The following is a 121,896-nucleotide window of genomic DNA, read 5'->3' as shown; positions in this document are numbered from 1 at the left end:
TAGTCTCAGACTTCCTACAGGGGCTCAGCACACAAAACCACACTGAAGTCTTCAGAAATCACTCACATCTTTCCTTAACTAAAGAAGTAAGCCAGAAAGGTGGTTAACAGCTCTCCTGAGGCAGAGAGGAGACTCCACACTTCCCAGGTACATACAGGTTTATAGCACAAGGCGACAAACCAAACTTCCTTCCAGCCCTCCAAGTCAAAAGTAGACGGACACTGGAATAAAAACACCACTGCATCAAGGACAAGTCAGTTTCAGTCATTTATTCGTTACAGCACTTGAAGTTACTTGGTGGCAGGTACTTGGTGAGGGTCTCCAGATGAACAACAGGAAGAATGGTTGGTACAATAGTTTGATATAAAAAGAGTTAAATAGATAAAACAACATGGTAACCTCTCACTCTTGCTCCAAACAGAGCAGACTGGCCCTGAGTCCAGGTTAACATCATCCTTTCCAGCCAGTCATGGTTAAAACCCTTAAGTGCCCATACCCAGGGGACAGCAAGGCATCTGTTCTCACAGTTGAGGCAGGTGTGTGCTTCTCATGCCAGCTCTTCAGGAGCTTGGTTTCAGCTGCTGTGCAGACCCCACCTGCCAGTAAGGTTCAATCTTGTTAAGCAGGTCTGCACAGCCAGCCCCAGGTTTGGTGAACAAGTTTAAGAGCAGCTCTGCTGAAGGTGAGCCTTCAAGTACGTCAGGATCAGCCACAGGTGGTGTGTTTGAGCCACCTACAAACACCAGCAGAGCCAAGATGCAGGGCAGCACCCCAGACTGCTGCCTTTACTGCACTGAGCCAGATTGAAACCACAGGTTTTGAGGCTGTTCCTGAACCGTGCACAGTTCAGTCATGCTTTTGCAAGACACTGCTTTGCAACTGTGTTAAGACAGACTCTGCCTGCTCAAGGTGTCCAGTTTTATGCCAAAAGAAAAATCCCATAGTAAAAGGTCTAAGTATTTCTCCTCAGTTTTCACACTTCCATTTTCAGGAACTGTTCACCTCCTGACAAGAAGGAAGATTGTGTGTGAAGCCGTGTGCCTGCAGAACAGCTGGCAACACAAGTAGCACCAGAATGAAGAAATCCTGTGTTACTGATAAAACACTCTCACCCCCCTGAGACTGGCTTTACTTAATCTAAGAGATCACGGTATTTCTCTAGAGTCTGCTCCTCCAGTTCCAACAGCTTCTGGTAAAACTTCTCAGCAGTGTCTTCATCCACATCCATCTGGAAGACAAGGAGAACAACACTGTGAGACCATCACCATGGTGGCAGCCAGTGCAGACACTGAGGACAGCTCTGGGGATAAGCAGGGTGCATTTCCAGACCTTCCACCTTCACAAAGAGCCAGCTAAAGACATCTGTCAGCAGGGCATAAACCAGAACATATTTTGGGGAAGCATCATTACACACTTAACCTGTTCTAATCATCATTTCCGTTATTTTCCAGACTCCAGCCTAAGCCAGGAGTTACTCTAGGAAACACTGCAGATAACCCCATGTCCCTCCCTGCTGCTCAGCATTCAGCAAGCACCTTGCTTCCACAGGACACCCTCGGCACCAACCCTCCCATGCAAAGCAGATGGCAGACCCCCAGCCAAGTCCCCTGCAGCAGGAAGCTCCCTCTCCATTTACCTTTCGAGGCTCCACGTAGCATTTCCCCAGTCCAGAAGTGCAGCTGTGGTACTTGGCGAGAGAATCCAGGTATTCCGGCTTCTGTTTGAACAGCCACACCTGGGAAGAGCAGCACAAAGATGTTCTCCTCTGACCGAGATCTTTCCCCAAAATCATTTATTTTGTGGGTACTGAATGAAGGTCATAGAGCACCACATGGCAGATCAGCCCTGGGGACAGCTGGCGCCCCACACTCACTGCTGTATGGTATTTGGGGGTCAAATACAGCACTCACCCACCAGCCTTGCTGAGAGGCTCTTTGCTCAAGCCACAAGACCCCAGAAGAGCTACCCAGAAGGAAGGAATATTAAAATCAGGTTGTGAACTACTTACGTGAGCTTCTGCTCCATTATAAGGTGTCAGAGTATAAGTTTTGGCAAAAAATCGGATCTGAGGGGAAAAGAAGGACATGACAGAACCTGTATTGTGGCCCAAGGTTTGTTGGCAAGCCCTGAGCAGCCCAAACACTCCAGATAATCTACCAGAGGTACAAATGCTTCTCAAAGTGGGCAATAGGTAACACTGCACACTGAGTAAAGCATCCCTTTATCACCACAAACTGCTCTCTGGAGCCCCCCAGCAAGTGTCACTCCCCGCTCCCACACAGAGCTCACCCCAAGGCAGGAGCCAACAGGCCACACACACCTTGCAGGTGCCTCTTCTGGAATGGTCTCAAGTGCAGGAATGGCAAGAGGCAGAGGGGATCTGCAGGACTGCCAGTTTTGAGGACAACTGAGAAGGCATTGCCTCTCTGCTGCCGGGAGAAATGTGATCCATCAGGATCAGCTGCTGCAACTGGGGCAGCTAAAGATGAGAGGCCACTCTTGCAGCAAGAGCATCAAGGCTCAGAGGATGCAGCCTTCAGGGACAGAACTGCAGTGAACCTGAAAGCTGAAGGCCGGAGGAAGAAAGACAAGGAAACTTTTGGGGAAGCAGGGGGAGAGGCAATAGAGAGCAGGAGGCTTTGCTTTCCATAGGGTTGGAAAGAAAAATGCAACACTGCCTTCTAGAGGAATAGAAAGAACAAGACTGAAAAACAAGCTGTTCTAGAAATGAACAGCATTTCAAAGCACAGGGGCCAAGCTGGGGCCAAGTCCTGAGCTCTGCTGCCAGCAAAATAGTGATGTTTCACAAGCCCAAGCAGAACTGGCAAACCTTCCAAGGGGAGCCTTGACAAACACTGCTGTGCCTGAAGGGCTGAACCCTGCCCCTGTGCACAGTGTCCAACCTCCAAACTCAGCTTGGAAATCAGGGCCCCAGGATGAGAAAGGGAACGTTTGCAGAGGGTCCAGCCTGCCCAGCCCAACAGAAGGAAGAACTCTGTATCAGCACAGGCAGCAAGCAGCCAGAAGTGTGCTTGTACATCACTTGCAGTGAAGTGTGTCACAGCCCAGAACCAGGCAGGACATCCACTTACCAACCACATGATGGGCATGAGGAGCTTCCACAGAAAAACAGGCAGAATTCTGTAGGTCATGTTGGACATAACAAGCCCCGGACAAACAACACTGGAATACAGACCCTGCAGAGAGAAAACCAAGTCAGTGTGCAATTACACCACAGTTAAGAGAATGGGTCACACGCCTTCTCTCCCAGTACTCCTCAGCAAGAGAGAGTGTGTATAGACATCAGACAGTAATACTCCACTAAGTACCAGGGCAGAGAGCAATTAGATGTAGTGATTTTTAAGAGGTTCAAATTGGAAACATCTGCGTTAAATCCATGCCCATTATAAACTCACAGGATAGAAAACGCAGCCTCCTGGTGCAATCTCCATGCAGCTCAGCACCCACAGCAGATACCCCACAAATTACAGCCCTCTCAGACCAAAGGCTACCTCTTCTTTGGAGATAAGAGCTCAGCCTTTTAGGACTAAACCATTTTCTCTTAAGTGTTTGAGAACAGCACAACCGCTACTGCTGGACCAGGGCTGCAGCTGCCAACAAAATCCATCAATCCCCAGGAGAGGAAGGGCACCTCAGTGTGACAAACCTGAGCAGCAGCACAGAGCCATCAGCAGAGCCTGCACCTCCAGTGCTTGCAGGCAGCACCGGGAGTGTAAAAAGCAGATCTTTGCTCTTTTAACACCAATTCTTTGGTCTAAAGAGACAGAACTTGCAAAGTAGGGACTATGCCTAAAATCTCCTGATTTGGGAAGTTTTTCTGGCAAGAACTCCAGAATCTGGCAATCTCTCTGGCAGATTCTCCACCCCCTACACCACCAGTTCAACCTCAGCCACGTTCAGCTCTTACCTGTGCACTAAGGAACGCAGCAGATTGCTATGAGTGAATGAATGCAACTAGGTAACAACAGTGTAATGATAATTACAAACAGTAGCAGCTTGTTAGGTTTCTTCAGAAACACAAACCCCATCATCACCTGAGTATTAAATTTCCTGTTCAGAACCACACTTGTCAGGTCAGTAGCATATTTAGAGGAACTGTATGATTCCTGCCCCTTGGCATGCTGATAGTCAGAGAGGCTGAAGGCAGACTCCCTGGCATTGCTGGAGGAGGTCCAGATGAGTCGTGAGGGCTTCTCGTTACCGCAGAGCAGAGACTGAAGCTGACGAACCTGAAAAAGAGTTGTTAACTTATTTAACACATCAATTTCCCAGTCTTAGGGCATAACTTGACAGTATTTACAGGCTTCTCTCAGCTGTCTTGGCCAGCTTTTCCTAGACTAGCCAAAAGCAGACACTTGTACAAGCAGCTGTCATTCTCTTGGACAGCTCAGTTGAGCACCTCAGAATTTAATACAACCAAGCCTTAGTATTTGTCCTGGATGGAGAACTACATATGATTTACCTCGATCTGCTGCTGGCTCACTAGAGTAACCTCAAAATTAAATCAACTCTTGCAACGAAAGTCACCATTTATTGCTATTTAAACGAATGTCAAGGCCTTTATCTGTCATTCTTTATCTGTCAGGCTGCAGCATCTAAACCTGTGAGAACTGATTCATCTGTACTGCCCAGACCCATCCCTACCCACATCAAACATCAAAGGGTTCAATCTCCATACGAAGCCTCACCAGGATAAAGTGTCCAAAGAGGTTGGTAGCAAACACCTCCTGAAGTCCATCTCCATTCAGCCTGTCCGTCTGGGTCATGATGCCTTCTGCAGTGGTCAGCATGTGAAGCACCTTCCTAGAAGCCAAGGACAGGAGTTAGTGAAAGACACTGCCAGGAGAAATCTACCACTCCCCCACTTCAGCCCTTTGGAAACACCCCCCACCTCACAGGCTCCACACAGATTCACCTTCAAGGAAAACATCAAACCATGAAAAAAAAGATGGGAAAAGTTTACAGACTATCCCAGGTCCTTTATTTGCAAGTGTCTCAATATTGACTAGACCAGAGAAGACTTGTCCCTTCCTTCACTCTCCCATGGTAAAGTACCGTTAAAAACATCTCTTTCCTTCATTTCACGCTCAGATAACTTAAGTTCCAGCATGGAACTAAGCCCTCTGGCCATACCTAATGCAGGCAAGGAAACCAGTCTGGCATCAGTGCTCAACACCCCAACAGTTCTATTAGACTTGACACAAGTCACTGTGCTCCCCAGCTCAGCCTCCCCGTGTTGCTGATCCAAAAAGCTGATGTTTATACCAACACCATCAGCTTCACAAGATACTGTGATCCACAGGTATTAAAAACTACAAAAACCTACACTGGCATGAGAACAACAGTAAGGAGACCCAGTATGACTAAACTTCAACACAGCAGCATTTCTCACGCAGTGCCGGGGCTGCAGGCTTTGGGTGGCCTCTTGCCCTCCCCTTGCACACAGCAGGCCTCACCTGGGATCAGAAGAGGCACTGGGTGCCTTGGACCATCCCAGCACGGCACTCAGTCGCCAAACCCACCCCACAAAAGACCATGCATCCCACAGGGACGTGCTCTATGTCACACCAGGAAGAGAGATAGGCTCTTCAGCACCGGACCCAAGGGCACGTCTTGACGATGCCAGCACCCCGAGCTTCCCACAAAAGGGGAGCTGGAACCCCCGGCAACATCTCCTACCCGGTGAGGAGACCATGCCAGAGAGCCTTGAAGTTCACGTGCGGGTTGGGCATGATCCCAGCGTTGAGGTAGACAAAATCCAGGCGCTGAAACCTGTGTGGAGAAGAGCAGAGGAGTCGGGGTTGGAGGGGGGACAGGGGTGTCCAGCGGGGCGGAGCGCGGGCAGGGGGGTGTCTGATGGGGCGGAGATCCCATACCTGCAGCGGAGCTCACGGGCGGCCCGCAGGATGGAGGCCAGGCTGCCCAGGTCCACTTCCACGGTGGAGACCTGGGCGGCGGGGTGGGTGGCCAGGATGAGATCCCGCGTGGCTTCGCTCTTCTGCACGTTGCGGCAGGCGATGCAGAGGTGGATACGGCCATCCTCCTCCAGCAGCCGCTGGCACAGCGCGAGCCCCACGCCGCTGCAAAGGGACGGTGTCAGAGAGAGCCCTGCCCAGGCCCGCCCGCCCGCCCCTCCCAGCCTCCCGGCCCCCGGCGGTCCGGCCGGTCGGTCCCGGCGCTCACCCGCTGGCACCGGTCACCAGCACCACGCGCTCCATGACTGCCCCGCGCCCCCGCCCCCCGCGCTATAAGGGCTGCGCGCGCCCGGGCCCCGCCCCGCCCCGCCCAGCAGCCAATGGGAGCGCAGCAGGGGGGCGGGGCCCGCACCGCCGGTGGCGTGATGGTGAGCCGAGCGCGGGGGGCGGGGCTACACCGGCACGCGCCCCAGGCCACGCCTCCCGCGCGTGCGGGACACGCCCCGGCCCAACGGCCGCGCCCACAGCGCGGTGGCCCCGCCCACTCCGCTCGGGTCTCCCTGCTGCCTTGCCTTGCTTTCCTTTTCCTTTTCCTTTTCCTTTTCCTTTTCCTTTTCCTTTTCCTTTTCCTTTTCCTTTTCCTTTTCCCCTTCCCGGCCAAGAGGAGCCCGTTGTGTCCCTCACTGCCGCTCCGCTCAGCCCCCCAGCCCTTGCCCCACAGGAACGTTTTGCAGCCCAGAGGAAATGCCCACCAGGGCCCCGTTTCTCGGCGCCGCCGTGGCAGGGAGGTCTGGGCGCGCAGGGCGCTCCGGGACACCTCATGTAGAGCCGTGCTTCTGCAGGGTCCCAGCGGGAGCAGGGGATGGGCACACCAGCCCCCACAGCTGCCCCCAGACAGCTCAGTGTGTGGTTGAACACTGCGGGGCCGTGCAGACCGTGCAGGGTGCCCGGGCCCTGGGAGCTGCAGATGTGCCCCTGCGTGCCGCAGTGCTCCCGGCTTGCTGAGGCGGGGCTGGGATGGGCCACAGCTCACCCTGAGCACGGAGAGGGCACCCGAGGGATACCAATTCCATTACAGGAACAAAGCCTGTCCTCGTCTTCGACACACTCAGGAGGGATGAGACATCCTCTGTCGCGGCCAGCAGGACCACACGGGAGACCAGCCAGTCTCTCTGCAGGGCACAGCCCTCCCCTCTCCCAGAGCCCCTGTCCTGCCCCGGTCCTGCTGGTGGACATGTCCTGATGTTGCTGAGCCTGCAACAGAGCCTCCCTCCCACCCCCTGGGATGGACAGCTAGTGTGGGTCAGCCAGCTGGTCTCTGGATCATCCTTGCTCTAACTCTTAGGCTGTTACCTGTGTTCCCACACCACATCCCAAGCACACGGTGCAGCTCCAGGGCCCCGCAGCGAGCTGAGCTGCCTTCAGAAGTGCCACAAGGAAACCATGGAACCAGATTCTCGTACCAAGTGTCTCTTCAGCGGGTTTGCCCCTACATATAGGTGCATCTACTGAATATATACATGCCTTAGCAAGGGGGTACTGGGAACTGTGCCACGCGCAACTGATGGTGCTGAACTAATGCGTACAGAAGTGCGGAGGGGTCTGTGTACCCTCAAAGTCCAAAGTTCCTCCTGTCCATCTGCAGGGGGTCTGATTTTGGGGCATGGTTGGTAACCTGCCAGGGGTCCTGATGGCACATGGCTTTGACACCTGCCCAGTTTGCTCATAATGCTGCCAGATCGGGGAAGACAGACTGGTGCCAGAATGCTGTGGGGTGCTCAGGGTGGCAGAGTCCAGCTCAGGTGCTTCAGCTAGACTGCGATCCCAGACTGAGAGCCAGGGAGAGCTGGAGTGCCCTGCTCCATGCCCGTGGGCTGTTGCAGGCATGGGCATCAGGCAGCTGCCAATGAAACTCTGCTACATGCATTCCTCTCTTGGCAGATGAAGACGTGGGTTAACCCTGGGGGAGGAGGACCTGGAGATTTCCCCATGGAAGTGAAAGGTGCTAGCATCCTGCTGCCAGCTGCTCTGCATCACCCACGGGGCATCCAAAATGCATTTCATGGGCAGTTGAGCTGCACTGGAGTGGCCGTGGTCAGTGAGGGAATGTCCCTCGGCACCGGATGCCCGCTCCTCCCTGGCTGCCCACTCCAGCAGCTGGGTGAGGTGCTGGGAATGCCCTCAGTCTTCTCCCTGTGCAGCTGGGGATGACCAGCAGGGAGGGCAGTTCCTGCCTCCCCACGTGGCACGTCCAAAGCCCCAAATGTCCGTGGAGTCTATGTTTTCACCCTGTAATTGCACAGCCCAGTGAGACGCAGTGGCAGCTCCCAGCTCCTCCTTGAGCAGGTGGTGGCTGCCGCTCTGTCCCTGCTCCAGCGGGCACACACCTGCACACATCCCTTCCCCAGGCGCCTGCCTTGCACGTGGGCTGAGCTTCCTCACAGAGAAAGGCCACCTGCAGTTCCTGCCCTCCAGCCAGGGAAGAGAAGCCACTCTGTCCCGGTCCTTGTCACCAAGAACGCGCTGCGTCAATAAATAACCCTCATCCCAGCCCGTGCTGCTCCCAGGCTCAGGTCTGCAAGGAAGCGGGAGGTCTGAGCTGCCCCATCCGTGGCTCTTTGCTGTCCTTGGGGGTCTCCTCTGAGGCTTCACTGTACAATGAGAACAAGAGCAGCTGCTTGGGGTTTATGGCTAAGACCGAGTGAAGTGGCTTCAGTTTGCATACGGGGCTCCTCTGGGGACAGGGAAGGATGGGGACCAGGATGGACAGGAGCCAAGGGTCATTCTTCACTGGCTGACTCCTGGAGAAGGCGATGGATGTCCTGGAAGGAGGGACGGTCTTTAGTGTCCCGTCTCCAGCAGCTGAGCATTAGCTTATAGACTGAGTCAGGGCACAGCGCAGGCTGGGGAAGGTAGGTCTGCAAAACAAAAGGCAAAAATGGCAAAGGGAGAGTTACTGCCACAGAAACCAGCTCCCGGAGAGCCCCATTTCGCAGGGTGCCCCATCTCTCCATGCCCCAGGGTGAGGCACTGCACTGCTGTGTGCCCAGGGGCAAGGTGACCCCCAGATGGCACAGCGAGGTGGTTGGGGACACTTGCTTCTGTCCCCCAGACCCTAAACACTCAAGTGGGGTCAGTGAGCAAGCAGTGCCTTGGGCTGTGTAAAGTGCAGGGTTTGCCATGATGGGCCCTTCACCAGGATTCTTTCCCAGAGGAGCTCCTGTCCCATAACTGCCTCACAGCCAAGCTCCCTATCCGGCCACCTTAAAGTCTTTCCCCAGGTCCCTGATGTCCCAGGTGCACTGCTGCCCCTCCCATCTCATCCCATCCCATCCAATCCCATCCCATCCCATCCCCACCTGCCGGCCCTGGTCCCGGAAGAACTCGCCGGTGTTTTCGATGACCTGCTCATCGGACATCTGGGAGTAGGGCTGCTCCCGGCAGAGTGTGAAGGTCTCCCACAGCGTCACACCGAATGCCCACACATCACTGGCTGTTGTGAACTTGCCCTGGCCAGAGGGAGCAGAGCAGGTCAGGTATGGGCTTTACCCCATCCTGCTCCAGAAGTTGTAGATGCTCAGGGATCAAAACCTTTTCCTGGATGCTTCAGCATCCAGATCTGCGCCCAGAAGGGGTGCTTGTCCCCACAGACCTGCTTTCTGCCTGGGGCCAGGGCCTGGTGAGCTCCAGGTCTGGCTGGCAGTGACTGCTCTGAGAGCTGGGGCTTGCCAAGGACCCAGCTCCCTGCAAAGGTAAAAACTGACACTGCTCCCTCTTCCAGGTCTGACCGTGGCCAGGATAAAATGCCAAGCATCCCACTTAAAGGATGTCCTGCACTGGGACATCAAAAATCACCATAGTCCCCCCCAGCCTGCCTTAAAAAGCTGCTACCACGCCCGCTCTCCCCATGCTTCACCCCAAATCTGGGCTGCAGAGAGCAGAGACCTCCCCATCCCTTCTGCACCCCCCAGCCCCAGGAAACAAGGCACTGAGCATCCCCAGAGCCGTGTCAGTGCCTGTCAGAGGACCCCAGCCCCCATGTACCAGCAGGATGCTCTCCCAGGACATCCAGCGGATGGGGAGCACCGCCCGGCCCTGGATGCGGTAGTAGTCCCCGCTGTAGAGGTTCCTGCTCATCCCAAAGTCGGCTATCTTGATGGTGTAGTGCTTCCCCACCAGGCAGTTGCGTGTGGCCAGGTCCCGGTGCACGAAGTTGAGGGATGAGAGGTACTTCATGCCTGAGGCAATCTGGGTGGCCATGAACCGCAGGTCACTGTCAGGGGCACAAGGGAGGGATGAGTGCTGGGAAGGAAGGAAAGGGAGGGAAGGGAGGGAGGGAGGCAGGAAGGCAGGAAGGCAGGAAGGAAGGAGGGTGCACGGGAGTCCCAGGAGCAAGCCCAGGAAGGAAGCTGCACCCAGATGAGGTGTCCTGGGAGCAAGCAGTGCTGCCTGCCCCTGTTATCCTGGGCAGCCCTACCTGACAGTGGGTGCGTGGCCAGCGGGGGGGCCGCCTGCCTGCTGGCGGGACAGGAACTGGTTGAGGTCCCCATTCTCCATGTACTCGGTGATCATGCACAGGGGGTCATCCGTGATGCACACTGCCAACAGCCGGATGATGTTGGGGTCCTTCAGCCGCGACATGATCTTGATTTCCTTCAGAAAATCATTCCTTTCCGGAACAGAAACCACACGGATCGGATAGACAGACCCAGAGGGGCATGATGGTGTGCACAGACTGGCCAAGAGTGCCACCCACCCGCCCAAGCCTCCTGGGGGACCCCTCCCCTGGAACTGGGGAACGTGGGCTGCAGGGTAGGCTCAGCAGGTAGACAGGCACTGGGGAGCTGGTTAGGACCAAGGATCCTGACATGTGACAGCCCAAAATCCCCAGAGAGCTCAGAGGTGTGGTCCTTGCAGCTGCACTGAGCATACAGCTGATGGAGACAGGGGATGCTTTCCAAGCATCCCAGCTCTGCTGGTGAGGCTCTGCATGGGGGGCAGTGCTGGGGTGTGTGCACCCCTCAGCCCCTACCTGGCATTCTTGTTGGCGTCCGCCCGCAGCATCTTCACAGCCACCAGCACAGGGTGGTCGGAGCTGCCATCCAAGCCCTCCAGGGCAAAGTCCTTCCCTGTGAACTTCTCCATCCCCTCCACTTCACAGAGGTGAACCTGGGGGAGCAAGGGGCAGCCATTACCTCTGCTCACTGACAGTCTTCCACAGCCTCTGCTAACTGGGAGGAGCTTTGCCTGAGCCCTGCTCGGGGCAGGCCCAATTCCTGCTCACCTCCCCAAACTGGCCTTCCCCCAGCTTCTCCTTGAAGGTCAGCAGCTTCCTGGGGAACTCCTCGACGGCCACATCCTTGCCAGAGAGCAGGTCCATGGTGAGGGCTGGCACTGAGTAGGTGTTGCCGCCTGTCACACCCTGCAGGTTCACAATGTCGGCCTCGGCGTAGTGCGGGACGCCCTCGGGGACGCTGGCCTGGAACGGCTTCACGGGGCCACTGCAGCCTGGGACAACACAGCGGGGCCAGCCCTGCCGTGGGTGTCCTGCCTTGCACCTCTGCTCCCTGGTGGCTGCTCACACTCTGTCCCTGTCCTCCCCAGAGCCCCTGCACCACCCCACAGGGCTGCATTCCTGCAGGCATCACAGGCTGCTCCACTCCTTCCCCATCAATGGCAAACACACCCATCAAGCCCTGAGCACCAGATGAGCAGAAATCAATGCCTGACCTCCAGATCATTGAGGAAGAGGTGCCAGAGCATCCCAAGGGTGATAGAGGGACACAGCTTAGTCTGGCAGTGGATGTTAGTGATGGCTCTCAGTCACAGGCTTTGTGTGGGGTGCACAGGGGCTTGTGCGACCTCTCCCCTCTGTGACAAAGTATTTGAGAGTGGCCAAAAGCTGGGGCCGGGGAGAGAGGGCTGCTGCAGGCTCGGGCACGGTAGATGGCTCTGAGCATGCAGGGTGTCCTGGCTCTCACCTGTGTCCTCCTCCCCCGAGGTGAACTCAGGTAGCTTGCGGATCAGGCGGGAGGGCTCCTGGTAGTCGGGTCCCAGGGGGAAGATGCGGTCGTAGGTGGAGCTGGACTCCTGCTCGCTGGAGGAGGAGGAGCGGTTGTGGTTGAACATGCTGGATTCGCTGGGCAGGGAGAGGCTGACAGTCATTTCATCATCCAGCATCCTCCTTGATGCCTGTGACAGTGGGGCAAGGGAGGAGAGAGGTGGGGTTCCCCACAGCATGGGTAGGATGGGGTCTCTTGTGTTCCACGGTACCAGGGATGTGCCCAAACCTCCTCTCTAGTGCCTTTTCTGTGGGGCTGCAACACCTGCCTGGGTTTGTCCTCATGTTCCCCCCTTCTCTTGTCTGCCTCTATGGAGAAGGGTTTGGCTACATCACTTCTGTGAGTGACCTTGGTTAGGTGGTGGCTGTGGTGAGAACCCTCCACACCCAGGCTTCTCTTCCCCAAATCAGCTTCAGGACAGAGGCATGGACAAACAGGCAAGCCCCAAAGCCACCACCCTGCTCCGCTAAGTCCCCTTGCCTGGGAGATGGGTGCAAAGCACAACCTTTCTGAGGAGGAGAAGGGAGCATCAGCCCTTGCATGGAGTCTGTTTTCTCCATGCTGAGCTCCCAGAAGGACCTACCCAGAACGAGCCCCCGCCCTAGGGCACCTCACCAGCCATGCCACGCTTGCCCACCTTCTCCAGCATCTTCTGCCAGAACTGCCGCCACAGTATGATGACAATGATGGCCACCAGGATGAAGATGATGGCCACCAGGCACCCGATCAGGATACGCGTGTTGCTGTCGTCTACCTTGAGTGTGGGGTCTGGCCGGAGAAGGGGACAGCAAGAGCTGGTCACAGTGGGGTGTGGGGAGGCCCCTGCCCCTTTCCTCCATGGGATGGGGCACAGACCTCCACCCAGCACAGGGTGACATGCTTCCCATGCCTTACCATAAGTGGTGGGGACCACGGGTGCCTCGGCGGGGGGCACCGAGTTGTTGTACATGGCTGCGTCTGGCCAGGGAGAAGAGAACATCAGGGTGGGGGCTGTGGGTGCCCCACAGCCCCACTATCCCCTTGAGCCCCCCACCCAGGAGGGCCCGGTCCCCACAGGGCTCATGGCGACAGCTACCTGACTGGAAGGTGATCTCACTGAACATCATCCAGGTGTCAGCGAAGTAATACTGGCACTTGATGGCACTGGCCATGCGGTGGAGCAGGGGCACGGTGACAAAACGGGCACTGGGGTTCACATCATCCAGCACCAGCACCGAGGAGACGGCACTGGGCTCCCACTCGCTGGCGTCGGCGCGGAAGTAGCACTGCACCTCCTTGAAGATCTTCACCCCTTTGGCGAACATGTTGTTGCAGTGGACCTGTGGGGCAGCCTGTCAGCACGGCCACCGAGGGGCATGGGGACGGGTGACAGGGCGGGGGGGGTGTGGACCTTCATGGCCGTGAAGTTCCTGATGCGGTCGAACTCGAAGGTGATCTCCACGTAGCCGCCAGCCGTGCTCTCATTGCGCCAGCCCACGTAGTCGTAGCCCGGCCAGACGTGGTACTCGTGGGTCTGCGTGAAGTCGTCCAGCCCCGACACCCCGTCCGTCAGCTGGCCCAGGCCCTCTGTCATGCTGGCACGTGCAAGGCGACAGAAGGACCATGACTCTCACTAACCCCACAAACCTGCCACCACCTAGCACCCCCTGGCAGCTCCTCACAGGCTCTGGGATGCCTAGGGGGGAATTTTGTTCTTGATGTTCTCTCTGGAAAAGGCTGTGGGGTGCTGAACATGTGGTGCAGCTAGAGCAAATCCAAGAGAAGGGCTGGGGCTGCTTTCCTCATCAAGCTGTCCCCCTCATGATGTGCAGCCTCCCCAGGCTGGCCATGTCCCCCACCTCAAGGACACCACAAACATTAGCTCTACTGAGGATCAGCACATCAGCCTGACAGTGCAGGGAAGAAACAGCCCCCACACCTGCCGCCCCTGTGGCATGCAGTCCTCACCTGTACCCGAAGGCCCCATCGTACACCGAGTCGTTCAGGTAGATGACGGTGCCCCCAGGAAGGATGAGCTGCTGCCCGACTGGTGCGTTGTAGGACACCAGCCCATCTGCAGGGAGGGAAGGGTGAGTGCATGGACACCCCACCAATCCCTGGTGCTGCAGGACAGACAGCCCCCACTGGGATGGCCAGGTGGGCACTGGGGACACGGGGACAGGGACAGGACAGGACCACCCACCCAGCCAGACACAGCCGTACAGCTCCACGCGCAGGCAGACGCTCATGGAGTGGTCAGTGACAGGGATGAAGCGCACAAAGCGAGCGATAAGGGGCGGCTCCAGGTCCTTGAGGACGATGTCGTAGGGGTTGGTGTTTCCATCCAGCACCTGGAGAGAGAGGAGCACAGTGGGGATGGGCAGGAGGAGACTCCTCACCTACCATCCAATGCAGCCCTCACCTGCCTCCTTACCTGCTTCCCGTGCCGGTTCCTCCAGGAGATCCAGCGGGTGCCATCCCGGCTGTAGTTGATTTTATACATGGGGGCAAACTCATTGCCATGGCCCTCGGCGTGGCGCCCCTGGGTGCCCACCAGCGTGATGAAGTGCAGGGCGCGCAGGTCAATCTGCAGGAACTCCTTCAGGTCATTTGGCTCCACTGCGGTCTTGGGGCACCAGGCTCCATCACCATCCTCTGAGTCCAGCCTGCGAGCCCAGAGTGGAGGAGATGTTTGCAGGTGGCCGAGGCCAGTCCGGTGTGCCCCTTCTCCCTCCATGCCAGCCCAGCCCCTGCTGTGGCTATTGCAGGAGGGTGCCCACACTCACCGTCCATACTTGGCGGCCGTGGAATCAGACCACTGGCTGGAGGCTGAGATGTCCTCGTCAGGGATGTGCCCGCCCGACATTCCCAAGGGGTACCGACACACGGCTGCAATGAGACCGGCAGGGCGCTGAGCAGGAGGGAATCCCTCCTTGGCTCCGAGCCCAGCTGAAATGGCCTGGGCTTGGGCACATCCACCCAACCTCAGGCACTGCAGCCCCAAGGCAGCACTCTCCATCCCTCTGGCTTACAGAGAGAGGATGAAGCAAGGATGGGACAGTCCTGCCAAAGCAGGCACCTTCCCAGTCAAATGGAGGCTCTGGCCAGGAGTTGATCCCAGCCCAGCTTGAAGCTAAGTGGGAAGAAGGGGAGGTGGCGCTCCAAGGGCTGACAGGCACACCGGGCCCTGTCCCCAGGGATCTTGTCAGACTTGCTGGCAAGGATCTTGGCTGTGCTGGAGAGCCTGTGAGCTGGCACTGCTGTCCCCATGAGCTGAGCTCCAGAGGGCTCAGTCCGGAGGCCACTTGCCCAAAAACCTCACCAACAGCAACTGTGCCGTGCTGCCCTGCTGCTCCCTGTCCCTGCCTGGGGGAACAAGTGACAAAGACAGGCACTCATCCTCCCTGCTGATCCCTCAGCTCCCATCACCAGCCCTGCTCCCAGCCTGGCTGTGAGTGGAAAAGTACCCGGGGTGGCAGGCGGGCTGCACCCCCGAGTGACAGCTGACTCCCTCAGCACCGCATCCTCACTGCTTCACAGGAGTTATTTTTTCACGCCTGGCTGCCAAGAGCACTGCTGAAAGGGCGGCTTGTTTGGCCATGTTTACCGTCTGGCTGCCGGCTCCAGCCCACCGCGCTCCCTCCACACACCACCCCGAGCAAACACCCGCACCGAGGTGGCAAGGACCAGGCACAACACTGTGCCTGGGCCACCTCCTACCCCCACGGTTCCTGGCTCGCCTGGCACTGCACCGGCAAGGAACCCACATCCCATTGTGCCACCACCCCCAGGACACCTCACACAGGGACCATACCCTACATCAGGCAGAGGGATGAGCGCATCTTCATCATGAGCATTGGCACAGTGGGAGCATCTCTTCTTGTTTCCTGCTCTCCCACTCGTGATGCTCTGCAGAGCACAGCTCCTGCTGAATTCCCATTTAATTCTTGCCAAGCATGGAGCCAGCCCATGTTTTTTGTCTTGGTGATAACAATCCTGGCCAGGCAAATCCAATTCTGCCAGCCATAGATGTCTGCAGGAGAAGCAGGATTGCCTCCCTAAGCAAGCACCATGCAACCTCCAGGGAAGACCCAGCTAACTCCTCCCACGGACGGAAGAAGCCTTTGAAGGGACTTGTTACAGGGAAACCCTGGGGAAACCCTGGGAAAACCTGGGCTCTGTCCATCCCTGCAGCACAGGATGGGGCTGAGCCCTGCAGGAACAGCCATCTAAACACACTTCTGCTGCCGGCTGGTGCACTGTTGTGGTTTCTGAGCAGAAGCCAGGCACCCAGTCAAGCCACTTCACTAAAACCAGCCTTGGTTTGCTGCAAAATCCACCAGAGAAGGCACAGCCCAGCAGAGAAAACAATACCCTGGCACCTGGCAGCCTCCAGCCACAGTGAGCCCCCAGGGGAAAGGCCCCACTCAGAGCCCAGGGCTCTGGGGTAGTGCTTTGCCATGTCCAACGCCTTGCCAGTCGCCATTGGCAGGACAGCACCCGTGGCACACAGAGGGAGCTCTGCAGGTCGCTGCAGGTGCCCACGTGAGGTGCAGGACAGCAGAACGACCAGGCAGGTGCAGGCTGCTGCCAGAGCCAGGAGAGTCCCAGAGATGATGGAGATGATGCGAGCCCAAACTTGGCCATCTGGCAGGAGCAGAGACCAGGGAAATGAAATTATGGCACCTGCATGCACCTGGTCCCTGTCTCACTTACCGGGGTTGACCTGGGCTCTCGCAGCCTGTGGGATGTGCAGCAGCAGCAGGGGCAGCAGTGGCAGCAGGGCCGGCCTGGGGATGGCCGACATGTCGGCAGTCCTGTGGAGACAGAGCCAGGGCTCATCACGCTGGGGCAGCTCAGGAGAGGGCAAACACCAGCCCCGCCTGGGGCAGCCAGCTGAGCATCGGAGCACTTCTCCTGCACGAGACCTCATGTCCCCACCTCAGCCTCGCAGGAGGAACAGAGCCCCAAGCCTCAGATCTGTGGTGGCGGTCACAGGGACCCTGGCCACCACCCCTGGGAGCCATGGTGTGCCACATCCACGTGGAATGGCCACAGGACCCGCAGAAAGCTCCCTGGGCTGTGCCCGGGGCCAGCACCGGCTGCGGGCACCGCGGGGCACAGAGGCTCTGGCTGGGCCGCCCACCCTCGGCCGCCTTTGAACGCAAGGAGTTGCACAACAATAAGACAGTAATAGCAGGGTGCTAGAGCGCTTTCCCTGCCTGCTGGCTCCGCAGAGAGGAGCGCAGATAATCACCCGAGATTTGCAGCGTATTTACTGCGGCAGCTCCCCATGGCAGAGCGGATCCCAGGGACAGAGGGTGTGGGAGCCAGCTCACACCTGCTGCCTCGAGGGGAGCCTGGGATGGGGCTGGAGGGGACCTGGGGGTCCTGGCAATGGGACTCGACCCGCAGCATGGGGAGAAAAAGGGCTGGTGCTGCCGAGGCCTCTCCTCAGAGGGGTCAGCCCACGGCACAAGGAGATCTCCCCAGGACGTGCCTGCCCTTGTGTCAGGGCTGTCACCACAGCCACTGCCTTGGCTCCAGCCAGCCCTCAGCTGCCAGGAACCCCCAGAGCAGCTCCCACTGTGCCCACACACCTCTGGGTAGCCACCATGGGGCTCAGCACGGTGCTGGGGGATGCACCAGGGACACCCCTAAACATAACCAGCCCTGCCCCAGGCTCCCTGAGCTCCTCTTATTTGCCAAGAGGACACTTCACACCAGCACCAGATGCAATTAGTTCTCTTTCTGTTAGAAAAGGCTGTTTTAATCTAGTTTAAACTCACACTAACCTTTGAGAGAACAACCTACTAACCTGGGGGTTGAAGAGAACACAGCTCCTGGCCAAATGGGGGCTGGCTGCTGGGGTAAATCCCAGTCAAGCCCACTGTACCAGGGATGTCTGTCCTGGCTGGCACATCTTGAACCAGCCCAGCACCACTGACCCTGCAGGTGAATGCCTGGTTGTGTCCCTGCATCGCCACACTGCCAAGCCCACCCAAACCAGCTGCCACATATCACATGCCCACATCCCACAAAGCCAGCTGGGATGCGCTGGATACGGCCCTGGTCACTGACAAAGCTGGGGTTCGGCGTGGCAGGAGCGAGACTGGGCCTTGCTGCGGCCACACCAACACCCAAGAGGAGAGTAAAACCCCAGGAACTGCCACCTGCACTCTGCTAGAGGCTCTGTGCACCCCACAGCACCCTGCTGGATCGCTGGGGAACTCTGCCAAACGCCATGAGCTCTGCAGGAGGCACAAGTAAACACTTGCACTTGGGATGATTTCCCCCTTTTTTCTATTTTTTTTCCCTTTTTTTTTTTTGAAAAGCACATACGTGGTTGCTTTTTTACCCCTATTCCCAGCTGGGAGACTGTAGCTAGTTGCAACTAACTCAGCTGCAACTGGGAATTTCAGCTGCATTGCCGAGAGGCACACGCAGGAGGCTCCTGCGTTTGATGATAGCCAGTTCCCCCCAACATTAAAATCTTAATTTCCTTCTGCATTCCAAAAAATATCCAGGGATGTTTTTTCCCCACTATTCTTTCAGGCTGAGTAAACTCTTTAAGCATCAGGATACCACATGCTGTAATCTCCTGCAGGGAATGCATTCACATTTAGTCTAATACAGGGAAATCATCCCCACTTAGCCATTGGGAAGTGCTTATAGCGCCTCAGGAGAGTGGGGCTGGGGGACAGTGTGTGTGGGGACAGTGACTCCGGCCACAAGGCTGGGGGCTAAGGGACACGCGGTCAAACACACGGGCAGTAGTGGCAGCCCAGCTGGAAATCCGTTTTGTTCCACCAGCCCTGCAAAAGGGATGGTTTTGTAAGGCTTTGCCTTAAAATGTTTGCTGAATTTTCAATCACTGGAAAGTTTTAGTGCAGAGAGTTTTTTGAGCTCCTCCCTGGCATCGCCCAGGGTTTGAGTTTCCCTTGGCTGCTGCTTTTTTTTTTGTTTTCCCTTTTTATTTCCCTCCTTCCTTATTCTACTGAAATAACCAAGGGATATAACTGGGGACAAAACTGAATCCCCATTTTTTAAGAGACAAACCCCACCTGGACCCATGGTCCTTCTTGCCCTCAGCCTGTGCCAGGTGAGGTCCCCAGCAGGGTGAGGTCCCCAGCTGGGCACTGTCACCTTTGCTGGCACTGGAAGAGCATCATCCGTGGGGAGAGGGCTGGGTGGCAGCAGCCTGCACCCTCTGTGCACACCAGGTCTTGGACACGAGGCTCCCGGGACTTCTAGGGCTCCTGTTGCAGAGCCCCTGTCCTCACACGGGGCTGGGGCTCCCATCCTGCTGGGATGGCAGGTGGGTGGGACAGATCAAGGCCGCACTCAGGGAATGTCCTCAAGTGACGACAGGCTCCCTGTGACCCTGGCCCAAGGGAGCTGGGATAAGGGGGTTCAGGATCCCTGCCCCAGCTGGCACTACAGCCCCCAGCATGCCGTGCCGCCGGCACAGCCTTGGTGGGAGCACAGTGCAGCATGCCGGGACCCGTAGTACTCCTCCCTTCCAAAAATGCCATTTTAGACCTTCTCTGGGCTGGATGCAGCCCCATTTTCTGCAGCAGCAAGCACCTCCCCAGCCACGGGCTCGCTGGCTCAGCCTGGGGCATCGCAGCCGTCCGGGGTGCGAGGAGCAGCCAGCGCGTCCTCATGACTCCAGCTGCCCTGGAGAGACCTGCCAGGAGCACAGCTGGGGGCCGGGGGACACCATCCCGTGGGTGCTGCATCCAGCAATGCTCCCCAACAGCCGAGAGCTCCCAGCCCTGCTCCACGCTCCGTGCCACGGCATCGCCCCGCTGCGGAGCAGGGCTCCACAGCATCGCTCCAACGCACCCAAGGCTGGGAAGCCACCAGCGGGTGCCCAGCACCAGGACTGGGGCACGATGCTCACAAACATCAGAGCAGTGCCCTTGTGTTCCCCTCGGCAGCGTGACCTGGTGCCTGGCTGGGGGACCCTGGGGACAGCAGGGCCTCTCTGGCTGACCAGCACTGCCGCCAACTGTGCCAACAGACACATAGGCGGGAGCTGAGGAGGAACACCAGGAAACGCTGGCACGGGGGGGGTCAGATGGCGAAAAGGGGTCAGTTGTAACCTTCCCCGAGGGAGGACACTGCCCCGCTGCTGCCCAGACCCTCCCCAGGCAGACCCGCACCGCAGCCCCTCTGCCGAGGCTCCGCCGCGGAGCACGCTTGACCCATACCCCCAAAACCCCAAGCCTAGGAGGGTCCAACACCTCCCCACGCAGCCGAGAGCGACTCACCAGAGCGGGGCGGTGGCCAAGGGCGGGTGGGCTCCTCGCCCCTCGCCCGGGCCGGGAGAGCCAGGCGAGGAGCAAACTTCCCCGGGCTGATGCAAGATGCCTCTGGGAGCTCGCTCGCATTCTGCGGATTCCTGGGAGCCGGCCAGAAATCCCACAATCCTACATCTTGCACATTTGGTTTCAATTAGGGAGCGGAGAGGGGGAGCCAGTCAGCGATCCGGGCTGGCTTTTTGGCGGAGGTTATTTTCCTCGGCCCGAGGGAATGTGCGCAAAGCTATAATTTACAGCAAAACCCATTCATAGCGCAAGAGAAAAAATAAAAAAGTCCCCGTGGCCAGCAAGGGAACTTAAAGCAATAGGCAACGTTTCACTTTCCAATGCTTGCCCCGTGGCTGTGGCATGGCACGTGTGTCCAGGACCCTCCGCCTGCACTGTGGGGCCGGGTGCATCACCCCCAAAATGCGGGCAACGGGGACGCTCCACAAGACCCCAAAGCTAGCCCAGAGGGTCCCACATGGGCTACCCCTCTCCGGGCCCCCGGCGCCGGGTTTGGGACTCCTGCACGGGCACGCGTGGCCAGGACAGCGGCCAGAAGCCGACCTGCCTGGCACAGGGCACGGGATCAGTGCTCCAGCTCCCCGAGCTCCACGCGGAGCTGGGGGCTTGACATCATTTCCAGGCACTAGCTTGGCACGGTGGCCACCGGCTACGCAACCCGGCAGGGAGAAAATAATAATAATGGGCTCATGATAATTTTCGTGCAACAGCGAAAACCACAATTAAAGATTTTTTTTTTTTCTCCAGACTGTTTTGGCTGTATTTTATTCCACTCTCACATTATGGGAGGGAAGTAGCACCTCTGGCAGCAGGCCAGCAACTCCCTAAAAGGCTTTCCTGTCCCACTAGACACCCCAAAGCCCCAGGGCTGTAGCTGTGCTCCTGAACCAACCTCTTTGCCATACTCTTAGCCTGGAGTTTCCAGACAAACCAACTGGATCACAGGCAGGAGAAGCCACCCACCGCCCACAGCAGACACTGGCGACCCTCATCACTGCCACCAGAGAGGGGCTGCAGCACCCACTGAGCCAGGACTGCCCAGGGTGACAGAGACAGGGCACAGCTTCCTCCGGGCTGGCAGGGAGCAGGTCAGAGCAGTGCCCCATGTACTGCCCCAGATCAGCCGGCAGGGAGAAGCACAGGCTGCCCTACGTGTACACCAGCACAAACACCAGCCAGCTCTGCTCCACTCCCCTCCTGCTACCTGGAATTGGTGCTCAAATAACTCGGCAGCAGCCAGCACCCCGTCACTCCGTCCTAGGACCTAATGCAAAGGTGGTGGTCTGCAAAGCCAAAAAGCAAAAAGCCTCGGCCACACACAGCCCAGCCAGCCTGCGGTGAGCCAGTGGCAGGCACAGCGCCAGTCAGGACCCCCCGCACAGCCCTGGTGGCCCAGGCACAGTGCCCAGGGAACCGAGTACTTGGCTGAGCCTAGGATGCCCAGCAGCCACCTGGGGGGGAGATGTGGTGACTTCCCCCAGAGGGAGTGGTTTGGGTCCCATTCCCAGTCCTGCAAGTCCCCAGGCAGCCACGGGGCAGTGGGAGGCTGTGACCACATCAGGATCAGGAGAGGAGCTGGCCAAGCTCTATCCTTCTTCCCCAACAGGAGGGGAGGCGGCAGGGCTGCTCTGCCCGAGGGAATCAGGACACCACACTCCGTGGCAGTGGGCTCTTGCAGGAGCCAAAGAGACCTTCCAGGAAAAGCAGAGGGCACACGGCACTGGTTGAAGGCTCAGTGCCAGGCTGGTTTCACCCTGAGCATGCCAGCAGTGCAACACACCTGCCTGTTCCTACCTGCTCAAGGCTTGCCACTGTTTGCAGAAATGTAAGAGGAAGGTGCAACTCTCAGCTTCTTCCAGGAACACCCCAAATGAGCACTGCGGGGCTGAGGCCCTGTCTGCAGCCACCCCAGGCAGCAACCCTTGCACTTGGCATGATGCAGTCGGCTCTCTGCTCCATAAGCCTCTTGGTGGAAAGTCATTGTCACTCAAACACCACCAGATGACAAACAGGAGGGATTCAGAGTTTAATTGGGTGCTTCCAGTTGTGCAATATACAAAGGATGACCAAAAGGGAGAACAAGGGCAATGGCAAGGACCCTATTAAAAAAAAAATTGTCCCGTAGATTTAAGAAAAATAAAAATTCAAGATTAAACCCAGCCCCGTACCATAAAAATCCTCTCTCTGCATGTACAATGACTATTACTATATACATGTTTAAAAATAAATGCCCACAGCCTGGAGTGCAAAGAGCAGCACCACAGCTGTGCTTTATGGCAGGGGAACCCATAGTGTTTGGTTTTTAAATTAAAATATAAATAGAAGCATACAACGTGCCAAGAACCGAGTGGGTTAAATCCTCCTCTGCACAGGGCTGGAGCGAGCAGGACCAGTCCCTACTAGTCCCAGCTATCAACCTTCATGTGTCTGAGTTCCTGGCAGGATGGGAGCCCTGCCTGGGCACCATGCTGCCACTACATCCCGTTCTTCACCAGCTCGTGGATCCCGTCCTCATCGATGATCAGAGGCGTGCGGAACTCCCGGTCCTTCACGTATGTTTCCAGACCCTACAGGAATGAGAAGTGCCTCTTTAGGAGCACACCGCACGTCATCTGCTCTGCTGAGCTGCTCAGGGGTGGCTCTGCTCCCCTTCTGTGCTGGCAACTTGGGGGGCACCACCCCAAAAAGCTCCCCAGTGAATTAGTCACACTTCTGTGGCTTATCCCCTCACATGTGTGCCCTGCCAGCCCAGTCCATCTGCAAGGGCCCCCCAAGCTCTGCAGAGCCAGTACTCACTTCTCCTCCATAGGAGACAAGGGGAGAAATTTCACACTGGATTGGCAGGTCGTTTGCATCCTTCAAGCTGCAGAGAAAAAGACACAGTCAGGAGAGTTAGAGATGTCCCACTGGGGACACAGATGGGGCCCAAGATCTGCCGAGGCCAGGCGCAGGTTGGGGGCTGTCTGGACCCCGGCGGCTGCCGACCCACGCAGACCCCACCAGCACAGAGCTGCCCTGGGTTAGTCAAGCCTTGCGTGCTCTCCACAGAGGTGCGAGCTAAAGCTTAGATACCAGCAACGACTGAAAGGGAAAAGAGCTTTAGATGGGGCTTTCATGATGCCTTTCCATGTGTGTAACTACAGCAGTGCCTGTGCCCCCAGCCTCGCTATTTTTGATGCTGCATGGAAACTAGTCACCCCTTCATCCTCCTCCTCCTGCACCCTGGGGTGAGGTGAGGTGCACCTACAGAGCACCTTCCCATTTGGCTGGACACAAGAGGGTTTTTTTAAGCCCTCACTTGCTTATAGCACAACCTGAGGACACACAGTAAACCCTTCTGCTCACTCAGAAACACTCCCTGCAGCTCCTCCTGCCTTTGCCTGTTAGATCAACTGTCTTGGCTCCTCTGTTCTGCCTGTGAGCTGCAGCTGGTGAGCAAAATGTCAGAACCACACCAGAGCTGCCCACTGCAGCAGCACTGCTGGGCAGGGGCCTGTGAGGGGTCCCTGACCCTGCTCCTGCTGCCACCAGCATTCATAGGATCTGCTTCGATGATCCCAGGATCCAGCTGGCATGCAAGTCTGGGGGTGGAGCCAACAAGGAGCCACAGAAGCAGCACCCCAGGGTGCCCCTTCCCAGCCACTGGCCACAGCAGTCAGGCAGGCATGGCAGGATGCCATCTGTCACAACACTCCCTTCACCCAGCTCGAAGCTCGTTCCTGCTGTCACGCACTCACTCAGCCCCCTCCTGTCCCAAGTGTGAGTAAATAAAACTCACCCATCCCAACCCACACTGGTATTTGCCTTGGAGTTAGATTCAAGATAGTTGTTTAAAAAAAAAATTGACATTAACTGGTAATGAAGGGTAAATGTAGGACAAGGTGCATCCTTTCTCCTACACTGTAACTAGTGTGATGGCCTATCATAAGCCTGAAAACACCTGGAGTCTGGAATAAAAACAGAGATAAAACAGCTGTATTCCACCAGAAAGTACCTGAAGATACAGCTTGGGGGGGGGGAGGGGGGTGAGGTAACCAGATTGCTTAGTCTGTGAGTCATTCACACTCACCAGCTCTAAGTCCCAGCATGCCTGTGCCCACGGAACACGCTGCTGCTAACGGAAGAGTTAAAGCTTCCCCGTGTATTCCCGTAAACTTCCACGCACTGAGCCAGGGGCTTTCCCTGGTGTCACGGTCTGGATCTTCCAAACTCAAGAGCTGGAGTCACACAAAGCCCAGCTGGCTGCTGCGCTCAGATTCACACATGCTACATCAAAGCCTGCCTGATGTTTGCTTCATGTTTTTAATCCCGTTTCAGTCTGCCTGGACGCCTGGCGGCCATCGGGAGATGGCAGCCGTCCCTAGCTCTGGGATCGGCCGGGACCAGTCCGTGCTGCGCTGTGATGACTAGGGGAGAGTCATCAAAGGACGTGCCAGGGTGTTTGCCAACAGCATCCTGCCTGCGGGGTGACCTTTGGCGGCTGCGTGCAGTCAGCAGCAGGCTGCTGCCATCCTGCACCTGTACCGACAGCATGAGCCCCATCCCATTATCCCGCCAGCTCTCCCTGCAGAAAGGAGCCCAGCAGGGAGCAGATCTCCCTGCGCCCACCACCATGAGAAGCGGCGTCCACCGTGCCCAGCGGTGACATGCCCCACCGCCAGCATGCGGCCCCGAGCCCCCCGGCCCCGTTAGCCTGGCACGCTGCTGCGCCTGCAGCCCGTTAGTCCCTAAGCACAGCCCCGCCACCATGCACTTGGGACACGTATAGTTACTTGTCATTGACATCTGCTGGGCTGGCAGCTGACCTTCCGTTTGTGACGCTACACAGGAATAAACAAGGGTTAGCAAGGGGGAGAAAAACAGAGCAAAATGAGTCTGGGGTTTGCTGATCTCTAAAGAGGGTGGTGGGAGGTCCTGTGGTTGAGGGGTGATTTGATGCCAGCCTGGCTGCTGCATGGATCTGCTGGTGTGCTCTGGCTTTATGGAGCCACCTCCTCCCTCCAAAGGCAACCTTGTCTGTGCAATGAAGGCTGGCAGGATTCAGTTCACAGGTGTTGAAGGAAGTCTGCTGCTGACTGAGCACCATTCCTGTTGCCACCACACTGCCCACATCCAGCTCTGCTCCAGATCACCCAGGAAAGGGGATCCACAGCTGGTTGCTTCAGTGGCACTGTTATCTGTGCTGGGAGCGGCTTGTGCTTGATGTCCAGCCCAAAAAGGCTGCAGAAGTGACAGGAGAAGCAACTCACCGAGGTATGGCAGGGATACGTGTGCCGTTTTCGTCCACGAAGTGCCCCCCTGCATTGAGAACCCAGCAGTGGTGAAGGGACATCAAGGCATGTCGGGCTGTGGTGGGGTTGTCCTTGCCATTCTGGCTGTCCGCGTTCTTCAGGGGAGAGAATTCATCCTCACGCAGCACCTCGTACACCACGAACTTCCTGGGGGGAACACAGCGTGGCAGGGTCAGGTTTGGAAACTGTGGCTGCTTCATCACTTTGGCTTCTCCCCTGCCAGGGTGGCTGAGCTGGGCCCAAGGTCCTCCCCCAGCCCACAGCCATGGGCTGTTTTCACAGCCATGCAGGAGGGAGGGGAGGGCTGAGCCTGTAGGGTCAGCAGATGTTCTTCTGGCCAAGGAGCAGGGCTCAGCCAAGCAAGAGGCACACAGCACCCATCCCTCCAGCTGCTCGTGTCCCTGCTCATCTCCAAGCACAACTGTCCACTGCTGCTGGACAGCACAGCAGCTGGCATCCTATCCTCATCCCAGGGCATTGCCAGTGGGCACACCCTGGCATAACCCCAGCGGCTCCCAGAGCTGCCCCAGGGAGAGCCAGCAGCCTGGTCCCCACAGAGAGTAAAGGACATACTTGGAAAACTGGAAGATGTCGAAGACAAACTTCTCCATCTTAATCCCGTTGGGCTTCTCGGGTTGGATTAGCTGCCCTGTAGTGATATCCACATGTGGGATCTTCTTCTCAGCCACGTGGTGCTGCAGTTGTGGTTCGTAAGTGCTGCAACGGGCCAAGAAAGAGATGTCACTCACCTGAGCAAGCCACGTCCCCAGCTCAGACACTGCTGCACCAGAATGGCTGCCCTGCTCTGACCCTGGCCACCACAAGGCACAGGCTGCTCATCCCCACAGCAGCCAGGAGAGACGGCCCCATGCGCCTGCACGCTGGAAGCAGCATCCAGATAAGGCCCAGAGAAACCTTATCTCAAGGAAGGGACTGTGCACAGAGGTGGGGGTCAGACCAGCTGCGCAGGGGGCAGACGTGGGGGGGGGGCCTCATCCCAGCACGCCTGGAGCTCAACCAGCAGAAAGCAAAGCACAGCCAGCTGCGCTCAGCACCAGCGCTTCAGCACCAGAATTCCTGCTCCGGCACCCCAGCAGGCCCTTACTTGACCACATCTTTCAGGAAGGCAGTGGTGAAGTAGTGATTGGCGATGTTGCCCGCGTTGAAGAGCAGCCGCCCGTCCGGGCCCCGTTTCTGGGCTGTGGCCAGGGAGATCTCGCTGTACTCCACCACCTGGTACACGCCGTCCACCCGGCACACCACGCCCACCGGCTCCGTGGGGTTGGTCTTCTCCACCACCTGCCCGAGGGAAGCACTGTCAGGGAAAGGCACCCAAAGCCCCAAACTTCAAACACACTTCCTTGTAAAAAGCAGGCCCTGACAAGGCTTTTTCCTCTGCTGGGATAGTGATGCTGGAGCCCCCCCTCCCAGGTGCTTCTGGCAGTGGGGACTAGAGGAGGCTGAGATGGCAGGGCTGGATGACAGGGTGTCAGACACATCCAGAGGGCACAGGCAGGCTCTGGCACCAAGCCAACAGGCATGGATATTTTTAGCCAGCTTGCTGTGCACAACCAGAAGGTTGCTGGCTCAGCAGAGCCATCCCCCTGACCTTCCTCCTCCTCCTTGCACCCCACACACCTCCACCTGGGCATGGGATACCCCAGCAAATCCCTACCCATCACTGTCACCACAGAGGGGTGGCATGCAGGGGCACAGGGCTTTCTCCTTTCTGCATGCTAAGGTTTATTTCCTTTTTCTTTCATACAGGCCAGGAGGAGAAATTGCCTTCCCTTTCTCAGCTTACTCTCTGAAAGCTTCAAGGCCAGTAAGTCCTTTCACCTGTTTGCCAGAGCCGAGCCCAACGCAAACAAAACCTTTGGATGTCAAGCCAGTCTTTAAGTAAAGCTTTGAGTGTGCAATGGCCTATCCACAAGACATGGGGCTGGCTTCAACGTCAGCTGCACTCATCGTGTCCTGGTCTGGTGCCCAGGATGTCAGGCTGAGGACAGCTGACAGCCTATGGCAGGATCCTGTCTGCCTGTGCTACCCACAGCCACCCGGAAAAGAGCTGCCCAGCATCCGGGTGCGAGCCAGGCAGCTACACAGGGCTCCCAAGCAGCCTCTTGGCCTCAGGGACTAGGGGACCTCTGAGCCCTGGGCCTGTTGGTGCCACATTCCTGTAAAAGGCAGAAGAGCAGTGCCAGGCAGGGCTCAGTGATGCCCTACATCCTCCAGGATGCCAGGGGCCGGCAGGACTACCCAAGGGGCAGGTAGGACTTTGGCAGCATGTGTTACTTCACCAGTGAGCTCCAGCTACTTAGCTATCCCTCCTGGTTGTGGCAAGCCAGCAAATGAAGGGTGAAAAATCAGGGAAGCCAGGCAAGGAGCAGGACAGATCCCACCCAGCTCTGTAGAAACAGTGCCTGCCTACTCCTAAAACCATACCTTGGCCCCACAGTCCGCTCCCTTCTCCAAGCAGAACCCGATGAACCTGGGGTCAGCCACCTTCACCAGGATGTTGTCCACGCAGTAGACATGGACACTCTGCACCCCCCGCCGCTCCATGTCGTCCATGATGCCGTGTGAGCCCAGGGCCCGGTACAGGCCCCCGTTGCCATCTGCAGAGGGAACACACCATGGGGGCTGCAGCAATGCCCCACTGCCCCGTCAGCCACCCATGCTCATCTTCCTTCCCCATGGGCTGACGTGGAGGATCATCAGCCCAGCTGCACCCCACCCTGGTCCTCCCTGCCAAGACAGACACCTCCCAGCCTGAGTCAGCCATGGGCCAGGTCACACTGAAGACTGCCTTGGGCAGGCTGCAGCTCCAAATCTGGTCCTCAGAACAATGTCTCACCCCTCGCCACCTCTCCTGTCAGCTGCTGGCCACCAACCTGGTGCCATAGCAATCTTGCCCTTCTCCTCCAGCAGGATTTTCCCATCGAATCCCAGGGCAGGCAGCATGCCCTGCTGGAAGAAGATGACATTCTCCTTCTTCAAGCCAAAATACCGATGTTTCTGGAAGAACTCCTTGGTGGACTCCATAGTGCGGCCACTTGTCATGATGTACCTGTTGCAGAGTAGAAGACATCCAATGAGCAGGAAAGACAGGCTGGGACTCACACTCCTCATCCCAAATATGGGGAATACCCAGGACACTCTTTTCCCCCCCTCCACACTTAGGAGGATCTGACCTGCTGTGGTCCCACCACTTTGACAAGCCAGTGAAGGGTTTCACCCTTCCTTGCAAGAGGTATCTCCAAAACTATACAACACCCTGCAGGGGACACCCAGCTGCAGTGACCAGTTCTTGTTTTGTCAACAAAGCATCTCAGCCCCTCATCTCCCATCTTGCATGGCTGCTGTCACACACGGGGACATGAAAGCCTATCCCAAGGGCCGAGGGACTGAGTCCAACAACGTGGGACCTGCCAGTGCCACCCTGAGCCTTGAGCCACTCACTCTAAGGGGCTAGAAAATCGCTGGCATCAACAGGATCTATGCCAGCCCACGGTCCTTGGGCTGCCAAGGGGCTCTGCATCAGTCTAGGGGCTACTAAGGGGAACTGCACCAAGCCAGGGTAGGTAACCTTGGGCTGCCAAAGGGAACTGCACCAACCCAGAGGATTGCGGGCTGCTGACACCCAGAGAGCTATGCCAATCTACCGGCCCTTGACCCAGCAGTGCTAGCCGGACCCTGCCGACACCACCCCACCAGCCCTGTCCCCCCGAGGCCGGGGCTCACCAGGGGATGTGGCAGGGAGTGCCGTGCTGCTCCTCCGCCAGCTGCTGCAGCCGCCGCAGGCGCTGGGCCTGCAGGTGGAAGAGGGTCTTGCGGGAGGGCAGCCCCACGTCGCACATGCCCTTGGGGTAGGGGACGCCGAGGCGGGTGCCCTGCCCGCCGGCCAGCAGCAGCGCGGCCACGCGGCTCCCCGCGATCTCCGCCAGCCCTGGGAGAGCAGACACGCGTGGGGCCCGCCGCGCCGGCTCCGCGCCGCGCCGAGCCCCGCCGTCCCCCGCACCTACCGCGGCTCTCCCAGCGCGGCACCAGCCCGCGGTCGCGAGACGCGCTGCCCAGCACGTCCCGCGGCACCGGCTCCATGCGCGCATCCAGCCCCGCCGCCGCCGCCGCTCCGCCGCCGTCTCCGCGGGCGCGGCGGAAGAAGCGGTTGATCTCGGCCACGTCCATGTGGCACAGCTCGGCCGCCAGCGCCCAGCGGGCCGCGCCGTCCAGCTCGGGCCAGAAGCGCAGCACATGGTCCTGCCCGCCCGCCGCCAGCCGCTCCCGGAGCTCGGCCACCGCCGCTTCCCCCAAAGCCACGGCCGCCTCCATCCCGCCCGCCGCTGCCGGGCCACCGCCCCCCGCCGCCGCTTTATAGCCCTCCGCCAGCCAATGGCCGCGCCCCGCGCCACGTGGTGCGCACCGCCCGCCCAATGGGCGCCGGGGGAGGGGACGAAACCGCCCGCCCCCCTCGCGGAGCCGCCGCCAATCGGAGCGGCCGTTGGGCGCCGGCGGGGGCGCGCGCGCCGGTGGCTGCCATGGCAACGCTCGCCACGTCAGCGCGCGGCCCCGGCGGGCTCGGGGCCGTGAGAGGGGAGGGGGAAAAAGCCCAAATCCACCCCAAAAAGCGCAGGCGAGGTCCCTGCGGAGGAGGAGTCCCGCACCGAACAGCCCAGCCGGGCCCGGGAGCCTTGTGGCGTCAGCAGCGATGAGACAGACACCCCTCGTGCCGTCATCAGGGGTCGCGTGGTATCCCAGAATGACAGAATATGCTGAGTTGGAAGGGACCCTCAGGATCACCGAGTCCAACTCCCGGCCCTGCACAGGACACCCCCGAGCGCCACACCATGAGCCCAAACGCCTCTCGAGCTCTGCCAGGCTCGGTGCCGTGACGGCTGCCCTGGGGTAGTGCCAGAGTGGGCTGCAGCCAAAAAACTGCTCACCCGCCGCCGCCTCGGCCCCCGCGTCCCCTCCCGACAGCGGCCGCGGGACCTTGTGCAACCCGCAGCATCTCCCGGGAAGGTTCCTGCGTCACCAGGCGCTTTGCCTGTGGATATCATCATTCCGGATACCCTTACGCCAGTGCCAGCGAGGAACGCGCCCCTGTGGGCCGTGAGTAAGCGGAGCTGCCGCAGGAAGCCGCGCCCCGAGTGACCGGGAGGGGACATGGTGGGCTCTGGCCAGGCAGAGGTCACCCCGGCGCACCCACCGCGGTTTGCAGCCACACCGGCGTGTGGGGCTGGGGGAGAATGCCGGGGGACGCTGTGGACAGGTAACTGGGAGTTCAACCGGAGGAAACAGAGTAGTTATATTAGTATCTTAACAGGAGTTGTAACAGTACGGAAATTATAGGGTAAATCACAGCTACTGCTCCGTGGATGGAATGCGTGGAAACCTATTCCACGATGACTCCAGGTACACACACATCTGCTAAGGGGGATGGAATAGAGTGGGGAAGCAGAGTGGAGACACCACAGCTAGGCTCTGGGAATTCTCCCAGGGAGGGGGAACTCGATGGTGCTTTGCAGGTGATACTTGGCAGGGGTACTTTGCATATCCCCTGTAAAGCACAGGAGACAGGGGAAGATGCCTTGCTACTGAGCCAACAGCTGTGGTGAAATCCCTCTCCTTAGATGAAGTTGCTTCGTTAAAGCCTAACAGTAATATTAACAGGCCCCTCCATCCCCCAGTTCCCCACCTCCAAGCTACAATCACCCCTCCTTGGGCAGGCACTCTGTATTCTCTTTGATTGTATCTTTGAAAGTGAAGCGAGAGAATTTTACACCAATCAGTAACAAAGGCATGTATGACTAGAGTCACTCAAGCTCCACCTTAACACAAAGAAATAGTATAAAAGTAAGTTGAGAATGGGGGGAAAGCTAGGGAAGACTCCATCATAACTGCTGGAATGAGTTGAGGGGCTGGACCTGTGTTCTCCCCCATCGGGATGCCTATGGGGTAAGAATCATACTCCATGCACACTGAATGCTTTATTGGGAATTAGAAGAGGGGCAAAGGAGTTCTGACAGCCACAGATGCTGAGTATAAATACCAACACTGCCGTGGCTGGGTCACAGTCCCGTCCCCCCAGACCGAGCACTTGCTCAGCTATGTGACATCTCAGTGTCCCACAAGAAGGGCATGCTGGACAACCACTTTGTACTGAAGCATCATTTATTAATCACCTGTATCAAGCACACATCTGCTCAGCAACGGTGCATGACGGGATACAACAGTTGACATCTGAAGGGAGGCACGTGGTTACAGGATCCGGCACAGTAGGAGGAAGTGTACTGAACCCTCTGGAAAGAACCCGGGTGCAACACGGTGCTCAGGCTATGTTGTTTTGAGGCTGAAGACCAGTAAGAATAAAATTAGGAATACAGCTAAGATTGGAGCTGACTTGTGCTTTGGCCAGTGATTGAAACACCAGTGACCCTACGACTAGGGTAGAACTGTGTAGGTCAGTGCTACACTGAGGGTTGTTGGGAGGGAGCAGCACAGACCAGGAAACCCAGTGAGCATCTGAGTGGCAAGCCTCAACACTTCTGCACCTCAAGCAGGCAGTCATCTGGAGATGAGGAAAGCCAGGCCCATCCCAGACACACCACGACAGACGCCTTGGATGGAATCACCACACACACTTCAGATATAATCTACAGTTAAGGAACTCATAGGTTTTAGCAGGGCTAAAACTTACGCCGAGACACCAGGTCACTGAGACACCAGAGTGAGCTTCATCTTGACAGAAAAAGTCTTTGAAGGAAGAGGGTAAGGAACAGCAATGCAATGCTTCTAAACCTTCCTGTACCCCACAGCCTGCAGAAGGGTGGATCCAGTGACAGGACAGAGATCAACATCTTCAACTCTTGCCAGGAGGAATATAAAGAAAAGCAGCTTTGGGGTTTTCACCCAGCTCAGTGCTCAAACCTGGTCAGTGAACATCTGGAGAAAAATATCTGGTAGCAGGAGTTTGCATCTTGAGGATTTATTTAGCCCCTGTTAAAGAAGCTGAACAAAACCCCAGCCAAACTCTGGTGGAAGACCTGCCGTGCTGCAGGAACAGGCTGTAGTTCCTCTCTGAAGATCAATCCTGGCACAGCTCTATCTTTAGCTGAAAATCCAAAGTATAATTCTGACTGAAAAAGTCAGGTTTGAAAGATGACAGAGCAGCTCACAGTCCTAGACAAATGCATGTGAGAACTCAAAACACATTTAAGTTCCATACCTGCATCCCAGCATCTCCCCGTCCCAGTACTGCTGTGGGTGATAGACCTCATACCCTGCACCCAGGGGAGCTCCCTGTCGCCCCACCTGGGCTGGCACTCAGCAGGGCAGGAGCTCTGGGGTCTGCCCCTGCCAGCTCAGTGCTGCTGACATGGTGGCATTCAACATGTGCACGTCTGGACCAAAGTGCTTTGACCCCTGGCTCAACCTGCAGGGACAGCAGTAACACACAGCTGAGGAGGTCAGCCAAGACCCAACCATACTTTAAACACTGCTCTCCACATAGGAAAAACCCTCACCCAGTTAATCATTCAATTCCTCCCAGACACTAAAAGGTGCTTCACTAAAAGGACAGTTAAATTAAAAGCAATGAATCACACACCCCATCTATGCAAAGGCTGCTTGACAGCTATGTACACCAAAGTAGCATCATTCCCAGAAAAATCTGATCAGCAAATCACACCTTAAAACTCATTGTGGGATTTTATTTTTTTTTCCCCTGGCAAGCCCAGCATCTCAAAGGCAACATAAGAATTCAGAGATTGGTCCTTTCTGGGGGAGTTTGGGAAGGGCCACAGTAGACAGAACTATACACCAGCACAGAGAGGAACTCAGACTCATGAAATGCTACAGACATTGGATCTCCTGACACACCGCGCACAGGGCAAAAAATCAAGAGGAACTTTTTAAGTGCAGGATTCCAGCAAGTCCAGCATCAGCAAGATGCAAACAGTAAACTGGTAATTACAAGGTAATTCAGGTATTATTCCAGGGAAGGTCAGGGATGGTTCAGGCAGCTGTTTGCAAGTATTTCAGCTGAAGAAAAGAATTCAGGAGGGCTTTCCTCCTCACTAAAACTGGTAGCAAGACCACAAGCCAGAATGGGCTGGTGACTCTAAACAGGGCTGTTTCACACTGTGCCCATCAGGAGCAGAGTGCCCACCCTGGCAGGAGAGGCTCCACTGGGTGCACAGGTTTGGAAATCCCAGGAAATAGCCTCTGCCTACACCATGCCAGCAGCTGACTGAAGCCACGGGAGCAGAGCGTGCTCTGGAGGGGAAGTGATGCTGCTCACCACAGTGTCTTCCCCAAAGGCATGTGGCTGTTGTCCCTGACACTGTGAAAGACCTTCTCCTGGCCAGTCAAGTCTGATGACTGATTAAGCCCTTTCCATACAGGATCTCAGATTGCCTCAAGCCCTTTTTGTAACCTATGAAGGACCAAAAGTGTCAGTGCTCCTAATCTACAAGTCTTAATGGGTTAATGCAAAACCAAAACGTGCAACACAGAAAAGCCAAGCGTGGGACCTACAACGGACAAATATTTGTTCTTATAAGACTCCCAGGGGGAGTCCTGCTGTGACACAAAGAATACTGTGTGCTGTAGCACTCCTTTCCAAAAATATCACCAAGAGACACTTACATATCACAGATGATTTGGCATCAGAGCTAGGGAGCATCAGTGCCAGCACAGGGTATGTGCTAGAAAGATGAATCCACACGGCAGGGTTTTCACATCTACTCAGGCTACAAAGTGCTTACAGGTTGTGTTGGGACTGAGGCTGGCACTGCTCTGACCAGGTCTCCACCGTCAGTCCTGGCCCACCCCAGGCATACAAGCAAGCTCAGCTCCCCACAGGCAGCATCATCCACACCTCACTGCCCCAGCCCAGCATCAGACGCACGGCTCTGCTCAGGTCACGGCAACAGGGCAACCCCATAGGCTCAGCAGATCCAATCTCACTGCCTCCCTCTGCTCTACATGAGAAGCCTCAGAAGTCCTCCTGCTCTGGTTTAGAGAGGATGGTGTTTCTGCTTCTTTATTTATAACAGGTATCAACAAAAAGCAGGCAAGCCTTCCTCCTCCTCTTCCTTCTTCCCCCCTCTGGAGAGGAGTACTTGCATTATCGGAAAGCTTGACAAAGAAATCCTCTCCCTGGAGCTAAGCCCAGCGCTAAGGCCAAGACTTTGGTCTCACTTCAAATCACTGAAAAGCCCTTGCCAAGATCTCTCAGCCTCTTGGGCTGCCACTGTCACCACTCCTGCCCCCCCGAGGGGGCAGAGCCACACCCCTGTAAATGAGCAAGCACAACACACACACAAGCACACGCTGAAAGCCATCCCGGCCTCCTCGGCACATCACAAAGCAGCAGTAAAGTTTCAAAGCCCATTCAAGTCCTTTGCATCTCTCCTTCACAGGTGACTCAGAAGCAGGGCTAGGAAGCTCTTTTGCACATTCAACTGTAAAACATGTGAGGAAGAGGAGCAAGACAACTCTCCTGATTGTTGCTACTGCCTACAGCAAGTTTTGGTACAGATATCCTCTCTTATAGGCACTCAGTGGGTAAAACGTAGCCACAACAAACTTGCCATCAAAAATCTTTCCAGTCAGCATTTTTTGGGCAGCTTTGGAATCACCAGCATTTGCATATTCAACAAAGACCTGAAAGAGAGAGAGGAGAAATAGGACTTCCAGTGCACTGTGCCACTTGGCCCTTCCCACCCCTGCAATGGGGGCAACCGTTCCTAAAATAATTTTCCCCCTCCATCCTTGGTTGAGCAGAGAGCTCTGGAGCTATAAAGGAAAGAGCTGAATCTGTAAATTGGGATTTCATCTCCTGCTCCTCCATTTGGTAAGGTGGGAGAAAGTATGCTGGTGGTCTATATCCTCAGCAATTCCTTTCCTACCCATTGGCTTCTCCCCTTCATTCCTTCCATCCATACTAAAGCTGTTTGGGCACCTCCCAGGTTAGGTAACCTTATATAACCAGGAAGGAACCTGTGCTGCCCTTCAAAATAGCCATCTATTTTTAGCACTGCCATCAGCTAGGAGATTTCCAGGCACTGAGCAGCAGTCCTGTAGCACATGGAGTGTATGTGGGAACACAGAGCCTCTTCCTTCCATTCACTTACTTGGCCTTTACCAGGATTCTCCTTTGGAATAAGCAAGGAAACCACCGGTCCATATTTCTGACACTCCTCCCTTATGTCTTCTAGGATATCTGGGAAAGGAAAGAGCTGGTTGTCCTTCACTTTGCAAACCAAGGTGAGCCAAGAAACAAGTGAAGGCAAGATGAACACATCAAGAACACCCAGACAACAAATATTCCTTTCCTCTCAATTTAAAATAAACAAGCACGAGGTGACACAGCAGAAGCTGACACTGCTTAATGGCCTCGTAATGAGATGGAAGTGTCTGAACTGAGGCTCAGGAACAGAGACCTGCAGGCAGTGAAGCTCCAGCAGCAGGTTCCAGTAGCTAAAACACTGGGGATTTACAAGTGCCTGCTATAGCACTTGGAAGAAGGGAACTAAAGTAGCTGTCACAAACCCTTCTTTGTGTGAGCAGAACGCGGCCTTTAAACTCATGTCCCCAGAGCTCTCTCGCCTGTGCTGCTCACGTGGATTTGACAGCAAGCAAAAATGCAAATCCCACCAACATGCCTGCCATCTACCACACTTTAAGAACTCCAGTGAGATATTTTAGTTTTCTGCTGAGATCCTGGAATAGTTCATTAGCAAATTTTTAAGGATCGGTGCTACTGGGCTTCAGAGTCTTGTACATATCCAAAAGCTCAGGGCCACAAACACATTATGAATTCAGTGGGCATTTAACCAAAGAAGAAAATAAACTTTTTTTTTTCTTTTTAAATCTGGGATCCTTCAAGAATTCCCTACAAGCTCTGCTTTCTCTCTCAATCTCAATCTATTGTCTGTTGGTGCAGTTGACCCAAATTGTTACCAAATCTCAGCTGAGCAGCTCTTTGTTTGCTGTTCTTGTGCCTATTAATTGCTCACCTGCTTGGTCTCACATCCCCAGAGCCAAACAAAACAGAGTCTGTAAAGCAACATTGCTATATGGGAATTGCACCAACCTTCATATTCTTCTTCACACTGCAGAGAAGCATCACTTAGAACATTTAGCAGCCTCAGCACAGGTGTGGGGAGCATCACCAAATCTTCAATATGGGGAGCTGTTTGACACCCACAGAATTAAAGAAACGAAGTCAATGTCAAAGGAGCAAGCAAACAGCAAGTTGACTCAATATGCATTATTATACTCAAGCACCTGCTGCTCTTTGCAGTACAGTTTTGCTTCTCTCCACTATTAACTGCATTTAGTCTGAATTCTCCATTTCCATCTTATCTTTACCTGTGCACTGACTCTTCCAAAGGGTTCAGTGCACTGCAATTATTCTGAGGCCAGCATCTGAAATTGCTTTTTAAATTAAGGCTAGAATTGTGTCTACTTAGCCCAGTCTCAGAAACTGATGTGAGCTCAAGAACTATGCTAGTTGAACAAACTACCGCATATATATGGAGATGTGAGAAGATGAAAGAAATACTCTGCAACTTGCCTTTCCTGTCCCTGCTCCCAGACAAGCTGAAAACAGGCTGGCCATCTTCTCTAATTCCAATTCTTCAGCTGTACTAAGGCAAAGGCCTCAGATCTCCTTAGAATATCTCTTAGTTCTTCCCTGAACACCATATAAACCCTCCTCCCCCCAAAATCCAACTGCAATCTACTGTTTTGAAGACCACCACACTTAAGCTACTTAAACAATGCAGTGCTGTAGAATCAGGCATGCCCACAAGGTGGGTGAGCAGTGATCCTGTGAAGGACTTCACAGGAGCAGAAATAAAACCCTTTGGGTGCTGGGCACAGGGCACTTGGCTCCAGAAAATAAGCAGCTCCAGGATGGCCCAGAACAGGGTAGCATAGATGCTACTGTGGGAGAGGGAAACAGTCAAGGAGGAAAGGCTAATGACAAACTATGAGAGTCACATCCTGAGGATAACCAGTCCTCTCAAAACTCAAAGCCACAGGGACAGTGCCACTTCTCCAGGAAAAAGGCTTGATTTCATGTTCCTGTACACTAGTGACAGGCCATTAATGAATTTAAGAACTAGGCACCCAACTTGCAGTACTTGGAGAGTGTTAATGTGCTTATTTGTTTTGGCAGCTACAGCAGCTGAACACAATAGCAGGACCTCACAGCTCTGCCACTTGACAGAGGGGAGAGAAAAGGGAAATGGCTTCATTTCTCCAGTCTGAGCCTTCTGACCATGTGTGCAAAGTGAACTATTGTTTCCTAGGAAATACATTTCCAAGCTAAGCACATAATGCTTGTGAGGGAGCTGACATCTCCACCAGGCACAGTCAGAAGAAGTGGATCTCACTGCAAGAAGAGATGCAAGGCAAGCACAGATGCTGTAAATCTCCTCCTGTCAAGGAAGAGCCCTTATGAAAAGCTCAGAGTATGAAAGGCCTTATCAGTACAGATGATGCCCCAACAGCTCTCAGGGGCAGCCCTTTGAAGAAAGGTGCTGCCTTCAGACAACCAGCCATGTTCCAGCTCCGAGCAAACCTCTAAGACTATTCTTCCACAGGAGTATTTGCAACCAAGACACATCAGATGAATGAAGACTGAAGGAACATTTAAATGTCATCATGGTGTTTATATGCTGCCCCTTTTATTCACAGAATCATAGAATCGTTTAGGTTGGAAAAGACCTTTTAAATCATGAACTCCAAGCGCACCACTAACAATGTCCCCAGGAGCCACATCCACACATCTTTTAATGGGCATAGTGACTCCACCACTTCCCCGGGCAGCCTGTTCCAATGTTTGACAACCCTTTTGCTGAAGAAATTTTTCCTTATAACTGATCTAAACCTCCTCTGGTGCAACCTGAGGCTGTTTCCTCTTGTCCTGTCACTTGCTACCTGGGAGAAAAGACACTAAAGTAAACCTGTCCTTCATTTCATATGTCTTTTTTTCAGAGAGGGAGACAAACCAACCTCTAGAACTCAGAGACACCTAGTCTTCTTGTACCCAAGTGACAAATATATTTCTTGCAATACCCCTCTGCCCTAGGAGGTACCTTCTGCCCAGCTCCTATGCTCCTCTTCAAATGCCAGGTGACACCAACCACACTGACAACACGGGAAAGAACTTGATGAACTGGAAAGTCAAGACTTGGCTGTATTTGACAAGGAAAGCCATTCTCAGTTGTCTTTGCTCTAAACAGAAAAGCCGTGTCCAAGTGAAAGGCAATGACAGATCATTTTCTGACTTGCTGGGAAAGGAGCAGTAAATGCTTCTTTGTGCAGACAAGCGTATGTGCAAGTTTGGCAAAGAAAAGAAGCAGCAAAGAGAACTAAGAAAAATGGAAGCTGTTATATAAGCTCCTAGCACTAACCACAGAAGCACCTTCCTCAGTACAATTAGAGGTCTGTGTGTTTAAAACCAGGCCAGAAAGCACTGCCAATATACAGTTCCGTCTGCTCTAAAGCAGTACTGGCTGCAAGGTTCAGCCATGGAAGGCAGCTTTGATTATAACAGTCCCAGTTTCTCACACATAAGTGAAGTTTGAAAACAGGAATGAGTTTGTTACCTTTGCCTAACATACAGAAATATCAGTATCTACAAGAAGCAATACTTAATACCCTTCTCTGCAAGGTACACCAAGGAGCTTAAGAAAAGCAGGGCTAAGATTCAAGGCAGAATACTAGCCCAGCCGAAGCATTAACTTATTCTGCAGAAAAGCTGGATGCACAGCTCATCACTGGTGTTCTTGAAAGCAGACAAGCTCTGGAGAATGCTTGCATTTTGCATTTGGAACAGAAAACAGGGAGGGACACAAGGCTAAACAGGGAAGTCTCAGCCCACCTTTTCCTGACTGCTTGCAATCCACACAGGGAGGTCTTGAGGAAACATCACTATTTTATTAAATCAAGGGACAGCACCAGATGAAAGTGACACTGACATCTGTCCATGACCTGCCACACAGGTCACTGCAGACCAATCACTGCAGAAACAGGCTCACACCACACAAACACACTGCACCTATCTGACCTGTGCAAAGGCAGCAGGAGATGCCACCACCAGCCACTGCCCAAGGTGCTCATATTCCTGGTGATTTCTGAACTGGGAAACACTTGGCATAAGAAAACCCATCCACTCACCATATATAGTACTGCACTCTTCAAAAGCACCTCAACAGTCAGAATGTTAGGTAAATATCCTGGTTATTTCTGTGCCCTCAGATGAATGCTGCTGCCAATACACTCTTGGGGACAGAATTTCATCAGAGTCCAGCTAAGAAAAAGCAACAGCCTGTGGGGCTGGATGGCCAGGCAGCACTGAGAGCACAGGCATCACTCTGACCTCCCTCCTGTGCTGCCATGGAGAGTTGGCAAGTGCCACAGAGGAGCAGCAATGAGAACAGACCCAGAAACAACAGTTAATTGCCCTCTGTGCTGCTTCCAGCACATGCTGAGAGAGCCCTGAGCAGGGGCCACAGGCACAGCTTACCAAAGGGAATGCTGAAGAACGGGCTGCATAAAGCCTTCTCAGCAGAGGCTCGTTTTCCTTGGTCACAATGAAGCATGCTGCAAGAGAAGACACCTTTATGTTCATGCATGTGACATTCCTGCACTGACAAATTCCACTCAGGCTGGAAGCCAGCATGGAGGAACACCCTGTCTTTGGGGTGGTTATGGTACAAGGAGAAGAGCAGAAAGCATATCTTGCAATTTGCAGCTGTAGCACACCAGGATCCCCTGAAAGCATTTTGGGTAGATGGTAGAGCAGGCTCTCCTTCTCAATGTCTCTCAGCACCAAGTAATGGGAATTGCTCACCTACAAGTCTACAAGAACACAGCATGCTCCAGCTCCTCAGGCTATTCATCCCACATCTCAGGCACACATGCAGTCTCATGAGAGTGATCACACTCCAAGGTGCTCCCACATCTTTTCACACATGGGATTCAAAGCAGCTAATAACCCAGAGCCTGCCTGAGAATATCCCTACCTTGGCTTTACCAGAGGCTCCCAATACTATTTCTGCCAAGTTGTGTCCTCATTCCCTCTGTAGCCTCAGAGCACGGTCACAGGACAGTGAAAACAATCCCCTTGGCAGACTCCTCAGAAGAGTTGCCCTTCAATCTTGACAGCAGTGGAGAGCAGCACTTTCTGCCCCCTCCCTAATTTTTATGATAACAATCCCCAAAAGCAGCAAAGTCTCCAGTTTTCTCCAAATACAATCTCTTGGCTGAAAGTGCAAAGCACTGAAACAGCAAATGATCAACGTCATGACTGATATTCTCTATGTGCTTACTCCAAATTGTGCCAAAATCAGAGGAACTGAGACATCTCTGCTAATGCTTGCACTTGTTACCAGCACAGTGGGAGATTTGGAAAAAAAAAAAAAGAAAAAGAAAGTGTGAGGTGTGGGCTCTAAGTTGCTGAGAGCAAGGCTTGACTTTACAGAGCACATCTTTAAGCAATAGTTATCAAATATGCTACGGTACCTTTTGATAAGGTCTCTGAGGTGATAAGCTGGAATGGCTGAATTAACCACCCCCTCACTGGCAAATATGCGATCAACAATGGCAGAACTGTTTGTCTGGAAAGAAAAAGAAACAGCCATTAGGGAGGTAAAAAACCAGACTGTGCAAAGCTTGCAATACCCCACCATTTTCCAGACTGGATGCAGAAGGCTGTGGTGCTCTGGGGTTTTGTGAGAGATCCCCAATGCCAAGCCTCACATGTCAAACTAGCAGGCTCACATTAAATGAAATATTTCCCATTTGCCTGTGCAAAAGCTGGAAATTTCCACATGCAGGAAAATTTTCTGTTACTGTGGAGATTGTGATGCTGAAAGGACACTCTTTCTGGGAAGGGAAACACAAAAAGTTATTTCACATGGAACAGAGGACAGTCAGGCTCACAATACAGAGCTTTCCTCTTGTTTTCTCAGGATACACACTTACAAGAAGATCTCCAAATTACAGATAACATTAAACTAAACCCAGCAAATAATTTCTCTGTCATTGTGCTGCTGGACTAGCTGACAGACATCATCCACTGATTTTCTTCCTGTGCCACACCTACAGCCAGCACAGCTTGCCTACCAAATCCAGGCAAGACACAGGCTCTAAACAGAGACTCCTGGAACACTCCTATTTCAGTAACCTGAACACAGGCGGCATTCAGACATGCCAGTCCCACAGGGCAGGTGGGTCTTTAAGACTCTGGAACCTTAATTCTCAAGGCAATAGGATTAGATAAACATCCTGGAAACACTACCTAGTTGCCAGGTGCTACCTCACAAATCCAGATTATGAACAAGAAGCAGGAGGATTGATTTGGTGCAAGCAAGAACTGTCTCACCTTCCATTCCTGAGATTGGACTGTATGTTTCAGTTTCATTCCTGAGAACATTTCCAGTAAAACGATTCCCAGACTCCACAGATCCACAGCAGAGGTACATTCCGTCTCACTCTGGAGCCCTGCCTGCGCCAGGCAGTTCTGCAGTTCTGCCTCTGGAGCCCGATACCCGTCTGTTTGAATATATTTCACATCCTACAGGAGACCAAACACACAGAAAAAGTTGATTGTCCACACTCAGGTCCTCCACTCTACCCTTAAATCAGTTCTGACGTCCTTCCAAATGGGTCCCCAAAATACTATTGCTAAATTGACAGAAAGCATTGTACAGCCAGTTGTGCGAGGCAGGCAGTTCAACTCCCTATACTGCTGTGCTGAGGAACAAACAGGACTGTCTGGAAGAAAAACATCTCCCAGCAAAACAGCACTAACATCTGACCTCTGAAAGACAGCACTGCTGGGAGGAAGGGGCTGGATGTCCCTGTGGACTGGCCCTTTAACCTCTCCTATATGCAGAAGATACTAGAAATTTTGGGATAAGGGTTGAACACCCACAATATGCTCCCACGTCGGTTGCCTGAGAGCACAAACAGCTCTGTCTGAGCACTGAGGATCAGGAGCTGCTGCCATTATTTAAGTGCTGATGTTCTCTGGAACAAAATGTTAAAAGAATGAAGCAGGCAGCTAAAATGCTCAGACAAGGAAATCATCAAAGGCACTTCCCATGCACCTCTTCCATCTCCCCTTGAAGCCTCAAGTGCTGCAGCAATCAATACCTGCCCAGCTGCTGTGGTTGGCACAGTGAGAGAACATGCCCACATGCTGCCTGGTCCTAAGAAAATAGGGAATTACAGAATCACACAAGTACTGTCTGGAGGGGCTGCTCTGAAGGCTCCAGTCCAGCCTGCTGCTCCCAGGCAGTACCTGGTCAGTCAGCTGTGGCTTTGTCCAGCCAAGTCTTCTAAGTGTCCACAGACAAATTGCACGCTATGTCTTTTTAACATGTGCAGGCTCATTTTAGACACACTGATGCAACTCAAGGAATGACAGAAGAATATGCAAGCCTACTTCCTCCTGGGTAAGGCACAGGATTAGGAATTCTTACCACAAGAATATATCCAGACCAAGATTACGTGGTTCTCTCACTGAAAATAAAGTTTACAGAAGACATCTTCCGGCAACAGCGCTCAAAAGTGGTTTATGAACTTAAAAATGATACACAAACTGCTCATCCGTGTCCCTCCTCCTATCAGCAGGGAGCAGAACCTCCAGCATGGCAATAGCAGTAACTTGGCAGCCCCCCAAACAACATTTAGAGATAGAGAAAACACTGTGGTGAATGGCACCAGCAAAAAGAGCAAGATGGAATTTCACTCCTACCACCTAAAGCATTTTCAGAGCTGTAAGTGGCTGAGACCTTGCTCTGTGTATAACCATTCCCTGTTAAACAGTAATGGCAGGAAAAATTGTGTAAGGATAAGCTTGGCAGGGCTGCCATAAATAAAAGTAGCATGGTCTTTGACTCAGACAAGGAAATGATGGATGTAGGCTGCAGCCCAAGGCAGGGGTGGGGATGGGACACCTGTACCTGGTGCATATTCAAAGCAAGGTCAGAAGGTTCACCCACATAACCAGTGTGTTTCTGAGAAAGGGCAAAGGAAACTCAGCCCAAAGAAAGCAGATTGGAAGAAACCATGGAAACAAACAAAACCCAATCAACTATTATGAGGCAACTCACACAGCAAGCAGCAAAACACAGACCTGAATTAAATAAAAATATCTGCATTAGACACAGGACACCAGGAGTGTGTATTTTGCTGATAGACAGCAACAGATTACCACCAGAAACTCAGCCAAGAATGTGGGAGAACTGAAGACAACATGGAGGAGTTAAGAAGTCCAAACATGAAAAACAACTCCTGTACCCAAGAATTCAGAGATAGGTCACCCACACAACCCTCTGATATTCACAATCAGTGGGCTGTACTGTCAATACCAGGTAAACCAGTAAAAAAGTATATAAATTTAAAACTGCTAAGCAAGTAAAGTGCGTGGAATAGGGACAAACCACGACAATGTAGGAAGACACAGAAAAAATTACCATTCATCACCCAGTGATTAAAGGCAAGTGTGCTACAAGGTTACCTGATGGAAAAGCTTTATTGAGACTCCTCACAGGCCACTACTGAGAGAGGGAGGGATGAATGGAAGCTCTATCAAGCCAACAGCACAACCTCCTGAGGCTCTCTGCTTCCATCAGAAGCCATGGAAGAGAATAAAATGGGCAAGGACCAACGAACAACTCAGTATCACCGAAACAAAAGTGACAGCAAGAAGATGCAGCAAGAGCCCAGCAACGGGAAAAGCAGAGCAGAACAGGCAGAGACTGTCTGTGTCAGTAAAGAACAGACGCTGCCCACCCAGGACCAGACTAAGGGCTTTTGATACACGTGGGAAGGAAACATCCAGACTTCCTGAGGAAGGAAGGCTGCTGAAGATAGGGTGAAAGTAAAGACAAGCACAAGGACACTGCCAGAGATAACACACTTGACTGGGGAGGCTGATGGCAAAGCTTGCATTACTACTACACATGATAAGGGACGATAAAAGGGAATTCTACATTTCTGGGTGCTCCTACTCATTTGACCACATAAAAACTAGCAAACTTCCCAGGAAGCTGAGACACCACTTTCCTCAGTGCATCATTAACATTGGAATTTATAGCAGAAAGGCTAAGGCATCAACAGAAACCAGAGACATGCAAGGAGAATGGGAACATGAGCTCTGTTTCTGGGGCCAGACAACATTTTTAGCTTTTCCCAGTAAACCCTCAGCACTAGCTCAGCTCCTACTCTGATTAGGTCACGTCAAAAACATCAAAGAGCCACACAACTCAACACAGAGCCATCTGCCTCAAGAGCAGCGCATTCCAAACCTGATTCCCCTCTTTGAAGCTAAGTCCAAAGTCAATGAGCTTAAAGCACTCCTCCTCTGCGCTCCACAGGATGTTTCGTGGCTTGAGGTCCGCGTGCACGTAGCCTTTGTGGTGCAGGAAAGCCAGGGCTTCCAGAACATCTCGGGCGCAGTGCTGGATCATCCACATGGAGCAGCCCTGGTTGCTGGAGTGCAGCAGCAGCTCGGACACGCTGATGTCCAGCAGCTCCAGCAGCAGGCAGCGGGACGGGCCATTGGCAGAGTAGTGGTTGGTGAACACGCCATACAGTGTCACTACGAGACACGGGGACAGGCATCGGTAACAAGCACACAGCCAGCACCTTCCACCGCCCCAGACCACAAAAGCTGCGGAAAGCAGCTCAGATGTTTTGTAGCGGATGATGTTCAGAGAGACAGAGAACCAGAGAGGAAGAAGCAAGGGAAAACCAGCCATGCCACCCCTGTGGGCTTCAGAGGACAGGCTGGTCTCACAACAGCCCCCAGGCTCTGCTGAAGTGACAGGGCCAAGTGCTCCTGCTCAGAAGGACAATCTCTGGGACGTGGATAAGCACATCCCAGTGGGCAAACTGGACACAGTGCCGCTCTTTAGAGACATGTCAATCTCATCCTGTGACAAACTTTGCAGAGCGGGAACCCGACTGCTGTCTGGGTGCCCAGGCACACTGTGGCATTAAAAAGCATTTCACACCGACAAAAAATATCAGTAGCGAGTGAACTTTGGCACTTCCAGCAACCGCCTCTGACACACAGGCTTCCTCCCTTCCCAAGCTCATTCCCACCCATGAAGGCAACCCAAGAGGTGCAGCCCAGAAGGAACACACTGTCCCACTGCTATCCCAGTCCTTGCTGGGGTTCTGGCACCCTGCCCAAAGGAGGACTCAAGGGTGCCCGGCCTGCAGTGACTCGCTCTCCCCATCTCTCCTGCCCACCCTGGGGATGTCGCCTGCAGATCCCTCACCCAGGGAAGCGGTGGGGCACTCAGGAGCCTGCCGCAAGGGGATACCAGGGAGCACCCACTGCAGGGAGGCTGCTTTGGGGTGTCCAGGGTAGGGCCCTCAAACCTGCCCACCCAGGGGTGCCAATCCGAGGGGCACGTTGGCCTGGGGATGGGTTTGGGAGCGAGGCTGCCTGTATTCCCAAAGGAGTTGGGAGTTCCCCTCCCTGGCTGGGAGGGTGGTTTGGAGACACCAGTTTGGCCAGGGGGAGACTACTCTGGGGGGAGCTCTAGGGTGCCTACGAGGGTCCCCGAGAAGGGGTGTTTAGGGGTCGGGGGAAGCACGGGGTGCCCGGGCTGCAGGGTGGGCTGCAGGGTGGGGTGCGGGGGTGCAGTTACCGATGTTGCGGTGCCCGCGGAGCTGCTCGAGCGCGGCGCGCTCCTTGCGGAACCCGTACTCGGCGCAGTCGGCGGCGGGCGGGCGGGCGCCGGGGCGGCGGGCGGGGCCGGGCCGCGGCCCCGGGGGCGGCACGAACTCCTTGACGGCGCCGGGGGGGGCCCGGGGGTCCCCGCAGCAGCGCACCCGGTACACCGAGGCCGAGGAGCCGCTGCCCAGCGGCGCCTGCACCTCCCACAGCCGGCCCAGCGCCTCCAGCAGCGGCGGCGCCGCGCCCCACGCGCACCCCGACATGGCGCCGTCCCCCCTCACATCGCCGTACCGCCGCTGCCCCGCCGCTGCCCCGCGGTGCGCCCCGGCCCCGGCCGCCGCCGCGCTCCGGCCGCCATGACACCGGAAACGGGGCGGTGCCGCCGGCGGCTCCGCCCGCGGAGGGGAGAGGCGGAGCGGGGCCCGGCCCCTCGGCCCGGGAGCGAGCGGGGCCCCTCGGTACCCCGGGGTCCGGCGCCCTCTGCCCGGTACAGGCGGGCTCCAGCACCTTCAGCACTCCCGGGGGTCGCACGCCCTCAGCCCAGACACCAGCCAGGGCTCCCGTCCCCTCAGTGCCAAGCGCAGCAGGGCAGCCACGTCCCCCACCCCCACCTGGACAGCACCAAACGCCCCCTCCGCCTCCTGGCTCCCCACCAGGATGGTGCAAGAGTGGTGCAGGGTGTCCTCTCCCATCAAGGCACTGCCACACATCAGTGGGTAAAAAAGAAAAAAAAATTTATTGTGCAATCTGCATCTCTTGTCCCAAACCGCACACACACCCCGACACCATAAATAAAGGGACTGGACCGGCCGTGAGTGAGGACCCTCCCTTAAGGGGAAGGTTCCCTTGGGATCACAGCGATGGAAGATGCTGGTTCTTCAGAGAGGGGCTACAAGCCCTGGTTTCCATCAACACCTACAGTGCAGTGTAGACCTGGGCAGCAGACACACACACACACACACACACACCGGTGTCTGGGGTTGGGGTTGGCCATGCACAGCGTGATCACATTGCCGCTGTGCGTGTTACACCTCAGCTTCCTTCCTTCAGTGGGACAGCATGGCTTTGGGTGGTGGAAGACATTTCTTCAGCCGAGCCACCTGCGTGGCCCAGAAGAAGCTGTGAGCAGGCCCACCCATGAGCTCCTGGGTTCCTCCAACCCAAATCGGGGCTTTGGAGCTTTCCTTCTCAAAACTATCTTTGTGGTGAGGGTGTACATAAAAGCTCTAAGAAAAAAGATCCATCTCACAGCTGCTTCCTTGCATCGGCACAGGTGCCCCCAGGCTGGCTAAGCCCTCCTGTAATACATGGGGAAACACTCATACAGCAGTATCAGAGAACCATGTGGCTTCCTGCGTCCCAGTCTCGCAAAGAGATCACTGCCCCAGAAAATAAAGGGGAGCAGTGACACTGGCCCACATGGAGAGAGCTGCATGTCCAGACAGTTTGGTCTTGTCTGTGGTGGCTGGGATGAGACCAGGAAACAAACGGCAGCTGGAAGGGCTCAGCTCCTCGCCAGAGCCCAGTGGCCAGCAGCTGTGCAGTCCCAGGTGTCCAGCCCTGCGCCCTGACAGAGCCCAGGTCTCCTGCATCTGGGGCTCCACTGCAAAGAGATGGCACTGGGCAGAATAACGCCACGAGGTCAGCACCTGGAGAAGGTCTTGGGCTCATCTGCTGTCCCGGCTCCCTGGCACCTTCCTGGCACGAGGCATTAGGACTGGGTGAGCCTGATGGTGCCCCAGGAAGGGGTATCTTGGCAAGCACACGGCATAAGCTGTGAAATCCTCCATTCCAAGGCATCCAGTGCAGACACAGGGAACAGCGTGTGGTGCTTGTGGGACACTCACTGGCCACTCACTCCAGCAGAGCTAATGGGGTTAGGGGCAGGCTGGCACTTCTACCCCCACACACCCCCTTTGGTCCCCAGCTCAGCAAGGCCCCTGGCTGCAGACAGGGTGGCAGTGGCACCGTGGCAGGACAGGAACTTGGCCCTGACCAGGGTGAGTAGTCTCAGGATGGGGCTGCAGAAGCCATGGCAGGACAGGCTGTGCCCCTCCTGGGAATTTGGGGAGAAGCAGGTTGTCATGGCTCCCCAGAGCCCACACTGGGCAGCAATGGCTCCTTCCACCCCGAGGCTTCCTCCTCTCCAAAATAATCACCCCAAAAAAGGCAAGTGGCAGCGAGAGACATGTTTGGGAGAGCCAGCCCCCACAGTGCCCCTGTCACAGCTGCCCACTGCTACTCAAAGGACAGTAGGTCAGGATGGGTCCCCTCCACCTCCCAGCCAGAGGTATGTGGCTCCAGCCGCCCTGTGCTCCCTGGTGGCTCATGCTCCAGCCCCGGTCTCCGGGAGGGCTTTTCTGTGGTGGGTGACATCTCGGTGGCCCTCTCACCCACTTGCCACTGGCTCTCCCAGCTGCCCTTATGGATGAGGTCAGGCACAGGTAAGGCACTGGTAGGCTGGTCCCCACTGGGCTCTAGGGTGGCTGTCATGCTGGGGACCCCAGGGCATTCTGGAGGAGATGGGTCCCCCATTCCCAGCTGCTCCTCTGTGAGGTCAGGGTGGGCTGTGGGTGGTTCGGGAGGCTCCTCTGTGCCGCTCCTCGTGCTGGTCCCCTCTGGCTGCGGAGCGATGAGCATGTCCTGGGGGGTCTTCAGGGCGCGCGGCGTCCGCTTCTTGGTGATGGGAGGCGGGGGTTCCAGCCGGGGAAAGGCATCCAGCCCCACAGCCCTGCAAGCACAGAGGGACAGTTGCATACAGCCCTGTGCTGGGTCCCTCCAGCCTGTCCCAAGGGCCCCGGGGTGCACACTGCGGGGACACTCACCCCTCCTCAGCAGCCAGCTGTCCTGTGCCCAGCACAGCACCTGCGCTGGCATTCACTTCCATGGCTCCCACGCCGGGCAGGCCGGCCGGCTCCTTGCGGCGCAGGAGGTCGTTCACCTTTGCACCCATGGCCTTGCCCAGGCTGCGGAGGTGCTGGCTGCCAGTGGGCCGGCTGGGCTGGGGCAGGGTGCCCACCGTGGCAGGGATGTGCTGTGCCTGTGGCGTGGGTGCCGTGCTGGCGCTGGCGTTCTCAAACATGCTCTGGTCCACTGGAGGGGGAAAGGCAACAGACAGGATGTAAGCCAGGCTGGAGGGGGGACCCCAGCACGGCCAGCCCACCAGCAGAGTGGGAACACAATCTTGGGAACTGGGAGGATGTTCCTACAGCCCCACAGAGGCTGTGGGCAGCCAGGCCATGCCAGGGCTGCAGTGCATGCATGGGGGACCAGCACAGGGCAAGACAGGGTAGCAGTGAGCCCAGGGCTCCACGCTGGCACTGCCAACACACCAAGAGCTTTTCTTACCTGACACCAAACGACTTGGGAAGCAGGTTGTGGAAAGGGAGAGCGAGAGTGAGAGCGAGAGCGAGAGAGAGAGAGAGAGTGTGTGCAAGCGAGCATTTACCAGGGGAATGGCAAGGGAAGAGGCCTGTCCCTTCCACATTGCCAGGTGAGCTGTGCTGCCAAGCCCCTGCTCAGACCTGTCACGCTGCCTGAAGAGATGGGACTCACATGGGGGTCCCTTGTCAGCCACACCCTGGTAAAGCCACAGGTCCTTCTCTGGGGGCACCCATAGTCTGGGCTCTGCACTGCCCACCCCACCATGACTCCCTCAGCCCAGCCCAGGCTGTGTCTGTGTAGTGGGTGGCAGCGGGTGCTTGCTGGGGAAAGGGCTCTGCAGTCACACCCCATCTCTGAGCTACACTGAGATGGGGTGTCTTCCCAGCAAGAGCCCTCCAAGCTGTGGGGGCTGCCCCCAGGAGTGCCAGCTCAAACCCCCTGTGGCTGCCTCCATGCCAGTGTGGGTCTGTGTGATGGCTCCAGCCAGTTCCTGGATGAGCCTGGTGCTGTTCTGGGGCCTCGCTGCCCATCAGCATCCTCTGCCCAACTCTACCTCTGCATCCCAGGGGCACATACTGAGACAGAGACAACCACTTCCACATCCCATGGGACAGAGAGAAAGGGTTCCCAGCACTGCTTCCAACCTCATGGTGGGCTGGACTCTTACAGGGACCCCCTCTCCTCTGTGTTCTGTGGTCCCACAGTCCTGCTCAACAGCAACCTGCAGCATCTACCAGCCCTGGGGTTCATCCTACAGCTACTTCATCTGCACCAAGAGAGCCACCCAGCAGTGCCCGGGCAGCCTCTCCTCCAGCCTGGACATCACCTCTCGGGAGTGTCAGCAGCCTGACAACCTCTTGGAGAGCTCTCTTCTGGCTCCTCCCAGCCCCTGAGAGGGACAGGCTGGCCAGCAGCAGAGCCAGCATCATTGTCCAGGACAAACTCACTGCTACCCAGTGCCAGCCTGTGCTCCAGCATGGCCACCAGTTGTGCTGCCACATCTTCCCCACACCGCGGTTGGTCAAGACCCAGATCCAACACAGCTGCCAGGAGGGCTACAGCTGCAAGGGATTCTACCGCAGGTCCAAAGCCCTGGGGAAGCAGGAGCTCAAGGCACGGGAGGCTGCAGCCCCCATGGTGTCCATGCAGTCCCAGCAGCCAGGCAGCTGCCACGGGAGGGCACTGCTCCATCACTCCTGCCAGCGGCAGAATGAACTGCTTCAGGAGCAGTCAGCCCTGCCTGTGCTCTCCTTTTGCCTACCCAACGCTTCTGTCATCCTTTAAGAGAGGCTCTTCCCTACTTTTCCTTCTCCGGCAGCCAAAAATTCCCCGGGCCCCTGGAAGTGCTGACTAGCATCTCTGCATCTCCGTGGGGAGCTCTGCAGGTGCCAGGAGCCCCCAGGCACCCTCAAGCTGTTGGGTCAACCCTGAGACAAACCTGTGCTGTGCGGTGGCTGAAGGGGAAGACTGAAACCCCTCTACTCACAGCAATATTCTGGGCACCTTGCTCTCATGGGCAGCCTGTGGCTGGCACCACAAGCAGGAGTCTCACAGGAGAGGAGACTTAGGTTGGAGGGGGTCTCTGCAAGGCCAGAGGATGCCACTGCTGGCACCCAGTGTGGAGAGGGAAGGAAGTACAGAGAGAGTCAGTGAGAAGAAAGAGACAACAGAAAGCCTTGAGAAATAGAAAGATTTATTTAGCAAAAGCCAGTTGACTAATGACAACACCCAAGGGTTAAGTGCACTTACATCGACAGATTGGCTTCCCAGATAGATTGAGTCAACAGTTAGTAATACGACAGTTGTAGGAAAAGAAAGGACAAAAAATATAGCTATAAAACCCCTGTCAAGGTCCATAACAAAAGTGAGAGGCTAGAGAGGAGTCTTGGAGGCAGCGCTGACTTAGGAGGGGTCATTTACATGTGTACACCCATGGTGCAGCATGATGCTGGCAGCACCCCCTCGGCCTGTGGGGCACCTGCCACTGTCCCCTGTGGGCAGAGTGGGGGGCAGGAGCCCGAGGCCACAGCTGGTCCTGACAGCCCAGTGCTCACAGGACATGGCCTGAGCTCTGTGTGTGCAGCAGGGATGGACCAGAGCGGTGGCTCAGGAGATGGCTCCCCCCACCTGCTTCCTGAGGCAGCCCAGCCTGGAAGAGACCTCTGGCCGGCTGTTGCTCCTCCCAGGCTCTCCCTGCATCTGCCCTGTGTGTACAGCTGAGCTCCTGCTGTCCCCTCTCCTGAACAATCTGTCTGCCCACATGGAAATCCCTGTCCAAGCCCAACCATCCCTACCCTGTAAGTGCCATGCTGGTGCGTGCTGTCATGCCCACTTCTTCTCCCTAGCTGGAGCAGCCTCCCACCCCTTGCTTTCACCTTCACCTGCTGCAAGCTGGCAGTGGGATGTCGGGTCCCCAGCAGAGGGGCTGGCACACAGCTGTGCCTACAGCTCTGTGGGACAGGGCATATGGAGGTAGTGGTGGCCAGAGGACAGGAGCACCCTCTCCCCCTCTGCCTGCCCTGTGGCTGGTGCAGGAGCTCCCCTGGACATCAGGGCACTGCTGGGGACACTGAAACATGTCCTTCTTTCCTTCCCACTAGCTCCTCAAGCCCATCCAGTCCTGTCTTGTGGGGGAGGGTGCATAGCACAGCTCGTACTGACCCCAGGGTCTCATCCACACATCACTCCTCAGCAGCCCTCAGTCTCAAAGGGACCAGGGCAGAGAGAAGTGATGGACCTTCCTCAGCAGCCAGGCCAAGTCCTGGAGGAGAGCAAGAGCTGGCGTCAGCCAGGGGTTTAGCTGCAGGCAGATTGAGCAGAGACAGAGCTGACAAAGGTGAGAGCAGCAAGGAAGCAACAAAGCAAAGCAGAAGCAGGATAGGAGGGAGGACGGGGAAGAAGACAACTGTGCCAATTCCCCACCTCATCGAGTGCTTTCACATGAAGCAGGGCAGACATCAGGACTCTGGTTCATACCCCTTCAATCATGGCCTCCTAGAGGCTCAGCACCAGGCAGGTGATAAAAGTGTTTGCAGAAAAGAAACAAGCTCTGGATCCCTTGGAGGCCCCCACAGAAGGCTCTAAGCCATGAGCTTCTCGAGGGCTGGTGGGGGATCCCGAGATCTTGGATTCACTTTTCCAGAGGGTGCAAACCAGAGGTGTGATGAAGCACCCCTGCAGACACCAGCAGTTCACTCCCCATTGAGGGCTGAAAGTGTGCTCATCCCTGAAGATGCCAGCCTTGGTCTGGGGCAAAACAACTGCTTGGAAATTGGGAGGGTTTGTCTATAAAGCAAAGCAGGGAGTTTGCGGTGATGGGAAGTGCTTGAAAATGTGACTTCAGAGCACCAAAAAGGCTTTGAAACCTGGCAGCTGTGCCAAGGAGCCAAAGGATCAGATGCTGAGGGGGAGGATGCTCTACAGCTTTGTGCTGCCTGCTCCACACTGAGCTGTGCCTTCCTCTCTGCTCCACCACCTGGGAGAGAAGCAGGCTCTACCCACACGCCCTCCACCTGCCTCGGCAGGGATAAACCCTGTCCTGGAAGTGCCACATCACCCTGCCAGCAACTCCCTGCACACAGCCAGCCTGTGCAACCTCATCTCACCCCTTAAACTCCTTTCCAGGCTCATCCCCACTGTCCATTAATGCCTCACTTCTCACTCACAGACCCACTCTGACAGTGCACCGTCACCAACCCTCACCTAGCATGGCCCTGTACTTGTCCCCCACCCTGCCCACCATGCAGAGAGCCAGACCAGCTGCTCTGTCCTTGCTCACCACCCCGGCGCTGCCCCCTCTATCCCTCTTGTCCCTGCTCACTGCCCTAGACCTGCTCTCCCATCCTCCCAGTAAAACCCTTCCTCTGCTTTACTGCTTCTCCAGCCCCAGAAGGGGCTAATCCAGCAGGAAGTGCCTTGCCTCTGCCTGACCTTTGACACACAGTTTGAAGGGAGATAGGGGCCAGGGGGAGCACAAGGAGCTGTCAGCTCAGTGTCTGCTGCAAAGCAGGGATGCTCAGCACACAAGCCCACGCATGCTGGAGCACAGCACGCCTGGCACACGCCCTCAGCACCGCTCCATCCTCACCTCCACACACTCCCAACTGGGTGCTGGAATCCTCCTGCTCCCTCCTCTGCCCCCCCTCCCTCCGGGCTGTCCTGTCCCTGCCAGGGCCATGGGGCTGCGGCCAGGGTCCTTCCCAGCTCCAGCAGGTCCTGGCTGCTGTGCACCACCTCCTGCTGACCCCTACACCGCGATCTCGTCCTCCAGGCTGTCGCCCAGGTCCTGCCTGGGCTGGACGTGGAGCAGGCGCGGCGGTTCCTCCTGGGACCAGGAGTCGCGCTCCTCGCTCTCGTCCGTGTTGGACTCGTACTCGGAGGCGATGCCCGACTCGCGGAACTTGATGAGCTCCAGGCTGCCCAGTGCTGGCTCTGGGGCAGGCGGCCCCGAGTCCGGCAGAAAGCGGTAGCACTCCAGCTTCACCAGACAGTCGTTCCTACCTATGGGGCTGCCCATGGTGCTGGGGAAAGCCGAGCTGGGGCCCAGCGGCGGCGGGTGGGTGTCCTCGGGCTGCGGGGTGGTCGGGTCGCAGAGGACAGGAAGGACGTTGGAGCGGAAGGTGATCTCCAGCAGACTGTCCTGGGAGCCTGCTGCAAGAGAAGGGCACGGCTAAGAGGCCCAGCTTGCCTGGGCATCCCCTGGCCACCACGGCTGGCTGCACACTGGCCGGAGGAGGACAGTCTGGGGTCACTGTTTTGAGGGGCTTATTCGGTGTCACTAATGCCAGGAGCTGCTGTTGGCCAACAAAGGGCCAGTTCTGCAGGACAAAAAGTTAACTGTCTTCCAGCCCAGCTCCTGCATGGAGCTGATGGCCACATCTGCTGGAGAGGAAGGTCAAGTAGGGGCTCTTGGGCAGGTATGGAGCTGGCCTGGAGCATGCAGCCACTGGGGAAAGCAGACGTATAGCTGATGGAGGTAGGCGACTACCTGTCCATACAGCCCTCCCCAAGCCCCTTCCCATGCTGCATGCAAGCACCCTGCTGCACACACACAAGCCAGGCCAGAAGGGCACAAATATCCCTCTGAACAAAATGACTGGAAATGCATGAAAAATCCCAAGAAAAACACCCACATGCACGTCCCCCACAGCCCTGGCTAGCTGCGAGGGGAGAGGAAGGGGCGGCAGCGCTTACTGGTCGTGTTCCCCGCCAGCTTCAGCTCCAGCTCCTGCACCTGTTTGACCAGGAGTGAGATGTGCTGCAGCAAGTCCTTGTTCTGGAGCAGGAGCTGGTGCACACGAGCCTGGGCCTCCAGCCGTGCCGCTGCTTCTGCTGCCAGCTGGTCCTTCAGCAGGTGGACCTGGGACAGAAGACAGCAGGTGAGCACAGGGAGATGCCGCTCAAGGGTGGAGGGCTTTGACTCCGGCCATCCCTAGTCATCTCCCAGGGCTCACCAGCGTCCTACCCCATGAAGTGATGAAGCAGCCATTCCCTGTGGGTACTGCAGATGTGATGGGGAGAATGTGGGCCGTGTCACACCAGGGCTCAGCACATTGTCCCCTGGCCTCCCTGATGGAAAAGCTCGAGGCCAAGGCGCGCAGCACTGACCGAACTGACAGTTGTGCACATGAGCTGCGGATGTGCGTGGCAAGGGCAGCCCAGGAGGAAGCCAGATGGATGCAGCAGAGGAGACACGCTCGACCGACTGGATGGTGCTGCAGGTGCACGAGGGCGCAGCCGTGCAGCAGAGCTGGCCTTGGAAAAGCTGTCTTTTTGGGCAGGTTTCCCAGAAACAGGGCCCAGCCAGCAGCCCCTGTCGCAAGGAGGGGCTGGAGTACCACAGATGGCAGAGTGCTGCTGAGGGGTGGTGGCTCTGGGGGTGCAAGCTGGCTGCTCAGCCTGGCTCTGGGAAGCAATGCCTGCAGGGAGCCCACAGGCAAGACCACCATTGATTTCAGCACAACTACCTTCCTATATGCAAACATTTATGTCCCCAGCACCGTGCCCCTGAGGGCAGACAGCCAAGAGCTCCTGCCCAGGGCAGCTCTCTGATCCACACTCAAGCAAGGAGAACCTTGGAAATGTACACTGCACAAGGGGATAGCAGTGACCTGGGGGCCACATTGGCTCAGCACCCCTTCCTGGCACCCACCCATGGCTCCTATAACTGCTCCTCTCTCCAGCAAGGACTGGAACCAGGAAAGCACAGATTTACAACTAAACAAAAAAACCCAAAACAAAAATAACCCGAAAACAAAAATATCCCCACCAAACACAAAAGGCTATTTTACCTCGGACTAGAAGCTGACTTCGAGGAAGAAGAGGAAGCTCTCTGTACCTGACAAACTGTGAGCTGCTGCTGCAGCAGCAGGGACCCCAAAGCTGCCCAGCTGGGGGCCACCTGCCCCCACAGATGGGTACCAGGAGGCAGTGCCAGGTATGCTGGCAGGCAGGTGCTGCCCAAACGTGGCCAGCAAAGTGGCCCTGGGCAGAGCTGAGCTGAAGCACAGCAAGCCTGGGAGTGACAGGAGGCCAGGCAAGGACTGGAATTTACAGCCTTCTGTGAAGCCAGACCAAGAGCAAGGGGTGCAATACTTTACACTCTGAGCAGGCACCATGGAGCCTTTTGGATTGTGAGCAACACTATACTTGGACAGACATAAAAGATTCCCCGAGGATGCAGGTCCTTCTTCCAGAGGGGAAAGAAACTTGGCAACCTGTGACCCCAAAAGGCACGTGGGCTCTGGAGGCAGCAGCTCAGCCGGAACTGATCAACAAATACTGATTTACTGATGCGAGCGGAGCAAAGCCCCGGGGCAGCACAGAAAGGCTGCTGGAGCCCATCACATAGGCCAGGAAGAAAGTTGATGAATTGCAGAGAGTTCTGTGAGGGGTCAGGGAACAAGTAAAGCTCAGGTAATGAGTTGGATAAAGCAGCCAGGGCTGCTTAAATGAGAAATAGCTGCATGGAGAGTGAGCTGCCAGCTGCACAGCCCAGGCACACCAGTCACTGGGGCAGGCCACTGGCGAGCACACAGCAGCCAAAGGCCCAAGACACCTGGTGGGAAGCAGACCTAAGCACCTCATGGAGCCCCCTCCCCATGGAGCTGCCTGCCTTCATCACTGCCCCCAGGCAGGATACTCCAGCAGCACCAAGGGGCTCAGTAGTGTGCCCCAGCCCTGCCACTGCCCCTGGGAAAGAATAGAGGGGAGAACCTGCGCCACGGCCACTTGTGTCTGCTGCTGCTGCTGCTGCAGGAGCTGCTGGAGAAGCTGCATCTGGTGGTGGGCAGAGAGGGGTGTTCCCAGGTCGGGCAGCTGGGCAGATGAGGGCAGCAGCATCTTGGGTGACGCTGTCAGGATATCTTCAGGGTGGAGGCAGCTCTGCAAAACACCAATGTCTAAAGTGTGATCCCCTGGCACTCACCTCAGAGAGCCACTGGGCACACACGAGCTTTTGCACAGAGCAGCCCCCCAAAATACCCAGAGAAGAAGCAGCTGCATCAAAAGCTAAAGCATACTTTGCTAACGGTGCTGACAACCTTTGCAAAAAGTACCTTTTCAGTTTCAACAACAACCCAAATAGTTTTGTAGAAAATTCCTGAAAAGGCTGACGCTTCCCATTGGAATTTCCACTGTATCAAGAAGTCTTTTATTTTTGTGTTTTTAGTGGAAAAAAATCCCTATCAGCTCTGCCCCAAACGCTTTCCGTGTGGCTGCACATAGCTGAGCCTCGGCACAGCGCTCTCCAGGAGTGCCCTGGGCCCCGAGCCAAAGGGCAGCCCTGCAGCGGCAGATGGCTTTGATCTGGGAGCTGGGGAATGCTGCACAATCCCTCCCGACCCCCCAGCCCTCGGGATGCACACCAGAGTCACGGGGCTGGGGCCGTGCCACCCCCTGAGAGCAGAGGGCAGGGACCCTGGGCTCGGTGTGGCCACCCACCTCCTTGCCCACGGCATCAAGGTCGGTCACGCCGCGGCTGAAGTCCAGGATGTCAGCTCCGGGCAGTGGCAGCTCCACGGCATCAATGTCGGTCTCCTCAGCCGAAGCGGCCGCTCTCTCCACACCGGAGAGGCGACAGGCTGTGGGAGCAGCGTCAGGGCAGGGCACGGCCTGCCTGCACCTGCAGCTCACTACTGTTCACCCACGGCTGTGAACAGTGCCACAGTCGGTCCCCACCGCCCCCATGCCACCCACCCTCCAGCCCGGGGGAAAGCAGGTACAGAGAAACACGGCTGTGTCTTCCTGCTGCTGCTCAGGAGGAGGCTTGCAGCCAAAAACACACCCAGCCCCAGCACACCAAACCTGGGGAACGGCAGCCAAAAGCCCTGATGTGGGACAAACGGGCCATCAAGAACAGAAAACACAGATAAAGCTGAAGAAAGGTAAACAAGAGATTACGGGAAAGAAAAACAAAAACCAGATGCTCTGGGATCCCCAGGGAGCTGCATATCGTGGCTGGGACATTGTGCAGAGGAAAACCAAACAATGACCGGTCCAGGGCAGCCCAGTGATTAGGTCATCACGACAGCACTGGTCACAGAGGCAAGCAGGAAACCGCAGCTCAGCCCAGGTTGCTCCTGTTGGGATGGGGGGGATCCAGCCCACAGCATGGCATGGCATGGCAGGGCAGGGCAGGCAGTCCACACACAGACAGGCAGCAGGACCTGCCAGTGTCCCACCTGGCAAGGGAAGGGTTTGACTAACCTCTCGTAAAACATCTGCCTCCCCTCCAGCACAGGCACCGGCACCAAGGAGCGGGGCTGCTCCCCGGGACCCTGCAGAGCTCAGGGTGATGGGGCTGGACCAGCAGCCCCCCAGCCAGGCATCCCTGCACCCTCTACCCACAGGGCTGTGAAGAAGTGGGGTCTGCAGCCTGCCTGCAGCCCTGACAGCTTGATGGGAGACCACGAACATGGCTATGTCCATTCAGGGAACTGCAGAGAGCTGGCCCCAGACCCAGGCGTGCCTCAGGACAAGAGCAAGATCTGGGCTTGGGGCCTCTTGTGCCGAAGTAGCGAGGGAATGTTTGCAGTGTGTGCAGCCAAGCACAGAGCAGAGTCCCAGGCACTGCTAATGGGCTCCCAGCAAGGGGGATGTCTGAGAGGATCATGGCTAACACCTAGAGAAGGTTCCTTGCTGGGCAAGACTGCAGCTTGAGCCTGAAGCACAGCAAGCCAGATTGCTGTGCAAATCCATTGCCCAGAGGTGCCAGCCAGCAAGGAGCAGTACGGGAAGACAGTGCCTCTGCAAACCCCATCTGCCAGGCTCCGGGAGCCCCACGCCACCCCACAGCTCCGCCTTTGCGGAATACCTGGGACGTCCAGGTCATCTCCGTTCCTCTCGCTGTCTCCGTCCTCCTGCCCGTCCGCGTTCTGCTGGGTGTGCTGCAGGCTCAGCTTGTGGCACACCTCGAACGCCTGCCCCACCGTCCGCACGATGCGCATGGCTTGGCTCTGCGGCAGGCAAGGACAGGAGAGGAGAGGGGGAATGTAACCTCAGCTGGGCTGCCTCTGCACGGTGACCCCCCAGCCTGGCACAGCTCTCAGGGGTCTCTGTGCTGCCACAGGGTCTCAGATCACCAGGGTGCCCCGGCTGCCAGCTCCAGTGCATTGCCATGGAGTCCTGCCCCAGCTGCTCCACTGAGAGCACACCAGGATGAGATCTGCATCCCGACATCTTTACCTTCTTCTTGGACTTGAAGACGTTGCACCTGAAGACGTTGCTAGACCCATCCCTGGCAATGTAGCTGAAGATCTTTAGGTCCTGGGAGTCATGAGATACATAGAATATCCTGCAAGGACAGAATGGAAGGGACGATATAAGCATACACATTACCCACATGCCCAGGAGACGGCCAAGGCCACAACCAATGCTTCCCGTGGCACGGGGTGCTGGCACATGCCCAACCTCTGCAGCACATCCCTGCTAAAGCCCATCAGAAATTTTTTTGGCAGTGGTTTTACCTCAGTTGGGAAAATCTGCCTGCTGATTCAGCAGCAGCAAACATTTTGCAAAGGCAGCATTGGATTTCTCTGCTCAGCCCCCAGGGACAGAACCAGTGGCCCAGGAGCCCTCTGGGGATGGAGAAAAGCAAACCTCACCCCCGGCCTGCTCACAGAGCTGGCCACCTTGCCCAGTGCCTGCCACCCCCTCCCCAGCACAGCTGAGGGCCTCTCTCACTCCAATTTGGCCTCCCTGGGACAGACACCCCCTGCTATTGGCTTTTGGGAACAAGACGGAAGAGGAGAGCCAGGGACTTTGGAAAGCACCATGAGCTGCCCTCCACAGGATGGTGGCAGCTCTCCGGTCCCCAGCACAGTGCTGGTGTGGTGTGGGTAAGTGGCATGGCAGAGCCACACAAGTCTCCGTTCCCTCACCCAGCAGCCTCACCTGTAGATGGGATCGTGCATGACGAGCATTTTGTTCTCATCCCAGGCCCATTCTTTTTTCTGCAATGAAAGAAGCTGAAAATGAGTACGTCAGATGCTGTCCTTGAGAACAAGGACAGGGCAGAGACAGTCCAGGGACAGACTTGGGAAGCTCTTGTCACAGCTCTGCTGCTGCTCCCCTGAAACCCTTTGCCAAGGGTCAGGTCCTGTTGGGGACCAGTCACATCCCACATCACCTCCCACAGGACTCCCTGGGCCCCTTCTACACTGCTCCAGGACTGGCTCAGCCACCCTGCAGGAACATGACTCACATGAGGTTGACCCCAGTCCATCGCTCCCTCTCCCAGCCCACCAGATTTTCCCAGAAATTCAAGGATGCTGCAGGTCCCTGCACCAGGAGGGGAGGGGTTCTGCTGCTGAGGCACTGCTGCTCCAGTGGCCAGTGCTGCCTACCTTCTTCTTCTTCTTCAGAATGACCTTCACGCCATCCACCGACACGATGAGATTCACTTTCTTCTTCTTGATATTCTTGGCTTTGAACTCATACTGCAGGAGATGGAAGAAAACACCTGAATTAGCCTTCCTGGGCCAGCACAGCCCCAGGGAGGGCTGAAGAGGCTCCAATAGGAAGTGGCAAGAGGGACAGGGACAGGTTTTCCTGATCCCACATGCCCACATCAACCTAGCATCCATGCTAGGACAGGACAAGGGGTCTTTCTGCCCTGCAGTGTCCCCGAGCCCAGCATCTGGAGGAGCACACATCGAAGCAATCCAGCCCCTGGATGTGGATAGCACTTTGCCCAGTTCAGAGTGCTGCTGGGAATGGTAGCTTGTGCATTTGTTCTGCCCCTCTGAAGGGCTGTGCCTCCCCGCAGAGGGACCACCACCCCCCCAGCCCGGCCAGCCCCCAGGGATCTGCAGCCTGGCTGCATTTGCCCCGCTGGCTTGTGGCCATTGCTGAGCTCTGAAAAGTGAAATGGCATTTTGAGTTGGGTATTTTTGGGCTCAGTATAAAACTGAAGATGATTGCTGAGGACTCTGTGAACCTCTCCAGGGGAGATAGGATAATGCAATTACCCACTTCAATTAGAAGTCACTGGACAGGAAAAAATCCCAACAGGAATTTCCAAAGATCAGTGACTAAACACAAAGCTCTGGTCTGGCCTGGGGAGAGAATGAGATTCCCCCCAAATCCACCCACTCTGGCATTTAGAGTCTTACAAGCGGGGAGAAGGCTGGCAGAGGAATAGCTAAATAAGCCATTTGGGCTGATCCTGCTGTGGGACTTTCGAGGAGTCCCATAACTGGTTTGCCACAGGTGCAGCCACATCAGGCACCCGATGTGCTGGTCCCACTTGCAAGGAGCTGTGCACAGCCATGGGGACAGACCCTCTGTGCCCAGAAAAAGACCTGCATCCTGCACCTCGCCTGCCTGAAGAAGAGGGATTTGATTTATCCTCTCATTATTTCAGCAGTGTCTCTGCAGAGGGAGCAGTGCCCTGCCTCCGGCCCGCGCCAGCTCCGCTGTGACATTTCCAGCACCGCGTGATCTATTAACTCTGGCAGCCAGAGCCAGCAGGCAGGAAAAGCTGCTGGCCCTGACCTGTGATCAAATGATAAGAGACCTGAAAGCACAATTCCTCAAAGCCATTTTAAAGTCGCCGAAGGGGATGGGAGATTCAGAAGGCTTGGAAAAGAGTGCGGGGAACACAGCTCTGCCCTCCCCCGAGCACAGAGCAGGCAAGCCCATCCACACTGGGGCTGAAGCCATGGTGATGGGGTGCAGAAAGCAGAGCTCAGGCTCCCACCATGGCTTTGGTCAGCCTCAAAGCCCCCAGCACATCCCCAACATGCTGCTTGCATGGCTTATTCCTCATGGAGAAGGGTCTCACCAGAGTCCTTCACCACAGAACCCACCAGTGTGGGTTTCCAAGGCCCAAACCCATCGTTATCAGCAGAGATGAAACTGCATTCAAGAGCCCATTCTTTGTGTCTTGTCAGGACACTAGACCGGTGCCTGGTACCTAACACTGAAGAAATGTCTTGATTTGGCCCTAAAAAGGTGAGCCTGACTACACCTTGGAGTAATTAACCCAGTCCTTTCTGAGGCTCTGCATGTAATCCAGGAGCTGCAGGCTGAGCTCCATGCTCTCTGCAGCATCCAGGGTGACTGCGTGGCACCTTGGGTGCTGCTGCCTGATTTATTGGTCCTAACGATCACTGATTATACACATCCAGTTGCATTTCCGAGCTCCTGGTGCTGTGGGGTTTCTATTCCAGGCTACCCCAAGTGCTAACTAATGTGGTCTTGGAAGAGTGAAAAATATCTCACGGTGAGACAGACTATTTTTAGCCTTGTTTTTTGGGAGAGTAACAGCCCCAGGACAGCAATGCAGACAGGCCAGGAGGTTTCAGCAAAGATGCTACCCAGCCCTGGCACATTTCAGGGACAGAATCACACAGAGCTCCTCGGGGAGGCTTCCACAATCCCTGGCTGCAGGCAAAGGATTCTGCCCAGGCTCGCCCTGAGCCTGGCAGGGGGGAATGCTGTGGGAAGAGCTGCTGTGCCTCTGCCACGCTGAAGCCAAAGCCCCCTGGTGCTGATGGGTCATGGCAAAACTCCAGCAAAAGCCAACGGAAGCAAAGAAGTCAAATTCTCGGAAGGACCGAGCAGACAGATTTGTTAAGCCCTTCCATAAATCCAGGCCTTTATCCTGACACCGACTGGAGAGCCAAGCTCCTTTGCAAGCCTGAGCCATGTGCTCAGAGAGCTGTTGCCCGTCCCACCCCACCCAGGGCTCATTAGAGCAATCAGTCCAACCAGCCCAGCGGCTCTCCGGGACACGCTTCCCATGCTCCGAAGCGCAGCTCCAGCCAATAAAACACTAATGAACTGGCGCCCACTGGGCCTCTAATGAAACACTAACCGTCATTTAATAACAAATTAGCAAGGAAGAGGATTCAATAAGACAGCAATTCAGCCGCGCTGCCTCTCACATCCCGGGGCCGTGCAGGGAAAGCATCCCGGGTCCCACAGGCTAGGAGATGCCATTGCTGATTTTGAGGGGCTGCCTAATTTGGTCTAAGGGAGTGTCAGCTTTGTGCAGTTCCTCTAAGTGAGATCTGAGCCACAGAGACTGTAAGGGATGAAACCAAAACCCTTTACTTAATGGGGCCATGGAAGAACATCTCTGTACAACTGATCAGGACCTCCCTGGCTTGGAGTTATTCTTGATGACAACTCTGCCCAGGCACAGAGATCTGCTGTGTCTGCCCATGTTCGTCAACATTCCTCTTTCTGCTGCAAAACAAAGAGAGAAAGCTTAAGAGGGTTGCAAAGCATTAGGATTTTAGCTTTTCCTGCTGCTGGGAAGAGAGCAGAGGTGATGATGGCAGGGTTGGAAATGCTACCGCAGGGGCGCTGAGATGGTCTGCACAGCCACAGCCGCAGCTGCTGTATCCACAACAAGTGGCTGACCCACAGGAAAAGAAAACCCACGTTTCCAGAGACACTGGGCCACTGCCACCCAATCCTTGCTGGGAATATATCCTGCATTTTCCAAAGATGCGCAATAGGAGTGTCTCTGTATGCTGGGTGACAGCAATTTACCCCACACTCGCTGGGCACTGCATTGTCATTTGGTGACTGCTTCAGGAGAAAAAACACATTTCACACATGATAAGCTCAGCTACCCATGGCTCCAGTTGGAGAGCTGAATCCTAGCCTACAGCTTAATAAAGAACTGATACAGAAATAATTATCCAGCTTGAAATCAAGAAAGGAAAGAGGATTTGCACAGCATTCCCATGATCCCCTTTGGTTTCACATCATGTAGCATTTCACTGTACTACTTATAACCAATTAAAAGCCGTAACAGAAGCGCTTTCTTAGCCTTCTACCCATTTTGCTCATCTTGGGCATGTTTCTGGATCTTTAAATATCTGTAATAATACTGCAGGCTTGGGTTAATTATATTAATTCTTGTTTATAGCAATGTGAAAATGCCAGAAGAAAGAGAAGAACTAATTTCAGAGAAATACACAGAGAAAGGACACAGCAAAATTATCCATTCCTGGACTTGCACAGCTCCACAGTTGGTCTCCAACTGAAGCTATAAGAGCTGCATTAAAATTTTTGACCAAAGACTGAAAATGGACATCTGAGATACATCAGTTGAAAAGCCCCACGACTATTCAAGAAGAAAGGCAAAGGTGGTCTCAGTAACGCAAAAGAAATATAAGATCACTCATAAAATCCAACCAGCTAAGTGAATAGACTGTCCTTTAATTTTACCCTGCCCACAAAAAAACATACTTATCTTTTCAAATGGAAAAGAAACATCCACTCCATCAGAGCACAGGAGCCTTACTGTCGACCTCGGGTTAGTGGGAGTCTATTTTCAACATCTGTCTTTTGTGCAGAGTTCAGTATTTAAAGAACTTTGGAAGGAAAAGAAGCCAGCTGGTGTATGCATCATTGCGCAACACATTCCTACTGGCAGAGTATTAAAATTGCCCTTTCTGGAGAACGGAGTAACATATGTTGCTTAATAGAGAGCGCATGTAACCTTGTCAGCTTGGAGTAAAATTATGTATGAATCCAAGAGAGATGGGTAAGTGTGAAAAGCAGGGAAAACTCAGCATCCCTAGAAAGATGGTATCCATCTCTGTCGGCATGTTTCCGCACAGCAGAAGTGTGAGGAAACTTGTAACCACGCGCTGCACACAAGGTCAGGCAGATCAGACACTGAGGAGGAGAGATGATGTCTTTCTAGATCCATCATCCCCCCCACATTCACAAGCATCTGAAAAATGTTAACCTGAATAAAAATGCCCTCATTTCATTCCAGCCCATCTAAACTGCCTCAGGTACAGATTTAAGTCTGCCCACTAGCACTGTCCATAAGTAAGGGAAAGTACCAGGAATGCTTTATGGTCACATTGTGCCAGCAGAATACAAATAAAGAGAATATTTTTTAAAGGAAGTTGCTCTAAATGCATCGAGCTGCCCCTGTCCCCTTCCACCCTCTATCCCCCTCCTCAAAAAAAAAAAAAAAAAATTTAAAAAGGGAAAAAAGGTTACAAGCTTGTACCTTGTATTGGGGAAAGAGCAGTGCTCTGAGAATTCAATTAACAAGGAAAAAGCAATTCCTACAGAACTCACTGCTGCTCTGCTAGCTTGGGAGGCAGGAGATGAAAATCTGCAGTAAGAAAAAGCGTAGAAGAGGATGTAGTTTTTGCCAGCAAGCTGTATTTCTACGTGTTTATCCAGAAAGGACATGAAACTGTGAGCAAAGCTGGGTGCCCCAGAGCCACCTGTGTTGAATGCAGAGGGGTGGCTGGGCAGGACCCTGCTGGGAGCACCCTCAGCTCTGAGCTGCTCTGCCCGTGGCGATGCCCCCGCAGCTCCCACGGCAGCTCCTCCTCGCAGCTGGCTGCCACAGCAGCTCATAAAATACCTCCAGAGTTAGACTTTAACCCCAGGTCAGCCCGGGCTAATGACAGACGTGCCAGATCAGCGCCAGCTTTCCCAGCACTTGGGGGGAGGAGCACTGCAGTGCTCTTGATGAAGAATTAACTTATTACAAAATGACAGCCGGGATTGAGTTCAATCGGCACAGGCTCCACGGCGCCAGAATTAACAACTGGGGGGAAGCACATACCTCACAATTCCTACTGCTGAAAACATGGGGAATGGCAGCAAACCCCAGAAATGTCCAGGAGCTTCCCAGGAGGGAAGGCTGAGAAACCTTGCTGGGATCCTAATAGCTGTAATTGGGAGGAATAGCAAACACAGGGCACGAGGATTTTGCTTTACTGAACCACACAAAGAAATGGCACCAACCCCAGTGCCCTGGAATGACTCAGAAGCCACCTGCGGGCTGTGGGGGAACAGGAACCTGTGAGGGAAAGGCCCTTTTTTCCCTGCCAGGTGTGCCAAGCCACCCTGGGGATGGGCATGGAGAGCAGGAGGAGCAGGAAGGCAGCACTGGCTTCCTGCTAGCCCTTTGTGGGGTAACCAACACCGAGAGCTCAGTGCCGGGGTTCTGCCAAAGCACCAGGAGCAGACTGCAGCCAGAACACCCCATGCCTTCTTTTTTCTTCCTGGTTAATTGGAGGAAAAGTGTACCTTTGAGCCTGAAAGGAAAGAGCACTGGAGAGAAGGGAATGATTTAAAATACAGCTTTGGCCCAGTAGCAAACAGATAGAACCTGGCCAGAAGCAGCCTTGCAGTTCAGAAGAGTCTGCAACCATCCAAGCCATGATATTGTGTGGTGTCCAGCAGACAGCTGGGCAGGGAGCAGAGGCAGCACTGCCTCTCCCCACAGTCAGAAGGGTAGGGCAGCAGAGAGCCAGGCTCCTGCCAGCAGGGTCCCCAGCTATGGAGCAGCCATCACTCCCTTCTGCTGAAGGCTGCTGCCCCCAAAACAGAAAGGCACCTGCCAGCCTACCCTGCTCCATGTCTCCTCCGGCCCTACTGGGGCAGCAGCAGCAGATGTTAGGGGATGAAGTGGCTGGAAAGCAGGGCACCTCCCAGGAGGGCAGACAGCTTCATCTGAAAGGCATTTCTGAACAAGGCTTCAGAATATCTGACAGTCCACTGCTCTGGGCTGCACTTTATGCCCTCAGGGGAATCAGGCTTGCTGGAGGGGAGCACACTGAAATACCTGCTTAGCCTACTAATGTGATCAGCAATAAATGGACTAAAACCCATTTTTAAAAGGCTGCTTTAAGCCACCCTACCGAAGTGCTGTGCTGCTGCCTGTGGCTGAGGACTCCCCATACCCTTCACTGGGGCCATGGGATCCCACTGCACCCCAGTTCCTCTGTGCATCTGTAAATCTGGCCATTACCATGCCAATGCTCCACACATGAGCAGGACACTTGCCATGGGATGCCAGCAGCACCTTCCTGCTCCCTCCAGGAACTGGGATACAAAAAGACAAGAAAAGCAGGAAAATTTGGGGATCTCCTCGGTGTGGTGATTTTGCTTGGGCTCCCCGCTCCTGCCACCAAAACCGAGGACAAAACCAGCCTGCGGCACTCACACTTGCAGCAGGGATGGATCCCATTGTGCGACACAGAAACATGGAGATATCTGAGGCCAGGATGAAGGCTCCCACCAGCTCCATCAGCAGACTGCCAGCATGGCATGGCCAAAGATGCCAGACACCTCTGCCATCCTGACAGTTTGGGTTTAAACTACTCACCAGCATTAAATTTGCCCTGTCCTCCTGCCTACACCCCGTGGCTGGTGGTTTTAGCATGAACTGGACTTAAATTTAAAGGCACAGTAATTTGGAAGAGACGAGGAATAATGAAGTACTGGATGCTTGTTCTTGGGCTTAATGATGATGCTTTTTAAAACTCTTCCACAGTTCCTTGGAGTTTGCATTTGCACATATGGGAAATGTGGCTCTGAGGTACATGTGTTTGTCTGAAATAGATATGATTTTGGTTTGCACTGACAAGGTCAGTGCCTATTTTCCCATCCAACTTCAGTTTTAATTTTGGTAACCGTCTGTGATGGTTGTGAGTACCAATGGGTATAAATGGGAATCAGGCTAAAATTACCCATGTTGTGAGAGCAGCAGAGCAAAGTTAAGGTTGCTGCTTCAAAACCATCCCAGGATTGCAGCATACCCATCTATCACACAAAATATGTTTTCCAATAACATTGACTACTTCACAATAAATGCCTTCTGCTCGGTTTGCTATTTCCTCCCAGAGAGCTGCCTCCATCCGCTTCCTCCAACCTCCCCTCACTACCTCCGAGTTTCACAAGTTGAGGTGGCAAACTGGGACACACTCACGAGCCATCTGCAGCAGAAGCAGTTTCACAGGAAACTCAGAGAAATCAGAACTGGTAAGAATTAAATCAGTATCAGTCACAGGGTTAAATGGAGAAAGTTAACAGGCAACAGCTTATGCTAACCCCCTCTTTTGAAGACTTCCATTTGCAAGATGATTTATCTCCCTTACAAGAAATCCTCAGGCATTTCATACCTCTCTGTGTTGTTGTTTTTTTTTTTTTTAACACCTTTAAATCAGAGGTTCAAAGGAGGCCTGAGACACATCAGCAGCTTGCTGTGTGCCCATGAGGGATGCAGCAGCACTGTGCCATGAGGGATGCAGGTGCTGGAGCAGCAGCATGCTTCCCGGCTACACCCCTCAGTTCTACCAGCATCTCACCAAAGCCATCAAGGTCCTCGTGCAAGTGTTACTGTTCACTCCACGAGGCCTTCACTAATACCAAGCTTATGAAAGAAAGCTGGGGATCCCATCCCACCCCAGCCATATAATTTCTCCTCCAGACCGGGCACATGCAGTGAGTACGGTGCTTATGGGCTGGGAAAAGTGGCACTTCTCAGCCAGGCATGAAGGTCAGTGGACACCATGCAACACGCTATCCCCCAGCCTTGAAAACATCTCCAAACTCCTTTCAGAAAGCCAAGGAAGTGATAACAGCATGAACTGGACCCGTGTGGGAGGTGGCAAGCTCCCCCCTGCCTTCACATGCTGCCATCGCCGATGACCAAGCCAGGGTGCGAATGAACCGGTGCGTGGGTGCATGTGGGATACTGGTCAAACTGGTTATAAAAATAACAGCCGGGCTTGGAGCTGCTTCCTTCAGCTAAGGAAAACAAGGACGGGCTCTGTGTGCATCTGCAGGCACCGCTCTCGCACTGCTTTTCACAGTCCGGGAGGGAGAACACCAGAAATGAGCTGTACATGTTTTAATATTTACCACCTGTTGCTAGAATAAGCAGAAGTGCATTCCTTGGAAAGCCCACATCTGACTGGAATTTGTGGTATTTTTAATTAGACATGCATTGGTTTGACCTACGCAGGCTGAGGCAGCACAAGCTGCTTGGTGCAACCGCCCTTTGAGGAAGGTAAGGAACTGCAAGAGCCTGGAAATGGCCTCTGTTCATCCAGCCCAGAGCGGGTTTGAGCCCATGTGCTAGAACAAGCTTGGCTTGAAGGGCAGCATTGCCATTTGCAGCAGTTCAGTCATGCCCCTTTACAAAGTGATCCCTAATAAACTCCTGACCCTTTCTGGCACCAGCAAGTCCCGATGCCCCGGGGGACCCCAGGACTGAGCAGTGCAGGCAATGTCCAGCCCAGCACCCTCCTCCACCTGAGAAGGAAAACAAAATTTCTGTGTTCAAGATTAGCTCTCTCCCCCAAATGCATCCTTTCAAAGATAGACCCTGCCTCGAGGAAGCTGAGGTAATCCCTGCCCACATGGATGGGTTGAAGGCAGGGCAGAAGAGCACAAAATCACCCCAATTCCACCCTGAGGGCAGGTGACAAAGCAAGGGGCACCCTAAGAAGATACCCACACAGCACTTCAGAAAGGTGTCAGCTCAGCAAAGTGAGCCAAATCACAGCATGGTGATATTTACGCCCCAAGTTGTGAAATACAGGATTTATTTTGGTATTTTTTTTACTGCTCACCACAAAGCTGCTCTCTCACTGTTGCATAAAAAGCTTGAGTAAGACCAGTTGAGAAGGCAAATGAGAATAGCCAGGCAGAGAAGCAGTGACACACCAAGGAAGGCAGGCTGGTAATACTGTAACTAAATCAGCAATTATGAAATTCAGACAATTAATAAAGAATGAATGAGCAGCAGCATTAAATGGTTGCTGCATCAGAAACAAGCCAGCCCTGTGGGGCTCATTAGATGCTGGCAGTGCTCAACAATGTTTCTGGGTTGTAACTGGAGAAAAGAGGTAATTATTCATATCACTCTCGCGTCACAGTTCCTATTTCAACAATAACTAATGCAGGTATTAAAACCCATTCACTAAATTCTACACGTTAAAGGCAACAAGAATAATGTCCTTTGGAGAGATTTAGACAGAATTATAGAAAAAATTTCCAAGTAATAAAAAGTACCAAGATTTTAGGTGGAGTTAGAAAAGAGGGGTTGAAATCTACCTCAGCAGCAGAGCCTGAGATGAAGCAATGAGAGACAGATGACAGAAAGCCACTGTGCTTCCAGGAAACCCCAGCAAGGGAAGCACAGCAGTGCTCATTTTTATGCAGGGCTGGAAAAAAAAAAAAATAGTATTTGCTATCCAGGCCAAGTGTACAGGAATCTGGCATCTACTCATTTCAGGATGATTTTATATGGCATTGGCCAAGCAGCCTCTCACAGGAAAAAGGAACAGAAACTGCATCTGCCAGGAGGCAGAAATGTATCCTAAAAAGACCCTGGAGGCATTGCAAGGTGTCAGTTCAAAGGACACTGTGAAGACAGTGTGGTCCCGGGCAATGTGCAGCAAAACAGAAAGGTGACACTACCTCAAACCACAGCACTACTGAAATCACCACCAACACAACCCATTCCTACAGAACATGTCCTGCTTTATCATACACTTCAAAGAAGAAACAGAAAACAGTTCAGAAAAAAATGAACAAGAACATGAGGCAGTTTCCCCAGACTCCTACATCCCAGAGGTTAAAACAAACTCTCTGTATTTAGCTTATCCAAAGAGCAGGCTTGGTGGGCACTTGTCCACAGCTCAGGGACTTGGGAAGAGCTTCCTCACATCAAAGGCTCTGACTTTAGGCAAATGCACAAAATCAGCTAGCTGGGAGTTGAAGTTGGATCCATTCAAACCACAGAAAGACAGGTCTTTTTTCACGGAAAGCTCAAGGGGAGCTGCACCCCAAGTCACACTGACCAACAGCTTTGGCCAATCATTCTGGATTTTGCTTCTTTTAGATAATGTGGATTTCTTAGCATGTAAGGTCAGCACAGATGTGCTCTTTGTGCTGGAGATACGCACACATCCCCCAAGTTCCCAAGGATCAGGGAGTGTTTGAAGGAGTCCAGACCAGTCCCATCCATCATGTTAAGAGGGAATAAGAAAATGCCATTGGAGCAAAATGCTAAAACAAAACCGGAGGCCTTGGAGAGAAAAAGAAAGAGATGGCTCTCTCTGACGCGTATCACTACTGCAATCCAACAACAGCACTGTAAAACATCACAGGTTGGGCTGTTTCCTGTTAAAGAATTAAGCTGGAATTTAACCATCTCTGCTGAAGTTTCCTGTGGCAGATACACACTTCAGGCTGGTTTTTGCAGCTTCTGCTGGAACAAATCAGCAGTTTCCATAAGCAAACCCGTGACATGGGGAACTGGGTTTGGTTGGGGATTTTTCCATATCATGTTACACTCCCACTGCTGAAAACCAAGCAACAGATTAAGAATCACTGGGATCCTCTTCCTCAGTCAGGGAAGCCTGGCCTGAGAAGGAAACATTGTCTTCTCTGAGAATTCTTTGTCTAGAGTCTTTGCCCTGGGTAGACTTTACTTCAGATGGGAAAGTCCATGCCTTCCAAAAATCCCAGTTGAAGGAGATCACTTTGCCCACCAACTACCATCTACAGGGATACTGCAGCAGCCAGGAGCCACATCCATGGCCACAGTGCCACGTGGAGAAGCAGCAGCCCTGTGTGGCCCCAGCAGCCTCCCTGTGAGGTGACAACCTTGTCAGGCAGGAGGAGGCAGGGAACCTCCAGGGCTTTCAGCATGCTCTTCAGGCTACAGCCTCCTCTGCTGGGATGGGGAGAGTGCCTGGCTCCTTTCCCTTGTTCTGGGCAGTGCTCCTTCTGCCACCCTACAACAGATACATCCTTTCCTCCCACTCCCTAATTAAACTCCCATTCCACAGACCAGCTCACACAATAGATTTTGCAACCTCTCGTTTTAAACAGATGTGCTCCTTTCTTCTGCACCCGCACAAGGCAGGAACACGCCGTAACACCCTCGGAGCCCTCGCAGCCACAGAGCCGCGCACCAAAATCCCTCTCACCTTGCTGCAGGCGGCGAGGCCAGCTCTGACTCTGTGCCTCCCTGGCGGCTACTCGTGCACAGCATCCCTTGGAACATCTTCCAGCAGCACCAAGCCAAAACCACCAAGAATTAATTTTAGCAGGGAAGAAACTGGGGCACGTGGCATTTTTTTCAGAAGGCTGCAGTCCCAGACTTTTGTCTCTCTTCCGAGGTGATGCAGCAGAGAACACCACAACAGATTAAATTAAAGGGTCCTTGGCCTTTGAGGGCCAGCAGGGAAGCACAAGAGCAGAAAGGATCATATATAAGAGTAGCATTTAAAGTTGACTTCAGTTTGGTTTGACTTTAATTCAGCCCAGTTCCCTGCACAGGGATGTCTCCCTCAAAAGGAGTCTGACAAGTCACAGTCTCCCTGTGTCTTGGTTTCTCACCCATAAAGTGGATACTAAATATTGCTTGACCCCTGCTTGTGAGTTTTATTAACTCTTTGGTCTCCTTTTCCTAGGTTATTTCTCCCTTTAACCACGGAGCAAGAGTCAGGTATTGTCTCTGGACACACTCAAGCCTGGCAGGAAGATGTGGCTGCCCAGAATAAGGCTGCCTGCATCTCTCCTGCTCAGGCCCATGCAGCATCAGCACTCAGCACCAGGGAGCACTTGGTCCCACTCCATCCCAAGAGTAAAATGTTGCCATGATGGCAGAAAACTGATGAAAGCACTGATTTGTTAAAAAAAATGTGAAAATTCCATGTTGCAGTAAATAAGAAGGGAGAAAATCTCCAAATAAAAGCAATGCCATGGGTGTGAAGAAACACAAACTCAGGGAGAAGGTCCAGTTGTCCACTGCACTGACCAGATACTGCTGAGAGGTGCCAGGATGAGTTACAGAGCCTGAAATCAGCCAAACCTCATCACACCTCTCTCAAACCTGTTTTTTCTTATCAACAACCTGTCAGGCAGCCAGGAGCTTATTCTTAGGCACAGTTAGAAATTTACTCTAAAATGCAAAGGCAAGTGCTGACGGGTATCTTCACTAGCAATCTTCTAGCAGGAGAAGAGACTGTCCCCTCTTGGTGACAGTGGTGGGGCTGGTGTGCACTGAGCTGGGTGCGTTACAGCTGATGACAGCGAGCACAGCCTTTACCTCAATAACAATGCCTTCTGCAGAGGTTTATGCAAGTCTGAGGCTCAGGCCATCAAAGGCAGCTCTGTCACCTTGCAGAAGAATCAGAGTGCTATCAAAGGATGATGGCTTCTGTAGGAACTCTTCAAATCCTCACAAACAGCAATCACTAGCGCTAACACAACCCCAAATCTCCCAGAACAAGCTGCAGACCTCCTCGCCTTGACAGCCAGGCTAAATCCATTCATGCCTGGGAGGCAGAGTGTGCAACAAATCACTCCTTTCTAGGCAGGAGGGAAAGCCAGAGCCAAGAGCCCCGTCGGCAGCTCCAGCAGCTCCTGTGGCATCTGCAGTTCCACAGACTCCACACGTGTCTGTGCTCCTGCAGAGAGCAAGGTTTGCAGCACCACATTTCCCTGCTGCTGGTGCAGCTGAGCCCTGGCACTGGACTGAGCCTGCTGCCCTACCAAAACCATCTGTGCCACATAGGAGCCTCACAGGAAGGAGGCAGGGAAAGCCAGGGTCACCTGTGCAGCATGCTGTACCCCACAGATAGTGCAACCCACCAGTGCAATCCTTAAACATGCTGGAAGAACCATTTCTGAGGAAGAACAAGTGGGAAGCAGGAGGAAGAGGAGGAAGCACAAGGGCATGCAGGATGGACATTTGTGAAATGACTTTACACGCTGGCCATGAACTTAGAGAGGGGGTGGGAGCCAGCAGAGCATCCCCTGGCTGGGAGGGAGTGATAGAGAAGGCCTGCCCTCCCCCCACATTCAGGGAGCCTGACAGACATTACTCCCCATCCTCTCCCTTGAGCTCCCCGCAGATATTTGCTGATGGCTCAGACAGTGGCACTGACAAGGCAGTAAAGTGACTCAGTGTGAGCATGATGGGGAAAGCCCCCAGCCAGGGAGGGAGATGAATCACAGGGAGACACCGTAGGCTCCCAGAGAAGGAACTGAGTCCAACCCAGGGAAGTCCAACCCAAGCAAACGGAGGGCAAGGATGTATGATGGGGCTGGAGAGGACAGAAGGCACTGCTGCCTCCCAGCTTTTTGCCAGCAGCTCCAGTCCTGCCCTGGGCTTGGTGCCTGCTTGGCTCCCAGCCCTCTCAAAGGCACTGGGCTGGCTGCAGGCCAGCATCACCCACCAGGAACACTGCTGCCTGTGCTGGCGTGCCCAGCGCCACTCGATGTGTTCTGGCCAGAGCCCTGAGCGTCGCCTGCCCGCGGGACACTTGCCCAGAGCAGAAGTGCTGAGCTCCTCAGGGACACAGGAGGTATGGGGAAGACCACACATGGCATGCACCTCCTGGCTCAGGAGCTTTCCCAAACCACGCTCCCCCACCTGGGTTATAGTTTCCTTCATCCTCACTGGCTCCACACCCTAGCTCTCCATCCAGCTGGGAACTCCCTGCTCTTTCCTGTCTACCCCACCATGTTTTGGAGCCTGGCCACGAGGGACACACTGCTGTCCCAAGTTTGGCAGAGAACTCTTAGATTAGGCATTCCTGGAAGCTGAAAGGCAATGTGCTTATCATGACTTATTTAGCAAGCCAGCTCCCAGGGGACGAAGGAGCATGCCTGTTCCTCATCTCCTCAGCACCCACCAGGTCAGACGTCTGGCTGAGCCCAGTCATTCCTGCCACTGCGTGACCCAGCACGCTCAGGAGACAGCCGGCACAGGCAGTACTTGCTCGCGTCTCAGGGCTCTCAGCGCCTTCCCAAAGTCTCTCTGGCAAGCAGTGCCCAAAGCCCCTTCCTCACTGCCTTCCTCCAGGGCTCAGACTTTGCTTTCCAGTATTAATGGCTCACACTTCACACCTCTTCAACAGTCCAGATGCCTGTCTTCTGCCACATGGAGTCATTTACCTCCCTAAACTCATTTTACTATATGTGCATTATAACTCACGTTACTCACTGCTCCACTGGAAAGCACTCCACTGGAGCCCACAGCTCCACTGGAAAACACTCATCCCAACCTGGCCATGATATTAAGGCAGACAATAAAGCCAGGGTCACCACACTTTGGCCAGCTCTCCTGGAAACCATCCCTCCCCTGTGGGCAGTCTTGGACAAAAGGCTGCTCCAATCAATCTGGGTACTAATTTAACCAGTTTATTGATTAAACGCTAACCACAGGATGAGATCCTGGCATATTTCATGCTTAGCAATACCAGACTAGCCATTATTTTATCATGACATTAAGTGGCACCAGTGATGCCAGGAGAAATATGAGCTTGCCCAGAAGGCTTCACCCCTTTACTGTGACTGTCAGAGCACTGAAAGAGCAATTGAAATTATTACAGACATCCTTTCAGTTCCCCCCAGATCTAATACGACATAATCTTGTTCATCTTGGATAACCACATCGAGTCATTAGCTCGTCAATAATTCACCTTGCACCAAGCGCCGTGACTTGGCACGGAGCAGGCTGTGCTCTCTTCAGGTGGCCAAAGCCTGAGCATCTCCTGGCCAGCCCACTTCCCACTGTGCTGGTCCTCACAGACAGACAGGGGTGGGCTGTCCCAGGCAACCAGGGCCAGCTTGCTCCCAAATCCTGCTCCATTCTACAGCAGGGACAGCCATGCACAGTGAGAGAAAAGAAGAAAAAAAAGGAAGGCATCGCTGTAAATGGCCTCATGCTTTTAAAAATTCACCATTGGCAGGAGCAGGGATATCTGAGAAATATTCTAATTAAATAAGCTCCAAGTTACACCAGGAGCTCCACACAAATAACTGGCCACACACATCAATTTTCACACCAGTCCAACTGCACCTGTGGCCTGCAGAGGATGCAAAATCTTGCTTTACACAAGCTTGTTGAAATTCAGCAGTTTTGCCAATTTGCTAAAACTGAGCTCAGCTATGCAAAGCAGCCGAAGTCCCACAAAATCAGATGTACCTGACAGAGTAGGAGGTGTAGAGAAGCAAGATTTTCAAGTGCTTGGAATGCCTCCCTGTTTTGAGCCTGCAAAACTCAGCTGGACACTTCCCAGAAACAGACTTGCAGAAGACTTTCACAGAGGCAGCTTTTAAGAAGCGCCTATATAGGATTTCATCCTTTCTGGCTCCAAAGAAAACCTGGATTAAAGCTGCACTCAGCAATCCAAAAGGGCCAATTCCAAATTCTCTAGAACCACGGCACCAAGCCCCAGCCAGGCAGCACTGGCTGCACTGGAGACATGACAGGGGCACAGAGAGGAAAGCCTCTGCATGTATTTACATCATGACAACATAAAAAATATACAGTTGTCATTGTCACTTAGGGCCCAGGAGCTCACCGGGAAGGGAGGGGAAGGAAAAAGATATCTTGCCACCTCCCCAGGCACTTTCAACTGAAATCTTCAACAGCTCATAATCCTTAGGGTTGGGAAGATACACCACTCTTAATTTGGGGCTTTTTGATGTTCAGGTGCCCACAGGTAACTTCCTGGACGTACGGATCTGTTCCTTACAGCTTGCCTCCAGAGGAGCCAAGGAGCATTTTGAAAGCCAACCTACTCCAGCAGTTCAGAGCATGAAGCAACAGGGACTGGGTCACCCTGTTCTGGGATGAGGAGGGGAACGGAGCCAGTTGTACTCACACAAGCCCTGCTGCTTGCCCAGAAAACAAGCCCTGGTCTGTTGTATTTATTACATATGTGGCCATCAGTGGTCTGCAGGAGAGATGTGGGTTTCGGAGGAAAGCTGCAGCAAATGCTCACAAAATGCCCTCCAAGTGGATCTCTAGCATGGCTAATGTCCCATTCCACTGAGTCATTTCAGGGCCAGGGATTTGCACCAGGGGCAGTGCAGTGAGGGCTGTATCCCCAGCAAGCCCAGTCCATGCAGGAAGGAAAAGCAGAGACAGTCAGCTGAGCACCTCCCCTTCCCTCCTCACCCCAAGCTGCAAGAATCCCAGGAGTTCTCTACATTCTCCTGCTTCTGGGCAGAAACTCCCTCTGGCCAGGGCCACGAGGATGGCCATGGCATCACCAACCCTTCAGCAGTGCAGAGGAAGTGGATGGCATCCGTGGCCTGCAACACCAACCCCCTGTTTAAAGTCCCTCTCACCCCTGATCCACAAAAGGGACCAGATCTGGGCTCAGCCTACACGGCTCAGGTGGAGCCGTCCTGCCCACGGCCATTGCTCTGCTCTGCAGAGTGCAGCGTGGCAGCAGCAGCAGCGACCCTGCCTGCAGCAGGCATCCCAGCAATGTCAGCTATGCAGTGTCCTCCTCTGTGCCCCCAAAGGGTCAGGTCTCCATCTAAACAGGAAGCCAGGATCTGCCAGGCCCCGAGTGCGGGGGAGTAGAAGGGAGGCAGCGCTACAGGAGGTGCTGCTGCTGCTGTCCCAGTCCCTCCCTGCTCCCAGCCCAGCACGGGCAGTCATGGGGGGCTTCCAGGGCATCCTCCCCACTGGGATCCTCACTCTGGGGCAGAGAGCATCCTCACTTCTTTGCAGAATCATTTTTTTAAGCATTTAGAGGCAAAGCCCAGAAAGCAGCTATGGTGAAGGCAGCACTGAGAAAGGGGAGTTGAAGCAGCAGAGGGGATGGTGAGGGTTCCCCTCCTTCACCAGCACTGACTAACTTGGAACAAACTGAGACAGAGCACTTTTCCCCCTAAACCAGGGACTGCATTAAAAACCACACAAACCTCAGGGTCAGCAGCTGCTTCACACCCTACACACAGAACTGCTGTTGCTTGCACTTGATGATCTCTCATTGCTTGCTTTCTGTGCCTAAATAAACTTTTTCTTCCTCTGGCTTCCCCATGCCAATATTATGAGATTATTTTATTCCGTAAAGCACAAGGGTAGCTGTGCTCTTTAAGGAGGACATGCATTCCTTCAGCTCCAGCCAAACTGAAACGAGCCCCCGGCACCCAGCCCAGCCAGAAATGCCCTCAGCAATGCTGTGTCCTGCTGCCAGGCACACAGCCAGGGCAAAGCACAGGAAACCGGGGGGGCTTTGCACGTAAACAGCCATCAAACCAACCAACCTGGCACCCTCCTCACAAACAGCAGCCCCAACAAATAAACACACATTCAAAGTCTCTCTGGCAGATCTGATCTGCAAAGTCACAGCCTTTCAATGACTTGCATCTCTTCTGTCTTACACAGGTGAGGAAAGCCTGAGCACACGCTTCAAATACATCATTCACCATGAGAAACCATTATTTTACCCTGCTCTGTGTCCTTTCCTCGCCATTCAGAGCTGTACCTATGAATTTTCTAGACTGTGCTTGAGTTTATTTGTATTGGTCAACAAGGATGTTCTGGTGCTCTTCTTTTTCCCCCAGGGTTTACTTAAGCCCTCAGATTTGTTCCAATCCTCCCATACTGAGGTGGAGCTCTGTGATTTTTGGGGCTGGAGCTGCATTCTTTCAAAAGTCTTGAAAGGCAGTGAAGGAAACCGCTGTTTATAAGAGCTCTCAATGGCATAACAGTTGTTCTGTCCCAAACCTCGTCTGGACAAAAAACTCATGCCATAAAGGACTTCCCAGTTTGTGCACCAGTTACAACATCAACCTCCACAGAGAGGACAAGACAGAAGATAGGAAAGCTGTTGAGGAAAGCCCACAAACTATTTACACCCTCAAAGTTTGAAACAGAAGAGCCTTGAAATCTGTGTCCTTGGGATGTGATACTCCTTACCTTGGGATATGATACTCCTCTCCTCCTCTGGTGAAAGGGAAAATGAGATTATACCAAGAGTCTGCACGGAGGGCTGAGAGGAGCAGAGCTCTGGTACAGCTGCTCAGTGACAGGAGTAGCTTTGGTGCTTATGGGATCCCATGAGACCAGCAGAAAGACAGCTCATCCATTACCCAATGTCCCTGCAAGTGCCTTCGGGTCCTTCCAGTGAAGAGTGTTATTCCCAGGGGAGAGCCATCCCGGAAGGACAGGGTAGACTCCTTGCTGTGGCCCAAGGACAGACCAAATTACCCACACCTGCGGCCACAAGGCCACAGACAGCACACTGAGGTCCAGCCCAAAGGGCTGTCCCTTGTTGAAGAGCAGTCAAGCTCCTGCTGTTTTAAGCCTGGGGGCAGCAAGTTATGGGGTACATGGGTTGTTCCCCTGCCAGCCCCCTCTGAACACCTTCCAGTTGTGCTGGTGAGAGGCTGGGGAGCAGAAGAAAAGCTCCTCTCCTGGCTACTGGCCAAGCATTATACGGCAGGAGTGTCCCATATCCTGGCTGTAAGTATTTTGGGAAGCCAGATGACTTCATTACCAGATGACAGACACCCCCTGACCTACTCACCATTAAACAAGCTCACTGCTGGCCAGCCCCAGAGCTCGTTACTCTGCACCTTAATTTGCACATTGCCATTTAGCACTAAGCTGCTGCCATATCCAGGCAGTGCCTGAATTTTCATGTTGCTGAAATTCTTACACAAGCAGTAAAACCCTAAACTACCTCTTGCACAAGTAGCTTGTTGTTACTTTGTTATTGGGACCGAAAAATGAGGAAATCCTCCGAATCGTGGACATGCTACAGTTACCATCCGGGGCCAGCAGCCTGACATCCCACATCCACCTTTCACCCCATTCCTGCCTCCACAGCACGGGATGCAGCACTGGGAGCACTGACAGAGCCCTGCTACTGCACAGGATGCCCAGGTACCGCGGGGACAGCCATGCTGCAAACAGGACTACGCCACACAGAGCCTGCAGGCACCGTGCCCGGGTGACATGGAGATGTCAGCAGAGAGAGGGACAGTGAAAAACACAGAGTTATGAGTACACTGGAGGACAGGATTTACACAAGACAAAGCTGCACGGGCAGATGGAGGAGAACTCCAGGCACCCTGACGCAGAAGGGGAAGGAGCACCCTGGCCACACTCACCCTGATGCGCCTCATGGCCGTCACGATCTCCACCCGGCTGTTTGGCCGTGGCACATCCAGGCTCCCGATGTACTGTAGGGAAAGAAAGGAGATTAGTCAAGTTCCTACAGCACTGGAAACCCTATGGTCCCACCACGGCCTCAGTGGTATCCACACTATCCACAGAGGGAACCCAGGGTCACTTCTGGGGAACGAGCAGCAGCATTTTGCCTGCTGTACCTGAATCCTTGCACGCCTCCCATCGTGAAGCTGCTCCCTCACCGCAACATTGCAAGTAGTCAAAAACCCTTTTTCTAGTAATAAAATAGCTTCAGCCAGCAGGCCAGCAGGACTCACTCATCTAGGCCATGATCAAAGCACACAGGTATAAACAAATATCCCTTCGGCTGCAGTGAGTCATCTATTACAGACCTGGATATTGGAATATCCCTAAAATAGCTGGACCAACCTGTCCTGTGACAGGCCCTGCATTATTCAATTACAGCCCTGCCAAAACCGTGGCTGTTTTTGCAGGGATGCTGAGCCTCCAGGCCTAGCCTCCAGAATAAAGGAGCCGCTTTGCTATTCAAAGGGGACCAAAGGCAGTGCCACTGCGACCCAGCACGGCGAGACGCCGAACAAAAACCTTTTTAAAAATAAAATGGAAGAGGGCAGATTCTGAAGAAGGATCAGAAAACAGACAAGCGATGAAGAGTCAATGCTGAGCACTAAAAACGTGTGGTTAGAAGAAAAGCATTTTGAGACTATTTACTGGCCTTCTGTGCTCCCACGCTTCATCTCGACACAGGGGCTGACGTAACCCTCGGCAGCACAGCACGGGCACTAAACCCAGCAGGGCTACGTGTTCCCGTGAATATGGCCATAACTTCTGCTGACACCATGAAAGCCCAGGTCACTGGTTTCCAGCAGCAGCACTGACATGGGTGCCTAAGTGTCTCAACACATGTTCAGGCGTCACCACGCAGGCAGAGGCTGCTGAGAGGAGTTATTTCTCTCCCAGCGTTGCTGTGGGACTCCCAGCTCCTCTCCACTGGGATTGCCACCTCTAAGGAGAGAAGGCACGGTGCAGGGGATGCATGACCACGCCTGGGCTTTGTGTATGAGCTGAAACTCAGAGAGCCCTGCATTTCTGAGAGCCCTCCTTGCTAAGGCCCCACGCCTCAACCCAAGAAGCCCAGCAGCTCGGCAAGGCCATCCCCAGATGTGCAGCTCCTGCCTGGGGGGACACAGAGGCAGGTGTCCAGTGACCAGCACTGGGCCATCGGTGCCGAGGGGAGATGTGAAGAGAGAGGATATAAAAATACCCCCAAACAGCTGGCGTGTGCGTCACGTGCCGTGCAGGCTGCCGCGGTGCAGGGCAGCCTTACGTAACCGGGAATTACAGCCCACGACGCGCGGCACACGCGGCACCAGCTGCCCAGCCCCAGCCCCTCACTGCCCTGCTGAGAGCGCACAGCTCTGGGTGAACTCCCTGTCACATCCCCTACACACAGTCTGCCACCCCTTCAAAGGGGCACGTCATCCGAGAGAGGCATCTTGGACATCAATACAGCCCCGTTTCTGATGTAAACTCCGGGCACCATCAGTAAAAAGCAGGAGCTGAGGAGAAGGATAGAGGCAGCCGGAACCCTGAACTTGCAGTCACCATGAGGACCTGAGGAAGAAGCCTTTCCCCATCCTGCTCTGCCAGGCAAACATCCCTGTTGTACTTCCCCACCAAGCCTTCCCACATCACTTTTCCGCCAGGGACCACCTGGAGAAGCAGGATTCTTATCTCACATGACGAGAAGCACAGACTTTTGCAGCCAGAGGAAGCCGATCTTCTTTCAGCTATTCCCAGCTGCATGAGGTCAGTGCCTGGTAATCACTTTCCTTCCCCTGTGCTTTCCTTGCCCAGGCAGGTGCAGAACACAGCCATGCCCAAGGACAGGGCAAGCAGTGCCAGCTGGGTAGGACACAGCTGCATCCACTGCTGGCTCCCACGGCCACATGGATTCCAGCAACGCCAAGTTCCTGGCTGCCCACCACAACCTCATGGCCACAACTGCATGTGTGAGCCCAGCAGGGCTGGGGTGCCCTGTAAGCATGTAATGGAGAAGAAACCAGACACCCCCTTGGGCCAGGCACCACCTCCTTGGATAGGCCTCCTGAGAAACAGCACCAGCAGTAGGGATGTCTGGATGCTGTCCTATCTGTGCCCCTCTCCAGCTCATGTTCACACGTACCCAAACCAAGGGGGGCACAGGTCACAAACCCTGCAGGATTCACCTCTGCTCCAAACCTGGTCTCCAGGGCATCCTGCTGTATGCCACAGCCTGTGGGTGCTCACACCAGAGCCCACAGCACATCCAGTCCCAGTGTGGGCTCACTTCGCACAATTACTGCACTCACAGCTCCAAAAACACCCTCCCCTCCCTCCACTCTGGAGGCAGGTATTTTTTACACATTTCACACAACTCAGCAGATGGACAAAGTCTCCACAGATTTCTCCTTCAGGGCAGAAATCACATGTGACAAGTGCACTGCAGAAGAGTAACCCCTCACAATGTGGTGAGTATCCCCCAAAAATGGGGACCTGGGGGTTGGTCTTTCAGCTAAACCACTTGCCAGGCGAGATGGGGGGATGGTCTGAGAAGCCATCCCTATTTAGTAGTGATTTGCAGGCAATGAGCACACCAAGGGCTGCTCCTGCTCCCCTCTCCTCCAGCCCTCCTACTCACAGCACCAATTTTAATTATGGGAATAGGTGTGGGAACAAGCAGGTGAAGTAAAGATGAGGATAAGTAAAGCAGCCAGAGCCTCCACAGTGCAATACTTCCCTCTCACTCCAACCCACCGCTGAGCTCCCTCTCTCCCAGGGCAGGAGCTTCAGAGACCCCCCCCCCCCCCACAACCCCCCCCCCCAAACATGGGGACTCCCAGGCACAGATTTTTGCCTTCCTTTTAACACACACGTGCCCCCAGCGAGGTGCCAGGCACACGGCGGTGGTCCCAGTCCCTGCAAGGGCCATTGTCCTGGCTCCCAGGGCTCGGGCCAGCATCCGTGCCAGCCAGCTGACCCCCTGGGAAAGGGAGGCAGGAAGGAGAAAGGAAGGTGCCCGAGACAAAAGGGAAGAAAATAAAGCTGTGCAAAAGAGCTGACAAAGAAAATAAACCCATGAAAGAGCTCACCCTCCCCAAGCCCCCGCGAACCAAGGGGGAGAACATATGTACATATGCAGCATGTGGCTTTTCCAAATAATCACCTCCAGATCCACGGCCCCACCACCCTGCCAAGGGATGGGGGGACAGAACTGGAGCCTCCCACCCGCACCCAAGAGCCAAATGGGATTAGGGGGTCACCGATACCCGAGCTCTGAAGGTGGGGAGGGCAGTCCTGGGCAGCCTCCTCCTCCCCAGCCCAATTAGGAGAAGAAAGGCCACCCGCACGGTGAATGGGCAGCCAAGGGGGTCCCTCATGCAGCAGGAGCCCTGGCAGCCCCACAAAGGCAGCCCTCACACTGCCAACAGCCAGAGCTGCTCAAGGCTGTGATACCAGCACAAAGCACCTCTTTTGTAGGGTGCTTTCGGTCCTTCGTATGCCCTGCCACTCCTGATCCCCATGTGTGGGATCCAGCCTTCCATCCATCCTTCCAGGCTCCCCAGAAAGGGCAGTCCCTCCCCCTGCCATGGCACAGGTGGCCATCACCCACCGGCCTTCTCAGCACCCAAAGGGACTCTGCTTGCTGTCCCCTCCCCATGCAAACAGGCTCTCCTCTCTGTCCCAGGCACAGTGGGAAGGGGCCTCTGCACACAGCCTACACCACTCACCCTCTGCCCATGGCTTACCAAAGATCTGCCCAGTTCTGGGAAATGCCAGGGAAAAAAAATAAATTTGTTTTTTGAACAGAAAACAAAGGGGAGCACTTTGCCAAGGGACTGTTTGCACAAGTCACTCAGTTTCTCATTTTTCCTCGAGGCTGTTTAATACTGCTCGTTTTCTGCTCTGTCAGAAATGAATTTTCTTGAGAAGTTGCTTTTTCTGTGACAGCAGGTGGCAGATATTTTCAGAAAACTGAAGGCCAATCGCATCACTGCCAGGGGACACCTTGGAAGGGGTGTTGATGAGATCGGTGGTGGGCAGAGGTGGGCAGCCAAAGCCTTCCTGGGGAGGAGCTGCCGCCTTCCTGCTGCTCTGACAGCCCAATACCGCGTGCAAAGGTCAGGGCTGAATCATCTCCAGCTTACAGGGGAGCCTGGACTGGCTGGCTGCCGGTTTCCAGCTTCCAGAGCCACCCCGAGCAAGAGACCCTGCCACAGATGAGGAGCCACGGCTTCTCTATGGGAGCTGCAGGCAGGCAGCAGGGCGCGGGGACATGCTGGCACCAGCCCCAGGCTGTCTTCAGGGCCAGGAGAGCACTGTCTGAACAGGGGATCCTGCCCCCGGGTTAGGGAGGGATTACCAGAGGTACCAGCAGCCCGATGGGGGCCATCCCATACGGGGCACAAGGGTCCCCAGATTTCTACAGAGTCCAGGACGGTGTGAGGCTACACCTGGTACTGGGACATTGGCCCTGCCACACATGGCTGTGCCACGAAGTGAGGGACAAAGTGCTCAGGCACCAGTCTGAAACCTCTTCATTTCCCCAGCACCCGGGGAACACCCTGTCTGTCTGCAGTCTGTCTGATAAGGATTTCTCCCCAGGCCGCTGCTGTCAGGGAAAGCAAGGAGAAATCCATTCCCAGGACTTTTGCTGTCCCACTCTTCCTGCTCTCCAGTCGCCCATGCATGGCCTCAGCCCGGGGAGCCAAGGGTCTGGGCTGGCATGGCCCCAGCTCTGCCCTGCACCTCAGGAACACCCAGCCTTGCTGCATGGAAAGAGGGAAGTTTACTCAGACTGTGGTGGTGCAGGCTGAGAGGCCAAAAGGGATGGAAAGTTCACGATGCCAGCCGACTTGAACGGAAAAAGGCCCTGGCTTTCTATTCTGAGTCCAGCAGACGGGTGCTCTGCTGAGCTGGGCACCTCAGCCTTGCCCAGTTCCTCCCTTAGCAGGGCTCTGCACCCTGAGGACAGCACATCCAGCCCTGGCAGCCAGGTGGTCTGAGGCAGGGGATCAGACCCATCCAGAGCTGTGCACCTGGACACTGGGCATTAACATACCAGGGACCCACCCTCACACCAGGCAGCACTGGCCAGGGATAACCCTTAAGGACATCAGCGCTTATGTGTCTGCTGGTCCCAGCAGCACTTGCTCTGCTTAGGAGCTGCAGCAGGGCTCAATTGCCAAAAACACAGAGCTCTGGGGACTCCAAGACACTCACCAGAGCCGTGAGCACCACACCCACCCTCCCCTCCCACCAGCCAAAGCAGGGCTCACGTGAAAAGGGGAAACACCTTTGCTGCAGGTGGCTGTGCAGCGGGGACAGCAGGGCACAGAGCCAGCAGGTGCCGAGGAGGGATGAAGCTTTTCCATGCCAGTGGAGCAGGACTGTCCACTCGCCGTGTTTCCGTTCCCCACCCAGGCACACCGCCCACAGCTGCCCCCACGCAGGGCCTGTGCTTCCTGCACCTACACCCAGCTACGGCCTCGGCAGGGATGTGCAAGAGCAGAGCACTGCAGAAAGCAGGGCTGGGAGCATCCCACCCCCGCTGCTGCTCCCTCGGGACCTTCTGGCATCTGCAGAGCCCACGCGCCGCCCGTCTGGGACCCAGTCTGGGCACACACGGCTTTGCCAAATCCAGACTGAGTTTTCTTTGCTAAGAGCTTCACTAAGCAGCCTATGAACTGACTTAACAAGTATGGCAGAAATATGCCACTGTTTCAGACAAGAACCTTCGTAGACTTGGGAAGGTTATTTATAGCCTGGAGCGAGCAATCCGGGCTCAGGCACACTGCAGCTTTGCTCTGGGCTGAGCAGCCCCAACAGAGCACACCAGAGCTGCCAGTACAAACAGCCCCCAAACAGAGCTGCCAACTCTCTCGCAGGCAGCCAAACTGGTGCAGAGCTTCACACAACCTGTCTCCTGCTTCCCAGCCCTCCAGGAAAAGGGCCCTTGCTGGGAAGGGTGCCTGAAGCAGTGGAGGGGAACTGAACACCTCCATCAGGGCTGCCTGCAATTCAACTCACTTCCAACGCTTATATTTGCAGCCCCTAAGTACATAAAAATATACACGGGAGTGGAAACACACATGTACTCCCTGCTTAGTGTTCACCTGAGGCCATAATTGTTTTCCTGATGAAGGATTTCTCTTTGGAGCAACTGGCAGTGCCTGCCGGTGCTCGCATCCTCTGGAGGGTGGCAGGCAGGTGGACTGGAGAGGTTCAGAGGAAGGGACAGAATGGATCAGACTTAAGTCTCCTCCATGTCCCATCTCCAAACATAGACAGCAGCAGATGCTCAGTTCAACTTCAGTTTCCCACGCACAGAAGCAGAGAAAAGCACTGAGAAAAATGAGAGAAAGTGCCTGGTTGCCAAGACCACTTAAGGGAAAAAAAAACCCCACCAGCCAAACCCAAAAACCCCACCTGCTGCACAGAAGAACAGCAACCCTCCCGAACCTTGAGTCCCACATTTACCTGCAAGCAGGTCTGGTATCAGGAACAGCAGGTTTCAGCATGTGATGCCCAGGCCCATGGCAGTCCCAGACCACAGGCACTGGGTCCACCAAGGATTGAGGTGTGTTTGGGCAGCTTCCTCTCCCCTTGCCTGCACACGGGGGAGCAGCAGCAGAGAGGGTCCTCACACCTATCTGCCCCCTCTTTGGGAACCACGTACATTAAGGTGCTGTGAAGGGATTAACGGGACTGAAGGATTAACAGCTGTTTCCAAATAATGGGCATTTGGCAGGTGGGACCTTGCTCTGGACCACAAGACCTCTCGGGCAGGAGGAAACACCAGCCCAGCCCAGGACATGGACAGTAATGATGTCCCTGAGCAAACCCAGCAGCACCCAGCTCCCCTGCACTTCCACAGATGAGGGTCTGGCAATCCAGTGCCAGGCTCTACCACCCCACTCCATTCCCTCTGCCTGCTGCTCTCTCTGGAGGCGTTGGAACAGCCTGAGTCATAATTCCTGAATGCACAGAACTGCTGGTGTTGCAAAAGGTGGCCCCTGGATTTTGTCCTGCAGCACCAAGGCTTTGGGAAGATAAGGAGTAAGCTCACATCCCTCTCTTCATGGAAGTGGATGAGAGCAGGAGGTGTCTTTCCTCTCTACATCCCCATTTATTTAACCAGAAAACCAGTGGGAATTTCTGTCCACTCCCCTGCACCATGTTGCAGCTCTCAGTTCTTTCATCCAAACGTTTCAGCTAACCCAAGAGACCAGGCTTTTGATTTTACTCAACAATTCAAACTGCAAGACGCAGAAGAGAACAAGCATTCTGCCTCCCCTCGGAGCCAGCTCCTCTGATCCCCTGCAGCCTGACCAAGGCATCTCTGGGATACAGCAGGGTTTGGTGCCAAGAGAAGTGGCCGATGAAAACAGATCCAAAAGTGTGAAATGTATTACTGTTCCTAAGAAGATGGAGTGGGATTTTCCAACTCTTGGATTTATCTCCAGAAAATGGATTAACATAATCCTTGGGGCACACTTTGCTCTGACTCGGTGACCCTGTGCCAGCACATATGGCTGCAAGTGGCTCCAGTGGGGACAAGAGGCACAAGGCTCCTGATGGCATCGCATCTCAAGTGACAGCACCGCTTGCCTCACATCAAGTCCATCACCCTCTGCTTGACAAAGGTTCAAATTTTGACTGCCAGTGGCCACCCAGTCACCCAGGATGCCAAGACTCCCTCAGGAGAGAGACAAGGGGAACAAGAGCATGGATGCCAGCTGCTAGTGATGGACCAAAACATGCACTGCACCCACCACACGTGCCACTTAAAGACAGCAGCAGGTCTGAGTGTAAAAATACAATTAAAAATCAAAGCAATAAATCAGCACATACTAACTCAGGCCCACATCACCCCCCTGCAGTGAGCCCCAGGCAAGCTCGTCAGGAATCTCAGGCTGCTGGAGCAAAGAGCACTGATCCAGCTGCTGAGCTGTAACATCGGGATCCCCGCTGCCCGCACTATCAGCTATCCCAGGAGGATTTTAGGAGACAGCCATGTGAGTCCTGACACCCCAGACGAGCATTTTTCTGGTTTAATCTTCCCCAAAGTTCTGCTCTAAATCAGAGCTCTGCATTTTTGTGACTCGCGCTGGGTGCCTGGCTGCAACAAGAGCCGTGCGGGTGTAAGTGCTTGGGATTCTTGGGGATAAAAGGAAGTAAAGGAGTGTAAGCATTTAATTAATCTCCAGCAATCTAATAAAAGGATAGAGTAATTGCCTCAGCCATCTGCATTCTGTATCTGGCATCGAGGGCTGCTGGAGAAACCCACAAATTCAGAAGCTGGGTTTCGTACGGATTGTGCTTGGCATTAGCGCGTGCCACCGGATATCAAATAAGAAAAAGAGGAGCTAACAAAGGCTAATATGCAGCACTGCGTTAATGCAGCCAGACCGGCAGCGTGGAGCAGAGATAAGCCTGAGCAGACCCAGGGGCTGCTGACGCCCTATCCCACTCCTCAGCCCCCAAGCCGGGTCACCCAAACCTGGCATGGAAGAGGCACGTGGGATAGAAGGCGAGGTGCTTTGCAGCCTCCCCGCAGGTGAGGGGTGAGCAGGTGCTGGCAGTAAAACAGCAATCGGCTCCAATCACCCAGGAGCGAAAGGCTGCAAAGTTGAGCTTGAACAGCCTTTCCCAGCAAATAGTTGCAAAGCAGGTTTAAGTTTGCTCCATAAACAACTGTTTTGCTCTCTGCAGCACAGTGCCTGCCATCGGGCAGGTGACGGCCTCTGCAGAGGAACCCTCCCGGCCCCGGGAAAAGGGGGAAAATAACACTTTGACACCCTCCGATGAGCCGCAGCCTTGCCCCGAGGGCATTGCACACAATTAGATGCCAAATTTTATTCCCCTGACAGCACGTGTTCTCCGAAGACAACAATGTGTGACAGACGCCTGCCTTCCTGCCGCTCAGAACGGTTTTACACCAGGCTTTTCTCCTAAGTCAACCTCACTTGAGTATCTCCATCAGCATGATAACCATGTCCCCCAGGAGAAGAAAACGGGGCAGGATTTTATGTTTCCCCTTTCCAAGTCTTCTGGCCAGCTCCTTCCCAATTTACTGCTGGCCAGCGTTCCTTGCTCGGTAGCTTGGCTTTTCCCAGTCTGCTGCGAGATGGCAAGCGCCAGCCTGCGGGAAGCCACAGCCGACGTGGAGCAAGAGAAAGAAAAGTCCCAACGGAAAAGATAAAAAGAAAAGAGCACTTGGTGCCAAATCCACTAGCAAGGATATAAACGTAAAGAGAAATAGCAAGCTTTTATTTCGGGTGCGTGTCCCTGACCGCTTGCACCGCAAATGGCACACAGCTCATCCGGCTGCTCACGCTAGAGGAGCACCAGGGTTCAAGGCACCCTGCAGACCCCAACCACCCGTCTCCCATCCCAGCGGCGCCCCGGCACTACCCACAGCGCTGGAGCCGCAGAGCAAAGCCCGAGCCCTCCGCTCTTTCCCGGGAAGATGCACACAGACCCCGCTCTTGGGGCCAGCGTCCCCAAGCAACACCACGCAGAGCCCTGGAGGGATGCAGGGCCAGGGAGGGATGCTGGGGTGAAGCGCGAGGGTGATCCCACTCCAGCCTGACCCTTCCCACCGGTCTGGGCATCCCTACGGGATAGGTGGGAAGCCTCGCCCAACTCTGCAGCTGAGTTTGGGGGAGACCAGGCAACGCCAAGGGGAAGGGCTGCGGGGAAAGCACAAACCCCCCACAGCTATGCGAAAAGAGAGCTGGAAAACTGTGCATCCCGGAGCGTCGGGGCGCAGCGCCGGGCGGCGACCCCCGCGGCACCCCCGCGCCCGCCGCCCACCTTGGCCTCGAAGCAGATGCCGTGCTGGAAGGCGTCCTCGTTGTGCAGGGGGATGCGGAGGTCGTGCCGGTCGTCCACCAGGTTGTACTTGGACTTGGCGGGCATGGCGGCCCCGCGGCGGCCGGGCAGCCCTGCAGCACGCCCGGCCCTGCCGCCGCCGAGCCCCCGCCCCGCCCGGCCCCGGGGCGGGGACGCGCCCGCGCGGAGCGAGGGGGGCGGGAGGCGGCCGGGGGGCTCCGCGCCCCCTCGCCCGGCGAGCTCCGGCCCCGGCAGCACCGCGGGGCGGGCAGCGCTGGCACCGGGTGCGAGGGGCCGGGCTTGCGCCCCGCCGCCAAACTTCAAAAAAAAAAACCCAACCGAAAAAGGGATAAGTGGAAAACAATGCCTCGGGAACGGCTTGGGGGAGGGTGGGCAGCGCCGGCCGCCCACCCGGGGAGCACAGGGCAAGGCACTTCTGGGAGCGGGACCCGCGTCTCTCCGGGCTGGGGAGCCGGGCCAAGGAACTCTGCACGCAAATCTTTGTCCCAACACCGGACACGGTGGGAACCAAGCAAGCGGCAAGTGGAGAATCTCCATCTTGCTCTTAAAGAAAGGCCAGCTCCTGCGACCAGACCCCCGGCCCTACCTTACAAAAGTCCCGAAAGCTGCGGATGTGCTTCCCACCCCCTGAGAGCAGCCCAGAGCTGCTTTCCAAGTGTTCACGGAGCCACTCACATAGATCTGACCTCAAGTCCAGGCTGTTGCATCCCTTACCCCCACATGTGCAGTGCACCCTCAGGTAGGGCTCCATCCTGTGTTTGGATATCCACAGTTGTAGAGCTCATCTCCATGCAGCGTGCCTGAAGAGCCAACACCGGCCTCAGAGGTGCCCCTCTCCACAGGAGACCCACAATTCCCAAAACCCTTGCTTTGCTTTGCTTGCATGTTCCTACAGCCAGAGCCCTCTTCCCTCAGGGTTCCAGATGACTGCAGTGCAAAGAGCAGCACTGACTGTTGATCCTTCCCTGGGCAGAACAGATCCAGGGCCATTGATTTTTCAGCCTGAATCAATGTGGTGAAACTTCCTTTGAGTTTGTTACACAGTTCAGTGCCAGCCACAGCACTTCAGCCACATCTGAAAAATGTACTGTTCCACTCAAAACAGAGTGGGCTTCCCACCATCCCCAGAGGCACAGCTAACAGTCTGGGCACAGACAATTACATGACAAGCTGAGAAATCCCTGTGCTCCGTTGTGCCCATGAGAGGTGTGTGGGAACAGCTGTTGTGCTGCCAGTTTCCCCGTGCCAGGCCCAGGGTGGGATTTCACAGAGCTGTCAGCGCCGGGACAAGTGAATCGAGAGTGGGATGATTTCCCACTGAAGGCAAGACACCAGCAAGCCCATGGCTCTTGAAAACTTTCACTCCTGGTTTTGGGAGAGTGCAGAGGATCAGTGCTGTGTGTTGCAGTTGTGACTGCACCTGCAGAGATCCCTGGGGAGAATGGTGCAGAGAACTGAACACCTGCTCGAACCCACTTCAGCCTGGGACAGGCCGAAGCTGGCGGTGGGACAGTCTTGAGCCTGGATCTGCTCCATGGTTCTTGCTGAAGGTTTCTGTTTATGTCTAGCAAAGTTTGGCTGACAGCATGGAAGTCCCAGGTGGTGGGAATGATACAGGCACTGGAGAAGTCCCCTGAGAGTCTGTCAACCAACACCTGCTGCAAGCAGGGTAAGTTTCAGCTTTGAGACAAGAGCAGCAGCTCAGGGCTGTGTCTAGGCATTTTGCAAGTATCCCCAGGGACAGAGATCCCACAGCCTCTCTGGAGCCCTGTTCCTGAGCTAAATTTGATTGAAGACACACATTCTTGCAGACTGCTGAATTTCCACAGCCAGCAAAGCCCCGTGGATTTGGGGAGGAACTGAATCCCATGTGGGAGGGCTTGCAAGCATCTCTCCAGTGAATGGTACCCTCGGGGAGGTGCTCCCCCAGGTGCAGGCACGGGTGTTTGATGGAAAGCCTTCAGACCCTGGGGAACAAACCAGCTCCTTCCAGGCAGTCCCGGTGGGTTTGCCTGGCAGCACTGGGGTTCCTAACAGATGTCCTGGGCAGTCCATAGCCTGTTCATCTGGCTTCTTCCTCGGTGCAGTGGCTGTTCTCACTGCAGTGCCTGGAGCCAGCCTGGAGCCAGCTTGTAAAATATTGGGGTTGAACTAAGGGACAAGCCTCCCTCTGCAGTTACTCATGGGTCTTTTGCACCACGGGCACGGGAAACAGCAGTGTGGGGGACAGTACAGCTCTGCTGCAACTGGTTTGTCCCAAACCCACCTGCCTGACGCCCCGAGTGTGACTGACGGGTACTCACTGCATCAGGCATGCTCCAGCCATTCACACAGGCAGCTTAGGATACCTGTGGCACTTCACGTGATTCCACCTTCCTGTTGTGTTACAAAAATCAGCGGTGTCTTTTTTTTTTTTTTTTTTTTTTTTACCCTGGGATCAATGACCTTACGCCTCCCTGCCCTTGCAGCTCCCTGCCCTTGCAGCTCCCTGCCAAACCACCGCCTCTTCCTGGGAGAGCCTTTCCGGGCTGCCGATCCCAGGGTGTCGAGCCAAGCTCAACAGCACCACAAGGTACAGGAGATCCGGGAAGGACAGGGAGGGAAATTAACTCTCACACTCGTGTTTGTCCTACAAGTGCAGAACCTGTCTCCTCCCATTCAAAATCAATAATTAAGAGCCCTGGAATAACCCGTCGAAGTTGTGTAACCGGTTTGCTCGTTGTCGCAGCCCTGTCCGTCCCCACCCGGTGGCGGGACCGGGGCTCGCCCTCGGGTGCTGAGGTGTCCCCCGAGCCCGAGGGGACCCCACCAGGGCCGAGCTTCGGATGGCAGGGGACACGGCTCTGCGACCCTGAGCCACCGCTGGGGCATTCCGAAGGACTCGCCCGTGTCCCCTCCGAGCAGCCCCGCGGGCAGCGGGCGGGGACGGCGGCTCGGTCCCGGTCCTGGTCCCCGTCCCGCCTCTCCCGGGATCTGCGGAATGTGGATTTGTAAGGCTGGCCTGCCATCTCCTGGGAAGGCCGAGAAATGCGGCACGGAAAAGCCAAACTGGACGGAGGGTCCGCGATCGCCTTCCTCAGCCTCTCCGCAGCTTTCGGGGTTTGTGTGTGTGTGTGTAGGTTGTTCTGCCCTTGCTCTGCACCAGAGCCCCAGGGAAACCAGCCCTACCTGCCGTTCACAGACTGCCTTTGGCATCCTGTGAAGTCGAGAGGATGTTGTAGCGGTGCTTATGCGATAGGAAGGTGAAAATCATGTCATTGATTGGTCATTGTGCCCGCTGGGGGGGCCATCCCCAGCTGTGGAGCCCCCCCCCCCCCCCACCAGCAGCAGCAGCAGCAGCAGCTGGGGTGTCATGGGGTGCAGCGGGGAGAGATCACTGTCATCCCACTTGGGAACATGCCTGTGCATTGGTCCGCGGTGAGCCGCATACCCCAACAGCAAAGGACTCAAAAGAGTATCAGGGTGGTTTAAGTTTGCCCAAAAAGCCTCCCAAAGTCTTGGCAGGTTTCAGAGCTACAAAAGAGATCGTATTGTGCAAATACGTTATAAATGCAACCTGGCCTGTGAGTGTCAGCCTGCACCACCTAGTCTCACTCTGACAAAAACCACAGTGAAAATGCCACTTTTCCCACCAGAAAGTCCTATATGTTACTGAGACATCCACAGTCTGTAGCAGGAATCACCTTCAGTCCTTTATCTAACTGAAAATGTAATGTTTGCAGAGTACTTTGTACCTCAAACACTGTTGGTGCCAGCATGGCGAAGCTGCAACCTTCCCCAAAACTTTCCCCACAACTCCGGTGCCACAGCATTGTGGGAGGAGAGACAGCTGCTCTCAAAGGTGGCAATGGTGAGCACGCACCCCAGCCCCAGGAGGCTGGTACCCCCCTTCTCTTGCTGCCTGTGCTCTCAAAACAAGGGATTTAATGTACTGCCATTGCTCACGCTGCTTATGCAGCACAGCACAGTGGGTTTGGGGAAAATACCCCATGCACTGCTTGTGCTCAGGAGGCTCCACCTCCCCGAGCAACAATAAAAGGGCTTTTGGGCAGGAATGCAAGTATTTTTTACTGTGCTGGATGCAGGTGGGAATGGGAAACATCACAGGGCATGGCCGTGAGAAGAAGTGAGCAGATGGCCGCCTTTGCAGCTCTGCACAATAATTTGTAAAGCAAATTGGCCCGTAGGCGGGCATCCACACAGGAAAGGTAGGATCCAGCTCACAGGTCGGTGCTCCCCATTGCTTTGATGTCCTTCCACAAAATCCTATACCAGCAAATTCTTTTAGGGTCATGGCCCTGCAGTTGGAGAGCACACTGGAGCCACCTGTGTGGCATCAGGGCATCCCCAAGCTTGCTGCCTGTGGTGCCCATGGTGGGCTCAGGCTGGGAGTCACCTTGTCCCTCCGGTCACCTGCACAGCCCCAGGTGGCAGAAGCACCAAGCAAGGCATGCAGGTCAGCACTACCAGCAGATGCTTTTTCTGCCCAATAAAACCTGGTGATGAACATCTAAATAGCAAGGTCTGGGAAGGAAGCAAATAACTTCAGAAAGGGAAGGAAGGCCAAGTCTGTTGGAATTAAGGTCAGGAACTTGCTGGCATTTGCTGACATTTTATTCTGATGAGCTGGCAGAGCTCATTCTCATCAGGCACACACTTATGTATGCATTTATTTATTTTAGAGGTGGGCCTGGAAACAGCTTCAGAGCTGTTTTTAAGAACACAGACGCATCTTTGATATCTAGTGGGGTGCAGGCAGACTGCTAATTAAACCACCTGAAAACTCAGATTTTGTCTTCATAGACATTTTGAATCTTTGCACCGTGGTTTCCTTTCAATTTGAAATTATCCCAAGGTTTTGGAAGTTCTCCACAAACCCCAAATCTTGAAACATTTTTGTTTCAGAAAAACAAACACATGGTGCTTCTGAAATAAATACACTCCCTGGAGCGGAGCAGGTGCCAGCTAAAATTAACATTGCTCCCTGCCAGCCTCAGCCAGCCCCACCACAGCCTGCAAGGCAGCCATGAGAGCCTGGAAGGTTTGGGGCACCCAGAGGCCCATTGCCATGGCAGAGAGCTGGTGGCAGCGGGAGTCCATCCCTGGGAATCTCTCAAAGAGCTCCACATGTGGAGCAGGAGTACTCCAGCAGCAGGCTGGAGCAACGTCCACATCCCCTGAACATCTCACAGCCGTACGGGAGCTGTCCATATAATATACAATATTTCTCTTCCTCTTATCTCACTGGCCCATTAAACACCCCTAAATGGTGTTACGAGAAACACACTCTGCATAAACATCACTCTTGGCCGTTCTCAGCTTGATCAGCTGTACTAATTGTCAGTGAACTAATCAATAACTGTATTAACAGATGCTCATTGTAGTGAGAGGCTGGTCCCATAGGCTGGCAGGGAGCCTCATGTAGCCACTCCAGGGGCGCGACATCATCTGAAATTCATTCTCAGTTCTGAAGGTGGAATCACTGCAGAAAGAAAGGTCTTGAGGTTGTTTTTGTCCCTCTGTGCGGGAATTTGTACAGCAAGACCTCCCATCTCTGCTCAAGGCACCAGGGACTCCAGGCTAACCTTGTCTCTAGGATCCCAGTCCAGAGAATGATGCAATGTTGGCCATGGCTTTTGTGTTGCAGCAGAGACAAGAAGGAATATGGTTTTTCTCAGCTTCTAAACCAAGGAGCAAGAAGAACATCTTCTTCATTTGTGTGGCAAGCATGTAGCCATACTCAAATAATATTATAATTGCAGTGTCTAGCTGTTCAGGTTTCTGGTAGCAATCCGCCACTTTTGGCTGATAAATAAATACAATACTTGGCATTCTTCATGTGGAAATGCAGTTTATGATCTTCACATGTGTTATTGCTCAGTTCCCGAGTGCAGGACAGCAGCCGGAGGAGGAGGCGTTATTCTGGGTGCTCTCTCCCGTGGATCACTGCAGTTAATTGCCACTACCTCTGATACGTTTGTAATTCTCCAAGGCTTATTTGCTGGATAATCAGACACATGGCCCCTTCCTTTAATTGCCTTGTAAACTGCCAGAATGATTAATTCTGCCACAAGCCTGCATTTGTCTGGGGACTGACATGTGGTGACTTACGAGGGTGATGAGGCAAGGGCTGGGACACCCCTGTTGAGCCCACCAGGCTGGGGGAGGATCTCTTTGGCTCGGTGGGAGTGGTTGCACACCTTTCCCAGGGCAAGGAGACCTGAAAATCCCACAGGGGCAGAAAACACAGCGCTGCCTGTGCGGTGCAGGCAGGTGCCTGCCGATGGGTGCAGCATTGCCAGGAGCACTCCCCGTGCCTAGCCCTGCTGGGGCAAAGTTCACAGCAAACCCCTACCTTGGCGCTCACATGCTCCCTTGGGGACATGTGCCAATCCCTGCCCCCACCTGGGAAACCTCCCCCAGCTCTGCCTTTCTCCCACAGCCCTCCCCACAGCCTGTTCATAGGTGCTGGCCAGCAAAGGCAGTATTTCACTCTCACTCCCACATATTTTACATGCTGACGCTGTAGCTCTGATATATTCTCCTAAGGGACCTCTCATATCTGGGCAATGAACATTTCTGTGCTTGCAGCTCAACTTTCTTGCCTGGAGATATATTCAGATGAAACAATAATATATATCAGCTCCCAAATCCCAATGACTGTAAATACCAGGGGAGAATTAAAGCAGCACAGTTAATAGTCCTGGCTTCCATCAGTATGGAATTTACATAATTCCATTGTGTCTGGACACTGGGGAAAGGAGGGATGAGCAGCTCAGGTGGGTGCCTGGGGGCTCAGGTGCTTGCTGCTGCCAGGACAGGTGGACACATGGGTGGAAGGAGGTATGGGAAGAGATGTAGAAATGTGCTGGGCATGCCGATGGGGTAAGAGTGGGAAACAGGGATGTGGCAGCAAGCTGCGGGGTGGGCACAAGGGGATGACCAAGCCTTGCAAGAGGAGCTGGGAGCTGGAATCCGATGGGAACGATTTTCACAGCCTTAGCTGAAGATAGCACCCAGGGAATGTCATCTGTCCAAAAATAGGGGGCCAAAGATTTGCCCTGGGCTGTGAGCAGGTGCCTGGGGTTTCACTGAGCCCGGTGTGGGGGAACGAGCCTGCATTCCTTGGGCACGCAGGAACTGCTTCCCTGCGGGCGGCTGCGCTGCTGGCGGAAGCACGGAGAGGTCAATGGGATGGGACACATGCCAGTGGGAGTGTTCAGCAGGAAGAAAGCTCTTGAGGTTGTCCCTCTCTTGCCTTATCTCGGTTTCAAGGACCAGGTTATTTTGGAAACATACTGTGGAAAAATGCCCGCGAAGGGAAGAAGGCAAGGAGGGTGAGAGAGTGGGTGCAGGTGCTCAGGGGGAGGGCAGCAGCTACACCCCAGAGCCCTGGGGTCCCCACTTAATTTTCCCTTTCTGCTCCTTTTGGGGCCTGATTAGGCATCAGCTGAACCCTGCTGTAGTTGGCTCAGCCCCCTCTCAGAGTCAGGGGAGAAATTAAAGAAAACTTTGTTTCCAAACAATTGCAAATGTGTAGTTGGAGTATCTGTAATTTAAACTCGAATCCTCCTCCTGCTAACAGTGATGGATGGCTTTTTCCTACTGCTTTGAGAGCCCTTGGATCCTGCACGGCAGATGCCTCCCTGATTTATGGCTTGCCTCTTCATGGGAAGGGAAACAAACAGCCCAGTCCTAATTACCACACTCTTGTTAGGATACTTTTCTCTACTGCTTCCATCTTATTACCCGGGCTCCCCACTCCACCTCTGTGCAGCTGACTTGTGTGTTATGGGGAACCCTGGCATGGATTCAAATTGTCCCTGTTGCACTCATTTTACTGGCAGGTAAGTTTATGTGCACCACAGATGGATGGCCTGCTAGAAATTGCATTTTTTCCTGAGTGGCTCAGTCAGTGAGGGGGTCAAGATGTGAGGATGGGGATGATGGGGAGGAAGGAGAAAAGCCAATTCCAGCGGTATTTTTCTGCCTCCAACTGGTGCTGGCAGAAAGGAGGGAGGGAGGGATTGGGCCACACGAGGCGCTAAAAATAAATGTTCTTCTTGCTAAAGAGAATCTTGCTGGTTCAACTCTTTCCCATTCTTTTGTGTGTGAGAGCGGTTAATTCTCCTTGGGAGCCCATTCACTCAGCAGATGTTGCTTTTCTTTGTGTGATTAGCCTGAAATCAATGGAAAATAATCCTGCACTCTTAACAAATACTGGAGCACAAGATTCCAGTGCTACAAGGTGCTTGTGCAGCCCGAACAGATGCTGAAATTACCGTCTGTAAGAAAAGCGCACACGGATGTGTTTGTGCCTCTAAAATAGCAGCATTGCCCGAGTTTCTGTGATGATGGGGGTAAAAAGGCTCTTTGCAGCTGCTTGGACTCGCTGGCATGAGGACAGGAACGTCCTGGAGGGACCCCACTGATGCCACCATGCTGGCCAGCCCAGGAGCACAGGCTGTACATGGAGAAGATGAGAGCGATGTTGGCTGAGCCTGGGGAAGGGGAGCACCCAAAAAGCCTCTGTGCTCTGGCCCCTGTGTTTGGAACAGGCTGCAAAGCTCAGCCCTGTCCACTCAGCCTGTCCTGGTCAAGGAACAAATGCTGCCAGCAGTGATGTTACTGCCAGAAATGCCAAGCTCTGACCCCCCAGGCCCCACCAACACTGTCAGCTGAGGGCTTCTGGCTCAGCTGCCTTCTAAAGGTGAGCCTGTCAGCCAGATTTTAATTCACATAATGTGTCTTTTCCTGATAACTTTTAGAATCAGGCTGCTGGGCTGTCCCAACTGAAATGCCAGCAAAGCCAAAGCATTTCACTGTATCTGTGCTGTTACCTTTACCAGCCAAAGACATAATCTCATCAAAGAGCAAAATCAGAATTATCTGATGTGCACAGAGTCCCCGCAAAAGTCAGAGGATGGGGATGAATTTTCTCCCTATCGCCCACTCTAAAACCACTGAATCCCAGTAAACATGCCCCTTATTTGCTGGGGTGAAGTTTTGAGGGTTGCTATCCCCAGCGCCAGCCCTTCACCAGCGCCTTTATGGCCCTTCAATCAACCTGCCTAGCTGTAGCATGCACTGATGCCTACCTCTTCTCTCCTCCTTCTCATGCTGTGTGCAAAATATACTTGTTTCCCATCACCCTCCTGCCTCCTGCTTGAGCTCAGCAGCCTGGGGCCATCCCTTGTCACAGGGACAGCTGTGTCACTGCTCTGCGGGCAGCCCAGACTTCACGCCAGCACTACTCACATCCTCCTACTTGTTCAGGTGATAGCTTTCCCCTCCAAGAAATCCTTCGGGTCACATAACAAGTACTTTTATTTCAACTTATTTGCAGTCAATGCTGTTTCATATTTCAAAGTCACTTTTTGTGTTCTGGGGAGAGAGGAAGGAATAGCCCATGAGAGCTTTTTTGAAGGTGGTGTCTCTAATCTTCCTCTCAGACATATGAAAATGCAAATCCTTTCCAAATCGCATTAGATCATTGAATCCAGCAATAAATTTGTATGGCAAATTTGTTATCAGTCCCTGAAACCCTTGCCCTGCCTCAGTGCAGCTCTGGACTGCTCTCTGCTGTCAGAATCAGCCTCTCCCTGCTGGCTGGAACCACCGTGGGAATGGGGGCCTGGCACCCCTGGCCAGGTGCCTGGGTGGGCTCACCTGAGCAGCTGGGCTGGCCCTGCCTGGCATTGGGATGCTGACATCAGCACGGAAAAACTTTTCCTCTCCCATGCCCAGGTCCTGAGATTGTTTCAAGGAGCAAAGGGGGCTTTGCCAGGCTCTGCCACACTGATAGCCAGCAATGACCCAGTCCCTCTGACTTCAGGGGAGCTGGGGACAGTCCCCACAGATGGGGAGACATGAAACTCATTAATCATCTCCCTGCGCTGTGCCATTGCATGAAATTGGATTTAGCACCATTAGCAGAGCAGCTTCTGAGCAGCTCCTCATCTCCTGCTGAAACCACTCTCCCATTGCAAAGCTGATTAACAGAGTGCGTCCACAGTATTAATTAACCTAATGAACCCTGACGATAAAATTGGAGTCCACTTAATTCCTAGTCCCCTGCTGTGCGTGCAGGTGAAACAGCTCGTGGTGCCACAACGCCCCACAGCTGCTTCACAGCGAGTCCAAGGGACCTGGGGCTGGGGCTGGAGGCTCCCTTGCAGCCCCAGGATGTGGAGAATGAGTTAGACTTTGCCCACTTCACTTGTAAAACTCCACAGAGGATTGGAGGTAACAGATGGACACCTCACATCAGAGCAATTCACTGGTCCTCACACCCCGGGGGCTGCAGCAGCAGCTGCTGCAAAGACCCCGGGTCCCACCTCTAGGCATTTCTGCTCAGAGGAAAGGAGAAGAAATGAAATACTCAGGGGCTCTGTCAGAGTCTGTGATGCCTGGCTGTGCTGCCCTGGATGTGACAGACTCTGGCCTGCAGGGACAAGGCAGGTGATGGACAGAGAGAGGAGCGGGGTGCCTGTGTCTGCTCCTGCCCCGATGGCAGCAGCCACCTGAGCCAGCGCCACAGCCAAGCCTCGGCCCAGCCTGCCTCTGAAATTGCTCCAGACATTTGCAAGGAAACAGTTGAAGCAGGATTTTTTTCCCTGGTATGAACAGAGCTCTGTGTTAAAGAAGAGTGAGCTGGGAGCTGGCCAGAGTGGAGCTTTGGGGACAGCTGGGGAGACCTGCCAAGCACCCAAGCATGCCACACAGGTACAGGGGTCTGCAGGTGATGTGAATTCTCCAGCATTTGGTGCTTTCTGGTCCTGACAGGGTTTCTCTCTGTGAAGATGGATTGTCACTTGGCCAGAAACGCTGGGCTTGAAGCAGGGAATCATCAGGCAAGTGACTCTGGCCACAGCTCTGCAGATCATAATAGTCCCTTCTGGCCCTAAAGCTTATGAATCTATAAATCAGATCATTACTAAAATAGCCATGCCATTTCCCTGTGACATAACAATCATTTAAAATATATTTTAATACACAGAATATAAAAGAGAAATGTCCCATGGAAACAAAAATGTCAAAATAGCATCAATTCCATTTCTCGCAGCAAGCCAGCAAGTGGCTTTTGGTGCTGTTTTTAGGAAAATGAGAAACAGCCCCTCCTGCTTCCCAGGAGCATTGTTCCCTGGCCTGAATTCCATCCACCTCTCACTAACCCCTACTACCTGCTCAGTAGGTAGTAGCTTGTACCTGAGAAGTCATGGTACAAGCAGGGGTATAGAGTCAGGTAGCAACCCAAGGGAAAGCTGCCTTTCCTCACTGGAGGTCAGTTATGCCCTTTGTGTCCGATCGCTGGAGTCCAGAGGGCTCGCAGCCTTCCTGGGTGCAACAGCTCCGTGGAGGAGTTAAGGGCCAATTTAAAGGTAGGTTTGGTTACTGGGAGGCCTCATCCTGCACTTGCTCTGTGCTTGGCCCTCCTCAGGCTGCTCTGTTCGGAGAAAAAGATCCAAAACGCATGGGAGGAAAACTCTTCTGAGCCCAGAATGAAGATTAAATATGATGCACCTTTTCCTGGAGACTTATAATTGAGAAATGTGAGCATAGCAGAAGAACTTGTGGGAGCCATTTCATGTCTGGATTTCTACAGAGAGTCTCAGAGACTGGATTCAGAGCAGTGAAACTGGAGAGAAGCGGTAGTTCAGCTGCCCAAGCTGTTTACAATTGCAAGATGGTAGGTATGGGGAAAAAAAGTGAAAAATAAAGTAAATGAGAAAATGAGTAAGATTATTTTTCCTTTTTGAACTTGTAATACTCTATAATGTGGCTTGTCCTGCAGATAAGCAAATGACAAACACATCAAATCCACCAAGATCTAGTTATTTAGTATTCCTTCAACATGGAGAGAAATGGAAATGAAGTCTAATAAGGCTCCTGAACTCTTTCTTTACTACCCTTGGAGACAACTGAAAGGCATTTAATTTCCTGCAACCCAAGAGCATAAACCACACTCAGACTCTTTATGAAACCCATCAGGCATCTTTCCCAAAGATTAAATAAGTAGGACAACATTTTCAAGAAGCTGACTTGGAGCTGCATGGGCACAGTGCCTGCCCAGCACTGCGCTGTGCCCGTGCCTGCTCCGATTCCTGCCCCGCTCTCCTGCACGGCTCTGCTCTCACCAGCACAGCAGGAATGATGCTTGGATGGCATTGACCACCCTGGGCAGTGGCAGGGCCCTGTGCCTGCCTGGCCCTGGCAGCACAGATGCAGGGTTTGCTTTGCCCCCTGCATGCCCCCTTTGCACAGGTCAGAGCTCCCTGAGCTCTGCTCCTGGTGCCTGCTACAGACAGGACAAGATGCAGAGGTTGCTGTCCTTCTGTGGGAGGATGCTGAGGGGGGATAAATCCTGTCCCTGAGCTGCTCAGCAGGACAGGGACAGTCAGAGGGGTCTGTCTGTCAGAGCAGCCCCCAGAGCTGATGCAGCAAGTGCCCAGCTGTGGGTGCTGAGCCCCGTGGGCAGGGTGAGGGTCTGGCAACTCTCCCATGGCTTTCACAGCTGGACAGCTCCTGCAGCACCTGGAAAGCTTGGCAAGCCATTGCCCAGGGCAAGGATGTGTTTAGGAGGGTTGTTGTTGGAGCAGAGGGGAGATGGTTGGATACACAGGCATGCTGGCTTCCCCCTGGAAGCCATGTCAGACTATGGCTAGAACCAGGGGATGGAAAAGGAATCCTACCCACAGGCTGTGTGACATGAGGAGGGGGCTCTGCTGACCCACCCTGCTGCTCAGGGTAAGAATAAGCTACAATTAAGAAGAATAAGTTCTGACCTATCTGCACAGAGCCCTGTAAGGAGGATGGGCATCCCCTTCCCTGTTAGCCTCCTCTCCTGAAGGATTAGGGTGATTCAGAGAAGTGGAGCAGGCCAGGGAGTGTTTGCTTCCCCCATCCAGATGAGAAATAGGGGTCTCTGCTGCCTCTGCACCCGGGCAAGCAGGTCCCAGAGCCACACCATTTGGACAGCTCTGCTTCCTTGCCACCCACCTTGATCCTGCAGCAAAAGAATTCAGGGAGCAAACTACCTCTGTTAAAAGAGAGAGGTCCCAGTGCCTTGGGAAAGAGCTGTGGGTAAAAAAGAGGATGATGTGACTGCACAATGTCAGTTTGAGTATCCCCTCTCTGGTCTGTACTCTTCAAACTCTTTGCCATGGGCAATAAATAAATCCTTAGAAGTACAGGGAAGATTCCTGTGTGTGACACTTCCTGGGGCACGGGGGGCGGTGTGTTGGGGGAGCACAGCAAGGGGAAGGGGACGGATCCAGTGCGCGGATGGACAGCTTGTTTCTGTGCAGCAGGCAGGATTTCTGTATCAGACACGGAAGCTGGAAGGTGCCCAAAAACTGCAGCTGTGTTGAGCAAATTGGATCATTATATTAGAAACCGAACAGGAGGAATCTGTGAACAAGAGCAGCTTGATGCTCGCTATTTTTCATCTGAAGAGGGATTCAACAAGGCGAACCCACTTCCCACCGTTACCTTGGCCACAAGATGACGGAGATGACAGCTTGATATTCACTCCCATCATATCTCCTGCTATCAGTGCAAACAGCCCGTCAGACTCTCCCAGCCCTGCCTGCCTCTCTAGCTGACACAGTCCTGCTGGGAGCACACAGAGCACCCAAGCCCCAGGGGTCTGCAGAGCAGAGCATGCAAATCAAGGCAGACCATGTTGGTGACAGGAACCCTCCACAACCTCATGCAGTGCCTGAAAATCCTTGCCCTGGGGCCAGTGGGGACAGGGGCTTCAGGGCACCGGCAATAAGATCCAGGCATCCTGGTAGACAAGTGCCAGCTTTGGTGCTGCTGGAGGGGGATGCCAGAGATCTTCCTGGTTGTAGGTCCCCAGGACCCACTCTGGGGTTCTCACTGTGCTCACTGTGCTCTCTGGATATGCCAGTGAGGACTGGAGCAGGGAGCAGAAAGGCATGTGCCATCCTGGCTACTGGGCTGTGCAGCTGGTCTCGTGATGGTGCCCCGTGGCTTTATTTAGGAGAGAAGTGACCTGCAGTCCCCCAAGGGAATTACTTACTGGCACAGTGAGCTGTGGCTCCACTTCCAGCCCCTTTGCCAGGAGAAACCTCAGCCCCTTGCTTTGCTGGCAGCATGAAGTGCGAGACAGGCTGTTCTGCAGGATGCCTGCTTAGAAGCCCCTGCCGGGGGATGATCTCTCACTGTGAAGGGGCTGCAGCTTGCAGAGGAGGTTCAACCAGGAGCTGTGCTGCCTGTGGCCATTAGCTCCTGGGAATGGCAGCACTCCCAGCCTCCAGCATCCATGGAGGAGAGCCCACCTGCAGAAGTGCCGGGGGTTCCCTGTGCCTCGGTCGGCACAGCTCCAGTGCCTGTTGCAGCGCACTCAGTAAGAGGAGTCAAAGTTAAATGTCAGCTGTGATTTGGCATTTTATCTCTAAGTGGGGTGAGTGACCTTTCTGGCTGCAGTGGGCACGTGATCCCAGCCCCACGGAGGCGGGCCCAGCTGGCCATGGGGGGAAGCAGCTGGCCACGCACTCGTTTTTGGCAGGAACAAAATCCATTCTTTGCTGATTCTTTGCTGCCCTTGAGTCATTGTTAAACTTGTCACGAGTGATTTACAGCTGTGTCAACAAGTGGGATCCAGGCTGCCGGTCCACACCACAGGGAGGAAGAGTAGGAATATCAGGAATAGTTCCCAAGGCACAATATGAACTGGGAGGCTGGAAAAGCGTAGCCACTCTCCCCAGCCCCAGGCTTGCCTCGTCAGCAGGGTTGCTGTAATTGCTCTGCATTTCCCAGGCTCTGACGTCGCCCCTGGACATTTGTCTCGCCATTCAAATGTAGCTGAGTCTGTTTGGCAGGGCTGAAATTCAGACTCCTGCTCACAGGGAGTCGGTATCTTCAGCTTGTTTCTGCAGCATGACAAGAAGCAACGTGCTTGTCTCCCCATAGACATCACAGTCCTTCCCTTACAGGGAAGGCTTTGCATGTTGAACCCCAGAATCACCGACGTTGGCTGTTTGGTCCCTAGTCCAGCCCCTGGCTCAGGATAGGGCTATCACCAGCACTGGATCTGGCCCTGACCATTTCAGTTGCCTTTGGTTTCTCCAGGTCTCTCCTGACCTGGGGGCAGGGATCCAAACTGGCTCTGTTTCTCATGCAGCCTTGACAGCACCAAGCAGAGGAGGGAGGAGTCCCCTTCATCTCCCGGCCTTGTTCCTCCTGAAGAAGGCCAGGATGTGGCTGCCTTGTCCTGCCATGTGTGTGCAGACCGGCATGCCCGTGGGCCTGTTTCTGAGGAGGAAGACACAAATCCATGTCCTTCTGGAGACGGCAGAGAGCTGGCCACCAGCCACAGGGTCATCCACCATGGAGCAAATGCTCGGGCTCGCAGTGGACAGGGCTGGATCAATGCACAAAGGAGAAAGATGAGCTTCTGCATCACTCCAATCAAATCAAGCACCCTGCCCCTTGCAAAGCACTGAAGGGCTCAGCAAGCCAAGCCAAGGAAAGACACGATTCACTTCTATTTAACGTCACACATCAGTGCCTGCAGAGCCCTTCAGCTGGCATCAGGCACTGCCTCCTCGTGGCAACAGGCCCTGCTTCTTGGGAACCCTTCTGCCTGCTGCATCCTGACTCCAAGCAGGGAACTGTGCAATTTCCTGCCTGAAAATCCCTGCCATAATGCTTTTCTGAGGTCAGGTGGGGAAAGACACATCTTTGCTCCCTGGAGACCTTTGGAAGCAGTATTGGAGGTGCATGACATTTTCCTACTGCTTTATGGCTGGAACAATCTGGACAGAAAGGACTTATATGTTGAAGTGACATACTGCTGCCACCACAGAGCTGCATGTAGCTGATGTTTATTTCCCAATGAGGAGAATTACTGTAATCACTGACAAATCTATAATTGCCAATAAAAAGCAGCAATAGAAGCAAGCATGTACTGGACCAAGTCATCCCATTGCTGAAAAATGCACCCACAAGAGCTGCCATTCCCCCTCTTTTACCTCCAATAAGTAAAGAAAATTGCCACACATTTGTTCTGTGGGGCCTCAGACTCAGCTGGGTCACCATACAGATGGCCTGGCAGGTCTGAGGTGATGGAAAAGTCCCTTCTCTATTTCCCATTAAAATCGCTGCGTGGTGAGTGGGTTCTGCTTCTCACTGGGGGCTATTCACATGTGAGTCAGCTGTGGTGGAGCTGATTTAAATGTATCATCCTGACAGTAAAACCTGCTGGGAAAAAAATTACCTTAATGAGAAATCCTCAGAAGGGTTGGGGCGGCTGTCCTCACAGCTCTGCAGAAGGAATTCTTACAGCAGAGCATGGAGGTCTGCTAGGGAAAGGCGGATCATAGAATCCTAGGGTGGCTTGGGTTGGAAGGGACCTTTAAAAGCCATCTAGTCCAAACCCCTTGCAACGAGAAGAGACATCTTCAACTACAGCAGGTTGCTGAGAGCTCTGTCCAGCCTGGTCTTGAATGTTTCTAGGATGGGGCCTCCACCACCTCTCTGGGGAAGATGTTTGCTGAAGTCAGAGGCTGCTGACTGGGGAGGGTTTGAAGCTGAAGGCAGAGCCTACCCGCAGAGAAGGAGTCCTGCTGCTACGCCCTGCTTTCACACGTGAAAGGGCTAATAAATAACGTGATTCCCACAGCTTGACAAACTGCGTGTGCTGGGGTTGCTCTGCCAGGACTACATCTAAGCAGGAATTCCCCATTCATCTCCCTCCCTTCGGCATTCTACTCCTCCTGATGCAAACACAGCCTAGAGCCATTGTTATTGGTTTTGCTGTTGTTATTATTATTACATATCACTATTTAATTGCCTGGTAAATTTGAAATCTCTTGGAAAAAACAAAGGAGGATGTGTAATTTGAAATGCTAAAGAGAGCAAGAGCAGACAGAGAAGATGCAGTGCATCTAGTAGGAGTATTGAAGAGGTGATGAGGACATTCTTAACCTTAATTATTTCAAATCAACTCATTTTGTAGAGTGTGTAGGTTTATGAATCAGATGAAATGTAAATTGATTCATAATTTCCTTTAATTTTCTGCTCTTTGGAGAATTTAAACCCATATTAACATAACCTGTACCAACCAGTTACTAAGAGACAGGAGAAAATTAGCATGGGCAAAGTGGGGAGACTGGCATTTTAATATGCTCAAGCCCACCTGCTGCATGGAGTTGGGGATTGGGACTCATTGGCGTGAGGCTGCTCCCATCAGAGAGGTGGAGATCTGCTCCCCAGTCCCCTCCAGGCAGCCTCAGCTTGCTGTTTGCAAGTATTTTCTTCCAGTGCCTTTCATTTTTGTGACATCCTCCTCATTGTTTGCTCACTTGCATTTATCCTTCTGGTGCCTGTTTTCTGCTACCCAAAAATGCGCATGAAGGGGAATGTATGAATCAATTGTGTTGTTGGAAAAAGAGGGTTTCGTAAGTCACAGTGCATAAGGACTGCACAGACATTTTCAAAGCTCCTTGCCCTGTGCTGCTGGATGTCCTGAGCCAGTGGGTGATGCAAAGTGACACCATGTCCCCCAGGTAGGAGCTCTCCTCTGTGCCAGGCTGCACGGGGCTGTGCAAGCCTCTGAAGCACTGCATGAACCTAACACCAGCACCTGTCATTTCTGCTCTCGGAGAGAAAGCTTTCCTGTAGCAAATAAGAAAATACAGGAATTACCAGCTATGGGAAAAAAATAGTCAGTCAGGCTGTAAGAATGAGGATGTCTATAAGCAAAATTGCTTTCTTGATCTTTTTCTCTGTGTTGAGTCTCTACTGCAGCTGATTCAGTTGCAGTGCATCCGGAGGCTGAGGGGGAATGTGGGTGGAGGTTTGGGGACAGCGCATTCATGCCCTTCTCCAGAGCAAGGCAGCATCAAGCCGCGCTGCAGCAGCAGTCCAGGCTGACCTTGCTTGCAAGTCCTTTTGGGCAGTGACAAATGCCTCCCTTCAGAGACTGCTCTTATTTCAGGTTGGACAAGAACCAAACGTAAAAAGCACAGGAGACAGTTGGCCGTGTGGGAAGCTGGCTTGGAGCGCTCTTGCTCTGCGATGGGAACACTTTGTTGCCATTTTCATTTGTCCTGCACATCGTCCTCCTTGAGTCAGCCATGCTGATGTGGGATGGGCAGCTCGGGCATCTCTGCTGCTGGTGACATTGGGTGCACAGAGCTCAGCAGGGATGCAAAACCCTTTGCTTGGCTACCGAGCCAGATCTGGTGATGGGCAGGGGGAGATGACCCATGCCTGCAAGTGTTCAAGGCCAGGCTGGATGGAGCTCTGGGAAACCTGACCTAGTGGAAGGTGTCCCCGCCCATGGCAGGAGGGTTGCAGCAAGATGATCTATAAGGTCCCTTCCAACCCAAACCATTCCATGAATTTTGCAGAGGCAGCAGGAATTTGTTCCCAGCCCAGGCAGGTGTTGGCAGAGCAAAACCCAACCCAACCATAAACATTTCAAGGTGACATTCACTGTTTGCACTCTCTGCAGTCTTGTTCCTGTTCCCAATGGTCAGGGATTATTGTTGCCTTGCAAGAGAGCCAAGACAGGGGAGATGCACGTGCCCCATGAGGGAAATGCAGTTTGTGGAGGAAGAGCTGCACGGGCACATCCTTGCCAATGTATTAAATGTGCTGACTAAAACAGCAGGTCATGGTAATATTAATCCAATAGAAAAAATCAATAGTGGGATTCAGCTCAGGAGAGAGGGATTTTGTGGCTGCCTCTTGCAAGCACAAACACATATTATGTCATCAGCAGTGCAGTAAATCAGCATTTCTGAGACCAGCTGCCCAATTACTGAGGCAGCTCGATGATGGGAACTGTAAATTGGATGTATGCAAATACATAATATGAAACAGTAAAGTAAACACCTCCAAGAATTACTGAGGAATCTCTGGACTGAGTTGCTGCTCCAGGCGGGTAGCCAGGAGTGCAGGCTCCCAGGGTCTGGAGCAGAAAAGGTGTCTGAATGCTTTTGGTGCTCACCACTATCCCCAGGGCCCTGTGAGACCAGCTCAAGGACCTGCAAACTCCCCATGATCGGCAAAGCCCCACGGCTGTGGCTGGCAGGAGCACTGAGTACCTGGTGCATCTTGGGCTGCCTCACAAAATGCATCACCTCCAAGAGAGGAGAGATTCAGATCAGATGTTAGGAAGGAATTCTTCCCTGTGGAGGTGGTGAGGCCCTGGCATAGGTTGCTCAGGAAGCTGTGGATTGCCCATCCCTGGAAGTGTTCAAGGCCAGGCTGGATGGGGCTCTGAGCAACCTGGGATAGTGGAAGGTGTCCCTGCCCAGGGCAGGGGAGTTTGAACTAGATGATCTTTAAGGTGCCTCCCAAGCCAAGCCTTTCTATGATTCTATATGCTGCTTTACATCTCCTTCAGGGTCCTTTGCTATTGTGGATCTCTGCATCTCCACAAAGATAGGAGCCAGGAGCCAGGAGCTGTGAGACATGGCCAGTTCCATGCCATGATGTGAGGGTGATGTGGCCATCACATATTTCCACATGCTTGCTCTGTGTCTTTTCTGAGCAAGTGCTGTGCTAAGGAATTGTGTCAGTTTTGGCTTTTCAACAACTTAACAAATAAAAAATTAACATTATTAGTTGCTTTCCTCCTTTCACAATTTCTTTCCTCTATTGTGTTTACAGAGATAAGGTAAAGCTGCAATTCAGAGGGAAGCTGAAGAACTGGAAGTGACAATGAATGATGGGACAACTCAAAGCATACACCAGTGCCCACAGCAGGGATGAGGAAAGCCATTATTTCAGTGTGTTTGTAAGGAATACACCCACTACAGAGCACACGGTGAAACCCTGCCCAGAATACACTCTCTCCTGGGCCTTTTCTAAAGGACTCCTGCTCAGCTTCCTTCTCTAGTTTTGGTTCTTATATCTATTGTCTTCACTCACAGGTTGTCCTCCTACTCCATGCAGTCCTTGTTTTCTCCCAAGGTCTGTCCATCCCTCATTCCCTGCTCAGGGCAGCCCTTCTGTGCTCATATGCAGATTTGGGGCTAGCAGGATTTGTGTAAGTTTTCTCATTTGGGCACCTGCATAAGTCTGAGTGAGAGCATTTCCCGGCTCATCCAGAGGATGCCAACAATTTGTGGGTGACCTGACTATGAGTGGTGCTGAGCCCTTAAAGTCTTGGTAATCTCCTGGACAGTCAGCTCCTCCTACAAGCAAAGCAGTCATTGCATTTTCTGCTTGAAATTTGCTGTGTTTTCAGTGCTGGGTGCTGTACTGTCTTCATCATCTACTTCAAGGACCTGTTTAATATCATGTATTGTCTCCATGGACAGGTGCTTAAAGACTGTGGATGTGCTTCTTCTTTATCCAGCTCTTTTAAAGCTAAACAGATTGAGCTCCTTAAGTCACTCTTTGGTGTAAAGGCAGTTGAAGGGCTAATTACCTTGGAGTCAGGATTTGGGACACAGAGCAGGGTGATCACAGCTAGGCAGAAGTGATTTTATCCTGGCTTCCTATGGAAAACAGCACTCAATGCACTGTGCGTCTATTGCTTGCTTGTCTGTCTGTCTGTCTGTCTGTGATTCCCATCCTATCCTCTCCTCTTCATCTCAACCTATTGCAATCCTATTTGTCAGAGGGACTCAGTACCAGGGAAAAGCAAGCTGGAAACCTCCTGGGTGCAGGGACCTGGCCATTGTAAGCCCCTAGGGGTAATGGGGGGGCCCTTGTGCCCCAGTGACTGGTTAGCCATGGGTTCATTTTGTGCCCCCACAGTGTGACAGCCCACAGAGGGAGGCATGGATTGGGAATTGATGGCAGCTAGCCTGAGGTGAGCACACAGTGGAGCGTGACGAGCTGCTGGCCTGGCTACAGGGAGCTCTTTGACGGAAAGATGAACCCTCCTCACATTCCCCTGGGGACTCCCTGCTGCAGGAGCAGCAGAGAATGGCTCCGGGATGAACCTCCTCCCCACTGCACCTCATTGCACCCACCAGGGTCCCAGCCCCAGCAGAAGGACCCCTGGTTTCCCTGCTGCCTTGGCCCAATACCAGGACTGGGTGCTCCAGACTACCACATCCATGAGGGACAGGGCAATTCCCTTGCCCTGGTGCGCCGAAGTCCCCATGGTCTGGTGTCTGTCATCTCCCTTTGGCCTCCAGCCTGTCACTGTGTGAGGAAGGCTTTGGAGGGAACCTTCCAGCTGCTTTCCCTGTGTGCTGCCCAGCCCACAGTGGCCAAGGTAGCGAGAGGAATGGCCTGGCTCAGACCTGGGGCTCTCCCAGAGGGACCCTACCCTGCACCCGCCTGACACAGCCCACGTGCAGTTCCAGTCGGAGAGAGCCTCGCTGCTGGTTATCCCACCCTCCAGCAGTCCCTCCCAGAGGGATGTATCCCAGCTTAGCCTGGCATTGTGACATGGCAGAGATCTCCTGCCAAAGCTGGCGTCTGCCAGAGCCGAGAGTGGGTTAAAAATAACCCTGCATCCATAGGACTGTGGCTGGAAACTGCTCCCGGGCAAAGCATGGCTGTGCTCCCGAGTGGTGGGAGGGTGTGCCAGAGGACAGGCCAGGCTTTGGAAGGGTTACTTGAATTTGGTCTCTGGCTCAAGATTTCGTCCCAAGGCTGCCAGGCTCTGTCCTGTCATGGGATGTGGGTGCTTGTCCAGCAAAAGGAGCAGGCAGTGCTGGCCCAGCTCCCTGGGTGGCACGTGCAAAGAGACCCAGCACGAGCGTCAAGGGTAGGACACTGCTGCTGCTGCTCCCCCAGCCTGCCTCAGCTTTAATTGGTGTTTGTTTTAATTTTGACTATCCAAATCTATTTTAATTGCCAGCCAGCCAAGGTCAACACACCACAGTGGGTTCCCAGCGTGAGCTGCTGTGCCTGGGGGAATGTGATCCCTGGGAGCTGCCGGGGACATGGGTGTGCTGCAGGACAAGGCAATGGGCCCCCCAGTGCCAGGGGGAAAGGGCAGGTGTTAGCAGGGCTTGGCGTTGGCAGGGGAAGCAATGCTGCATGTCTGCCCCATTGCTGGAAATTTAAATATTTTATTACGCATTTATTATAATTTAGTCTCAAACCAGTCAAGTGTGTAATGAGTTGTATCAGCACTGGCATTAGGAAAGGCAGTTCTTGCCGGTCACCGGCTGCTCACCTACCCCATGTGTCTTCAGGTGATGAAAGTGCCCTTAGCAGGGGCACCTTGCTGCCCTGTGACCTCTCTAAGGATAGAGCCACTATCAGGCTTGGGGCTAGCAGGGCGAGCACAGGGGTGTATGAGAACTCCTGGCAGTCCCCAGAGGATGGCTGTGGTGTGGGAACAGGCAGAGTCAGCAGCTTTGGGGTGGTAGGAGGGCATCATCAGCCTTCCAGGCGGGAGTCAGAGCTACAGAAGCCACCAGGACACCCGAGAGCCAGGCTGCAGTGCTGGCCTTTGCTGCATGGCCATTGCTTCACCCATCCCCACGCCACTCTGGGTGCCATCCAGTGCTATCCAGAACATCTACTTCTCCTCTTTCCTTGGGGCAGGAAAAAAGCATTGGAGGTAGGGGTGGTACCTCACATGTTGTTCTTGAGGATAGGCTGCTCCAGGGCACGGCTTCTGAGCCTGTCTCTCTGGTGCCAGGCTGCCAAATCTCTCCATCATTTCATGGAGCAGCAAAGCTGGAACCACTGCCTGGATAATCTTGGTGTGCAGGGACGGGGTGACACTCCCCACAACACCACACTGCCTCTCAGACTTGGCGCATCCCCAAAAAATCTGGTTTGGGGGCTGTCCTGATCTCTTGGTTAGCCTAGAGGCTTGGATTATTTTAATCCAGGCTTGATAATGCAATTAATTCCAATTGCTGATTCATGATGTCTGCTTTCTGAACCATAAGCGCTTTAATATTTCATTTTATGTTGCTTTCAGGGTTACATAGTTTATTCCACAAACAAGAGGTTGGGACAGTCATTAGCGTGTGAAATCAGAAATGCATGCATCAGTAACTATGGCAACTCTGAGAGAACACCAGTTTCTAGTAAAATCAAGAATTAAGCTGACATGAAAATGCTGAAGTAAGAGAGATCCTATCTGCTGAGGGCTTAGCATACATTTAGAAAAGAAAGGAAAGGTCTGAAATACTCAAGTGAACTGAACCCACCCAAACCCAGGAGCAGAGGCATTCCCGTAACCTGGCCGTGCTGGTGGATCCCTGCAAAAGGACACCTCTGGAAAATAAATGCACGTAACTACTGAGTCCACCAGCCTTATCGAAGGACTCCTCAAGCTGCCCCTGCACCCTTCCACCTGCTCCTGGGGTTTGTCTTTCCCAGGAACAAGCTGATGTGTTAGTGTAGCTCACAGAGCAGCAAAGCTCCAAGCAGAGGGTACCTGCCAGGGGATGCTTGGAGCAGCATCCATAATTAATGCTGTAAAAACACCACTTCCAGCCTGGGCCCTCTCCTGATGTTCATTGTCAGATGCCAGAGCAGCTGCTTCCCACACACCTTGTAGATACAGCGGTTTGCTGCACTCTGTGAAGGCATCACAGAGCTCTCCCTAAATAATTCAGGCCATCTTTTTGACAACTTCGGTATGTAAGGGCTTTTCCTTGCCATGATGAAGAAAGTCTTTGCCTTGTTCTCCTGAAACCTTATTGCCTCCCCAGAATTTCCCTCCCCTGTCATATGGCTGAGAACGCATAAACAACCTAACAGCTCTGGGGAGAAGCTCTGAGGTGCTGTCCCTCTGCAGAGCAGCAAGGGCTGAGCCCTGTCTGTCAGGGCTGGAAGGGTGACGCCTGTGACAGGTTGCCATTAATCTGTGAGCAATCAGGTGCCAAATCCGGGTGCTGCTCCATGGACAGCATCTGCTTGCACCAAGCAGGGATTTTAATACCAAACAAGGTGCTATAAATACCTCACCAGCCTGGCAAAAGGCAGGGATTAGAGGAAATGAAGTTTTTTGGAAGAGGCTGCTTTTTCAGTGCCTGATTTGATGATGCTCATACTGCTACCTGTAATTACGTTTGCCCTATTCCCATTTGCTTTTCCAGTGTAATCAGCCTCAAAGCGTTCAAATGGAAATCTTTCCTGCTGCTTTCCGCTTCACGCTGATTTGGGAGCAGAAGAGGAAGGAAACAGCCGCTGGCTGGTAGGGACCTTGGGGAAATCAGGGATGGTGTTGGTGGGTGGAAGCTGAGCAGTGGAGGATGCAAGGCCAGCAGCACACATGGGGAACAGCCTGCCCACAGCTTCACCCCTTCCCTGCCCAGGCTCACCATGGTACATGCTCTGGTGCCAGGATGCTGCATGCTCTGGTGCCAGGATGCTGTATGAATGCCTGCTTATTCCTTAAAAAAATCTGTGTATGAAACAAAGCAGTGAAGAAGTGACCCTGCATGTTGCTTTTGCATTCCAGCTGACACAGCGCAGCTCCTTCCTGGCTCCGGGGGTGACTTTTCCATTGGCTTGTCTCTCTGAGATAGGGGACACCAGCTCTGCACCCAAGGGACCTTCTGCCAGCCCAGGGTTTTTGAGGACCACACGCTCCAGCACTGTCCACATGCAGGACAGTGGGTATGGGATTGTCCAGGCTGGCCCAGCAAGGTCCTGGCACACAGATCGGCTTCCAGCTGCCTTTGGCCCAAGGTGGACATGGCCAGACTGCATGGTCTCCATCTTCTGGAGCACTTGAAGCTGCCTTCTCCATAAATGCACTGCCAATTATCATCCCCAGGTGTGTTTCCAGGTGTGGGCCCATGGATGCATGGTGGACATCCAGAAAGAGATCACGGGGCTTAGCAAAATGCCATTGCACTCCAAGAGATCAAACTTTTACAAAGAACCTGTGTGTTTCAGCTGAAAAATTGTCAGGAAACGTTTTGATGTTGAAAACTGTGAATTCCTTTGAACCCTGGAGATACATTCCCAGCTCGTTCACTGTGCTCATCAGAAAGGTGGGACCGTGTGCGTGGGGGGGCGACTTGCAAAGGCACTTAGCTTGAGCTTGAAACCCTGACCCAAATCCAAATTAAATATTTTTCCGGCAAAAGAGGTTTATTTTTGATGAGTTTTTATCCTTACTGAGAGCACCTTGTCCTCTGCAAATTATCTGCAGACTGGAAGTCTGTGCAATTATTACACAGATAATAAAAGGAGCTTTTCCATATGGCAGGAAGATTCCTTCCTTATTTTCTGCTCTTAAACAGACCTGATGCATTTCCTTTCCCCCAATGTGAGCATAAGCTGATATTTTTGAGCATTCACAAATAAAAAGGGTAATAAATACTGAAAAGGCAGAGCTGCTGGGTTCTTCTGCAATAGTTTTGCAGATACAATTTTATACACCCCTTTCGATGAGGGTAAAGACTCCTTGAGACAGGTTGGCTCAAGAGCATCTTGGCTTCTGGCTTGGATGCTTTTGGTCTCACACCTGAGTTTGGTCCCGAGTGGGATTTTCAGAGGAATTTTATTGCAGAGGGTAACCAATCTCAGAAGCAGCCCATAAATGTGAGCAAATTCAGAACAGGTGCAGACCACAGCCAGGGTGGCAGGAGGAAGAACAGCAAGCTGCCTGTCAGGAGTAATTCCCAAGGGAAAGTGTCCTGATGTGACTGGTGAAAGTCTCTGCTGCCTCTGCTTTGTAAGGGCTGGGTGGTGCTCTGGGCATCTGCTGTAGGGATCGTCCCACCACGCAGGAGCCTCTGCCCCGAGGTACAGCTGGAGGAGGCAGGAGCACTCCAGCTGCCCAATGGCTTCGCTCTCCAGGGAAGTTCAGGGATCCATTTTTATGGACTTAACTCCTCCCATTCCCTGGCCCTGGGAAACATCTCTCACTCTCCTGCTCTGCTGGCTCCAGTGGCAGCAGACATTGCCCTCACTCACTTCATGCCCTGGGCAGGGAGAGCCCAGTGCAAGGGGCAGGAGGAAGTGATAAAAAATAGATTCTCTTTGGCCCCGTGCCCAGCGGCCTTTGAAGGCTCCTTTCTCCCCCACTGTTGTCTCCTTTGATGCTGTTGCTTTGATTTGCGCTTCAGAGGCTGTATCAGAGCCCTCCAGGCTGGAGGGAGACTTCAGGCGAAGAGTATTGCCCTGCAGCGCAGCCTGACCTGCTCTCTGTCCTTCTGCAGCACCCTGCTGGCTGAGCAACGGATGCTGCAGGCAGCAGCTCGAGGGGGAAATAAATGTGGATCTTTGCAGAGCATCTCCCAGCCCTGCCTGCTTATTATTTAAAGAAACCCATTCCTGCTCACTTTGAATCATCTCAATAAGAAAATAATGCAACAGAAGACTGCTGTCTGCGGGGTGCCACAGAATTACCAGCACTGGGTGAAGGTTTTCCATCCCCAGGTACTTTGTATCCCTCTGTGAGCCAATTTTCACGCTGCACACATCCATATCTTGTGCATTAATCAGGCTGATGGGTGATGCCACGACAGGTGCCTAAGTGTAATGCCAACACATTCACTTTTATCAATCAACCTTGTAACTATGTGGAAAAAACCCCAACATGCAGGGTTTGACAGGATTTATTTTTTGTTTAAATGTATGGACTGGAATTCATTTTCCATTAAAGCACATGGACCGCTGGCCAGGATGCTCCTTCATGCTTTTCAAGCTGCTGTGCCCATTGCTGGTGTTCATCCTGCCATGGCTACTTGCTCTTCCCAGCCTGTCATCCTTGGCTCCCAGGAACATCACTGTGAAAGCTGATTTTACAGAGAAATGATCTGATTCTTCAGGCCTGTCAGGTGGAGAGGCTGTCACACAGCCGCTCTGCGTGACGGCAGCAGAAGGCACCGTTATCCCAGACGTCTTCCCTCATCATCCCCAGCTAGGGAAAATAATTTGAAAAGTGACTGACACCTCTGGAAAGAAAACCCATTTGGAGATAATTTGGCTTCTGCTTCGTGAGTTTGCTTAATTTTCCTGCATCCTGGTGGTGTGTGTTAACATGGAGTAAGCGTCTCTGCTTTAAGCAGTTCATCAGCTCCAATTATTGTCCGTGCTCCTCGTGTCAGTGTTTGACAGGGGGACGTAGTAGCAGAGACCAGCCACAAGCTGCAAAATCCCACGTGTGGCTCTGCCCCGTCAGCAGAGCTGCCAACAGGCTCCAGGGAAAGCAACTGGTAGGGACAGAGCTGAAATAACTCACAGGGTTTGTCCCCTGGTATGAGTCAGGATCTCGGTGTGTCCCCTGAAAGTGTCAGGATGGAGCCAGCAGAGGTGTCGTGACAAAGCAGCAGGCTTGGAGAATGCAACCCCCCCACCAATTGCAGCCTGTCCAAGGTGTGAGTGACAGCCAGTCCAGGAGCTGGGCAGAGACAGCCTTCCTGGGAGGCAATGTGGCTCTGCTTCCCAGAAGGACAGTGGCAGCACCATGCTGAAAGCCAAGGAAGGCGGTGTTTTACAGAGGGAATAAATGGATGCCTTTGCAAACTGTAAGATGAGGTCTGGTGATGGCCTCAGATGAAATGGAAAGGTGGCCCTGGGTCTCAATAAGAGATCCTCCATGGGTAAGATGGAATGTTAAATGAAGAAGAATTTTAGTGCAACATTGAAGTTACGAGTTTAGGGTGAGAAACAGCAGCCCAGGTAGTGGGGAAGGGTCCCATGGCAGTGTCCCTGAGCCAAGGGCTGTGCAGATCTGCTGGGGGCTGGTCCCCAAGCTCCTCAGTGGGGGACAAGCCAGAGGCTGCCAGTAGCATCTTTCTGACAGGGAAAGGCCAACTGGGACTTGAATTTCAGGCAGATGCAAAGCCCACAAGATGAAGATTTAACACCTAGAAAAACTGCATTTTGTGTGAGCACTGCGGGCTTGCAGCTTGAGTTTTGAGGAGCAGATCCTGCATCCATCAGGGAGATGCTGGTGCTCGCAAGGAGAGGTGAGAGCCTGCAACGAGCACAGCTAATGTGGTGTGAGAACAGACAACTTGGCAGTCTGTGGGAACACCAGTGTGCTGCCTGCGGAATAAAGCAGATGAAATTTCACAGCTCTATTATCACGCTCTGAAAGGCAAGCAGGTCTCTGCTCTCCAAATGAGGACTCCTGGCCAGCCCTGCATGCTTTGATGGCCCAGAAAATCTCACCTGTAAGGGTAGGTGCAGCAGGAGCAGCTGGGCAATGATGCTGTGAGACACTGGTGATCACCTTGAAGGACAGACAGGCAGGATGCTGCACTCCATAATTCACCTGGGGGAAGCCCTGCTCAGAGGAAATCCCCCTTCCCCGGGGGTGAACAAGGAAGAGCTTGTGCCCAGTCTGCAGGGACTGTGGCCTGCGTGGGTCCCTGCACACGGCGGACACCAGATGAGGGCTTTGAGGGCTTTTGCTGTCTCCTCTCTCCTGTGTGTCCCTGAGCCCGGTGCAAGCTTCCCCTCTGCCCTCAGCATTCTGCACAGCTTTCTCCTTGGAAAGTGCTCCAGCAAACACGTCTTGAAGGAAAGCAACAGCTCGTATTCCCTTGGAATTGTTGGATAGCTGTGATTAGCACTGCCAGGTCCTTTGCCAACCTGCAGGGGCAGGCTGGGAAAGCAGCTTGTGCTGTGAATACTGCTGGCCAAAGGGGTTTTCCTTGGCTGGCAGGTGGGAACATGGACAGGAGCTCCTTGCTGGTGCTGCACAGCATCAGGAATTCCCTGTGGATGCTTTAGGATGTGAGAGGGATCTCAGCCAGCCGCGGCAGCTCCGGATCCTTCTGGATGGAAGTTCTTTCAGTGCCTTTGCCCAGGGACAGAGGGCGAATCTTTCAAGAGCACCTAAATATCTCAGGAGTTTGTGATGCCCCCAGTCTTACAAATACCCCCCAGCACCAGTGACAGGTGGTGGGACCCGAGCAGGCTCCAGATCTTGCTGTCCCTCCTTCCCCTTGTGAGGAAGGCAAGGCCGTGGCCACTGCGGCTGCAGCAGCTCCATAGGGCCATGAAATGCCAGGGGCTTCTCTCTCTGCATTTCCTCCATCAGCGCGACCTACATCCTCCTCCAAATGTTTTCCAGTGCCTCTCCAGCTCTGGCAATCTGTTGCCTGTGAAAGAAGCAAAGCCTGTGCCCAGGATGACTTTTGCAGTAGGGCAGCTGGACAGCTCCACACTGAGAAAGCTGTGCAGAGCCCTGCTGTAAAATTCAGGAGACCCTCATCTGTCTTCCCAGCTAAGGTGTGTTCCAGGCAGCTCCCAGCAGTGTTTTAGCTCCTTGCCAGCTCCAGCAGAGGAGACCAACCACGGCCTGGGGGAGTGGGTGGTTAATTAGCAGCCTACACACTGATCTGGTCTCTGTTCATCATCGTTCAGGGAGCAAACACAGCATTCAGACTGCTCCAGCAGCTAAGAACTGTCTCAAAAATGCAGGCCACAGGTGGAAAATAGGGCACAGTCAGCCCTTACTTCTTTGCATACACAAGCACTCCTTTTCCTCTCCTAATTTGGGGGCATTCTGGGGAATTCTGACATTATGGCTGTAAGAGAAAATGCAGCATTTGTTTTCCACAAAAATTGGTAGTTTGCCAAGAAGATGTGTCTCTCTGAGCAATCCATGCCCTCTCCTATGCCTCCAGCTGAACACTTTTAAGCAGAATGCTGAGCCAGCCCTGTGCCATCCCTGCTTCCCTCCGCTTGCCTGCTTGCAGTGAAGAAGAGGAGAAGGATTTGGGTTGGATTCTGTGGTTTTGCTGCTTGCTTTTCCGTGGCTTCACAGAAACACGAGCCCCTGAAAAACCCAGGAGACAGAGGAGCATAATTAAGGAAAAGAGGAGCTCCAGATGACACTGACTCTAGAGAGCAGTGCTTTCCCCTCCCTCTCCGTGCTCACTTACTGCATCTGTCTCTTGCTGGGGGCATGAGTCACATTGGTTCTGGTGATAGATGAAATTAGCTCCAATGTGAAACGGGAAATAAAAAGCCATTCACCAACAAGACATCTGCGCAGGCACAGAGCTCAGGGCAAGGATCCTCTCTGCCTTTTTCTGCTCTTGCGCTTTTCGCAAGCGGCTCCCTTTTAATTAGATGGGATGCAGCTCTAAGTCAACTATAAATGATACTATCAAACTAATAGAGTGTGATCGTATCTTGGCTTTTATTGGTCTGGGTAAGCTGCTGCTGGCTGCCATGGGAACGGTGTTTTTCACATAGCTCCTCAGCTCTGGCTTGTAGGCATCAAAAGGAGGTCAGGAGAGAGGTGATAAACCCCCAGGATGTCCTTGGCTTTGCAAAGAACCATGGAGTGGTTCCCCTCAGAGACTCATCCACTGGGAAGTGTTCATCCCCTCTTTCCTGGTCAAGGCTGCTCTTCAGCACTGGTGTCCATCTCTTGGCCCACTGCTGCCCTCCACTCTTCTGTCTTGCTGGTCATCAACCCCCTTGCTGCATCCAGGCTGGGCAAAACCAAGAGTGGCAGAGAAGGAAAGCAGAGAGAAAAGGGAGCACACTCCCAGCCTGCATGTGAGTGTGGGATAGAGCAGCATTTACTCCATACTGGGCAGTCCCCAGGCCAAATCCCCTGTCCCCAGCTGTGCAGCCTGCAGGATCTCATCCCGCTGCCATGAGCCTCTGGGGCCTGTGAAAAACAGAGACTCCCTGAAAGTTATCCAAGGGGAGTGAGAGCAGTAGGACAGGGGAGGCACTCTCTGGCTCTTGCAGCTGCCACACTCCCGAAATGTCCGGTGGTGAGGTGGGCAGCAGCAGGAGGGAGAATGGGGGCTGGAGCCCCCCCCCCCATCATCTGCCCTGTGAGCAGCAGAGAGGGAGCAGTGTAGGATGTACTTGCAAATGCAGTCACATGAGAAGGAAGAAGAGACAGAAGAGAACAACACGACTTGGTCCTGGCCATGGTTAGTGTTCCAAGCCTGACAAGAGGTTGCAGGCTCCAGGTCAGGCTTTCTAAGGATCAGAAGATGGCACAGTGGGTGTGCACCCTCATGGGTGTGAGGGGCAGCAGCAGGGGCATGGGATCCACGGGGATGAGGGGGACTCCGTGAAAAGAAGGCTTCTCTGCCAAGTGTGTTCCTGTCTTTCTGTGGCAAGAGACCCAGGTCCAGTCTCAAAGCAGGGGTTGTGGGGAATCATGGCTGTGAGTGACCCAGGGGACAAGGGACAGCCTGGCCAGCATCCCATCAGCTCCTCAGCTCAGTCCTGCCTGCACCCCTGGTCCTGCTGCCCCTAACACTGCAGCTCAGCCTGCTGGCTTGGCCTCACCTTGCCTGGGTTGCTGCTCTCCCCTTCTTCCAGGATTTGGGATCCTCCAAAAAAAAACCTACCCTGAGCAGGAGGGGTTTGATCTAAGAGTTAGGCTGAAGGGCTTCTTCCCCGCCTGCCTGCCCCTGCTCTGTGATGTCCCTTTGAGAAGATGCGTCCATGCTCTGTGAACAAAGGTAGTGTGAAGTCTCAGGGCCCAGCTGAGATCTCAAACCACCCCCTGGTGCATTGATTTCTTTGCATGAGACTAATTTTTTAATCAGAGTGATGTAGAACACGATCAGAAGCAATTAAAGGCTGGCAGGCTAATTAGTGTCAATCAGCATGGTTTACGGGTATTGGCCGTGTCAATCAAACTTGATATTGTATGTTAGTGAGATTGCTTTTGGATCTCAAAGCTAATGCTTCATAGAGAGATTTTCTTTCTTGAGATGCTTATTAAAATAGTACAAGTCCTTCAGAAACCAGTTAAAGGACGTATTTAATAGTCCTTTAGGCGCTGACAATTACAGGTAGATCCTTTGCTAAATCCTACTTGGGGCTACAGCAGATTAAAAGCCAAGCTTGTTCCTGTGCTCCTGAAAACTGTGCTGGATTCATCCCACCCCTCCTGGGGCTGCTGTGCTCCTGGGCATGTGTCTGTAAAAGCTGGGGCTGAAGGAGATGGGTATGGCAAGCTGCTCAGCCCAGGAAAGGAGGGATTAAATGGTCATTTTGGCAAGGCTTAAGCAGGAGAAGGGCAGGATTTCTTCCAGGGACAGACTGGAAATGTGATAAGGGCCACTGCGTGGTGTTCAGTGGGATGTCCGGGAAAAAGAAAAAGAAGCAGAAACCTGTTGTGAGCTTGATCCTGACAAAAGCAAATCCCTAGGGTATGTCCTTTGGAAAGGTTGGGTTTTGGAAGCAAGGAGAGCTGCTGCAGCCAGGCCATTCCCAGCACCACTGCGGATCTC

The 121,896-nt window shown here is 54.0% G+C and overlaps 5 protein-coding genes across 16 annotated transcripts; all 5 read right to left on the bottom strand.

Annotated features, from left to right (window-relative positions):
- Positions 1–254: 254 nt before the first annotated feature.
- HSD17B7 (hydroxysteroid 17-beta dehydrogenase 7) lies at positions 255–6,288 on the bottom strand. Its single transcript, XM_032118349.1, has 9 exons — positions 6,205–6,288; positions 5,898–6,101; positions 5,701–5,793; positions 4,710–4,824; positions 4,056–4,250; positions 3,093–3,197; positions 2,009–2,065; positions 1,637–1,735; positions 255–1,228 (listed from the first exon to the last, which is right to left on the bottom strand). Exons 1-9 carry the CDS (start codon positions 6,237–6,239, stop codon positions 1,133–1,135), a joined length of 999 nt encoding a protein of 332 aa, XP_031974240.1. The 5' UTR covers positions 6,240–6,288; the 3' UTR covers positions 255–1,132.
- A 1,102-nt stretch (positions 6,289–7,390) lies between these two features.
- On the bottom strand, positions 7,391–20,373 carry DDR2 (discoidin domain receptor tyrosine kinase 2). Of its 3 annotated transcripts, XM_032118394.1 has the most exons (17): positions 20,254–20,334; positions 16,694–16,794; positions 14,764–14,866; positions 14,412–14,643; positions 14,181–14,328; positions 13,946–14,051; positions 13,389–13,572; positions 13,074–13,317; positions 12,893–12,955; positions 12,636–12,766; positions 11,918–12,128; positions 11,221–11,444; positions 10,969–11,105; positions 10,414–10,605; positions 9,981–10,209; positions 9,296–9,445; positions 7,391–8,854 (listed from the first exon to the last, which is right to left on the bottom strand). In XM_032118394.1, exons 2-17 carry the CDS (start codon positions 16,782–16,784, stop codon positions 8,717–8,719), a joined length of 2,583 nt encoding a protein of 860 aa, XP_031974285.1. In that variant the 5' UTR covers positions 16,785–16,794; positions 20,254–20,334; the 3' UTR covers positions 7,391–8,716. The 3 variants fall into 3 exon arrangements, with proteins under 3 accessions (XP_031974285.1, XP_031974287.1, XP_031974286.1); XM_032118396.1 differs by lacking the exon at positions 16,694–16,794 and having other exon boundaries at positions 20,254–20,373; XM_032118395.1 differs by lacking the exons at positions 16,694–16,794; positions 20,254–20,334 and adding an exon at positions 15,792–16,021.
- A 1,939-nt stretch (positions 20,374–22,312) lies between these two features.
- UAP1 (UDP-N-acetylglucosamine pyrophosphorylase 1) lies at positions 22,313–29,945 on the bottom strand. Of its 2 annotated transcripts, XM_032118375.1 has the most exons (10): positions 29,627–29,945; positions 29,346–29,550; positions 28,496–28,671; positions 28,047–28,219; positions 26,707–26,900; positions 26,175–26,318; positions 25,560–25,748; positions 25,083–25,130; positions 23,107–23,173; positions 22,313–22,877 (listed from the first exon to the last, which is right to left on the bottom strand). In XM_032118375.1, the coding sequence occupies exons 1-10, from the start codon at positions 29,931–29,933 to the stop codon at positions 22,785–22,787; spliced, it is 1,596 nt and encodes a 531-aa protein (XP_031974266.1). In that variant the 5' UTR covers positions 29,934–29,945; the 3' UTR covers positions 22,313–22,784. The 2 variants fall into 2 exon arrangements, with proteins under 2 accessions (XP_031974266.1, XP_031974267.1); XM_032118376.1 differs by lacking the exon at positions 25,083–25,130.
- Positions 29,946–31,757: 1,812 nt separating this feature from the next.
- UHMK1 (U2AF homology motif kinase 1) lies at positions 31,758–46,618 on the bottom strand. Its single transcript, XM_032117578.1, has 8 exons — positions 46,292–46,618; positions 44,939–45,231; positions 42,007–42,198; positions 41,145–41,239; positions 40,147–40,223; positions 36,703–36,801; positions 35,741–35,829; positions 31,758–35,270 (listed from the first exon to the last, which is right to left on the bottom strand). The coding sequence occupies exons 1-8, from the start codon at positions 46,581–46,583 to the stop codon at positions 35,124–35,126; spliced, it is 1,284 nt and encodes a 427-aa protein (XP_031973469.1). The 5' UTR covers positions 46,584–46,618; the 3' UTR covers positions 31,758–35,123.
- Positions 46,619–47,033: 415 nt separating this feature from the next.
- Positions 47,034–89,922, bottom strand: NOS1AP (nitric oxide synthase 1 adaptor protein). 9 transcript variants are annotated; one of them, XM_032118003.1, is made up of 13 exons: positions 89,765–89,846; positions 86,062–86,290; positions 79,867–79,938; positions 60,549–60,641; positions 60,097–60,170; positions 59,389–59,497; positions 59,018–59,159; positions 57,646–57,785; positions 56,920–57,087; positions 54,898–55,063; positions 54,205–54,354; positions 49,146–49,413; positions 47,034–49,051 (listed from the first exon to the last, which is right to left on the bottom strand). In XM_032118003.1, the coding sequence occupies exons 2-13, from the start codon at positions 86,218–86,220 to the stop codon at positions 48,559–48,561; spliced, it is 2,034 nt and encodes a 677-aa protein (XP_031973894.1). In that variant the 5' UTR covers positions 86,221–86,290; positions 89,765–89,846; the 3' UTR covers positions 47,034–48,558. The 9 variants fall into 9 exon arrangements, with proteins under 9 accessions (XP_031973894.1, XP_031973896.1, XP_031973895.1 ...); XM_032118005.1 differs by having other exon boundaries at positions 60,097–60,155; XM_032118004.1 differs by having other exon boundaries at positions 54,205–54,351; positions 89,765–89,840.
- Between the last annotated feature and the right edge of the window lie 31,974 nt (positions 89,923–121,896).

The sequence above is a fragment of the Corvus moneduloides genome, chromosome 9, assembly GCF_009650955.1.
Source record: "Corvus moneduloides isolate bCorMon1 chromosome 9, bCorMon1.pri, whole genome shotgun sequence".
Classification (NCBI taxonomy): domain Eukaryota; kingdom Metazoa; phylum Chordata; class Aves; order Passeriformes; family Corvidae; genus Corvus; species Corvus moneduloides.
Note: the sequence above shows the minus strand (reverse complement) of the source record. Positions and strands in the feature narration are given on the sequence as shown.

Coding starts and splice junctions, on each gene's coding strand:
- DDR2 (XM_032118394.1), bottom strand. CDS start 16,784: ATGTCGGCCATCCCCAGGCCGGCCCTGCTGCCACTGCTGCCCCTGCTG. Junction 10,606..10,968: donor GACGCCAACAAGAATGCCAG/GTAGGGGCTGAG, acceptor TGTTCCGGAAAG/GAATGATTTTCTGAAGGAAA. Junction 10,210..10,413: donor GGCCACGCACCCACTGTCAG/GTAGGGCTGCCC, acceptor TGCCCCTGACAG/TGACCTGCGGTTCATGGCCA.
- NOS1AP (XM_032118003.1), bottom strand. CDS start 86,220: ATGGGACATGGAGGAGACTTAAGTCTGATCCATTCTGTCCCTTCCTCT. Junction 55,064..56,919: donor CACAAGTGGCCGTGGCGCAG/GTTCTCCCCTCT, acceptor CTTCTGTCCCAG/GTCCACCTGCTGAAGGACCA. Junction 49,414..54,204: donor CACCATGGGCAGCCCCATAG/GTAGGAACGACT, acceptor TTCCCCCTCCAG/TGGACCAGAGCATGTTTGAG.
- UAP1 (XM_032118375.1), bottom strand. CDS start 29,933: ATGGAGGCGGCCGTGGCTTTGGGGGAAGCGGCGGTGGCCGAGCTCCGG. Junction 23,174..25,082: donor CCAGCAGATGTCAATGACAA/GTAACTATACGT, acceptor TTTTCTCTGCAG/CTTGAAGGATGCAAACGACC. Junction 22,878..23,106: donor TTGTCTCCTATGGAGGAGAA/GTGAGTACTGGC, acceptor TCATTCCTGTAG/GGTCTGGAAACATACGTGAA.
- HSD17B7 (XM_032118349.1), bottom strand. CDS start 6,239: ATGGAGCGCGTGGTGCTGGTGACCGGTGCCAGCGG. Junction 5,794..5,897: donor GCCCGTGAGCTCCGCTGCAG/GTATGGGATCTC, acceptor TTCTCCACACAG/GTTTCAGCGCCTGGATTTTG. Junction 2,066..3,092: donor TCATGCCCATCATGTGGTTG/GTAAGTGGATGT, acceptor TTTTCCCCTCAG/ATCCGATTTTTTGCCAAAAC.
- UHMK1 (XM_032117578.1), bottom strand. CDS start 46,583: ATGTCGGGGTGCGCGTGGGGCGCGGCGCCGCCGCTGCTGGAGGCGCTG. Junction 41,240..42,006: donor TCCAATCTCAGGAATGGAAG/GTGAGACAGTTC, acceptor TTTTCTTTCCAG/ACAAACAGTTCTGCCATTGT. Junction 35,271..35,740: donor AGAATCCTGGTAAAGGCCAA/GTAAGTGAATGG, acceptor TCTCTCTTTCAG/GTCTTTGTTGAATATGCAAA.